Source organism: Haliotis rufescens, unplaced genomic scaffold (assembly GCF_023055435.1).
Source record: "Haliotis rufescens isolate VD_foot unplaced genomic scaffold, xgHalRufe1.0.p SCAF_16, whole genome shotgun sequence".
Lineage (NCBI taxonomy): Eukaryota > Metazoa > Mollusca > Gastropoda > Lepetellida > Haliotidae > Haliotis > Haliotis rufescens.
Genome location: NW_025963846.1, coordinates 13661849 through 13802272, shown reverse-complemented (window position 1 = coordinate 13802272; position 140424 = coordinate 13661849). Strand labels below are relative to the sequence as shown.

The following is a 140424-nucleotide window of genomic DNA, read 5'->3' as shown; positions in this document are numbered from 1 at the left end:
TATCTGACAAAGAAATATATTGAAACGTGGAGAGTTTTTTTTACAAGGAAGTGACAGTGTTATTACTTACAGTGTTATAATTCTATTTCATATAACACTTCGGACACAATTAACTATTATTTATCCTATCTTAATACACCTGGTTAATTTACAATGGAAATGTTTATAACAGCTTATATACAAATTCTTAATTCAAAAAGGCGGCCGAGTGCCCAACATTTACTTGCGAGACTAGTAAAGAGTTAATTGTCGGCTTAAATGATGGTGCCAAACCCCTCCCTCAAGATGCATCCGGCTTACCACTTGGCTTGGCGTCCAATTTAAGAACTCTTGAGTAATTTCAGTGTATACAACTGGGACAGTATTACACTGGGATTTTCACATGTAGTGTGCATGGCCATGCGTGCTCATAAGCTTAAAATAGGACTAGCTATTTTATTGGTTTGAAACTCTGTGCAAGATAAAAGACAAAAAATATATTTAGACATTGAAATATTGGATCAGATAAACATTTCATGGCATCCAGCGAACTGCACTTTCCGGAATGCCATTTCACAGGGCTCGACATCCGCCGGGCCAAAACGGGGTGTGACACGTACCCTCTAAAATATATATTAACCCGTATGGGTCTCGAAGGCAACCCGTCTCTATGCACCATGAATGTGACTCGAACAACGCGACTGTGCTTGTCGTAAGGGGTGACTATGCATGTCGCAAGAGGCGACTAACGGGATCGGGTGGTCAGGCTCGCTGACTTGGTTCATGCATATCACCTTATCCCAATTGCGTGGATCGATGCTCATGGTGTCAATCACTGGATTGTCTGGTCCAGACTCGATTATTTACAGACCGCCGCCATATAGCTGGAATATTGCTGAGTGCGGCGTTATATATATAACGCCGCACTCAGCAACATTCCAGCTATATATAACGCCGCACTCAGCAATATTCCAGCTATATGGCGGCGGTCTGTAAATAATCGAACAACAAACAAACAAACATGACCCGAGCAAGGTCGCACTGGCTTTAAAAAAACAACCGAATTTTTATCTCCCTTAAAAGAACTTAAAATCTTATTTTGATTCAGCAACCACAACTGTGCTGTACAATATAACTAGATGATATATAACTGCGCACGAAGATATATATATCAAAATATATCCTGTAATTCGATCGATAATTAATACTGAAACGCTGGTGTGTTTAAAAGCAGGCCCGGGGCTTACTTTAATCCTTAAAAAATACACCATAACCTTGAAAAGTGTGATCATAACCTTGAAAAGTATTATCATTGACTTTAAAAGGCTTTAAATTATGAATATGGTGGCAAAAAGGAGTTTTTTATGATCCATTAAGACAAAGTAAAAACATTTATAGTCGAATTAATTACACATCACTTGTTTATTGTTTAATGCAATACTTAGCAATATTCCCGCTAGGCTGTAGGACGACGGCTGTACATAGTCGAGCCTGGACCAGACAAACCATCCAATGAAAGCTGTATATTACCTGCATGGGCGACGTCCCACGCCGTCCGGGTACGCGATGACATGCGATGAACCAAGTCACCGAGCCTGACCACCCGGTCCATTTCGTCCCCTCTTACGACTACCATAAGTAGCTGGGGACGTATAGTCCATGAATAACTTAACCATTAAACTAGTGCAACTTTATAAGGCCTAGGGACATATTCTGACCCGGAATCCCTACAGGTGACACATTCGTAATACAATTTGTTCGAAACAATGCGGAAGTCGGTGATAGCGCAAAACTCCATGCATGTGATGCAACCTTATGGGACGATTGCAAGAATGGGGATAAAGTGCATTTGCGTAAACTTTTTCCGTAGTTTGAAAGTAATAAAAATACGGCATATTTAACGAATGTTTCACTGTCAGAAAATGCGAAATATGTAGGCCAATGGAAAAAATAGCCTTGTCGCTTTAAGTCTAGTCGATAGCCGACTTGAGGTTGATGTTGAATTCGTAAAAGGACAAGGACGATTTTGTTAATTGATATCGATCATCGCCATTAAAAGCTGACAAGGCTCCGCCAATTGGCAGCTCAAGTTTGGTTCAAGTCACTTCACTCATTCACTTTGTCCGTTAATGATGGACCTTCACAAAATAACACAGAAACAATCAGTTTCACACATCCCACAAATAATCTTTAAAAACTGATCTATATCAAGAACACGTGCGAGTTATATGTTACCAATATACTGTGCAGAGTGGTGCCCCTTCACTGTGCCAGGAATCGCTATGTGTATTCCAGATTTGCCCCGATTATAATCCTTCATATATAATCGTCTTTCTTTTCTATAGCTCCGACGTTGAGTTGACACACCGTGACAAGACTTAAAATATTGTTACAATCAGCACTAGAACTCATATTTGATGCTCTGCAGATTATCATTCATTAGGCTGATTTTCTAAACGTTCACATTATATTGTGAATATTTGGACGATGATAATGTGTGAATGTTAAGAATGCACGTGTATACATTTTAGCATTTAAAATCCAGCTGTCCCTCAAATACTTACCTTTAAGTTTGATGAGCGTTATGTGCTTATGGTGTGATATTCTATTCTCAGTGGAGTTTAACACTGCATAGTCTGGTCTAACTAGTGTGTTCTCACGTAGAGGTGTTGCTCCACGCTGTGGGATGCCACGACCTCACATTCACATTAATCGTGTAGGAAGTGTTCAGAGTAGGGAAAATAACTTTTTTTGCCCGCCACTATACTAATTATTGCTGCACGTCTGTCTCTACAACATGCGCAGCCTTATAACACGGCACTAACAACGATGAGGGTTTGGTTGTTGTTTTACGCCGCACTCAGCAATATTCCAGCTATATGACGGCGGTCTGTAAATAATCGAGTCTGGACTAGACAATCCAGTGATCGACATCATGAGCATCGATCCGCGCAATGGGGAAACGATGACATGCATCAACCAATCACCGAGCCTGACCACCCGATCGCGTTGGTCGCCTTTAACGACAAGCATTGTCGCCTTTTACGACAAGCATGGGTTGCTGAAGATCTATTCTACCCCGGATCTTCACGGGTTCAATGATAAAGGTATTCGTGTAGGTCCATAGCAACATATGCCGTTCGTGTGAGTCAGTTAACTGGATCGGGTGGTCAGACTCGATGATTTGGATGATTGCTGTCATCTCACCTTGATGAGACGCTGCTCATGATATCAATCACCGGATGGTCTGGCCCAATTACAGGCCACCGTCACGTAGCTGGAATATTGTGGATTGTGGCGTTAAATAGCAAATAATAAAATATAATATATAGTTCCGGAGACGCATGGTCTATTGTGAGGGTGAGGTGAAAATAGGTTTAACGTCGCGTTCAAGTTTATTTTACTCATATAGCGACGGGCATGCACGTTTGTGCGTGTGGCTGCTTGTACTTGTCCGGACGTTGGCCGGTTCTATAGTGCCATACATATAGTCCCCAACACACACACTCCCACACATACAGAGGCATTATGCTCGGAGCCAGATGTTTCATCCCCATAATGTCGAGCGCCAGTCAGGGCAACAAGTACATTTTTATAAATAACTTCTTTTAGTTTAACATGACCAGGCGATCGAACCACCGATCTTCCGCTCTCCAGGTAGAGGCTCTATCCACAACGTACACCATCGAGGCGATACGTTTATCGTGTGAAGCAACGTAAAATCATTGCATCTTTTCAAATGATAATTCACAATAATAATTCAGGAAGGGTAATAGAGTATTATCAGTTTTAAATGAATCACCTAGTCAACCCTTTCGAAACGAAATCTCGTTTGTCACACAAACGTCGAGGAAATCACACAAGCAATCGGCCTCGTGTATGCAAATATGTGTACACTGTTCGACGCCGTCATATAGCTGGAATAGTGCTGAATGATGCGTTAAACAACAAACAAACAAACAAACAAAAACACTTCGATAAACCAATTTACCATACCTCCATGTCAGAATGATGAGATCTGATTGGTCAACGTGATCTTATAAAATAATGTGTTGATATATATCATCAGGTGAAAACTATATGTTACAAAAAAACTTTCAAATCTGACCCAATTACACTGGACCATATCGCCCCGACCCCAAAACCGATCACAGAGACATACTTGACATGTAGTGCAGATAACACCACAAATCGTCCACACTCTATGTATTGCCTTATCAGGATAACAAGCTAACGCTGTCTTCTTACTTCACTAGCCAAGAGTAACCTATTTCAAAGTTCAACATTTTTTGGGGTCATGTTTTGATAGATGGTTATATCAAAATACCAGTATTTAATATACCCTTGAAGATCCGGGTTAGAATAGGTCTTCAGCAACCCATACTTGCCATAAAAGGCGACAATGCTTGTCGTCAGAAGCTACTAACGGGATCGGGTGGTCAGGCTCGCTGACATGGTTGATGCATGTCATTGTATCCCAATTGCGAGGATCGATGATCATGATACTAATAACTGGATTGTCTGGCCCAGACTCGATTATTTACAGACCCTGAGACCGCCGTTATATAGGTGGAATATTGCTGAGTGCGGCGTTAAACAACAAACAAACAAACTTCAATACCTCACGCTCGAGATGACAAGAATGGTGTCTCATAAAGTTGACTAGGATTGGCGCTCATGAGACGTAGGAGTTGGATGTTACACCCTTGTGAGAGTTTGTCCAGTATTTTCAACATATCTGGGTCTGTCAGCTAAGCAGGGGATGAGGTGAAATGGGGTTTCCCGTTCTTGTTCAGGATTACTGCACTTACACTGAACAAAAAGGTTAGGGGTCATGAATAATTGGTGGGGGGATTTACCAGTTGACTAGAACTGATTGTGGCTGACTAGAACTGATGGTTGTTGACTAGGACTGTTAGTTGTTGACAAGAATTGATGGTTGTCGACTTGAACTGATGGTTGACTAGAACTGGTTTGTTGACTAAAACTGTTGGTTGTTGACTAGAACTGATGGTTGTTGACTAGAACTGATGGTTGTGGACTAGAACTGATAATGGTTGACTAGAACTGATGGTTGTTGACTAGAACTGATGGTTGTTGACTAGAACTGATGGTTGTGGACTAGAACTGATAATGGTTGACTAGAACTGATGGTTGTTGACTAGAACTGATGGTTGTTGACTAGAACTGATGGTTGTTGACTAGAACTGATGGTTGTGGACTAGAACTGATAATGGTTGACTAGAACTGGTTTGTTGACTAGAACTGTTGGTTGTCGACTAGAACTGATGGTTGTCAACTAGAACTGTTGGTTGTTGACTAGAACTGTTGGTTGTTGACTAGAACTGATGGTTGTTGACTAGAACTGGTTTGTTGACTAAAACTGATGGTTGTCGACTAGAACTGATGGCTGCTGAAAAGAACCGCCGGTGGCTGACTGGAATGGATGATTGTTACTGAGAATAACCTCACAAAATGGCTGCCCTCAGCTCACAGTCCAGATCTCCATTCAGTAGACTATACCAACATTCATATTGGGACCGTCCATGTTTCTGTAAACAATCCCACTACACATGCACTTCTAAACTGGCTTCAAAAAATCTTCAAACAGTATCTGTCAGTAGTTTTAAACTGAAATCAAGATATAGACACATACCGAAATATAAAAAAAAAAACATATCCAAATTGTCACATTTGGCCTTTTTGTCACTTGAATCATAAAATGGGCTTGAAGTTGTTGGTCCAGCTATTCTCACATACACTGAAAACTCAATTTTCTACTTTCTCACCTCCCATCAATTTTCTAAGACACCTGCGTCAGCCCTCCAAATGAGGTGAGTTGAAATGGGGTTTATTATCGCTTCAAGATTATTGCACTTACACATTTGTTTACACATGTGTGTGACTGCTTGTACTAGTCCAAACTTAGGCCGGTTGTATAGTGCTAGTTCACAAAGGCACATAATGCTCCGAGCCACAACAAGCATCACCTTTTAAAGGGGATTGAACCCCGATCTTCAGCCTTCTGGGCAGATGCTCTATCCACTGGACCACGAGGGCTCTCAGTCCCTCGAAGTGTTTTGGATAATTTCATGACTTGGGTGTCAACCAATCTCATTTTTCACTTTTCTGATAAAAAAGACAATGTAACATGGAATGAGAATTCATCATTTGTCATTTATTTTCTTTTTCTTTTTTAATGGTCTCCTGTGTTTCCTCCTGTTCATGAGATCCTTCTCCCACGCCTGTCTGCTGAGCGTGTACAGCCTCATGGTGGCCTGGGCGTCCGTCACCTGCACAGACGGGAGAAAGTGTGTCACGTGTTGAATGTACAATGAGTGAGTAGTGATTGAACAGTATTAAGTTAAATCACAACAAAAAGACTGATAAGAACCTTTCACAGAGAAGGGCAGCATCCTGGATGAATTGGTAACCCACAGCATTTGTTTTAGCAAAAGAGTGAGAGAGTTGGGTTTAATGCTGCTCTAAACTGTATTTCAGTCACAACAGGGTGTAAGCTTGATGTGAGAGGTTTACCACTTTGGTGAAACCTACAAGCATGGGTATGGTGCTGACAAACCTAGAAACAACATCGGGGAGGACCGGGATTCAAACCCATGATCATAGTTTCTGGCATGCCTAAGGGACACGCCTCTGGAGAGAAAATGGCGCCGATTTGGATGAGTGTCATGCCCCTAGGTGAATGTGTAAGTGAGTTGATGTTGTATAACGCTGATGGCAGCAATATTCAGGTTATATCACCATCAACCTGTAAATATTCCAATCTGGACCAAGCAAACCAATGGCTGAAAGCATGAGCAACAATACATGCCCTCAGGGCACAAGAAGAAGAAGTAGGTATGGGTATTTGAGGTTTAAAGTGTATCACACTATTTTGCAATGCACAAGGCCGTATTGCGATACGTATCACGATATATTGTATAATTCTAAATTTTTAATTCAGAAGCATTCTCATACATTAAGGTATGAATTGAAGTTCATAAATGGAAGAAAACAAGATTCTGGTACAACATTAAAAGAAATGCAGTCATTTTGGTGCCCCAGATGCTCGTTCTTGGGCAGCGAAGGCATGTGGCAAGTATATAACATGAAACACATGATAAAAATCCCAATTTGAAATCACCTGACATATCGAACATGAAAAAATGATATTGTGATACGTATTGTGGAAAGAATGAACCTCAATTTGCTGATATACCGGTTATACCTCACACCCTTAACAAGCAGTCATCTGAGTCATCACAGTGGATTACCTGATCCATAGCAGATCCTCTAATGACAAGCATAGGTTACAGGGGGCCAACTGTTAGTCAGAGTTAGGAAATGGAAATACCGTATTTGACGTAATAAGCGCCCAGGGCGCTCTCAAAATTAGTTGAGTTGAAAGATAAATTTTGTGGTTTATGCTGACAGCCTGAAATGTTTATATACGACATATATATATTTCCAGAATTTAAATGCCCATAATTAAGGGTGCATATAACACATGAGTGCGTATTATCCACGAATAAATAAGTCTTTTGTACATTGACCAGTCGGAAGGGGTGCTTATTGGGATTGTTCACTAGCCAATATATTAGCAAATATCGCCTTGGGCGCTTATTACGTCGAATACGGTAGTCAAACATTGTTGTGACGAAGTTTAAGGGATCTACGTAAATACTTCCAAGTTACCTGACATTCGACACAAACGAAAATGATGAACAAAGAAGGAATACGCAGGATTTTATACTGTGAGACAACCGTACGCTGGACACATTAAACTTTGACACAACAGTGTAGTTAATGAATTTAGTAGAATTTGTGATCATCTACGACGTAACTCTTTTTCTGTGAAGCTAGAAACTGGTGGGTTTAAAATGCTGGGTTTCCCCTTGGATTAGTTTGGATTAATTAATTAACAGAGGTGTAATAACTAACAATAACGATTGCGAAGGAGGAGGGATTTATCTGAGTGAGTTGGATTAAACACCGCTTTGAACAGTATTTTCAGTTATATCACAGCGTGTTAGCTTGATGCGTAAGGAAAGCCTGAAGTGATGCAAGTCTTAAACGTTTACCACTTTGACGAAACCCACAAGCACGGGTATGGTGCCTATAAACACAATCAGGGCAAATCAGGTTTGAACCCATGATCAAATGTTTTATGCATGACTAAGAGAGACAACTCTGCAAATTGTAGCATCTCTGATGACTGGCACCCTTGCATCCTGGATTGGAGAAGAAGTTAATTGGACATACAGATAATGGACAATCATACAAAACCATGCATATATGTGACATACAGAGTTATGTTCCCCTGTTTGGATCTTCACACTCAGGAGTCTGGAGGTAAGGTTTTTCAGCGATGGGGTCCTGCCCCTGAACAGTTGGCGGTACGGCTTGTAACGGGACGTGTCGCGGATGTCCTTGGCGGGGTGATCCAAAAACAGCACCTGGACACACGCACACAGAATGAGCGGCACAATCACACAGGTTGAGTGGAACTTACGAAATAAGTGAGCAAGTGAATGGTCCAACACAGTCCTGCACTCAAGGGGCACATCAATGTAGCCATTTTACCACCTACACATCAAAGAATTTGTCATATCAAACTCTGTCTACAAAACTTCGCTATGTATTTCTCATTTCTCAATGAATCCTCTGTTGAACACAAACTAGTCTGTGTCTTATTTCATGTTAACTTATTTGTTTATTTCTATATTTATACCATTAGAGTCGGCAGTAATAAAAATATATCAGAAAAGTCACTTTCATTTTATTTTCATTTTGTAATTGTTCATGTAGGTGGACCTGTGAACCCCCCCAAAATTACATGTAATCACCTTATAGTGAGTGAGTGAGTATGGTTTTCAGCGTTAGAAATTGGCACTAGTCCTATAGTCCTTGCCAAACTGCCCAATAGTTAAGGTATCATAAGGACTAGTAGAAATTGGCCCTTTCAAGGGTTTTGCTATATGTTATCATTATAAGGACTAGTGAACAAAAACTGTTGGTTTTTACCGCTGGTTTTATGCTGCTTTTAGCAATATTCCAGCAACATCTCGGCGGGGGACACCAGAAATGGGCTTCACACATTGTAATCACCTTATTACATAGATTAGTGATCCATGGCACATGATCAAGAGAAGTTCTGTATTGAGGGAATATTGTAACAGTAATATTAGCAATACAAGACATTACAGACAGAGTAAGAGTGAAATAATAGTTTCGTATTTCGTATAACACGAATATAAATTTAAGGTTTCGTATAATAACTACAGATGGTGATGTCACTTCCCTTATGGTAGGGAAAGGGGTCCTGGGTATATTCCCTAATAGAATGGAGATACGATGCCCTGCATAATTAAGGATAACATTCTCCAGAAAATTATGCCGAACACTGAATTTCATAGGATAATCATTTAACATACCTTCAGAGAATGTTTAATGCTGAGTTTAATATGATAATCAGTGAATACAGATTTTTCTGAAAATAATGTTTAACACTGAGAAACCTACCTTAAGATCATTCTGAATGGCATGACCTACAAGAATACGTCCACTGATGAGGTCACTCACTTTCTTCTGAACATCCATGAAGTCAGCCGCTACAACAAACAAACTAGAATGTGATTTTTTTCATGAAACCAGTTGTCTCCAGGTGTAAAACAATACAGCATGGTCACGACACAATACATATCACGATACAATACGTATCACGATACAATACGTATCACAATACACTGGTCACAATACAATACGTATCACAATACAATACGTATCACAATACACAGGTCACAATACAATACGTATCACGATACAAGACGTATCACAATACACAGGTCACAACACAATACGTATCACGATACAATGCGTATCACAATACAATAAATATCGCAATGTGCATATTTACATCAAATTGCATGGAAACTTCTTGACTTTTAATATGTTAGAGCAGGTTAAAAAAGAAAAGCTAGCTGTAGACACATGTTTGTAGCGGCTATTATAGTGGTGAACTTGAAATGCTAATTACCATGGTTACAACACATTTTGTGATAATTGACTAACAAAAACGCAGGAGAGTCATTAAACAAGTAGTATGTAATGTATTTTAGCAAGTGAAAAAACGTAAAAAAAACAACGTATCGGTATCCTATCATCACATCAAAACTCATGATGCACCGTTGTATCGTTTCACCCCTAGTTGTCTCCCCGTCCTTTTGTTTGATACATTAGTAAGTGAGTGAGTGAGTGAGTTTGGTTTTACGCCGCTTTTTAGCAATATTCCAGCAATATCACGGCGGGGGACACCAGAAATGGGCTTCACACATTGTACCCATGTCGGGAATCGAACCCGGGTCTTCGACGTGACGAGCGAACGCTTTAACCACTAGGCTACCCAACCGCCCCTACATTAGTAAGTTACTTCTATGGAAACGTAACAAAATATAATTGAGAAGGCATGTTTCATTCAATTCCTAATTTTCCACCTCTTTAATTCATCACATTGTGATTATATCTATCATTTGTCAGTGCAATTCAATGGACAGATATTTTGACAATAGATAACTAATCTTCATACTTATAAACTAGTTTTCACAATCTATATGTTTCAAATTTAGAAAAAGGTAAGATTTGGTCACACCACACCTGACTGTCAATTGCCATGCACCTCCCCTTATACATATAATAAAAAGATTTAACACTGTCAACATCTTGATTCACCCACACATATCCAACACAATATCTTAAGAATAGAGTTTTTACTTGCGATGCCCAGCATCAACGTCCACAATCAGCTAAATCACATTCATAATGATAGACCTTTTTGAGAAAAATATTATCTTCATGATATCCTCAACCAATATTTATTAATTCTGATATACTGATTAACTTGCAATGAACAAAGACCTAATTCACCTCTTGCTACTATGCAAGGAGTGCTTCTCCCAAGATGAAGAGTTTTATTACAGGAACTATCATAGACCTGTGCCACAAGCACATTTCTTTCTTTAGGCAAAAAATAATAATAGTCTTGGTTCTCAGGCACCGCCCGCATCATCGTAAAGTCTCCTGCACGTTTCGTTTTTATTTCCATTTTCAAAAAGAAAATCTAAAAATCCTAATAAAACAATGTGGTCCAATACAGCACACAGTTACTTCCCTTTACATGGTCACTGCTTTATTGTGCATCTTATGTTATGGTCATGGCGGCAATAGCAGTGTTCGAAATACCTGCCTGCCCGACCGTCCGAGATGGGTTGATTTCAACTCGGGCTGCCAGATTTTCAAATCCCCCTGCCCGACGGTCGGGTTATATTTCATATGTGACAATATTCTAAATATTTCCCGATGATAATCATTAATTCACATGTAAAGATGAATGGTATGAAACCAAAAAGAAATCCTGTTAGCTTATCCTGAGAAACATATGATTATAGTGGGCAGGCAGGTTTTGGTCAGGGCTGGCAAGTATTTCAGCTAGCCAGTCCTGTGGTCTGGCTGAAATTTTTGGGAGTTTCATACCCTGGCAATAGGAGTTTGAATGCTTGTTTATGTTGGGAGGCCCTTTTGCAGGTTGATGGTATGCAACTGTTTATTTAGTTACATAAGCAAAGCAACAACAAGCCAAAAAAAACCACTGCCCACCTGCACTATATTTTCATTGCCTGAGAACCAATTCTTATATATTTTTAAGCCTTATGTTTCAATTCGTCAAACTCAAATGAACATAAAACATTTATCAACAACACAATACTTCGTTGGGTGGCGTCTACCACAACCTCAAGTATAGAAAAGTATCTACTTTTCCTCCGTCAAATTCTCCTTTTCATCTTTCTCAGTAGCTTTAACCTGTCATCTTCCCAAGACAAGGGAGTTAACTGACTATAAAAGACCAGTTTCCACCTTTGCTGAATTTGGCTGGTCCTATGAAGTTATACTTTGGCTGGACTTACGAGTCTATGCATAGTCCAATCAAAATTGCGTAACGAAATCGACATCAGGTTTGCAAAATGTGTACTCAACTGATATTTTCCAAATTTTGTCAAGTTTATAATTAAGGTGCTCACGTGATGTGATGTACTTCACGAAGTTAGACCAGTTTTTTCACAATATAGATTTTGATTATCCATCAGATTGTCTTGACTGGGAGCCGCCATTTTGTTTGAAGCAAATGCAAGTGATATGAATCTGATTGGTCCATAGGAGGGACATAGAAGGGACATAACTTGTAATAGCCACTGGTGGCGCTACTTTGAGCCCAGAATTTCCAGCATTGTTCGGCAAGAGTGGAAAGTGGACGTTTACAGAGTCCCTTGCCTCGGGAAGATGTCACCAGTGCAACTGATTCCTTATTCTTTCTCTACACTCTTTTAAGTTTTTGTATTACATTTATACCTGAATGGTAATATATAAGGGCCCCCTCAGGCCACATTGGTCCCTCCTATTTTGTATCTCCTCGCGTACTGTGTTTTCGAGCCCCTAAGAAGTATTTCTCATTACATTTCTCAATAACAAGGGCAATTCACTAAAATTATGTCTTACCTTTGAGAACATTTATTTCTGTTTACAATTGGATATTCAAATGACCACATCTTATCAATTTATTTGTGATAATGCCTGGCCAAGAAAGACAAGTCAATCAGGAGCCATCTTGTTAGAGTCGCCTTATTTTGAGCCCCTCCCTGACAGTCAAGTTTAAAATGGTGCACACAATGATCAGTCGCATTGACATTACAAACAGGAAGTTTATGATTGTTCAAAATTATCATCAGATCAAGTTTGATTAATATTTGCAATAGTGAAAAAGTAAGTTTTGAAATATGTTTTCATTACTTATTGAATATCTTACCTTGTGTAGCTTATTTTGTAACATAACTTCAGCAACAAGTGGCAAAATCTCTGATATCTTCTGTGGATTTTGAAGCATCTACCTTGATTACATCATCATGCGCATGGTTACATATTGTTTAGGGGCTCGAAAACAGGTGAGGCTCGAAAACGTGACATGGGGATATATTAACTGCACTATACTTTAACTACTCAAGGTTTTAAAGTTTGGCTCCACGCTGTGTGCATGTGTGTCCAACTGACCATGTACAAGCTTGTCGGGGGTCACTCCACTCCACTGTGTGCGGTAGTCCACCACCTCCTCTCGACTGCGGACAAAAGTGTCATACAGGCACTCCCCGAACTGGTTGACAACAGACACTCTGGCCAAGACACTCTCCTTGCCACTGTCACCCACTCCCACCATCTCACAATCTAAGGCTACAGCCTTTGTCACTCTGAAAAATACATTACAATGCATGAATATTTAACTCCACTTTGAGGTTAGGCATAATTATGCCCTACTACAGATTTACTTAATTTCTGCAGATGTTCTTCTCTCCAGATCACAGTATAGACGGAGTATATATTTTCGCACTGATTTTGAAGATTTCTACTGGGTCGCCTTATAGGCAGGGTTATATCATAGATGGTAATATACGATATTTCTTTTAAATGGCTCAAAAGTGGCAGACATATCTGTAAGACAAGTAGTATAATGATTGAGTTTATGTACTACTCAACAATTGCTAAGGACCACAGCTTTGACTAAAGACGACTTTCAGACAGTAGTGTGTCAAACAAAAACAAAGATGCTAGTAATGACATCAATCATTTAATATAATTTCATGGGTAAACCGTAGACGAGGGCATAAACTGCTCATCAACTTCCAACTGCATCTTGGCCACCCAAAGTTTTTATCCTTAACAAATTGTGAGTGGCATATATAGAAGTTAAGCGGTCACTTTGTGCAACCTGGTAGTACAGTATATATAATACAAACACAACGACCATGTCTCGAACTGTATCTAAAAACTAGCACAAGATTAGAAACAATTTGCCTGCCAAAAGTCTGTGTAGCTTCACAAGTAAATGCCCTACCAGTTCTGACGTCACTTACAGGCCATGATGTTACTTCTGATTCTAACATCTGGTCTGACTCTACGTCATTTCTGGTCTTAATCTTCTGTGACATGATTTCCGGTTTATCTGCTTCTACGTAGCCTGTACTGAGTTGTTAGGAAGATTAAAAGGGGCACTTCCTTTTGAGATGGCTGATTCCGTACCTCGACCGTCCCCCAACCTCCCTGTATCAGGTATTGTTGATTTGGAGACCGAGCTACTGTAGCTTTCAGGTAAAACTTTAAGGCTTGGACTGGACACATCTGAGTAGTCCACTGATGGTGCTAATTCAGGAATTGTATAATGTCTATGACCAAGTGGTCTAAGATATGTGGATTGATTCTTGGCGACAAAGTCCGGTAGCGATCTGACTGTAGTCGTGCTTCAGTCTTCGGTGTGCCTCGGAGTTGAAAGATCTAGAATGTGGATCAGGGCCATTGCAAGTAAAAAGGCTGTTTTCCTTGATATCTGTAAGAAGGGGGCTTTGGCTTGGGGTTCAAATGGATCTGTTAACCGAGCTGAAAGAACCACTGAAAAGATTCCATTTCTGGGAGAGTCTTGCATAACAAAACACCTCAATAATCTATAATAGTGGGATGACCACTTATAGACAACCCATGAAGATGTAGTACCGAAGGAAAGGCTGATCTATATCATACCATGTTGGAGTTCAAACGTCTGCTACAATGGGGATAGTCAAACAAACGAGACAACTGTTCTATCTGATCCGGGGTAGGAAAAAGACAGTCAAATCTCGTAAAGGAGAGTAGCCAGATTCATCAAAAGTTTGTCCAACCCTTTCTGCTTCTGTGTCCGTTGGGTCAAGTGACCCTTGGGTGTGACAAAGCCTGGCACGTGGTAGTATCAATCATAGGGTCCATGTTATCATCACAACAGAGCCTGACCTAGACTCATGAATGATTAAGGTCCATGGAGTATGAGACTGGTGACGGTGGCTTCTCTAGCAAGCTTTTGAGACACTAATGGATCCGTGGTTCAGTCACCATGGTGATCTGGTAAGAGATGGTGGCTCGGCTCTTGCCAGGTCCGTGCCGGCGGTGACCATGAAGCTGTGATTAGATGACTTGGTGCTCGTCTAATCCGTGCGTGCTTGATCAGATGGCTGGTCCTGGCTACTGTTCGGTGTCCGTGATGGCCTGCTAGTGGACTGGCTCCTGCTGGGTCCGTGCAGGTACAGTATGGTGACCATGAAGCTGTGATTAGATGGCTTGGTGCTCGTCTGATCGGTGCGTGGTTGATCGGATCGCTGGTCCTGGCTACTGTGCAGTGTCCGTGATGGCCTGCTAGCGGACTGGCTCCTGCTGGGTCTGTGCAGGTACAGTATGGTGACCATGAAGACCATCTGTGTGCCTAGACAGCTCGGTATCTATTCCATGTTTGAAGTGGAGGGTTGGCTGGATGGTTAACTTCCCCTGTGACGGCCCTGGCTATCGTGCAGACTGTGCCAGCTGTGGTTCTTGGGAAGGTAAAGCTGACTTGCTTCTACCTCAAAGGTCAGTATGGGACAAGCTAGGAGTTCTTTCGGACAGACGCACGGGTAGACGGTTTGTCTAGCGGCTGTCACCCGTGTGGCCTCTTAGCGGGGAACTTGTTTCCAGTTGGTGTTGTTTCAACCATTCCACCTTGATGGATAAGGCCACCAGGAGAGAATCAAACACTGATTCCATCGCCGTCTTCTGTGTTAAAAACCTCTGCTCTTGAAGATCTGTTCTTAGGTGTTCCCGATCCGGTTAATGTAAAAGCTTAGCAGTAGTGGGTGAAGAATAACGTCTGCCATCTTCTTGGCTGCCTACTGACTCCTTGCCTTCTTGAAGGATTCAAATAGCTTGTTGAGGGCTGTCTTAGGTAGATGAGCATGACCCACAGCGAGTCTCTTCTGTGCATGTGGTGTCTCTGCATTCCCAGCAGCCGGATGGGATCCCGTCATCATGAACTTCCCACGTGATTAACAAGCTGGAATTATGTTTTCAAAAGTCATTGCCTGAGAAACCAAATCTTATATTTTTTTAAGCCTAATATGTTTACTTGTGTAGTCTGACAGTCTAGGATGGCACAGGATTACAAAAATGTTTTGTGAAATAATTTAGTTAGGAATGTTTAAAAAAGATATCTTCATAATTTTTAAAGTATTTTGTATGCATGCATATCATTATAGCTATGTGAGACAAAGATAAAGGTTATTTTAAAGTTTTGTTTATATCTTTCCAACTATTAGTCATTCCATGTAGCTTTTTCAAACCAAAAACAACTAAAGCACGGCAAATGATCACTACTGATCTGTCACGTGATCGATCTTGACTTCGTCAGCTAGAAAACAACATGGCTTCTGCATTGGCAATCCTTAACTTCTTTCTGAAGAAGATCTCATTCAAATGCTAGTTAACAGAGACTGAAATTAAGCACTCACCCCAGGAAGCCTTCTGGGAACCTTTCATGGATTATATATTACAGCAAGGTTACTCCACACATGATTAGCAGTATAGAAATTTGTTACTCATGACAATATCAAGAGGACAGGTACTCTCTGGATTAACAGGTTTCAGTGCATTGGGGAATATCGTACCAGAGCCTTATCTCTGTTGGGTTTCATGTTGAGGTTAGTGACTGACGGCTCTCCTACCCTTTGAATGAGTTTTCCTTCACCAGGCCCCCTGCTGACTGGGATGGTCGTGATAGTCTCGAAGCCGTCTTGACATTATTCTTCGGCTTTTCTTCTGTCGGATGAATCAGCTCCTCATCCACATCGTCAAACCAGATGTCGGGTTTCTCGCTGAAATATCAGCTGGCATTTTAAAAATGCTGCACTGAGCTATTATTTTACACTGTAGTCGGGAATATCTGGATTCTACAAGATGATGAAGAACATATAGTCAGGTCCTGTATACTTTGTACACTGACCAAGTGCTTGTCTTCAATGTCTTGCAAACATTTCTGACAAGGACATATGTGTACTGACTGATTCATGATGCAACTGAAGTTTATCCAAATGGCAGGTGTGAAGCCCATTCCTGGTGTCCCCCGCCGTGATATTGCTGGAATATTGCTAAAAGCGGCGTAAAACCATACTCACTCACTCACTCACTCACTCCAAATGGCAGAGTAATTAATGACAAGTTTTGAAACTAAAGTGTACTAAGATAGAAAAAATGGTAAAAAATACTTGGAAATATCATCTCGAACATTATATCCTGTAGGTAGACTCTAAAAAACGTTCCTTTCAAAGGTGATGTCTCAAATGTTTTTCATCATCGTTTTACCGTATTTGACGTAATAATCGCCCAGGGAGCTCTCAAAATTAGAAAAAGGGGGCTCTTATTAGAATATTATTTTGGATAAAAAAAACTGAGTTGAAAGATAAATTTCATGGTTTATGCTGACAGCTGACAGCCTGAAATATATGACAGATATATTTTTCCAGGATTTAATTTCCCATAATTAAGGGTGCATATTACACATGAGTGCGTATTATACTCAAATAAATAGGTCTTGTGTGCATTGATCAATCGGAAGGGGTGCTAATTGGGATTGTTCACTAGCCAATATATTAGCAAATATCCCTGTGGGCGCTTATTAGAGCGGGGCGCTTATTACGTCGAATACAGTATTTACAATATGTAATAAATATAAAGAACAAAAAAGGTAAGGGTCAGGAATATTTTGGGGATCTTCTTTGTAGTGAAAACTGAGCACACACAAAAAATAACCCTGGAAATATTCATTATTCCTAAGATTTTGTTCAGTATAGGACAATTTACACGTATCTCGTAGTAAACAATGACCTATCCTTCATGGATGAAGGCTCAGGGCTTACATGATACATTCACAAGGGACAGGTCATTTGTAAATCCTCGATGGTTATTCTCTCAATATGTCTACATCATGGGAAATGTCAATAACAACCAACCTTTCCTCCTGTGGTGCAGGTTCAGTACTCTTCCGTTTTTTCAGGTGTTTCTTAGGATTTGTTTTCTTTGGTGCTGTCTTCTGAATGTCCTTAAACAAATATAATAGTTGGTATAATTACTGGGGGATCCTAATTGATTACCTATTGGCTACTCTGCCCTGGTGCAGTGATTGCTTGTGTGTCCATAATGTATTGTGGAGAAATATGTTATTGATAATAATATCAAATATTTATTCAAACTATTCAACCATTCCTTCAGTCTGTAAATAAAAGCAAATAAACACATTTATCATCCCAATGCAGCCTAGCAAGGCTCTTATATTCTAGGGGGTAGACCTCTTAGTCCAGCAAAAACATACCTCAGAAATTCCAGTTCAGCAAGGGTGGAAACTGGACTTCATAGTCAGTTAACTCCCTTGCCTTGGGGAGATGGACAGTTACTAAGTGTGAAACAATACACTGGTGCACCGTAGCATTGTGAGTTTACATGCAATGATACGATACATGATATGGTTTTTTTCTGTATCGATACAAGCTATATACTTGCTAAAATAAATTACTCACTACTCTTTTAATGACATCTGCATTTTGATTGGCCAAATATCACAGATGTGTTGTAATTAGTGTTTCAAGGTTACAACTTAAAACAGCTACTACGAAACATGGGTCTACAGCTAGCTTTTTTCCTTTTGAACCTGCTCTGAAATATTTATAGCATGAAGTTTTCTCGAGATTTGACGTAAATATGCATATCGCGATATGTATCGTATTGCAATATGTATCGTATCGCAACCAATGCATCATGATACAAATCGTAGCATGACCTTGCTGTATCGTTTCACCCATAACAGTTACTGGTTGTGAGTATGTACACAAATACATGCTCTTGTTGTCTACATTATAATCTAACATCAGTAAAGGGTGAACTTAATGAAAGATAACATTATTACCACTTGGAGCTTCTTCCAGTTGCTTGACGGGATCTTAGCTGGAATTGGGAAATGGGGCTTCCCAGTAACAATGGCAACACCAGACGTTCTTGGAGTGGTATTAGTTGATATAGCATCTTTCTTTCCTGTTTCTCCTCTGGAAGCCGGTTTAGGAACTTTTTTAGGAACCTGTTTAGGAGTTCCAGACTGGGGTTTCTGTTTTTTCTTATATCGCTGCCACTTGTTCAAATGTTTCGATGTTTTTTTCCCATTCTGTTGTGACTCAGTTTCCTTGTTCCCATCTGCACTGTCCTTGACCTTGGGAAGTGAGTCTTTGGGGATTTTCTCTTTCTTTTTCTCTTTCTTTTTCTGCTTGTTTGTTTTTCTGTCACTAACACTTGTTTCTTTTGGTTCTGAGGTTGTATTTGCAAATTGTTGTTTCCCGGGAGATGCTTTTCCCAGCTTTATTTTTTTGGCCTTGTCGTGTCCCGACAAATGACCATCTTCAGCATGTTTCCGCTTACCTGATGCCATGCTGTAAAAACATAGAGAAACAAAACCATTAGAAATTGTCTTCAAACAACATGATGATGTCATTCTTATTGCTGATATATATATTTGTCTTGTTTATTCTGAAACATAGTTTAGAGTGAGTGAGTGAGTGAGTTTGGTTTTACGCCGCTTTTAGCAATATTCCAGCAATATCACGGCGGGGGACACCAGAAATGGGCTTCACACATTGTACCCATGTCGGGAATCGAACCCGGGTCTTCGGCGTGACGAGCGAACGCTTTAACCACTAGGTTACCCGACCGCCCCGAAACATAGTTTAGAAATACTGCCAGTACACATAGTACACAGAATATGAATAATACTATAGGGTTACAACAACTTCACATGACCAATAGCATATATATATACTTCTGTTTTATGGCCTGAAATCAATCAAAACATTATGATACCTGCCAGTGGAAATCATAAATTAAAATTCTTTACAATGAGCATATGTTCACAGTGTACATGTCAAAGTATGTCCTGGTATTGACAACTGTTTATCTCTATCAATTGTAACGCCATGCACTTATATAACCAAGAGCATGCATGTATGTGTGCATGGTGTGGTGTGCCGTGACGCGGCGTGGTGTTACAGTATACTGACTCTGAGTCTATGTATGTTGTTTTCACATCAGCAATTCACGCCCAGGTATGATGTATTCCATCTGTTTTAGTAAACCTACATTTATAACTTACTTTTGACAAATCTACTGTGCATGATAACAGTGATTAATCAAGCAACATATTGTCGGTTAATCCTTTGATTAATGTTTCTTATAACTAAACTGACCATTCCTCTCTTGTGGCACTGCCACGTGCATATTACATAATATGTAACACATTCACCACATCACACTTGGATTCATAACCCAGTTTCAGATTGAATAATTACCCCAGACACGAGAAATGCCAAATGCAAACCACTGATCGCTGTTTATCCTTAACACCCTCAGAGGCATGGGTGAACGTTATAGAATTACTTTGCATAGTCCTTGTAAGGTAATCTGAGTGGCTCTACCACTACTTATACCAGTCATGATGACACAGGTATAGGGTTATACCGTGAAACATGGATGACAAGAAGAGAGTAGTAATTGTAGTATTACATGCAATTTGCCCGAAAAATATGGGTAGTTGCTGTTTTGAGTATATGAACTGAACTTCATTGTTGCCAAAATAATACATACACATTTGCTATCTACTAATTACTTTTACATACACATTCACACACACACAAACATTTGAAAGGTGAAAGGTAGTAGTAATTCAAGGGATAATTCAAGGGGGGATTCCCCCGAGCTGTCAATGAGGTCCTCTAATTGCTCATGGGTCACTGACGCTATTTGGCATCTTGTGATTATGCAGGCTAGTTAAAACGGCACCAACTAGACGACTGAGGGTTGGAGTGTTGTTAACTTTAATTATTGGAAAGGAGTGTTTGATCAGAAGAGGGATCAAGGAGAGATATTGGGGTAACCTTCCCAATAGGGCTGGGACGAGTAAAAAATTTACCACCCGGGTATATCCCCCTATTATCATGATTATCCAACACGACCCTGGTATCCGAAGTTCGTCTCAAGAGTTGGGTATGTAATGTCCCATTGTGAATAATTTTACAGGAGCACTGGCAAATGCTAATTAGATACACGTATAATTATTAGATCATGCATACACCGAAGTCAACTGAAGTTTTATCTTCACTCAAAGAAAATATGAACATGATGAAAGTCAGAAACAATGCATGCATAGTCAGAAAGAAATGTAAACATAAGCGACTCTTATTGTTATTGTATTTAAACAATATATCATGTAACTAACCACTGGCACGGGTCCAGATAGTTCTGTGGGTACCCGGGGCCTACTCAGGACCAATCCGACCCAAGTCACCCGTCCTAACCCTTACATTACAAAGGGTTAAGACTTCCGCCTGTATCCCCCTTTAAAATATATGTGATTAAAAGGATTGAGTGGCATTGCATACTTATACAACTGTTGGAGGGGAGATACGGGCGGAAGTTTTTCAATTTTCTACACTTACATGTACTTTTGTTTCATTTCCAGTGGCACTGGCAGTACAGAACTAAATACCTTGACCATTGCTTACCACCAGTCTTTTTGGATTGAAATATAAGTATAAGAAACTCTCTCATAATATGTTGACTGTATAAAACTACAGGTACCTTGTGGAAACACAAATCAACTACAGGCGCAAACTACTCTACAGTTGTCAAGAGTCACACTGTTAGCATGCCGAAGTGTGATCAGGTGAACGAAAACTAAAGCCATGGACTACCACCAACGGCCACGTGAGTCCTTTTCGATTTTCGTGCTTAAATATCAATATTGTTATGTCTCTATGTGCGTGTACATATCTTCTGTGCACAACCAATATACCAAACGTTATCATTGATCATAGCATACCTTACAAATTGCTTTTTAATGTTACAGTAACATCCACTGATTACTCGAGCATGTTTTCATATGGACGCGGCCATCTTGAAAGGGGCATAACTCTTGGTTTTACATGTAAACAGACCTGCATAAAATTATATACGGCGGTCTGTAAATAATCCAGTCTGGACCAGACAATCCAGTGATTGATCTCATGAGCATCGATCCACGCGTCGATACGATAACATGCATCACAAAGTAGACACAATTTATGGGTACCAACTTCTTATTTACTGTAATGGTCCTAATGATCTATAAGAAGTTGTTATCCATAAATTGTCTCCACGTAACTTGTCAGCCGTCAACATCTAAGTAACGCCTATCAAATTACGAAATGAATAACGCAGTTTGTAAAACACATGGTCCTTGAGGCATAAATTGTTATTGTTCCATCTTCCCGAGGCATGGAGTTAACTGACTGTAAAAGTACAGTTTCAACCTGGACGTTTACAGTCAGTTAACTCCCCTGCATCGGGAAAACGCCATTGTCCTAGATCTGTTTGTTAAAAAGTTGTTGGTACTTCCGATTTGGATGTGTATCTTCCGGTCTCAGAAGACACAGACTTTCTGCATTTAAACCTTAAAGTTGGTTGAGAGTGAGTACTCCTGGTTCGGATTATGTCGATCACTTCCTTTTTAAGAAAACATGCTGACTACATTGGAACTTTAAAACAGAATTCTTTGGTGTATGGAGGTCGGTTTGCACAAAGTTATTAGTTCTTTGAGTTTCAATAATGTCACTTCCGGTTTTGAAAAAAAGTCTTGATGCATTTAAAACTTTTAAGCTGATCTCTGTAGCTAATTGTAGTCTTTTTAGACTCTTTGCTACGGCCAGGGGAATTTGACGCACACGAAGCTTCTGTTTATAGCCATTCAACCGGTCTGGGCAGCTAGAACTGGTCATTTTCTCCTAAACCGTTTGATGTACAATGCTAAAACGTTGCATCTCATCGATAGCATCTGTCCATGTTGTTAAAACCAACTCCAAAGTCAAGTTAGGTTTCCATGGCAACCTAACGAAAGAACTCTTCAACAGAACAACCTTCGACATTTATGGGCATCTTATTCCGGTGTCACATATGCCAAATTTTGAAGCTATTGGGCCAACAACTTCTGAGATATGTTGTTTTATGGTCTTTGGATGCAATGCACTCAGATAGTATAATCCAATATGGTCGCCTAAGCGACGTGACTTTTGACATGCAACTAATGACACGAGATGTTATAGTCTGATGTTGATGCATCATGCCAGCTCTTGGCGTTTTCTGTGCAGAATCTGTAAAGGCGCGATGTTTGAAAGGAAAAATGTGAAGAAAAAAATGGAACAGGTCTTTTGATTTGTTCCTTTAAAACTTGTGGCCTCCGAGAGGAGACATTTCCTAAAAGACCTACAGACCTGATGCGGGAGGCTAGAAGGTATCATAAACTCACTGATGCTTGTATGCAATTGCGTCTCTGAAAACAATAAACAGTCGCTTGGCTCACATAAAGACTCATATATATATGACTCTTGGATCTTATTCAAGGAATTACGGTAGATGAACTTGTGAACACTGTGAACAATCGATGGCAATCAGTGAACACTATGGAACCTTCCATGACAATTAGTAAACACTATGGACCATTCCATTATAATTAAGAGAACACTATGAAACAGTCCATGCTAATTAGAAAACACTATGAACAGTCCATGACAATTAGATAACAATATGTAACAGTCCACGCCAATTAGAGAACACAATGACACAGTCCATGACAACTGGCAAGCACGAGTACCTTAAATCCTTGAAAAGGTGCTTGCTTGGAATAACATCCTTGGAATATTACTAAAAGCGGCGTAAAACGTCACTCACTCGCAGAATGATTCCTGGCCGACGTTAAAACCAATCCCCCGAAGTCACGCGGTTGTGACGTACACCCCGTTGAGTCACTCACTCTGAGATCAGTTATTTACTGCAGGGTGTTTTCAATTGATAGTTACCCGTGTTGTAATCTTTGTTTGACAGGAAGATTTATAATATCCGGAATTCATGGCGAAAAAGTCACGCGACATGTTTCAGGTCTTGTTTTATTTAATGGCGTCATGCTGTTGCCGCTGCTGTACATAGGTGTGCCTATCTTCTTACAAGGACAACACTAACACTATTTCTGAGTATCTACATCCTCTCCACACACGCCAGCTGAAAGTCGTGAAGGTAAAACTAATTGACTATTCTCTTTTTCATTGTTTCTGACGGTTTCTCATGTGACAGGCAGTTCAGCACCCTGTCAGCTGTCACTTAGCTAAATCTATAGTGGCTGATCTGGGGTGAGTGAGTGAGTGAGTGAGTTGGGCTTAACGCCGCTTTTAACACTATTCCAGTTATATCGAGGCGTGTCAGCTGAATGTGGGAGGAAAGCCCGAAGTGATGCAGGTCTCAGACGTTTACCACTTCGGTGAAACCCACGAGCACGGGTATGGTGCTGACAAACCTAGAAACATAATCGGGGCGAACCGGGATTCGAACCCACAATCATAGGTTTCTGGCGTGCCCAAGGGACGCAACTCTGCACAGCGAATCGCGGCGCCTTAGACGACTGGGCCACCCGTGCACCCAGGCTGATCTGGGGGGATTCCAGGTAAGGTATTGGCTCCCCGGTACCAATGCTGATCGTAAGACGGCTCAGTGACATGGTTGATAGCGTGTCATCGTACCCCGACGGCGTGGATTGTTGCTGTCATCACTGGATTGTCTGGTCCAGACTCGATTATTTATGTCTTTGTCACACAGCTAGAATACTGTTAGGCGTAAAACAATAAACACACATACTGATTTGCGCTTCTTCGTATCATTGTAATATCCATTAATAAGAGTGAGTGTGAGAGTTACGTCCATTGTTTTGCTAGAAAACCATGATCGTGGGTTCGAATTCCACCGTTTATATTTGTCAACACCATACCCGTGCTCGTGGGTCTTCGAAGACGTGCGTCACCTTGGGCATTTCGTCCCACATCAAGGTGATTCGTTTGTTTGTTTAAGGCCGCACTCAGCAATATCCCAGCTATATGACAGCGGTCATGAATAATACGAATCTGGACCAGACTATCCAGTGATTGACATCTTGAGAATCGATCCACGCAAATGGGATACGATGACATGCATCAACCAAGTCAGCGAGCCTGACCACCTGATCCCGTTAGTCACTCCTTACGACATGCATAGTCGCCTTTAGCATGGGTTGCTGAAGACCTATTCTATCCTGGGTCTTTACGGGTCCAAGATCACCTAATTGGGGACATACGGCATCTATAAAACATGCAAATGCGTGCTATACTTTACAAAAGCAGTTGATGCACATTTACGAAGGTAACATCAACATTCAAAGGATTTCAAATCGAGTGGGCTTCTTAACACCAATCATATGACAATGTAACTTGCGTAAAACTTCACCTGTTCCGCTACTACGTTATGGAACATGAACAGCGTATATCATAGTATGTTCAGATAGCCGCCTTTTAGCCGTTGCCATACAAAGAATAAATGTATACACAAAGTAAAAAGTTAAGCACACCCCAATATACTAGTATTTCAATACTGTTTGGTCCCAATATTTGTAACAGTCATGAAAGATATAATTACGGGAAGAATTATGTTTTCTCGAGATGATGTAATCTGCCATGCGTGACGAAAGCTCACGTGCCATGCATGGTATGCCCGTGCAGCATGCTACCCTCGAGTCTGTATAAAAGCAGTATATCCAAACGTTAAAATTGCTTTCTTAAGCTCGGTTTTAAACAGGTATTCCGTGACATTGTGTGACCATGGCACGAAGGCGATTATCAAACGCCTCAAGATGGCCAATAATCGGCATGCACAACACAGAAATGTCTTGTAATGTCATTGGTCGGAATTTGGGGTATCATCACACTATCGTAAGCCGTTTAGTCGAGAAACATGCTCAGACCGGTGGTGTACAGGACCGTCCCATATCCGGAAGACCTCCTGTGACGACACATCGCGAAGACAGGGACCTTCTTCGTCTCATACACCGAGAACCCTTTTTAACAAGTACTCGTCTGAAACAGCTGTGGTTGCCCGATCGTCGTTTCAGCACCAGACCCGTCAGGAACCTGCTGAAAGCAGCAGGACCGAGGGCTAGACTAGTCATAAAACGTCCCTTGTTGAGAGATCACCACAAAGCTGCTCGTTTAGCATGGTGTATTGCGCGACAGAGCTGGAATCTGAGAACTTGGAGACGGATCCATTGGTCAGACGAAAGTCCACGTCACTGATGGAAGAACTAGAGTTTGGAGGCACCGGAACACGGCCTACCACCCCAGGAACATTAAACCGACTGTTGCATACGGCGGGGGCTCGGTAATGGTTTGGTGGTGTATCTCTCACGATTGCAGGTTGGATTTGGTCACCATAAGGGGCAACTTAACAGGGGCTAAGTACATCCGGGAGGTTTTGAGGCCAGTCGTCGTTCAAATCAAATGTTTGTTCTATTCGATGACATTGGTATCGCCCAGCTCCTGTGGTCAGTCATCCCATGCCATGATTTTTGCCATTTGTCATGGTTCAGAAATAGGGGTGTGCTTAACTTTTTTCTTTGTGTATAAATTGATGTGGATAAGTGCCTTATATTTCTGCAAACAGCCAATTTCATTAAAATCATATCTTGGTACCAGTGTTTCAATTTTTTTTTTTAAATGTCAGGCTGCCATCAGGACAACCACACTTTAAGACCTGCATGTCCTGATTAAGTTATTCACGCCCTCGATGAAAAAAAGCTTATTGTAACAAATAAATTGACACGTAAATATAAAAATAATTTCCATTTGTCTTTTATAGAAACTTTTCTTAGTCTATATCAGTCAGACTCACACCTAGTGTTTGCAGTGTATCAAGAAACTGTAAACGTAACTTGTGGAATAAACTGTTTCAAAGAATACAAAACAGAAAAAGATTCAACGAATTGTAAACAACACGTAAGTCCATGTAGCTGCCATAGCTGGACGTACGAGGCTAAGTGTCACAAAAGATTCGGAAAACGTAAATAATAAGGTCATGTGCATGCGTTTGTCTTTAAACTCACACTTATGATTTTTTGCATTTCAAGGATTACGCTCACATAATATTCCTTCTGCTAACATATTTAACAACGATCTAGAGTATATTGAAAACCCTCATCCACGAAGGAGCGAGTGACTGTTCTTTTATGCTGCAATCAGCAATGTCACAGCAACATCACGATGTCTACATGTAAATATTCAGATCTGGGACAGGCACAATATAGTGGCTGACATGGACACAATATCTGTATGTAATGGAACTTTACTTAGTTAATATTAAATCCAAACAAGATGAAAGTAGAATTACTTTGCTTGAAATTGCTGTATTGCTTAAGACCTATTCAACCCCGGGTCTTCAAGGGTCCCGTCCACAAAGACTATGTAACATCTGTAACCACAATGCTGTTGAAGTTAATAATATTTTTTTGATGTTTTTCCTGCGTATGCAGATTTAAGTGATACGTATATAAAGTGTATACCCCTCCACGTTAACGGGAACGATTTCATACATATTTTGAAAGCTGGTGATTCAAGTATTCTTGCTAATTACATCAACTTTATCAAGGGTGTTTGTTTTTGTGTGTCTTGTTTAACGCCGAACTCGGCAATATTCCAGCTATGTGACGGCGGTCTGTAAATAATACGAATCTGGACCAGAAAATCCAGTGATTGACATCATGAGCAGCGATCCACACAATTGGGATACGTTGACATGTATAAACCAAGTCACCGAGCCTGACCACCCGATCCCGTTAGTCGCCTCTTACGACAAGCATGGGTTGCTGATGACCTATTCTAACCCGGATCACAACACTTTTGTACATGGGCCCAATTAAGACCTAATAATGAATAGTCGACTGATTGATTGAATGTATGAGCAACCATCAGGGTGCGATGACACACAGTCAGCCAGGTCATACATTGTAAACAGATTGGTCATCAAGGAAAAAAACAAAGAAAAAACAATGTTTTTGTAGTGTACATGGGAAAGGAATAACTTGACAGAAATCGCAAATAAATACCGAAAAAATAAACAAAAAATAACTCAAAACAGAAAAATAGACAACTCCCCAAAACAGAAAAATCAAGCAAGAAATCAACAATGGACCCCAAACAATTTAAACAGCACGAAAAAATACATTTCCAATTACAATTTCTAAGCTGCAATTTCAAGAAAGTTAAATTTAAGCGTTTAAAAATCCTCTGTAGAAACCAGAAATGCCCTTCGTTTCGCTGTACGTGGTATGCACATTCTTGTTTATATGTTTGTATCTTTAATGTGCGTCTTTTCTTCCGCTTTGGTATCACCGAAAGTGCTCATCGAAGCATGTCCTGTTCCCACGACCGCATAGGAGTGGAATGGGGACTCCCCTGAAAGGTGAAACTTCAACAATGCGCGCAGCAATTATCTCCCTTCCACCGAATCGTTCAAAGTTTGTGACAATGTGTCACAATGACTAATTCCACACGTACATTATTCACGTCCAGGTGTGCAAGGCTGTACCAATGCAACATAACGGTTATTTATTTATTTTTAGTAAAAAATATAGAACGTATTGAATATTAAGAAAGGAAATAGCACAATGCATCTAAGCTATGAAAAGGGCTGAAAGAAAATTCGACTGATCTATGTTACTTTAATGTTTTCAGACCAATTTTGGGTACACCTGTATTTGTCAGTTAGTATTACCTATACAGGTAGACAGATATCGCACAACAAAATGGCGTCCTTATGGAAATAGGCCACTACAATGGACGCGACTTAATGCAAGGTGAGTTTTTCGTAGATAGGTTGTTGGGTGGGGCAGTCGCGCCATGGGTTGGGGACAGACTCTATCAGCACTTTATTGTCGACACACCTGTTCAGGGCGTGGCCTTATTTACCTGGACAAAAATAAATAAGCGAGTTATGTCGTAACTCTTCATAACATAACAGTGACACCACTTCCTCAAACATATGAATGTTAGTTATTAAAATGTTAGATAATTACAACTACAGATATCAAGCGCCTGTGTCAGTTTTTCTTATCAATACATTCATTAATGCATTGTTTGGTCGTGTACACGTGAAAGTTGGTTTGCGTGGCTGTGCAAGGAATGAGTAATCGCCACACATGTTTGGAATGTGAAGAGCCATGTCCCAGCTCCCGGAGGAGAAGTTAATGGTAATGGAAAACAAGGACGGTTCCTTTGGGCTTCGAGCTGCGTTCAAGTTGTTTTTGTTCAAGACAATAGCAGTGAGCTATTAATAGGCTCTCTTGTGGAAGTGTTATTTGCATTTAAGCTATAAATAGAGTGATTTTATAAGCTCTTTAAATAACATCCTAATTAAATATCTTAATATTTTTGTTTCAGGCGTTGTCTTGGTTATGCCATTGTCTAGATTAATATTTTAATGATGAGATGTAACACGCTACACTGACATAGGAATATTTTCCTCAGAATAAGAATTGAATTCTGCTTGTGATAAAATCAAAACCTTTTTATCATGTTTATGGATCATTGTGGATGGATTTTTTTAAAAACATTGATTACAATGTGATTATATTTTCTCCCAAAAGACCATTTTAGAGCAATTCCTCTAAATACTGGATGGATATCACCCAGACAGTTAGTGCATACTTCATTGTACTAGTACTTCCCTGACAAATGGTGGTGCTACACAGACAAATGATGGATACCACCCAGACAAACATTTCATACTTCCCAGACAAACATTGGATACCACCCATACAAATGATGGATACCAACCAGACAAATGATGGATACCACCCAGACAAACAGTTGATAGTATCCAGACAAACATTTCATACTTCCCAGACAAACATTGGATACCACCCATACAAATGATGGATACCAACCAGACAAATGATGGATACCACCCAGACAAATGATGGATACCACCCATACAAATGATGGATACCAACCAGACAAATGATGGATACCACCCAGACAAATGATGGATACCACCCATACAAATGATGGATACCACCCAGACAAATGATGGATACCACCCAGACAAATGATGGATACCACCCATACAAATGATGGATACCAACCAGACAAACAGTGGATAGTACCCAGACAAACATTTCATACTTCCCAGACAAACATTGGATACCACCCATACAAATGATGGATACCAACCAGACAAATGATGGATACCACCCAGACAAATGATGGATACCACCCAGATGAACTTTGGATACTACCCAGACAAATGATGGATACCACCCAGACAAATGATGGATACCACCCACACAAATGATGGATACCACCCATACAAATGATGGATACCAACCAGACAAATGATGGATACCACCCAGACAAACAGTGGATACCACCGATACAAACATTGGATACCACCCATACAAATGATGGATACCAACCAGACAAATGATGGATACTACCCAGATAAAATATGGATACCAACCAGACAAACATTGGATACTACCCAGACAAATAATGGATACCACTCATACAAATTAAGGATATTACCCAGATAAATTGAGAATCTCACCTGAGTGTCTTTTGTCTATCATCCAACATCATTCTTCCAATTTTTTGAGTTTGTAGACAGTAATAAGCAGTGTCTGAAGTGTAAAAGGTACTGGTAACAGCTCCTGTAGCAGAGCCATTAGTGTTGTCATTTAATTGTGATGTCATGGTAACCAATGACATCACTATGGTCTGCAAAGCATTGTGATCTCACCCAAGCCATATCTCCTGTGGGAGCCAGTTTTGGATGATAAATCATTGATACTACCCAGACAAATAATGGACACCACCAGATACATACTACTCATAAGAAGTTAAGGACCACTAATTCTTTCATATTGCTATTATCTGGCAAGGCATGACAGATTAACTATAATGATATGAAAGAATCGGGTGGTTCTTAACTTCTTATGAGTAGTATATGATGTGAACTGTCTAAGAATTATTTCATACTATCCAGACAAATGATGTGTACTACAAATGACATGTTCATAAAAAAATCCTTTTGAATTTCAGGCGCCAAATACTTGAGATAATCAGGAAACTAGCATGCCATTGAGTGGTAGTATTTGTCCCTGATGAACGTAGATGAGTCTAGATACAAAATGACTGCAACACTGTTACTGCTGCTGATGTTTCTGGAGGCTGCCCAGGCCAGTTCAGCAAGGAGTTCATGTGAGTACAGATCCATGAAGATCCGGATTAGAATAGGTCTTCAGCAACCCATGGTTGCTGTAAAAAGCGACTACGCTTGTCGTAAGAGGCGACTAAAAGGATCGGGTGGTCAGGCTCCCTGACTTGGTTTGATGCGTATCATTGTATCCAAACAATCTCATTAAAATAGATCTTCCTTCTCGCTACCGCTAAACAAAGATCTGAGGATATCCCATTACAGGTAACATCAGAACGACCTTACATCCGACCAATCATAGCATCGCTTACCAGATCACGAAAGTGACAGTCGGTATGTGTTTTCTAATCATGCAACCTCGAAAATATTAACATGGGGTTTTACGACTGATGCAGTCAAAATTACCACCCGTCTCTTGCTTCTATAGGATATACATTTGAACGGAGGAGGCATTGCACAGTACGTGGGAAACAGTGCCATACAATCTCAACCATATATTAGACATTCTGGAATGTTCGTTTGTTCAGTTTTCAAAATTGTAATCGAGAACTGTGTTAACATATTTTTCAAGCATAGTCTGAAATGTTAGTCGCCAGGTTGAAACGCGTGCCGTCAGGCTCAAGAAAGCTGCTTTCTAATTGGCTGATGTCAACTTCTTGTGAGTGATTTCAATGGTCAGTCAAAGTTCGCGAAAGGTCATTTTGACGTGACCCTTAATGGGATGTCCTCAGATCTTTGTTTAGGGGCAGCGAAGAATTTGGATCTGATTTTAATGAGATTGTCTATCCCAATTGTGTGGATCAATGCTCATGATGTCAATCAACGGATTGTCTGGTACAGACTCGATTATTTACATACTGACATCATATAGCTAGAATATTGCTGAGGACGGCGTTAAACAATAAACAAAACCAAAACCAAAAATATCAGATTACACTTGGTGTCATGGCATCATTACCAATTCAATGAACATTCAATAAACACTCCCAGAAGATTTGTACGGCATGCAGTACAATTTTTGACTACACGTCAATCTTCAATTTTACCTAATAAGACGGTGTACCTTACTAAGTGTAATGGACGGTGTGCCATGAGCATCCCTGACTGGTTATTGTACTGTATTCCAATTTGTAGAAGCCATAAACTGTTCCTTTTGGTTTAACTTTGACATGTTTATATTCATTTACCTTTGTTACCATGTCTGTTTGTCGTATTGCAGACACCATGGACCAGTCTGGCGACTGTAACTTTGCTGGCTTTCTGGATGTAGCAACTGACACAACTGTGCAGATTATTGGCCGAACTAATGGCATATCATCATCCGTTTTGGCGTGCCAGCTACAGTTCCGGGCATCAGATGACCGTGACTACTTTGACCTGAGTATCGGCAACTTCCAGATGGATGACTGCAACGTGGTTCTGTTCGTCAGCTTGGAGGGCACATCAACTGGGGTGAGTCATCTAGCCAGGTAACGGAGGGCAGAAATATGGTCACAAAAGACTACTATGTTGCCACAGTAGGCTGTTATGTTGCCACAATATACTACTCTTGCCACAATATACTGAATCTTTGTTGCCACAATCTACTACTATGTTGCCACAATAAATTACATATATATTGCCACAGTAGACTACAATGGTGCCACATATACTGCAACTCTGTTGACACAATGTACTGCAACTATGTTGACACAATGTACTGCAACTATGTTGACACAATGTACCTTTCAATATGCTATAATTGCCACAATATACTTCATATATGTTACCACAATATACTGCCTGTATATTGCCACAATATGTTACTATGTCGCCCCAATATACTGCAACTTTGTTGCAGCAATAGTTTGCTGTTATTACTGTTATTGTGGCCAAAAATGGTGGACAGTGTGTGGCCATAATAATTGTTACATGGCTAATATGACAGTATGGTTTTCAGAGTAAGATCATGAAAATCATTCAGAATGTTGAGAGATTACATAAAAGGAAAAGAATATTTATCTTTGTCTGACCATGCTGACAAATTTGTTTCCTTCGTGAACAGAGCTCAAGTTACACTTGTGGGACAGCACGGCCAGGTTCGATGATCTCCTCAAAAGGAAGAGCAACAATACGTCTTGAACGTAAAAACATCAACAGCAACAACTATGGCTTCACACTGAACCTACGAGCTTATAAACGTAAGTGATTGAACTCGTCTCAGCATAATGATGATGATATTTTTAAGTTAATCTTGTTACAGATGTCACACAGATATGTTAATGATTCTGTTTTGATTCATAGACCTATTGGATAGACCAAGAGGTCACCTGCTTATTTCCAAATAAATGATGTTCGTGCTCAAAATTAGATTTTTTAAAATATGTAAAAAGTATTGGAATTTGTACTTTACCTAGAAAGTGTTATCCCAAATATAACATTTGTTATAATTCAGTGTTCTTAGTTTTGTAAATTCGGACATGTCTGATTAAATTCAAATTGGGATTTTTACTGTCATTTGCTGCAGACTTGGGGCCGAATATCGGCCTGAGCAGGTCTAGATAAATCTGTGGCAGTGGCGTTTAATGTTTTTGTGAGAGTCCCAGTGTTTTCTTGTTGATAAAACTCAATGCTTAATGTAGGTCACTGAACTGGAAGTGTTCTTATCACAGCACAAGTCTGCCTAATGCTATGTTGTATTTGTAGGATCCATGAACTCAAACAAGTCAAAGTCAGTGATGTCATAGTGTTTCCAAAAACATTCTCATAAGTATTCATTTGTTTGTAAAAGTCAGCGATGACATTCATTTGTTTGTAAAACTCAGGGTATTGCTAGCAAGCAAGACTTCTTCGATTAGCTGACATTAGCATATTATATCTAGCATATTGACTACACATATGGATTTCTTCAAAACCGAATTAGTTGTTATTTGAGGATTGAAAACTGAAACATGCTACAAATGATGTTTATAAATGATAATATCCTAATAACTATATGAATATTTCATGATATATTTGTTTAGTTTCAGGTCTGCATACTGGTAACATTACAGTACATCCCTGTTTTGTAGGAATTACTTGCAACATTAAAATATATCAATATTATTTTATGTTTTGTGACATTGAAGGGTTGTCTAGCTGTCTAGCTACATCTTCGTGCTTTGAATATTTTTTTTAACGCTTTTCTGGCTATGTTTTGCAGGGACAAAACTCTCCTTTATTCATTGATTTGGACTATTTTCCCCCCAGTTGATTTCCTTCCATCCTTTATCTTCTCCACCACGTAAATCCGTGTTTTTGGAGTGTTGGGTAGTCTGGTGGTATATCTCGTAATAGCATTGTCTTAGAGTAAATATATGTTTTGTTTGATAGGCATTACTTAGAAGTTGATGGATGACAAGGTAGACACAATTTTATGGATAACAACTTCGTTAATACTGTAAAAAGTGACGTTTCGGTGTAGATCCTTATAGATCCTTATACCTTTGTCAAGCAAGACTGCTTGCTTGACAACGGTATAAGGATCTACATGGAAACTTCGCTTTTTACAGTATTAAAGAAGTGGTTATCCATAAACTTGTGTCTACCTTAACTTTATGTTCACTGATCTTTGACTATGGGTATTGATAAGGAAGACTTTTGTTTTGAACTTGGTTTACAGATATTACTTTCCACCCAAAAAAGATGAGTGCAAAGAAGATAAAATATATAAAGCACCACCTTTTATATTCTGTTGATTTCAAGGTTGTGTATTCATTACAAAAGAATTGTAGGTGCAATAGGTTTAACTTCAAGATAATAAATTACTAGAGATTAATCCAAAATATCTCTTTTTTCATCCTAAGTTCTGTAAACCAAGACAAAATAGAGTCTAGCCTGATCATGTTAACCCATTTGATGTAAGGGGTGGTTGGGTAGCCTAGTGGTTAAAGCGTTCGTTCATCACACCGATATTGCTGGAATATTGCTAAAAGCGGCATAAAACCAATCTCACTCACTCACCCATTTGATGTAATGATTCCAAATATTGAAAAACAAGAATGGAATTAATGGAAACAAATCTGTCAACTTTCAAAATCCACATCTTCATCATGATGCGAGTTATAACTGTAATGAACATTTATTTTCTGAAGCTAATTTAGTAGGATGTGCATACTTTCTCACTTTCATCATGTTCAGGAAGGCGGCATCTACACTAGATAAGTTTTAGCATTATGGTATATGTTTCTCAAGTTTTTGTGTAAGTCTTATGTTTACATGACGCTTTGTTTTATGGATAACAAGTTCTTTGTTATTTGTAACAATGTTTCAGGGCTACCGGTACTTCTTGACCCTTCATGAGATGATTGACAGGTCAGCAAGTAGCCCTGAAACAAAGAATACAGAAGTTGTTATCTTCAAAATAGTGTCATGTATTCATGTTCTAAATATCTATCGGGGCGATGGGGTAGCTTAGTGGTTAAAGCGTTCGCTCATCATGCCGAAGACCCGGGTTCAATTCCCAACATGGGTACTATTTGTGAAGCCCATTTCTCGTGTGCCCTGCCAATGGTATTGCTGAAATATTGCTAAAAGCGGCATAAAATTAAACTCACTCACACTCTAAGTGCCTATCAAAGACTTAAATCATGTTATTAAGATCAAAAGAATAGTTGAACATTGTTCATTCATCTTTCTAAGGCAGTATTTTGATGTTCTGATGTCTCTTCCAGCTGAACAAGGCTACACCAACAATGATTCCAGTCCAATGGCAGTGGGCATGGTCGTTGGAATAGTTGGTGGAATCGTTGCTTTCTTAGTCTTCCTGTCCATCCTCGGCGTGTGCTGTTACCGCCACAAGCGTAAAATCGAAAGAGAACAAGAGTACAAGCAGAATCTGGATGAGCATTCCAACACAACATACGGCTATGACAATGACGCCCGTAATGGTGGACCCACATATAATGATACACCAGGCTCCAATAAGAAGCTCTTGCTCAGTGAAAATGATGAATATGTCAATAAGCGTGGTTATAAAGACAACTATAAAGTTGACAATGAAGTTGACAGTACTAATAGCTCTGGAGAACGAAAAGCTCCCCTCATTGAAAGCTATGCAATGAGTCCTAAGAAATCCATGTCATTTGATTATGAGGATGTGCCCAAAAGGAACAAGCCTAAGGAGCACGAGGTTGATTCTGATGGACCCAAATCTCCTATTCTCAGTGCACTACACAGTAATGCAAAATTCAGGGCCACCTTTGCTGCAACTGAAGCAGAGGCTGATGAGAGAGCAAAGAGGATCTCCTCCTACAGTTCTGGGCAAGACTCTGTAAATGAAACATCCTCTGTTGATGAACCTGTTGTCAAGAACACCAGAACCAAAAACAATAAAAACAACACCCAGAAGAAGGGTATCCCACCTCCACCTCCTCTTCCCGTTGTGCCAAAGTCACCAGAACCGAAGCGTTCAGAATTTGCCAGCATCCGACGAGCTCCAAGGCCATCATCTTCTTCGGAGGAGATCCAGCAGATCGAACGTGGTGATCATGATGACCGTGGTATCAGGGTTGTCAGAAATCAAGAACAACCTCCCTCTCCCAGTGAGGTCGTTGCTATCAAGGTGTCTGACCCACATCAGACAAAACCTAAGCATGACACTCAGCATACGTTACGGCCCAACAGGGGCAAGAGTCCGAAAGAGAAGAGGAAACAGTCTGAAACTGGGGGAAGACATCCAAAACATGATACTTATGATCAGGAGAGCCTGGCTCCGGAGTCAGAGAGAGGGAGAAGACCTGCAGGAGGTTTTCAGAAAAATACTGGCCTTAGAAAATCCTCTAGAAAATCTCCCAGGATAGGACGAGCATCAAGACCTTCAACGGGGTCTATCCTCGATGACAATGAATCAATTGGGCGTCCAGAAACGCCGACCAGTCAGATCTCTCGCTTCAGGGATGATGACCTTGATTCCAACTATCATCGTGAGTGATTTAATTAAGTATCTGACATTGTTTATTTTGCATGAGAAGGAAACTGAAATATTTTAGAACATATTTGAAACAGGTAGAGCATTTTTTTGTTTGTTTCATGGATTAACCAACCTTTGTTGGTATTGTTGAAAGACTATGTTTCAAGGATTTTGTTCACAAATTTACCTTTAATAAACTTTGAAAACAGTTTTGGTATATTTTACTTCCTGCTTCTCGTTGTGACCAAGAAAGTGAAAAGAGAAATTGACATGGCATCGTCTCATTACAATAGGGCCTATAGGTAGTGAGATATTTTATCTGGTGCTGGTGGGTTTTACCAAAGCGGTAAATGTCCAAGTGGCTTAGTGGTTAGAGGACTCACTCGTCACGCCAAAGGACTTGGCTAAATTCCTCACATGGGTACACTATGTGATGTCCATTTCTGGTGTTCACTGCTGTGATATTGTTGGAATATTTCTAAAAGCGGCATAAAATCATATTCACTCTTCCACTCTAAAGACTTTCCTGGCACATCCAGCGGACATGTCACCTTGAGATTGTAATGCTGTTCAAGCATTAAACCCAATACACTCATTTTCCTTGTCACATTACAATTTAAGTAGCACGGCGTTTCCTCTTTTCCTCCCTCCTTCTTTCATCATGATTGTTGTCTTTTTGTTTCAGCACTGAAGCGATCAGGTTCTCGACAGTCACTGTACGCCTCGAGGTCATCGCTGTATGGTCGGCGTGGGCGACGAGAGAGGAGTAGTTCCATCGGCGAGTCTGTCATGTCATACACTCGGGATGACATAGATGCCTACTCAGATGATGACTTTGATAACCGTCGAGTGTCAAGAAGGGAGTCCATGAGAAAGGGCTTCAGGTCCCTTGGGGACCTTGAATATGAATCCCGTGAGATTTCTACACAGACATTACGTGAGACAGGTTCTCAGACAGGGAAGGGAAAGCTTGTTGCTCCTAAGAAAGGTACTGCAAGGAAGGCTGCGGCCAGGAAACAAAGTACATCCTCTACAGCCTCCAAGAAACCCAGAGCTAAGAAGTCTGTTTCAAAGGATGAAGAAGAGAAAGATGAGCAATCTGAACCTACCACTCCTAAAACAAGAACGAAATCATCAGCTGATAAACCTAAACCTCAGCCTAAGCCTAAACCTGCTCCAAGGAAAGCTGCTAGTGCTAAACCTCAACCTGACCTTGAAGCTGCCACTCAACCTGCATCTCACCATCCCGAGACCCCAGCATTTACAGCAGCAAGTGGCATGCCTTACCCTGGCCACATGGTTCCCGGGGGTCCAATGCCTTACCCAGGGCAGCCTCATTATATCCCACCAGGAGGGATGCCCATGATGCAGCCCTACCCCGGGGCCATGATGCCTGGGGGTCAGCCAGTCCCACCAGTGATGTATGCACCAGTTCCTAGGATGCCCACAGCAGCTCCTCCTCAACAACCTCCACAAGCTCCGCCCGGTCAACCGGGGAAGTCCAGCAAGTCGAGCTGGGACATTTTGTGTGCTATAACTGACCATGAGAAGAATTCCGACAACACAGAGACAGGGTCAGTCACAGGCTCTGTGTTCAGCCAGCAGCAGCCACAACAACCAAATCCATATTCCGGAGTTCAGTACCCACCAGGAGTAGTTCCGTATGTCCAGCAAGGCTATGCCCCTCCTGGGAACATTGCCTATATGCCCCAATCTTACATGCAGCCTCCAGGGGCAGTGTCTGACTATGGCAGTGTGGTTGGGAGTGGCCAGTACCCCCACTCTGCAGGCTCCTCCCTCCACAGCTCCGACTCTGGGGGGCAGATCACCTTCGTCCCACCTCCAGACAAATCCTTACCCAGGCAGGCATCATGGGAGGTGCTTAACGACATAGCAAAATCGGAAACAAGTGCACCCAAGTCCAGTAAGACTGAGAGTATAGTGTGATCAGGGATAATGATTTTGGGTCACTTGCTGGTTGATACGGCCATCATTACATCCATCTTTAGATTCCTTGGCTGATAATTCCCTTGGGACATGAGGACACCACATCATCACTTGAGTCAAATTTGATTAAATGTAAACAAATTACTCAGCCAAACTTTACCAGGTCCCACTAATATATTTGTATAGGTGGTTTGGTTCCCTATGGCACAACAATTTGCAAATTGCATCCTTGAGTGTGCCAGAATCAAATGATATTTGGGATCCATGGTGTGTCAGCACCATACAAGAAATTTCGGGTTTCTCTTAACTTTTACTAACTTTCACTAAAACATCTAAATCTGTATCATATGGGCTTTCTCCATGCCGACATACTGAAAATACAACTGAAACACTGTTCAAAGCAGTGTTAAATCAAACACACTCAATTTTGTATTACATACCTTGACCCAGTGAGTAACCATGGCAACCTTAACATTTCATACAGAAAGACACATGGTTGAATGGACTGAGAGTAGGTTGGATAAGCTGTGGTATCTGAGGCTGTGCACCATGTGCCAGGCATTATCCGTGTTGTACTACATAGGCATGTAGGGGATATCACTTTTCTAAGGTTACATTATTCAACTTTATAATAAGTGTATATTTTAAAGTATATTTCATCAGTAGATAACCTTTTACCACAGGATAATACAGAGCTCCAGATAAGCTTTTGGTGTTGTGGGTATTTAACCCATGCATTTTGAAATCATTGGGTATCAGTAATTCTATCTGGGTATTCAAATTTCTGTTACCCACTAGTTTTTACACATGTGGGTATCTAAGTTAAATATTTAAAAACACTATTCATCTAGTCCCTGCAAACTGGTGTCGTGTGGGTTCGAGAGCTTTATAGGACTCAAAAATACCACGATACTTCCCCAAGAAAGTGTGATGGCAAATGATCATGATGTAACTGTCATCATGGAGTTTGGCAAGGTTGACGGAATGTCCGTTTATAATTTCAAAATAAGTTGCTGATTTGCTTATCGAATACGCAGGGTTACTTCACAATATTTTGATGATACGCACAAGTTTTATTTTTGTAGCGAATCTGTAATGTTCATTGCGTATTTGATACGCTTGGATTTTATTTTACTGCATATTTCTGCATTTTTGATGCGTATTTTACGCAGATACGCAGCTTATCTGGAGCTCTGATAATATCACTATATCCTCATTTGCATGTCATTATCGTCATTAAGACATACATGATTTGCTGTATAGCACCCTGCTATAAGAAGCACTGCCTGACCAGCCTGCATCTAGACCTGTCTGTAAAAGAAATCTTTATAACATATGTATAAGCACTGCTGCTTGGGTCCAAACTTTATATGACAGTCCATATTTTCTTGTGTGTGTATTACAGATTGTGTACAACAAACTGCAGTGTAGTTGGGTTTATAATTACCAAGTATCAATCACTGGATTGTCTGGTGCAGATTTGATGATTTAGAGATGGAAATTTTGTGGAAATTTCCCTTGATGTGGCTATGACCAGTATATAATGTTATTTTGTATTTTTTTAGTTTTCCATGTGGTTTAGTGTTGACTTTCTAGGTTGTTGATATGTTAAATTCATGTACGTACGAACTAGATATGACACCATTGCTGTAAATTGAACATTATTACAAATTGTAGGATCAGTTGTAGGTACTTTCATGGAAGGAAGTATTTGTTACTGTATTCGACATAATAAGCGTGCAGGGTGCTCACAAAATTAGAAATAGGGGGCTCTTATTAGAATATTTTTTTGGTGAAAAAAATTGAAAAAGTTGAAAGATCGTAAATTTCGTGGTTTATGCTGACAGCCTAAAATGTTTATATACGACAGATATATTTTTTCAGAATTTAATTGCCCATAGTTAAGGGTGCATATAACACACGAGTGCGTATTATACACAAATAAATAAGTCTTGTGTACATTGATCAATCGGAAGGGGTGCTAACTGGGATTGTTCACTAGCCAATATACGAGAAATGTTGCCATGGGCACTTATTACGTCGAATAGGTATCTTAATTGTTTTCACAATTATCAGAGAGGATGTCATTTGCTTTTCTATGAAAGCTTTGTGCAAGTGCGTTCAAGACTGTATATAGTGTCATTTACAATAAATGGTTAATTTATAAAGTGTAAATATTTAATTAGTGTTCCTCAAAATGATCAAGTAAACTAAGGCCAGTCTCCAGTCTTCATGATTAATAAAATGGCCGTTTGCGATGATATCAATGCATTCTCTTGACGAGTTGACTTTCAGTCATTTCAAGATGTATGTATTTTTATGTTAGATCTGTAAAATTGCTTATGTCATATATACTGAACTGATGTTGTTAATTAAGTATTAGTACATCATTGCACTGTACATTGAAATAACAAAGATAATGTTTTTGACGTCACATGCTATGACTCAGTTTCAGTGCTTTGTATTCTGGGTTATAATAATTTTGACATTTTCACCATTCATGATCATGCCCGTCAGTCCATTGTAAAGTTGATCTTCCAATTTATCAGGGCTTAATCTTCCACTTCATCAGTCACACATTATTTCAGATGTAAAACAATTACGGGTTAAGAAATTGAAATTGAAAAACTGCCACATGTCATGCTTAAAAAATTCAAACATCCATGCTTATCAGCTATATCTGCCAATGCGATGCTTTTTAACCCATTTCCTAAATCATATACTGAACAAAGTAAGTTAGGGATCTTTTTGGTGATATTTTTTTGGGTAGTGTTCAAGTGAGTTAGTTGGGTTTAACGCCGCTTTTAACCATGTTAACAGTATTCCAGTTATATCACAGCATGTCAGCTTGATGTGGGAGGAAAATGGAATGCACGTCTTCGATGGTTACCACTTCGCTGTAACCCATGTGCACGGGTTTGGTGCTGACAAACCTAGAAATGTAATCAGGACGAACCGGGATTTGAACCCACAATCATAGGTTTCTGGCATGTCCAAAGGTGTAGTGTTCAAGACTGAGCACACTTAGAAATATTCAGCAATCCTATTTTTGTAGTTCAGTATATATAGCAGACAAGAAGATCTAACTGAAGTTGTAACATAATTTACATATTTTAAGAGAAATTCCACATAATATCATGTCGGATTCAATATAATAACAGTCAGTATGAAGCTTCTCTTTTCTAGTTTTAACATGTAAACTTGTACAGTGGATGTAGATGTATGGTCAAATGTTTTTTGCTGAAAAGCAATATAATTTATTGATGTACTTAATTTACCCCTTGGTTTTTTATGTGAAACTGAGGGAGAATACTGTAAAAACATTGACATGATCTTTTCATGAAACCAAAATTCAGATCTTAACATGAGCAATATATGCTTTTCCCATGAAGTATCGTAAACCCCTGTACCGTTTTACCTTGCTCTCCTGCATGTAATATTGTGATATGTGAGATTCACGCCAGTGCAATTGTTTAAGTTTTGTCTTCTATATTACAATCTCACCCCAAATAGACTTTTCATTTTTTATTAAGTTTTGTCTTCTATATTTCAATCTCACCCCAAATAGACTTTTCATTTTTGTTTAAGTTTTGTCTTCTATATTACAATCTCACCCCAAATAGACTTTTCATGAAATTATTTAAAATTTAAGTTTGTAATTAAGTAAATTGTTCTGACAATAGGAAACTTTAACTGCCTTTACAAGTTATGTATCAGAACATGTATGTATCTGTACTATCACCTTTATTTTATTTGATCACATTGCTGCCTTTGATATAACCAAAGTTGACTGCTGTTTGAAGATATATACACAGCTGAAATTGATGTGCTTGCTGCAGCCATCTTTATTAGATTCATGTTATTGTTTAGATTTTTAGACCTCAAATATGTACATTTTCTTAAGTGGAAAAATCATTGCTTGCTTTCCAAAATTCAGTTTGAGCATTTGCACTTTTTACTCTTTCATGATTACTGTTTTTTAATTTTTCACACTTGAATATTAATCTTATTTTTTTATACTTACAGGTTTTATTTTTTTGCATGCTTACTGTTTATCATATTTTCTACGACCCTCCCCTTGATGAGGGATCTGTGAAACATCCATCTCAGCTTGGTCAGAAGGAGGGACGTCTTTGCTGATACATGTATCTAGAGATGTTTTACTTCTTTCACCCTTGTATTGCTATAACAAGTGCTATATTTGTATTTTTGTGTTTCTAACAATTTCTTTGAATCAACATTTGAACAAGCTTAAATTGCTGTAGATGTGCATGTACATACGATAGTTTTGACTGTCGTCGGTAGGCCTACTTGTTCCTCTCACGATGAAGTTCGACAGGGCCTTGTCCACAAGAGGATCCTAGCACTATGACTGATAGCTCTAAAGCATTGACTTACAATAGTCATAGCACTAAGATCCTTATGTGGATCGCTTTGTGGACAATGAAATCATAAAACCTCCTTTGGCAAACATGTAAATGATGTCATAAAGCACGTAATGGTTTTGGCGCACAGTTGAAAATGTTCCACAAATTTGGTGCTAATCTTCAATTTTATCAATGGCTATTTGACGGTACATTAAAGCTTTAGAAAAAGATTGTCCATTGCCACTTCCATTAGCTTCATCACTTGAAACACATTGTAAATAGATCATTAGATGCATTTTATATTGAAATGCGACAACACTAACTTTTACTATTTTTGTGAATACTATTCAATCACTATGAGAAGTTTTTACAAAGTCTTGTTATATCTTAGTAAGTTCACTGTGGTGTCAAGTTATGTGGACCAGCATCTTTCTGTGCCAAATCTGGATATATGCAGGTTGTATTGGATCTCAAGTTACATTGTCACAGTCACCTTCTGGACGAGTTGTTCCATAGTGAATACGCAATGAGTTACCAGGAAATAGGGATTTTAGTTCTGAGTGATTGAATGGTAGAAATGTAAACGTCAACGCCAATGCCAACGCAAATGCCAGAGAATAATCACTCTCATGATCTAACAGATTCAATTGGCTTAAAAGCCAAAATTGTGGTGAATATTTTAGGAATGGCACTGACCAATCAGAGGAATAGCTGTAAGGCTAAACAAAATAATAGTCTTGTTCTCAGGCATCACCCACATCATCATAAAGTTCACTGCTCATTTCGTTTTTATTTCAATTTTAAAAAATCCCCACAAAAATATCCTTAAATATTCCAAAGCCAATGGTAGTCCAATACTGTATTCCAGTATTTTACTCTTCAAGGAATACATTAATGTAGGGAGGCCGTTTCCCGGGATGATTGTACACAACTGTATATTTTGTTACATGCTGCTTTGAACACAAAAGACACTACCCACCTGCAATATATTTTCAAAAACCAATGCCTGAGAACCAATTCTTTTATTTTTTTAAGCCTTATGTGCACAAGTACAAATATTTGAAAGTTATAACAATCATTCTAGCCTTGTGGCAAATACTTAATGTTATCACCAGCTATGATTGACACCATTACAAAGTATTTAACGTCACAATTAAACTATGTCCTAATTCATGGCACTGTACAGGGTGTATGTTCGACAAGGGGTTTATCACGTCCTTCTCCCCTGGAAGTCAAGTGAACTGATCTGTATCTTTTATTGTGGTGCCCATATTTCACTCAAGGTGTTGGTGAACCTTCTAAAATCCGTGTTGCATAGTTTGCCATCACAATTTAACAAATGGATGAACAATTCAACATGTCATCTGTACAAGTTGTTAATTTTTAATAATTGGTTGAAAAGCTTATTTGATTAGGTCTTTTAATATACCAGCTTGTTCTACATGCAAGGACGTGGTCACAGATGATGGAGGCTTTTAGGTAATAATGTACAGTATTTCCCTGTTGCATACCAAGGGTGTAAATTTGTTTTAGGGAAATAGTATGTCATACCAGTAGTATATTATGTTTTGTTCCATCAGAAATATATGCTTTTTTTTCACTATTGCCATAGTATCTGTAGTTAGTTTATGTACTTCAGATAATATAACTGTTAAAAAAGATTTTATTTTTACAAAAATCTTGCTATTTTCTCATTTGTTGATTTTTGTGTGATAATAGATAACAATAAGATCTTTAATTGAAACTCCACCTCAGTAAAATTATTATTTTTATCGATCTGTGTTAATTTAATTTTGAATCAAAATGTACGATGTATACCTGATATATGTTTTGTTGTTACATGTATATATATGCATGACCATCACTGTAATTACCATTGTCATCAGTTGTACATCATCAGCCCCTGTTTTGTACATGACTCCCTGCTACTGATCTGTGTTATGTAGGTGACACTGATGTCTCAGTATGTATATAGTAGTCAGCAATGGTTATACACTTCTAGTTTACCTGGCCAATAAAGGGAATAAAACATTGCAGTGTCTGCTTTATAGCTAGGTGACAGCGTTTCCACGCGGATACCATACATGAGAACTGTGAGAAACGAAGAGAGTGATACACCACTATGAAGAGTATCCAGTTATATATCAGGCTATCAGCTTGATTTGGGAGGAAAGCCCGAAGTGATGCAGGTCTTAGACATTTACCACTTTCGTGAAACCTGAGGAGCACGGGTATGGTGCTGACAGTGAACCGGGATTCGAATCCACAGTACCAGGTGTGCAAGGGACGCAACTCTGCACAGCTAATTGCGGTGCCTTAGATGACGGGGCCACCTGTGTCCCCTTAAATGACCATGTTTGATTCTCCACATTGGTACAATGTGTAAATCACATTGCTGGAGTCCCCTGCCGTGATAGATCATGATATTGCTGGAATATTGCTAAATGTGGTGTATAACCATATCATTCCTTTGAAGGGAAACCAGGCTCGGATCACTTGGCAGTTCTAGCCTGGTAGCTTAAAGTCCTTTGTCATGCTCAAACATCTCTGTCTTACCCTGTGGTTTGACCCATGAAGATGTTAGATGTTAGAATGGGTCTTCAGCAACCCATGCATGTCATGAGTTGCAACTCATAATGCTCACTAACGGGATCGGGAGGTCAGGCATGCTGACTGGTTGATACATGTCATTGTATCCCAATTGCATTGCTTGATGCTCATCATATCTATCACTGGATTGTATGGTCCAGACTCGATTATTTACAGACCGCTGTCATATAGCTGGAATATTGCTGAGTGCGGCGTTAAACAGCAAACAAACAAAACCGTGTGGTGATCCTTTGTCAGAATGGGTCCTCAGAACCTGATGCTTGTAAGAGCCAACTTAATTGGGGATCACATGGTGAGGCTCCGTGACTTGGCTGCTGATGTGAAATCATACTCTGATGGCATCGAGTGTGTTCATGCTATTGATCACTGGTTTGTACAGACAGGATTTAATCACCATGATACAGCTAGAGTGTTGCTGACTGTGGCGTGAAGCAGACACAAGTTTGTATTCAAAGTCATGTTCAACCAGTTACACATGTTATGTTTGGGATATTTTCTTAGTAAAGCACAAATTCAAATACTTTTTGGGGTTGATCGAACCCACATTTTCAGAGTGAGGCACCTAATCGCCAGCACACAAAGTCAGTGATGTAACCTCACCTTCCGTCTTTTAAACAATTACTCATCACCATGGCCCCAGGTAATTTTCTCAAACCCATTACAAATAGGGCATGGCCAGGAGGTGGAACATAGAAGGGACTTAACTCAAAACTGGTGGCACTATGATAGAGACACAGAATTCCAGCCGAGTTGGTAAGGGTGGAAACTGGACATTTAGAGTCAGTAAACTCCCTTGCCTCGGGAAGATGGAATATAGAAAGGGTTTTGTCGCTTTTATGTGCAAATCCTGCAATCAAATATGCATGCTAGTTACCATGTAGTTTACGAAAAGGATGTCGATTTCGTAAGGCGATTTTGATTTGACTATGCATAGAAATTCCAGCTTAGTTAAGACAAAGGTGGAAACTGGGCTTTTATGTCGGACCTCGTGGTGGGGTAGCCTAGAGCTTAATAAAGCATCCTCTAATCATAAAGGCCCAACTTGGGTATAATGAAGCCCATTTCTGGTATTCCCGTCTGTGATCTTGCCAGAATACTTTTGAAAGTAGCATAAAACCCAACCAAAAAACAAAGAACAAAAGGCAATATTAACTGGTATTTAGACATTTAATAACAGAACCATATATACATATAAAAGTCTTGTAAGAAAATGACATACAACGACAAGACCACCTTTATGGCAAATATAATATAGCAAGCAGCACGTGGTTGACAAGCTGAAGAACAAAAAGATAACAATATCACCATGCGATGCAAGCACTAAAACATGTCAACATCTCTCTCCAACAGGTACTGACAGGAGACAACTCCAGAAACATCACCATACTACTACCCAGACAACTTTGAAATTCTGTAAACAAGGGCTTGAAAACAGCAACCAACATTCCGTACTTAGGCTTAAAACGTGGAACATTTTCAAACATGAATAAAATGTGATGTATTTGTGAAGGCTTCTGGACATGAACCTTGGGATAACAGTTATTGCTGCTTTATGTTATGTTACCATAGTAAACAGTTGAATTGTTTGATAGGCATTACTTAGAAGTTGATGGATGACAAGGTAGATACGATATATGGATGACAACTTCTTTAATACTGTAAAGGCGACTTTTCGGTATGGATCCTTATACTGTTGTCACAGCTACTTTGTCATAGGAATCAGGTATATGATAGAAATTGTTTGTTTTTGATAGATGTAAAGTTGACTTGATATAAAGTCGAAAATCGAGGGACTGAGCTTAAAGTATTGACTTATCCTGTTTGCCACTTATCCAACAAAGTTGTCTCTATCTTTCACACATTCATCGGTAACTATGAACTTACATCTACCAACGGAGTGTTTGCATAAAAACTTCCTTCTCAATACGGGGCGGTCGGGTAGCCTAGTGGTTAAAGCATTCGCTCGTCACGCCGAAGACCCGGGTTCGATTCCCGAAATGGGTACAATGTGTGAAGCCCATTTCTGGTGTCCCCCGCCGTGATATTGCTTGAATATTGCTAAAAGCGGCGTAAAACCATACTCAAGCACTCACTCATTCCTTCTCAATACTAAGTGACGTTGGGGACCAGGGTAATATGTGTTCTAGTTCCAAATTATGGTGAAAAAAGGATGCAGTCAGGACCCAACTAAAAGCATCTAGTTATATTTTTGATTTATCTATTTACTCCCAAACAAGATTTGGCTGTATACCAAATCAGAGTAATGTGAGCTGACTCATTTGATCACCTTTCGGTTTCCGTGTGTATAGTTATACCCCATGTTTCTTATACTACTAAAATAAAGTTAAGGATCACGTGATTATTTCACATTACTATAGTTAATCTGGCATGGCAAGGCAGAATAACTACACTAATGTGAAAGAAATGGGTGATGCTTAACATTTTTGAGTAGTATACAATGACAGATGACATTTTGTGGTTTGATGCTGGAATATGGTCATTTGTCATCATGAGGACCACAAAGGGTAAGTTCATGAGACATCACAGAATACATACGTTTAACATTAATTTAAAAATTAGTGTGTAAAGAGCAATAAGGTTCCTCATTCTGGGGACCATTTCCTGCTGAGGTTGAAAGACATTTTCTCAATGAATCTGAGAGATTATTTGTAACCATCCATACTAGAATGAATTAGATCATCCAACTGCAATTAGCTGACTCCATTGATGCTAGTTAGAGTAGATCATGCAACCAGAATTAGCTGGCTTGGTTTTGATTGTCTTTTTAAAACTTAGGCCTTCAAATGGGCCTGATCCAAGTCACTCTTTAAGCAATTAGACTTCAAGTACTATAACTAAGCAAATATTCATACTGTTATTCAAATAAGACTTTAATTATACATTGGTTTATAAATATAATTATTAAAAATCTTGCTGATTATTGAAAAAAGAGAAATAAAAAATAAAAAAAAAATAAAAAAATTCTGATTTTTTGTTCTCTAAAAGGTTATCAGACGATATGTTGCATATTGTTAATCTTGTATCATTGATATCAGTGTTACTTCTTTATATATACCAAAATGTCGGTAGGAAATGTTGAGTAGTATGTGAGATGCACAATTGTGATTAACACACAAATCTGCATCCAGTGAGATAAAAACAGAAACATTATTTTTTTTTACTTTTCTTTTTTTAAGGGTTGGCGGAATCACCAGTGAAAAAGGGCTTAGTTGTACACAACTTCCCTTGTAGAGCTGGGACTAGTCTTGGGGATATCTGCTGGTATGACTTATGATCACTGCACAAACAGAACAGACCTGCCTGAGTGTTTCAACAACATAACGCAGTCCAATCTATTGCCAATATGAACCAGAGACCCAGGGAATAATAGACAATAAATCAAATTGCCAAAGATACAGCATTATATTTCAAACAAAAAGGGAATAAATTCACCACAGCAAAGCTGAAATTGGAGTCCTGGTAATCTGTGACATCATTGCATTGTAATCTTGTGAGATGTCATAACAGAATATCCCTGCATGTTAGATAGTGACGAAAATATGTTTTTGTTGTTGTTAAATGCTGCACTCAGCAATATTGCAGCTATATGACAGTGGTCTGTAAATAATCGAATCTGGACCAGACAATCCAATGATTGACATCACGAGCATCGATCTACGCAATTGGGATACAATGACATGCATCAACCAAGTCGGCGAACCTGACCACCCGATCCCGTAGGTCGCCTCTTATTTGATTTATGATTTATTGTTCTAAATTTTTAATACTGGTCTGGTTCCAAAAATAATTTGTTGCAGAAAATACTGGAAAGACAACTTTACTCGATGTCCTTAAAAATGTGTTTTGCCCCCTCAAAATTTTAAAAATATTTGTTTGGTTCATACTTCCAGAGAATAAAGTAGTGATCTAAAAATAGCCTTTCTTCAACATAAATTCCCAGGCCCCAAAGAATATTAAATGATGGGTCCCTGGCTACTCGCAGACTAAGGAACCATGATATCGACTGACTAAAACTCAACACAGGAACCACATGATCAGCCCCGAAACACTGCTTCAGGGGAGGTGATCATCATGATAATGCCTTCAAATGCATCACATTATGATAATACAGCATCACCTATGCTTGTGCATAGTATTGCTTCAAACAAGATCCAGACAAGGTTATTAATTCTGCATGATGATATCAAGGTCAAACTGTCTGACAAGGACATTTCCAAACACTGCGCTTGACGAACGGTGCAACATGTACAATTTGTTTATATTCAGGTATAAAATAACATGTTTCAAAACGGTTATAAATAATTCTTGTATAACAAGGTTTAGTTCCCACTATAAAACACCATCAGTAAAAAAACAAACATATATCATGATTATCATGATATACCAATGAGGAACTACGTTGTGTACACCAACTCACCCATACTTGAGCACTATGTACATGTTCAGTTTAAAAAACAAACCCATTTCATCCTGTGGTCTTTATACAACAAAAACCCTGTTTACCAGATAAAGCTATTCCCAGGGAAATCCTCTTGCTATGGCAGCAGGGGTGGATCCAGGAGTGTGAAGAAAATGGATGGTGCACACTACCAAGTCATAGAGTGCACCAACACATATGGGACTGACACATCAGCTGTATGAATAGGGTGACAGGTGCCCCCTTCCCTACTCTGGACCCACCAGCATGCAGTCAGGTGCCTTAACTGTAGGGGATGTTCCCAGACAGGCTGTCCAGATTAACAGGGTTTCACTGTATGCAGGGTCTAAATTTCATCATCTATAAATATCTTATTTCTTCTAATGAGCTACACAACCGAATCTGTTACAAAGTAAATGTCAAATATACATTCACTGTACAATGTACCCAGCATGACATCTCTCTCAGTATTGACCGAGACTTGTTCACTAACAGGGAACTCGACCATTCAAAGCCATCTGTATCGTTGCACAAACTTTTCTAATTATATGCACATTAAACACACTACCAACCGGTACTGTTGCAACTTTATCACATCAAGTCCTGTCTGTTCAGGTATTATTTTGTCAACATAACTTGATCACTTGAAATCAAACACGAGTTTGGAAACAAACAAAAGACTTGTGTTCCCCTGTTACATCAACATTAAAATACATGAACATGATGTGACAATGACAAAATACAGTATACCAACATTGTACCAGGCTACGTCATCACAGGATGACTTCAGTGTAACCTTATGTACCATCTACATCATATACTGGACAAAACAAGTCAGGGATCATGAATATTTTGGGAGATCTTTTTTCACAGTGAAGACTGACAACAATTTCATGGAACTTTACTCAATAAACCACTGCTGTGTCCCAGTAGGTGCATCTTCCTGAGGCACGAGAGTTAACTGACTGTAAAAGTCCAGTTTCCACCGTTGCTGAACTAGGCTGGAATTACTGGGCTCGATCATAGCGCCACCAGTGGCTATTACCAGTTATGTCCCTTCTAAGTCTCCTATGGATGCAAGCCCTTGCCAATATCACAACCCTGGTAATACACCTACTGCGTAAACTGTTCATGCTACAACGTGCTATAGACAAAGTCAGCAGGTCCCAAGCATACGCAATAGGGCTGGGACGAGTCGAAATTCACTACCTGGGTACCCGACCCCCAATATCTGACCCGGGTACCTGCTGTACACCGGCCTTCACATTCATCGACTACATTATTTACATTCAGATCATAAATAAATACTGTATTTTTGTGTGTGTATAAAGCACATTTTCCCAAGAAAATACAACTGATGTTTTTTATCGTTACAGCCAATTAGAATACTCGCGTGACTAACAACGTGTCAGGGTAGTCCAGTGGGTACCTGGTCCTACTCAGGATCCTTCCGACCCGGGTACCCGAGCTACCCGTCCCAGTCCTAATACATAAGTTGATACTACACAAACATGCACCTTGGATAATGACATAAATAGAGGATTAAAAGTGCTGGTTGCATATATCTGTCTCCATATAACACTGTATATTCGTCCATCCAACACGGTGCAATGCTAACACTGCCTATCTCACCATCACCGTCACCTAGGCGATGGTGGATGAAATGCTGCCAGTTGATGTGTGGACATTTCTTGTGGACAGTAACAATCATGTGTGTTGTAATCCCGAACCATGCAAACTATGTATTGATTCATTTGTGTATGGGATGTTTGGTGTAATCAGTATTGTGTATTGGATGTGTATATACATGGTGTTTTTGTGCATTGGATGTCTTTATATGTGGTGGTTTTGGGCATGTGTTTCTGCATACATGAATGTCTATAATGATGGGTGCATGTGTGTTTGCATGCGTGTGTGCATGTGTGTTTGCATGCGTGTGTGCATGAGTATCTGCATGTGTGTCTGCATGTATGTCTATAATGATGGGTGCATGTGTGTTTGCATGCGTGTTTAGCCGGTGTAACTACGACATGTCTATCCCTCCAGATACAGCTTCTCCAGTTGTGTGTGTGCATGTGTGTGTGCATGTGTGTGCATGTGTGTTTGCATGTGTGACTAGCCGGTGTAACCACAGCATGTTTATCCCTCTAGATACAGCTCCTCCAGCAGATCGTCAATCAGCTTCAGCCTCTCGTTGGCCTCCTGCATCTCACTGTACGTCTGTATGAAGTTGGTGATGTAGAAGCGCACCTCGTCGATGATGTCGATGGTGTCCGTCTCGTGGCGCTCCTGGAGATTGGCTGCATCCTCCTTCACTAGTTTGATGAAGTCTTCCTGAGCAATCACCTGGGAGAAACAAGGGGAAACAACAATACAAAATCACTAACATCACTCAGCACAATGAAGCAATAAAAGCCTTGCCCATTCAGTGATCAGCCATTCAGGAAACAGTACCGGTAGTCTGTTAGAGGGGATGCCCATTTTGTTTCAGTTGTTCCAGAAATTGTTTGGTTAGACGATCAAATGCTAATTAATCACTTCCAATTTACCATTCAACCGTAACTTTTTATGTAGTTGGGCACCATCACCGAAGAAATGACAGGAAGATTGAAAGCCAAAGACGCCAACGTTTTTAAAAAGTGCTGGAATCCCACATTTCTTGCAACTTACATCCTTGTTCTTGAACAGCCAATGTGGGCAAGGGTTTACATGTCATGTCATTGTGTTACACCCGATTACACAAAAACCAATGACATTTATGTGTTATGAAGACATCATATTGGCCTTATAGATCACATCAAGCTCTGCCCTCTGAAAGTGCAGCCGTTCCCTCCACGGATGCTGCATAAACTTGATTGTATTCACTATAACTTTCCAAAAGTTTCTAAACTTTGCAGAAATTCTGCTTGAGTTCAGATTTGCCTAAGTCAGATACATGCAATTAGCAAGAGTTTGGCCAAATATGAACCTTTTGTAAACACCCATCAGTCACAAGCAGACAGAACTCACCTCTTCTAAATTTTCTGCAATAAACTCTGCACATTCATTTTCTAACTTCCGTAAACTGAAGAGCCTTGAGGTTCTAAGAATGGTGATGATGTTGTTGATGTCGATGTATTCACCCATGCAGTTGGCGCAGAGTCTCTTCAGCCCTGGCAGAATGTATAGGTCAGCTACACACAGAATGTCATACACGTTCTCTGCAGACAGCTGAAACAGGAAGTGGGGCATGTAGAGGTCAGCTGCACACAGAATGTCATACACGTTCTATGCAGACAGCTGAAAAAGGAAGTGGGGCATGTAGAGGTCAGCTACACACAGGATGTCGTACACGTTCTCTGCAGACAGCTGAAAAAGGAAGTGGGGCATGTAGAGGTCAGCTACACACAGAATGTCATACACGTTCTCTGCAGACAGCTGAAACAGGAAGTGGGGCATGTAGAGGTCAGCTGCACACAGAATGTCATACACGTTCTATGCAGACAGCTGAAACAGGAAGTGGGGCATGTAGAGGTCAGCTACACACAGAATGTCATACACGTTCTCTGCAGACAGCTGAAACAGGAAGTGGGGCATGTAGAGGTCAGCTGCACACAGAATGTCATACACAGTCTATGCAGACAGCTGAAACAGGAAGTGGGGCATGTAGAGGCCAGCTGCACACAGGATGTCAGACAACTGGTATGTTAGTGTAACCACTGGTATGTTCATGTGACTACTGGTATGTCAGTGTGGTTACCTCACAGAGGTCCTGGTACACGTACTGCACCACACGGCCGAACACCTGCGGCGTAATGTTGTGCAGTGTCACTACTGGTATGTCAGTGTTTCCATGCAGAGTTGTCTCCCCAAAGTGATCCTCAATGAGGGCCTTGAAGTAGTCGCTGCGTCCACTTAGAAACACCTGCAACATATACATCACATGATAGTCTTGAGACTGTTTGTATCTCCTTTAGATATACATGATACTCTTTGTATCTCCTTATGTTATACATGATACTCTTTGTATCTCCTTATGTTATACATGATACTCTTTGTATCGCCTTATGTTATACATGGTACTCTTTGTATCTCCTTACGTTATACATGATTCTCTTTGTATCTCCTTACGTTATACATGATTCTCTTTGTATCTCCGTACATTATACATGATACTCTTTGTATCTCCTTACGTTATACATCATACTATATGTATCTCCTTACGTTATACATAATACTCTTTGTATCTTCTTATGTTATACATGATTCTCTTTGTATCTCCTTACGTTATACATGATACTCTTTGTATCTCCTTATGTTATACTTGATTCTCTTTGTATCTCCTTACATCATACATGATACTCTTTGTATCTCCTTACATTATACATGATACTCTTTGTATCTCCTTACGTTATACATCATACTATATGTATCTCCTTACGTTATACATAATACTCTTTGTATCTTCTTATGTTATACATGATTCTCTTTGTATCTCCTTACGTTATACATGATACTCTTTGTATCTCCTTACGTTATACATCATACTATATGTATCTCCTTACGTTATACATGATTCTCTTTGTATCTCCGTACATTATACATGATACTCTTTGTATCTCCTTACATTATACATCATACTATATGTATCTCCTTACGTTATACATAATACTCTTTGTATCTTCTTATGTTATACATGATTCTCTTTGTATCTCCTTACGTTATACATGGTACTCTTTGTATCTCCTTATGTTATACTTGATTCTCTTTGTATCTCCTTACATTATACATGATACTCTTTGTATCTCCTTACATTATACATGATACTCTTTGTATCTCCTTACATTATACATGGTACTCTTTGTATCTCCTTACGTGATACATGGTACTCTTTGTATCTTCTTATGTTAAACATGATTCTCTTTGTATCTCCTTACATTATACATGGTACTCTTTGTATCTCCTTATGTTATACTTGATTCTCTTTGTATCTCCTTACGTTATACATGATACTCTTTGTATCTCCTTACATTATACATGATACTCTTTGTATCTCCTCATGTTATACATGATATTCTTTGTATCTCCTTACATTATACATGATACTCTTTGTATCTCCTTACATTATACATGATACTCTTTGTATCTCCTTATGTTATACATGATTCTCTTTGTATCTCCTTACGTTATACATGATACTCTTTGTATCTCCTTACATTATACATGATACTCTTTGTATCTCCTCATGTTATACATGATATTCTTTGTATCTCCTTACATTATACATGATACTCTTTGTATCTCTGTATGTTATACTTGATTCTCTTTGTATCTCCTTATGTTGTACATGATATTCTTTGTATCTCCTTACTTTGTACAGAAGTGTGAGATTGAGAAGGATGTTATGGCTCTGGGACCTATTCTACTCCAGAATACCCCGTGTGAGAAGTGTGAGAATGAGAAGGATGTTGTGTGAATGTGTGAAGTTCCTCCTCCAAGCAGAGGGTGCTGCCCACCTTGTGACACATGAATGACAGACCCTCCACTGAGAAGCAGACGTCAGGGTATATCTGGGACAGGTCAGGGTCGAATGGCAGCTCTCCTACAACCTGTAGGCAAAATGAAACTTTGATGAGTCAGTGAGCGAGTTGGGTTTAATGCGGCTTTAAACATTATTCCAGTTATATCATAGTGTCAGCCTGATGTGGGAGGAAAGCCAGAAGTGATGCAGGTCTTAGATGTTTACCGATTCGGTGAAATGCCTGAGCACTGGGATAGTGCTGACATACTTTGATGAACTTTCAGTAAATATTGTACAAAATGTATAGAATTGTATGATCCATTACAAGGGGTATGGAAATACCATGCCCAAAACACCAGAGCATGTTGACAAGTCCACTGCATACTGGTTTTGAAATTGCTTGTATTAAAAGTTGAAATTATATATGTATGGTTACAATAAATTCCCTATTACTCAAGTGAATTGGGTTTAAAGATGTGGGCGGGGGTTTACATGTCATATCATCTTGATGCGGAAGGACAGCCTCAAGTTCACTAATGCTGGGGACACCCAAGGGACACAACTCTGCACAGCTATTCGCAGTGCCTGAGATGACTGGGTCACTCAGCCTTTGGCGAAAATAGTACATACTAATAATATATTACGTTTATGATATGGAAACACATGAGGGTAGTAATCTTTTCATCACATACTGTTATTCTTTGAATAATTCTTGTTAAAAATTAATTTTCAGTCAATGAAGTAACTTTATTAATGGCATATGAATACAATGTTTGAGTGAACTTAATCATATAATCCAAGTGCATCTGATTTGTAGACAGGTGTATGATTACACTAATCCCGATCCATCAAGTCACCTCTTACGACCAGGGTACAGGTTTACGAAGACAAGATGATATGTACCAGTTTGTTCAGTTCCACCGGTAAAGCTCTGTCTCCCAGAAGACCGAGGTCCATCTGCAGCCCCAGGGAGTCCAGGGGGGGCTCGATCACCACCGACGTCACCTTCAGGCCCGGCTTCATCGACACTACAAGTACAAGCATATGGTCACACAATGGACATACTCGATTATCGGTCCTCTGATGATGTGGTGGTGATGACTGTGACTGTGTGCATGGTGAAGTCAAGGACGATGTTGCTGTTCCAGATGATAACAGTGAGTTAAGATGATGGTGGGGGTAGTGAATTGCGATATGTATCAGGTATAGACATTGCCGAGACAATTAAATCTGGACAGACAAGTTGTTTCATCCAAAATCTATTTATTTTACATTACAGTGAGTGAGTGAGTGAGTGAGTGAGTTAGTGAGTGAGTGAGTGAGTGAGTGAGTGAGTGAGTGAGTGAGTGAGTGAGTGAGTGAGTGAGTGAGTGAGTGAGTGAGTGAGTGAGTATGGTTTTACACCGCTTTTAACAATATTCCAGCAATATCACGGGGGCAGACACCAGAAATGGGTTTCACACATTGTACCCATGTCGGGAATCAAACCCGGGTCTTCGGCGCGAAGAGCAAACGCTTTAACAACTAGGCTACCCGACCGACCCTCAAATAGTATGATGTGTATCAATACGTGAGGTAGGTGTATTGTAACCATGGTAACAGTGTTAATGTTTAACCATACATAATGGAAAGCAGTCAGTATGTGCAGTATTCAGATTTAACAACAAAGAAGATGTGTTGAAGCATACTTACAAAATGATGCATCTTTTTCCATTCTGTCTTCAATCTGGTCAATGAGGCAGTGCATCTGACACTGTTTGGCTATCATCACACAATCATGTATCAGGTCCACATGAACCTGTAGTCGACCTGCAGACACAGCAACATGTAGCATGAACCGTACGAATGGTGGCTGCAAGGTTCTGAACCAAACTATGGAGGATACCTGGAGCACCCTTAAGAGATTGGGGGACTGCTGGGGCTATTTTAACTAGTATGATTAGTGTGACTATTGCAATAGCAGTCCCATATTCCCGGGGCAAGAGAGTTAACTGACTTTAAAAGTCCAGTTTCCACCCTTGCCGAACTAGGCTTGAATTACTGGGCTCGGCCATTGCGCCCCCAGTGGCTATTACCAATTATGTCCTTTCTAAGCCTCTCCTATGGACCAATCAGATTCCACCTCTCGTATCACTTGCATTTGCTTCACACAAAAAGGTGGCGCCCAGTCAGGACGATCGGATCGATAATGAAGATCTATATTGTGATAAAACGGGTCTTACATCGCGAAATGCATCAAATCACGTGAGCACCTTGATTAAAAACATGAAAGGTTTTGGAAAATATCTGCTGACAACGAATTGGCGATGCACATGCTTTGCAAATCCTGCAATCGATCGAAATCTGCACGATAGTTTACGAACCGGATTTTGATTTCGGTGCGCGATTTTGATTGGACTATGCATAGACTCATTAGCCCAGACAAAATGTAACTCCATAATACCAGCCTAGTTCGGCAAGGGTGGAAACTGGACTTTTATAGTCAGTTAACTCACTTGCCTCGGGAAGATGTAGTAGTCCATACTTAATTAAAATCATGAAAAGCTTTGGAAAATATCTGTTGACAATGAGTTGGAGGTGCACATGCTTTGCAAATCCTGCACTCGACTGAAAACAGCACAACAGTTTACAAACCAGATTGCGATTTTGTTGCGCGATTCTGATTGGACTATGCATAGACTTGTTAGCCCAGCCAAAATATGACTCCATAATACCAGCCTAGTTCGGCAAGGGTGGAAACTGGACTTTTATAGTCAGTTAACTCTCTTGCCTCGGGAAGACGTACATGACTTGAAGAAAGAACTGTCTGGCAAGAATTATGCAAATGATGATGACATCATTCCTCCTTGGAGGACTTTTCACACCAGGAGGAAGCCTTCAACACGTTTGATACGTCAATGACATGCATCAACCAAGTCAGCGAGTCTGACCACCCGATCCCGTTAGTCGCCTTTTACGACAAGCATAGTCGCCTAATATGGCAAGCATGGTTTGCTGAAGACCTATTCCACCCTGGATCTTCACAGGTCTGCCAGTCAAGAGGAACCCCAAACGTCCACAGGGAATGACCACCTACAATGCTGCCCATCCTTCTGGGTCTGCAGTGCTTCCTTAACAAGTACTGTCAAACACTGTTGAGTACGGTGTCAAACCTTGATGTGTCGAACTTACAGTTGTCTAGAAGTAAAATTTTGGTCCCTGCATATTCTTTTTTTATTCATCATTTTTCGATTGTGTTGAACAAAATATTTACGTAGGTCCTTTTAACCATGTTAACCTGGACACAATAGTGTTTGACTGTACTTCTGTACAAACAAAAGCATAATCTCACCATAATAGATGTAATCCAGAACAGCTCCAAATGCACAAGGTGAAACCTGCAATAATATAACATTACATAAAGAAACAAGAGTCATCAGAAGATGATAAAATCCCCTAGGCCCCCACAATAGCAAAAGGCACCACTGCAGTCCCTGGTTAATACATATACCAAGTTTGGATGAAAAATAGTTCAAGGTTTTCAAGTTATGCTCCTGAAAAGAAATATGGACGGAAGGACAGACAGACAGACGAGAGGATTACCATATCCCCTGCATAGTATGCCGAGGGGACAAAAATGTTACATAAAAATGCCGGGGTGCTCAGCAAAATATAGTCCTAAGACAAATCCCCCTCCAGTTGTCAAATACAATGTCCATCTCCTGGATTATGATGAAAGGAATGAGGAGCATTTATTTGATCTCCAACGTTCCCCACAGTGAAGAATAGCTATGTGCAGTTGTGTGATCCCTATAATTTCTACACCAGTGAGCTAGCCCTAGAACACATACATTACATTCATTTTCCCTGTGAATCACATGTGCTGACACTTAATGTCCACAGAGGCCTTTTGTTACCAAAAATAAATGTAGGATAAAAACTACTTCCCATCTCACATTTATCAAGTTTAAGATGAATAAAAATCAAGTAATTAATTTATTGATAATTTGACATGTTTAATTAATAATTTCTTGCAGCCAAACAAAGCATGGGCATTTTGATAACTACCTGTTGTAAACATGGTAAAGTAAGACGAGGACTTCCTGTCTCATATCCTGTATGTCTCAGTGTGGATAAAGTTTGGATGAGCTCAAAACCGAGATTTGTTTCGAATACAAACCAGTGCATGTTTTAGCTCCACTTCTTGCCGATCTCGCCATCGAGTTTTAAACAACTCAGCAAAATAGCTGCATCGAACACTGAGTATACATCGATGTACGGGAAACTTCACCCCGTCCACCACAAACACTGCGTCATGGTAGGCAGCCCCCTCTCGAATCCTGCAACAGACAAGCAGTGGTAGACTGCGGGTTGTATTCTAATGACCATGATATTATGATTGCCATTACATCTATTGATTATTGTGTACATATTTTGTAAGTCATCATATGCTGTGTGATATGGACTGACTGCCATAAAAGTTCTGTTCTGGAAGGTGAGACATCTGTATAAAATCAATGAACACCTTACAGAATTGATCACTAGGAGATATTGTACTGGTTTCCTGATAGATACACTTTGTAGTGGAGTTGACAGATATAACATAGAAGTCAAGTTTCCACCCTCGCCGAACTAGGTTGGTATTTTGTGGCTCGATTGTGGAGCCACCAGCGGCTATTATGAGTTTTGTGTGTTCTATGTCCCTTCTACTGACCAATCATTTTCCACCTATCATACCACTTTCATTTGCTTCAAACAAAATTGTGGCGCCCAGTCAAAACTCTCTGATCGATGATCAAGATCTATATCATAATAAAACGGGTCTTACCTTGCGAAGCGCATCAGATCACTTGATTGTACACTGGCTTTGCAATAGACTGAAAATTGCATGGCATTCACCATGTTGTTGACGAACCGTATGTCGATTTCGTTATGTGATTTGATTGGACTATGCATAGACTCGTTAGCCCAGCCAATATATAACTCCATAAGTGCAGCCTAGTTCTTGCAAGGGTTGACACTTGACTTCTGTAGTAGGTTACCACACTTGCCTCGGGAAGATGTCAACAACAACTGATAATGTTTTGGATTGATCCTGAACGACTGTTGAGTTGTATAGTTGGATACTTACTTTCGTAGACATTCCTCGTACATGTCACGCCGTATGGTTCGGGAGGAGATGACTCTGAACTTCTTGAGGATAGTCCGGATCTCATCAGTCAGGGCCCCATAAAGACATCGCTCGCCGTCAAATGTGTTCGCTTCACATTTGGCACCTGAAGACAGAAACAGCATTGTCACAATCTAACAAACGTATAAGTACCGGTAATATGCATGACAGACATTAGCACCGTACACAATATGTGAAGCATGAAAATGATGTCATTCTGTACCAAATTAATAATGTTAATGTCATCAAAACACAGCAACAGACAAATGCATAAACCACACATAACATTACAGAAAAGTAAGACCATAAGACAACACAGGATTGATGCATGTGAATGTTCTGCTCGTGAAACTACAGAAGTGGGGGGGATCTCAGGATTGATTGGTATTCCAGATTATAGAGGTGCAACTTTCTGTCATCTCCTGACCATCACCCTGCAGTCTAGTGATCTGTGGAGGCGTCGACTAAGAGGTTTTGATTCAGTGCCAACGGCAGCAAGAAGACTTCGTCGCAATTATTCATCTCCTGAAGCCAGCACCGAATCTTGTAGCAGCAACAGGAGCCGAATCTTGATCTCGCAATTGGCCTCCTGGAGAAAGGGCTGGAGGAAAGCACTGTATTGTTTGCAGATGTAACTGACAATACCATGTGAAGGCTTGTGACGATGTTTGAATTCCGAGCAGATCTTGCCATTGCCGGAGAAGTAACGGCTGTTTGAGGGCCAACGTTACTTGGCTCTGTATCTTTGACCAACTGTCTGGGGGGGCACGAACATCTTCAACATCTGTGTGTCGAAAAGGGCACCAATAAACTGGAGACTCTGAGGTGGGGCAGTCTCAGATTTGGATGCATTTATGGACCAGCCCCGATGATGTAGCAGCCTCCATGCTGAGTTGGCATGAGACTGGAGACAGTCGTCTATGAAGGCCACAAACAAAATCCCTCGCTGACGCAGAAACTGTGTTACGTGTTTCGTGATATGGGTGAACAAACATGGGGTCGTAGAAATTCCAAATGGGAGGACCATCCACTGATAGTGCATCCTATGGAAGATCAGAGAATCGAAGCCTGGAATGGAAGGGATCAGACCTAAACATTCTACGGCATGTTTCGCTACCAATGTACCTATGACTTCTGTGACAGCCGACATCTGGATGGCATCGTAGTATCTGTGCTGCAAACCGTGACTGGAATTTGAGACACCAACGGGAATCTGTATCTGTCTGTTAAGATCTTTGTCAGGAAGGGGTAGTCAAAGTCCAGTTGGCTGCAAAGTAACAAAGTCGTCCACTTCATGGTTCTTGAATAGCAGCTTTGGGCAGAAATTCACAGTCGTGCTGATCTGATTCAATGTCACTTGGCGGAGGAGTCAACCAGCTTGGTTGACTCACTCGAGGGAAGATCCAGTAGTGAGCGGGACGGTCCTTGAAGTGGAACATTTGGTACCTCTGCCTTTGCCTCGAAAAGATCCACACTTGTGGCTGTAAGTCTGTTGGACGTTTTTTTGGCCTGGGACGTACTGAGACCACCGTCTTTCCTCAGTGCATTGTAGTTATACTAAAAGCCGGATTTAAATACGCTACCATATCCTGGAGACCTTCTTAGGCATAAGGTAAGAGTGTTTGAAGAGGGACTAGAGACCACAAATCCTGAGAGTTGATCATCCTTAGAGGTGCTACATGGTAGGCCCAGTTGATCCACAATCCAGTACAGCATATCCGAAGGGTCAACAACATCGCAACTTCCAGGAGTCGAGACTGGTGACTGTGGATCTGCGGGATCAGTGAGACTTTCCTCCGAAATGGTAACTGGACCGGAAGGAGCCCTCGATGTAGAGGATGTACGCAAAGTAGAAGTCTTGTCTGAAGGGAAGCCACATTGATTCAGTGCCATAGACATCGCATGGACCAGCGGTTTAAAGTCTGAGTTGGGAATGGAAGAAGAGTCAGTGCGATGATCCCACTTTGTAGGTAGAGTAGGGGAGCACTGAAGTTGTCTATGTGTAATAGGCAAATGACAACGGCGATGAACTGGAGAAGAATGATGATCCGAGGAGTCATAACGGCATCCCAATCTATAGTCCTGGTGATTCCAATAAAAGGAATAGAGTGGTTGACCCATAGTGACCCGTCGATCCGATTGACCGTAATGATCTCTGTGAGAAGGGCAACGATACGGTCTTTTGTCCAGCTGATAGCAATCTGTCAAGCCATGAGAACTTTGGAGCTCTCTGGGCGAAGGACGGTCCCTCTGTTTATGGTGACCTGTGTTTCTGTGAGGTACGTTGAGCAATATCTCTGGCGACACCTATTGATCCTAGAAGGCTGCCGATCCAGTGAATGAAGGTGACCATGTGAAAACATGAGATCCCTAGACTTGACTTAGAGAGATGCTGAATCAAAGAAGAATGATGATCCTGTGATGATAGTTGTGCTGAATGTCGATCCCTGGTTGTGTTGAGATGTCTATGCTTTGAGTGTCGCGCTGTCGAGGCTTGACGATCAGGTGATCCCTTGACTTGTTGATCCTTAAGCAAAACCGCGTAATAGTGTTCCTAAAGAATGTGCGATTGTAATGACATAAGTTTTATAAGAAAATTCCACATATGAAGTTTGAAGTTACCAGATGAAATTACCCTACTTTTTATGCATGATTTAAAAAAAAATTCCCCCTAAGTCAAGATTACGGTTAAATATTTTTCAAAAGTACATTTATACAAACATAATGAATGTATGTTATTATTTATGTCTTTCCTCATGTGAGGTAATACTTCTTTGATATCAAAAAGGGATAAAATGTGCAAAAACTGACCAAATTGAATTTCTACACTGAGTTATGGGAATTGTATAGCCACGTAGACAAGAAGTCACCCTGACTGTTAAAGGGATGGCGATGCGATGGAGACGGACAATTCCGAGATTGATGATGATCCATCAATGTGTTGAACTGTCGATCCTTTATTTGTTGATCTGTCGATGACTGACAATGTGTCTACCCATCGACTTGATGATCCCTAGGACGCTGGCCAATTGGATGAAGAATGACGATTACGATTTTTTTGAAGCTGGAACCTTTGTTCTAAGACGTTTCCACACCAGGATCGAAGAATAAGGAGGAATAGTGTGAGATAGGATAACTAAAAAATTCTCATTCAAATGACTGAAGTCAACAGTATCATAGCAAGGTCCTACGGTCTCAACCTATGCAATCATCAGGATTTTTAACATCTGTCAGTTAATTATTCAGACAAACTCCCTATGCACTCATTGTCTCTAATGTGCAGTCAAGAATGACTTCATTCAGAACATGCTGAATGGAGACATGCCTCGATCAATGTGTACAATGTGCCCTTGTTGCTATGGGGAATGCACTGAGGCATGGAATGAATCAAGCTGTGTCATGGTTGAGTCAGTGTCAAATACATGTAATCAAAAATAAAGATTATTAATATTACATGACAAAACGAAAACATCCTTGGTCCTCGGGCCTGCAAAAGCAAACCATCCCATTTTGAAATAATCATATTCCTTTCTAAAAGCAAAGGTTTGAAACACAAGGCTCTGCAGTTCAACTTCATCGTTCGAGCTGATACACAGATAAATGTCACAACCATAATATTTGTTTGTTGTTTAACGCCACAATAAGCAATACTCCAGACATATGACGGTGGTCTGTAAATAATCAAGTCTGCACCAGACAATCAAAAGAAATCATGGGCATCGATCCACGCAATTGGGACACAATGACGATAAAACAGGTTGCTGGGGTCACAAATTAGAACTCTGTTTATTGAAGACACAGTCTCATTAAAATCAGATCTTAGTTCTCACTACCGCTATACAATTATGGGTCACATCAGAATGATCTTTCATCCGACCAATCAGAGCGTCGTTTACCAGATCATGAAAATGACAGTCGGAATGTGTTTTCTAATCCAAACGACAGTTACACACTTTATAACTGAATCCATATACACTCTAGGACATCTATTAGCCATTCCAGAATCGAGAATTTGTCAAAATATGTTTTGAAGCGTAGTCGCCAGTTTGAAACTAGTGCTAAAAAGCACAAGAAAGCTGCCTTCTGATTGGCTAATGTCAACTTCTTGTCAGTCATTCCATTGGTGGGTCAAAGTTAACGAAAGGTAGGTCTGACGTGACTTGTAATGGGTGTCCTCAGATCTCTGTTTAGTGGTAGTGAGAACTAAAATCTGATTTTAATGAGCTTGATTGAAGACATTAACTTACCATGCTCCAGTAAATACTGGACTACATCTTTGTGGCCACATAAACATGCATAATACCTGCAAGAGAAAATATATATTATTCAGAAAGTAACCAATGACCTATACAAGTATGATAAGATATGGACCAGGAGTACCTCATGATAAACATGCTTATGCACCGTTCAAATTTCACGAACAACAACAACAACAACAACAACAACAACAACAACAACAACAACAACAACAACCACCTTTATTTTGACTCTCATGTTAAATATATGTCAACTTCAGTGGATCCTTGTTTGAAAGATACGTTTTTGGGTGCAATATGCTATCAGCTTATTGGTGGGATAAAAAAAAGAGAGAGAGAGCAAATTTTCATTTCTTTTTTCCATTTCAATAAAGTTTACAGTTGGTGGATCCGTAAAGCAAGTAAACAAAGAACGTGTGGCCTTAGGATGAACAGTAGCACAATCTATCACAGAAATAGAAGAGTGTAACAGAACGGCTGCAGTGATTCATCTAAGTACATTGCACTGTATCCCTTTGTGTCAAGATAACATTATACCATGTATATAAACACAAATTATATGGTTGAATATACATAGCACAAGCTTCTGTTGTACATGTTGCAAGTAATTGGAGGATAAGGTAGGATAAGGACACCCTTTGGACAATGAGAAGGGCATAATTTGAGAAATTACTAAAAATTGTTACGAAATGTATCAGATGTGTTTATATGAATTAGAAATAGACTTTGTTCATGTCAGCACTTGCATGTTTTGGACACTAAATATATATTGATAAGGCTAAAATATGTTGAAAGGTCTGATTTTCAGGCTTTCAGGAGGATGCACTTTAAAAATATTTTTACATAAGCAAGTGTTTAACTGAAGGTAATTGTCTTCATCCTCTTGGCAGTTTTAGGAGATAGAGATAACAACAGTACAAATTTACGGTAACAAATCACCTTGGGTCACAGATTTGCTCACATAGTAAACTACGGTTATAACGAACTCAAATGGACCACTAATCTTATTTTGTTATATCCGGAGTGCATTATAAGCATTTATACAGAAACTATACAGCAAATGACTGGGACCCAAAATAAGTTTGTTACATTCCTCAGTTCGTTATAAGCGTGTTCGTTATAAACATATTTTACTGTAGTTAGATTTTCTCTATAAGTTGAAAAATCAGCCTTTTTCACATTCAATAAAGTCAAACGTGTATTCGGTCCTGACAGAAGTGAAAATATTGCAAGAAACAGGGAATAGTTTTCAACCATTTGAATATGTCTGATAATTGTCATTCAAATATTTCAGTTTACCATTGTTTACTGTGACTTTTACAAAAATTAAAGGTGAAAATTCCAGTCGGCCAAAAGGGCCTTTATCCAACTGTCCCCTTCCTTCAAGTGTTCACAACATGACCACCATCTATAGAAATGTAAGGTGATCAATTACAGTAGGGACTCCCAGCATTTACATTGATATTGGAATACAGCTCAATGACATTAGAAAGTGCATCATTACTATGATTGCTGCTATCAACATGATCAATAATGTAAATATACTACTCAAAGAAGTTAAGGACCATCTGATTCCTTCATATGCATATATATTCATAGTAATATGGAAAAATTGGGCAGGAAAATCATGGCATGACAGATTAACTTCCTGGAATAGTAATAAGGAAGCATTGCTACCATGATAACATGTTGATTTGTTGGATAAAGAAAAATTGAAAAGGTATACATAAAGTGTTTGTGATTTTTGAGGTACGCTGGACTCCTCCCCCCTCCCCCCTCCCCCCCAAAAGTGAAATGGCCATTTTCATTTAAAGTACTTAGGTTAATTTCTATTTCATTTCTTTACAAAACTGAACTGAGAAATGAAGACTTCCTGTTGTAAATCCAATAGGCAATATTTAGTGATTGCTGTTGACTGTATTTTACTGACATTTGACCAGATGTCCAAGAATGCACAAAATACATTTGAATGATTGGAATTGAATGGACACGGTTCTTTCTCTATTTTGACAGAACGTTGTGAGGTCGTGCTTTTCAAATGGAAGTGGTTATACACATTGTTTGTTGTAAAAAACCTAGCAGATGGTCGCTGTTTGTCAAACAGGAAGTTTAAAAAGAAAAACTCAACTATTTATTTCTTCAAGCCTGCTGCTGTAACTTCTACATGTTCTAATAAAGTTACTGCAGACAACCAACGAGGAAAACAGCTCTATTGCCGAGTGCTAGTGCTAACACTGAAATTGAAAAAAATCTCTCAGAATTTAAACAAATAATAGACATGACTGACACGTGATGTTCAGATGTACCAAAGCCCAAATTATCTGAATTAAACATAAATCACCACGAGGCATTCCCAGAAACTGGAATCTTTCAAAGTACAAATCCTGTTATGTGACAGGGATAAAAATTTAATATTTTGCAAAATTCGGAAAGAGTATGGTCAACCAATTGGAAAAGATGGAAAACTAAAAAAAGGTCTTCAACATTTTCAAAGGTTCATGGGGTTCAGAACCAGCAAAAGTGAAAAGATTGGTCATTTAAAATTTTGATCTAATGCTGTCTTTTGTTATAATTACTGGGCAATATAGACAAGGCACACTTAAATTAAAAACGGCACACCTGAAAAACAGGTCCAGATCCAAACTGGTTGTTTTCTAATTTTGAGGCCTGCAGTTCTAAAACTGCTATACATTTTAGTGTGACAAATTCCCATGGTTACAGTGAGCTATACCTGTCAGTGTAACATGTTACCATGGTAACAGGGCTATATGTTTTAATGTGACATATTTCAGTGTGATAATTTCAAGCCCAAGCTACACATACAGTGGAGTGCTGTCCCATTTGTCTCGGGTGTTCAGTTCAACCTCTCGTTCCTCCACCAGGAATCTGAAATATAATGAGGAAAAGAATCACACCATATTCCACAAAAACCATGACCCAAATGATATGATTATCACTGTCAGTGTACCAGCTGTGCTAGGCTGAGTGAATATGGTAAATGGTAGTGAATGTGGTTTTAACTGCTGGAGGCTATTAAGAAGCTCATTACAAAGCGACATCATTCTCGATTATCCAGGGTATATTATCTCCATTCTATTGGGATAAATACCCTGGACTCATCTTTGTTTTGTGTTTGGTTCAAAGACATGATGCTAAATATAGACATGCAATTAAACTACCGGAATACTGTTCTTTCATAATTGAAACAAACGTTGACTCAGCAATATTGCAGCTATATGATGGCGGCCTGTATATAATCGAGTCTGGACCAGACAATCTAGTGATTGACATCATGAACATCGATCCACGCAATTGGGATCAATGACATGCATCAACCAAGTCAGCGAGTCTGACCACACGATCCCGTCTCCTCTTACGACAAGCATAGTCAGTTTTTACAGCAAGCAGGGGTTGCTGAAGACCTATTCTACCCCGCATCTTTATGGGTCTGTTGTAACATGAAATCATGCTTCGGGAAGCACATGCATTGAAAAAATGTACTGGAACGGGACACTTCATTCGAGACAAATGTATCATACTGATTTAATGACACGTGGTGCTGCTTGCAGCATAGTACAGTTCTTGATACTCAAGGTTTAGCTGCACACACAAAATGTCAATTCAAAAATACCCAAATGATCAAATTAATTGGCGAGCAAAAAGTGGGTTACTCAATAGAAATGCAAATACTTAATTACATCGAACACAAAGGAGTAACAAACCAATGAGTAAATATGATAATACAATGGATATAGGATAATACAATATATATATATGATAATAGAATGGATATTTAGGAACATAAAATGGATATATGATAATACAATGGATGTAGGATAATACAATGGATATCATGGACATATGATAATATAATGGATATAAGACAGCGTTAGAAATTGGCACTAGTCCTGTAGTCCTTACCAAACTGCCCAATAGTAAACATAGAAATAGAAAAGACACGTCGGTGGTGTCACGTGACGAATTCACGCAAAAGTATCTGATTCCCTTTATAGTTTCAGTTCTGTTATTGCTTCCTATCTTCCTCAAAATAAAATTCTGAAACCTATTTGAGCTATATATAGGGAAAAGCAAGATCGAATTTGGGGAATATTGGTTTATGTCAGTTTGCAGAGAACAAATTGATAATAGCATTTCTTATTAATTTTGGTGAATTAAGAAAAATATTGAGCGCGATAACTGAAATACCCCCAAAAAATAATTTGTAAACTGGAACGGTGGGCGTGATCACGTGCTGTAAGGCGATGGCGAGAACTTGTACAATAAGTCAACGGAAAAGTTTCCACTGTTCCCTATCGTAGCACAGACAGACATCGTAATGGTATAACCGAAATCAACTGAATCTTATTCAACTAAGCGCATATGCTCATAGTTTCACAAAAATTAAAGTTATTGGTACATTCAACTTTGTAGCCTGCAGCTCTGGTTTCGCGGTACTTGTCATATACACTAAACGGAACAAAATGCACTCACTAACATTTATGATTATTCGTGTTCTAAGTATGGTGATGTCAGAGATGTCCAAAGACAACACATGTAAAATTCTGAATATGTTATCATCAATAGGTATTCAAAGCATATTTACTGAAAAGTAAGAACAAAATATTTAAAAACAACAAAATATCAGAAATGATATTTTAAGATTTTTGTTGGATAAAAAATTGGATGAAAATAAATTGTAAAAAAATGGAAACATGTTAAAAATATATATAAAGCACTCCTGTTACGCTAAAAGTATGTATTTATGATTTGGCTACTGGTGAGGAATGTATTGCTAAGTATGACATTTTGACCCAAATTATCTCCTAATAGATCCTGGCCACAGAGCGGGGAAATGTCGGGCTACGTAACATCCGTTACCTTATTAGTCGCCATGAATATGTAGATGATCTAGTTCAGGTCGAGAGAGAAAGTTTATTTGGGAAACTGCCGGTCATATCGTTGTCCACTGACAGATGGGGGCAAGGCAATAATAAAAAGATGCCAGAAGTAAGTATCAATGTGTTAATGACCCCTAACTTGCAGCAGACGGAACATTCCGAGGAAATTGAAATTGTTTACGGAGCGAGCACTTCCTGGTTACTGATTTTCATTAACAGACAGCCGCTAAAAGGTGTGTCCCGCGTGAGCGACCGGAAATCACAAATGCCTCAATACGATGAATGCGGCTGTACAACGAGGTCCGAGTATACACGTCAGAAATATCATGAAAAAAATGGCGATAACTGGTCGCTAGCTTCGTGTATCCAGTCCAGAATGACATGTTGACATGTCTTAACTGTTCGAAAATAGGGTATGTGAAAATAGGAAGGTGGATGCCTCGATGCACACGCGACTCGCCAGTCACGACCTTCGGTGGATTGTGGTCCCTCTTGGCAGTGGATGATTTCACATAGCGCTTTAATTACTTTCGCGGAGGTCGCGGGTGACGACACAGCCACGGTGATTGAATTAATTAGTATCAGGCGCTTCACTGAGTACTGCGGACCGCACCCGTCTCGCGTACAAGAGACGTATCTCGCACACACGTTACGTCTGCGACTGGTAAAGGTATCCTAAGGACTAGTAGAAATTGGCCCATTTTAAGGGTTTTGCTACATGTTATCATTATAAGGACTAGTGGACAAAAACTGTTAGTTTCTAACCGTAATACAATGGATAGATGATCATGATGATAATACAATGGATAGATGAAAATACAATGGATATCATGGATATGGGAGACACTGAATAATGGAGGATGGAATCCACATTGAGATAGACCTATTACAGAATGAACATTTGATCATGATGATAAGTCTTTACACAATCTATATGGTATTTAATGCCACAGATTTGACCTTTATCATTGCAAAGAACACTTTGTAATTGTGTACCGGGTAAATGTCGTAATGAGCCATTGGAACTTAGAAAGTTGACAAGGAGGGGATGGACATCTTCCCGAGGCAAGAGAGTTAACTGACTTTAAAAGTCCAGTTTCCACCCTTGCCGAACTAGGCTGTAATTACGGGGCTCGATCGTAGCGCCACCAGTGGCTATTGCGAGTTATGTCCTTTCTATGCCTCTCCTACTGACCAATCAGATTCAACCTCTCGTATCACTTGCATTTGCTTCAAACAAAACGGTGGCGCCCAGTCAAGACGATCTGATCGATAATCAAGACCTAAATTGTGATAAGACGAGTCTTACATCGCGAAGTGCATCAAATCACGTGAGCACCTTGATTAAAAACATGAATAGATTTAGAAAATATCTGTTGACAACGAGTTAGCGGTGCACATGTTTTGCAAATGCTGCAGTCGACCGAAATCTGCATGACACTTTACGAACCGGATTTCGATTTCGGTGCGCGATTTTGATTGGACTATGCATAGACTCGTTAGTCCAGCCAAAATGTAACTCCATAATACCAGCCTAGTTCGGCAAGGGTGGAAACTGGACTTTTATAGTCAGTTAACTCACTTGCCTTGGGAAGATGGGGATGGAAGGCCCATGATGACTACAGTTACTTAATAGTATCTGGCTACAGACATCAGTGAAACGAAACGTGTTTGAAATAAGGACTGCGCTGTTAATTTTCAGACTTTGTTCAGTGCACTTATAAACAACTCATTAAATGGTCAGGGGACGCTTACTGGAATTGGACACTTAATTTTTTGAAGTGTAAAATCTAGACATGAAATATTCTACAAATCTACTTGAATTTGAAGCTTTGCTTGAGCAGCCTCAACTAATTCATCCTAAAATGCTCAATACTCTCATGGGCTGCTATATTACAATGGATAAACTGCACTGTGCTTCACCTCTCTTGGGCTAGATCATATATGCTGTAAATTTTGGAATTATCTATGAATCCTGTTTTCAGTTGAGACAAATGTAAACCAGTAAAGGCTTCACATATTATTGAGATGTTGTCATATGATAATTTTTTAGATACATAATCTGGTAAGCACCAAGTTAAAACTGGCAAATGTAGTTTTAATCCACTACATACATACTTGGTACATGACTTATTATGCTTATGACTAAAGATATGGGCCCTGTTCCTCAAAGCTAAGACAATCGCATCTCCCACACATTAACATAGACTTAGGACAATCGTAGCACTAATTGTGCTTTGTGGAACAGGACTATTTGGTCTTTGTTTCCAATATGATATTTCACTTGCTAATACTGACTAACTGTGGTCCATTTTCACAAGCCAAAGGTGATGTACCGTTTTAACAGGCTCCCATTACTGGAAACTAGAAGGTCAGGTGAAACTGGGTTTACATCATGTTCAAGATTATTGCACTTATATAGCGACGTCATGCACATGTGTATGTGTGTGGCTGCTTGTACTAGTCTGGACTTATGCAGAGCTTATAGTGCTAACGATACCATGCCACAGTTTAACATGAATACCCCACTCAGACACAGTAAACTGACTCCAAACCAACCAGTCCCTGCTTTAGTCCCTTACTAACGAGCGCCAGGCAGGGTAACAACAAGTATAATATTTTGACATCGCGGCCTGGGATTGAACCACTGACCTTCGCTCTCCAGGCATATGCTCTACCACTAGACCATGTCGGCGGTCTGGAAGCTTGGAGGTAAATGTTTATATTTGTGTTTCAGTTCTAGGTAAATGTCTATATTTGTGTTTCAGTTCTAACAGACACCATATAATAGAGGGACGGCCCTCTAGCCTATGCGCGAAACCATCAGTGCTACGGCTTGTACTGCGCAGCCTGTCCAGAAGCGAGCAGAAGACTCATCGTTGTTGCCTTTTTTTCCCATGCATAAGATATATTTCACAATACATAATTACACTCATGTATTTCTTAACATTGTTAACATTACAACTGAGATTTGTTGGTGCCCTAAAGCATGTCGTTGTCACTGTATTTGATGACTGTGATCATGCTTTGTCTTTGTCCGAGAGGACAAAAGGGCTCGCATGTAAAATCGGCAAAAGTGCAGATTTTGATTTTCAATAGCGGCCTCTAATTCGCAATGAAAGTCCTTGGTTACCTAGGTGTATAAAAAGGAGATATGTTAAAAATTGGCTTAGTGCCATTAACAAATTTAGGGCGGATCCGAAATTTCAGATTTTGACTCCAGAAATGGGACTAAATCTGAATTTTCCCGAAATAATTACACCACAACTCTTAATTTTCGCATGCTTTCAGAAGAATGTGTTCCTATTATCGGTCCTGAATTTAATAGTTTTACATTCATCACGATTTCCCCTTTGGCTTGGTACCAACGTTATTTAGGTATGATCGGTAGTTTTTTTGGTATGATTTTTGGCGCAAGGCCATATTTCACGTCACATTTTTTAAGTTAAATTACCATATAGCAGACGACATAACATGCATTTTGTCTGTGATTATCATCCGCATATATCCTTTGAAACATTCTACAAAGTGACTTAGATTGTATGATATTAGAATTGTTTTTGTAAAACGCGTATTTTTTTTACCATTGCTTTCGCCATTTCTTCGTAAGTTTAACTTTGTTTCAGTTAGGCCTTATCACATATCGCGCATATACTACATACTACAATACTACATATTTGTTATCTTCTGTAGATTTTGTCTGAATAAATCATGACTACATTTAATCAATTATCTATTTTTTGCCGTGTAAATATTGATTATGAGCAAAATGATATTGGCCTAAACCCAATCATAATAATGTAAATATGATGAAGGTACTACTTACTTTGTGTATTTACACAACAATGAAAACATCATACAAAAATAAAAATCTGTTACATGAAATATTTGTATAATAAAATAATCATTTGCTTTTTAAATGCCAAGAAAGAAGAAGGATTATATTGGCAGTTGTCGGGAGAGAAGTTCCACACAACAAGGTCGAAGGTGTCATTCAGTAAAATATATTGATGGTCTATTGTCCTTTTCTGTGAAAAATACATTTACATATGTCAGAGTTTGTGATGTTTTGTTTTGTTTTAATAGTAATACATGTGTAGTTGCATGCTTTGTTCCAGGTTAGAGTTTAAAGTTTGTTTTTCATTGATCAGATATAGAAAACTATGATGAAAGAATTTTGAAAACAACAAACGTTACTACAGTTTACGATATACTTGTACATATCTGGTACCATGCTTGTTGAAGCTATATTGTTATACCCAAATACATAATTATTGTATGCTGAAATATCAATCTAATCGGGTAATATCAAATAACGATTGTAAAATTACAATCGTCCTCTTTGCTTTGGAATTAAACAGTAGCCTCCCTTTAAAAAAAACTTACCTCACTCCGGCAAACCCCATTATCACTGCTAGCCCCAAACTGGCATTAACCAATAACTTTTGATTCTTTCGAAGCGCATTGTTGGACACATCGAAAATTCATTTAACAACGCTCGTAGTTTAATGTGTATTTCTAATTCATTGGAACTATTAGCATTATAAAATAGTAGCGAATTTACATGAAATAAAAACATTAATATGGCGTCCTTTTTTTCTGGCTAATAGTAAAGCATTTACACCAGTCGGTGATCATGCATTTTTGCAAGTAAATCTAGTCTGGACTTATTATGAGATATGAAGTTAATATGGAGATATATTTTGTGAACATCGGGAATATGGTGATATGTTACAAGTGTCTTCCCTGCTTCTGGATGAGTTTTATTTACACTTCCTGAGTTCCTGTGCAATTTACCGGAGTTTTCTGTGGCGTTCGTAGAAGATTTGGTATATTTGTTTGTTTATAATAGTTAACAATTGCAGCATAAAATGAGATATATTAACTAATTTTTAAAACAAATAGAATACGTTATAAAATACTTTTAATATCGGAACGGCTTTTTCTTCACACGCCCTCGAAAACTTACGCTTGTGGACAGACGTCATATTTTCATTTCCTATCGTTTTCTTTGAGTGAAACTTTTTGGGAGGTATTTACCAACAGCTTGGTAGCGGAAACATCACTGTCGTTCTATTTAGACCAAGAGTCATCCGAAACCCACCCCTGGTCGAAGAGAGGTATTTCTTCAAGTGGCATATCTAGGTCCAAGACGAAATCGTCCGAGTGAATGAAGTCGTCCATGGCTGTGGCGGATGTAAATTGAATTAAATGTCCCGGAAGACATACATGTTCAGCAAATGATTTGCAGCCAACTGACATGTGCTTATGAGAGATATCATAAAAAAATCTTTGTAATCCGCTAAGAGACGTCCTTTTATTGGATTGTCGCTGGTCGTAGTCGGAGAAATCTCGGCTAAGGGAATTAACTCTTACCCCGGATATTATATAATATTGTTTACTAGTTACCAGAATGGTCAGTCGTGAATGTCTGCGCATCTATTGCGCATCTGCAGCGGTACAGGGAGGTTAACAGCAGGGTGTCGGGGTGTATCAGTTACATGCCAGACCGTAGCGCTGATGGTTTATGATAAACTGTTGGGGAGGGCCGTCCCTCTATTATATGGTCTCTGGTTCTAAACACAAAAATTAACTCAGAAACTCAAACTTAGTTTTCCACGTCAGTACTGTCAGTTGTTCTTTACTAACTGAGCTTCAGAACCCTGATATACACACGCATGTTGAAAGGCATTGACTGTAATTATACAAATTTTAACAGTGCATTCGAAAGCCAAATTTCACAAGTGTTCATTGAATACAGCACATGTTTAAGATTAAAAGCTGATGGATTGGTGGTGTAAAGATAGACGTTATCACGAGGAAGTCACTTGTGCACAATAAGTGAGCTGACTGTGCAGTCCTATTATGCGCATTGACTGTTGTTCAAATGAACGAGACCAAGAGCAGTGCATGCACGGCTGAACATCACGGACTAAAATGAAATGTCAACATACTTCACTTTTTGCAAATCTCCAACTCGACAGCTGTCGTAAAGTGCTACGACGTCCATCCTTCAGGTGTAAGCAGCAACAGGGACTGTCTCAAACGCTCGAAATCGTTATTTCTGAAACAAAACAGGTCCCAAATTCCGAGCGTATGCGTTGACCTCTGACCAATGTTGTCAAACAGTCGCCACTGACACAGACAAATATATGTGTTTGTTTTGTAACACCCTGAAGGTTAGACTAGGTATTTTATCTTGCTTTACTATTTACTGAGACAAATACGACTACCTTGGTTCTTGTTCGATCCTAATTTCATTGAAATTAGTGTGTCGCTTATATCAACGAGTTCTAAAAATAGAATATCACGTGTGATATGTTTTCATGCGATTTGTACAAGCTCCGCACAGTGCATGTTGTGCTTTAAGTTTTGTACGGATGAATATCAGACAACGTAGTTTAGAGTTTTCGCGTACCTGTTGATCGAAGTTCACCGATACCAAGGTATATACTCACCTGTCCCTCTACATAGATGAAGGAGAATGTGTCAACTATATACAAACCAATCTGTATACTAATCACACTTTCTAATGTCAGGTACCAATATATGCGACTGATTATTGTCACTCTAAGTGTTTTTTGGACTTTGATCTTTAGACATACTTTGAGAGACAACTTTTCAAGAGAAAACAACCTAGATCTGTATTTGTTGTATTGTTGTACACAGACATCTGTTGTAAATATTTGTAGCTATGTACACTTTTTCTATTTGACAGCCTGAGGTCAATCACTATTATAAAAATGGAGAAAAGTTGCAAAAGCTAGAGAACATATCTATGACATTGGTGTGATTTCACTCCTAAGTAATTATATGCAAGTATCAATTAAATGGTCACAGACAGAAGTGATGTGGATCATGTCTTGATAGTCAGCTCATTGCAACCTGGCAGGTTCCGTACCTTTTACACTGTAATGCTGTAAGATATATGTCTGAAAGTAGCATTTAAGGGTCCATAATCTGAGTATATTATAACAAGTATTTTTTCTCATTGAAAAACAAATGTCAATCTGAAATCTGTTGACTGTTGGCTTTAAATTTGAGTTATTACCTTAATTAATTGGTCAATTGTTGCCGTTTAAGAGAAACTTCTCTTTAAAGCTACTCACTCATTCTTTTTTTCTCCAGACAGTGAGAACATTGTTAACATGCCTGAGGCACTGCCTCGGTGGGCCAGGACAAGCCTGGGAGCAGGGGCTGGCTGTGCGCTGCTGATGTCCATGTACCTCATGTTCAGCACGCGCAAGAAGAAGTCCAGGACTAATATAGTTGTCTTCAGTCGTTATCCAACACCTGGTGCCACCAAGACAAGACTGGTGTCGGAACTGGGGCCAGGTGGGGCAGCGAGAGCTCAGCGATATATGGTAAGTCATTCTATCAAGTATAAAGTGAATTATCGTATTCGACGTAATAAGCGCCCCGCTCTAATAAGCGCCCACGGCGATATTTGCTAATATAATGGCTAATGAACAATCCCAATTAGCACCCTTTCGGATTGATCAATGTACACAAGACTTATTTATTCGCGTATAATACACACTCGTGTGTCATATGCACCCTTACTTATAGGCAATTAAATTCTGGAAAAATATATATGTCCTATATAAACATTTCAGGCGGTCAGCATAAACCACGAAATTTATGTTTTTTCTACCGAAATAATATTCTAATAGGAGCCTCATGTTTCTAATTTTGAGAGCGCCCTGTGCGCTTATTACGTCGAATACGGTATTTAGAGATTCTACCATGACAAAACTTTTTTGGGTTAGTGAAGATATTAAGTGAAACGTCATGGGTTTAGTCCATTGTTTTGAATGTTCATTTCAATTCAGGAAATACAGATAATAGTATTAAAACAAATAATGGCACTTTTTGTGCTTGTACATTATTAGTTTTTACATCAATATACAGTCAAGTCCCGTTAATCCGACATCGATGGTTGCATATGATTGTGTCGGATTAACGAGTATGTCGGATAAACGAAATTTAGTCATAGTTCGCAAAAGGTTGTTCTGACGTGACTTGTAATGGGATGGCCTCGTCGATAGCGAGAACTTGTATCTGATTTTAATAAGATTGAGGTAATCTAAGCATGGGAATTATCCTGTTTTCTTTATTTAAAGCTTTAATTGTTTATTGTTAAGCAAGTTTATCTCTGCAGCTTTGTAATATGCAGCTACCAGCCGACTCGCCTCGCATCAAAACACTGGCTGTTTACTCGCGGGCAGATGACCACGGAGTACGCTGATCACTGTGTTGGATTAACGAGACTGATTAATGAGTGATTTCAGCAATTCGTTGCCAATTAGGTGTGTCGGAGTCGGAGTGCGAGACTGTCGGATTAACGGGTCTAAATAGCACTGATTTAATTGGTTCCCATCATTAGTGTCGGATAAAGCCGATTGTCGGATTAACGAGTGTCGGATTAACAAGACTGGACTGTATGCTTTACTTGCATATGTGGCTGGCATAGATGTGGGAAGCAGTAAGGCCTTTATGTTTTTGGTTAACGAGAATGACCGCCAGAAAATCCAACTGAAATTAGAAAAAAATAAAATGAACTGTGACAAAAACAACCGAGCTGGTTCTGTCTTATAATTGGGTGAAATGCCTTGAGAAATGCTGATTAACGCATAAAAATCTTTGTAACAAAAAGCCCAATATATTATCTTTTGGAATTGTTTCATAAATCATACTTCTATGATGGTGTCACCTATGAAATTGTTTTTCATTCATTAGTAGTATTAGTAGCAGTACAAACCTGGAAATTAGAATTTAGAAACAATAATTTCTGACCACCTACATTGAATATTAGGCCAAACCATTTTTAAACCAATTAATGAATAATGGAAGCCTGAAAGAAAAGTGCACAAGAATTCCAAGGTTTAGTTCTACTCTGCACGATAATACATTTCTATTATGATGCCACACCGCTCGTTGTGAGCAGAAAATTTGATGTGAGAGTTGACTGTAGAAAAGTGCCAAATTTTAAGCTCTCTTCTGATGTCTTCCAAACTTGTAATATCCTCTTTCAGTTGACTTTTATCAATTTTTCTGCACAAAATGTGTTGCCACACTCCTTTTGAATATTGTTGCAATCTCATTAAAATCAGATCTTAGTTCTCGCTGCCCCTAAACAAAGATCTAAGGACATCCCATTACAGGTCACGTCAGACCGACCTTTTGCGAACTCTGACCGACCAATGGAATTACTGAATTACTGGAATTACTCAGAAGGCAGCTTTCTCGTGCTTTACAGCACTAATTTCAAATCGGCGACTATGCTTCGAAACATATTTTGACAAATTCTCGCTTAAAAATTTGAAACCTGAACAAAAGAACATTCTCGAATGGCTAATATATGGTCGAGATTGTATAGATTCAGTCGTTAAGCCTGTAGCTATCACTCGGAATACCCCATTTTAAAGTTTTCGAGGCTGCATGATGAGAAATCAAATTCCGCCTGTCACTTTCATGTTCTGGTAAGCGACGCTCTGATTGGTCGGATGAAAGGTCCTTCTGACGTGACCCCTAATGGGATGTCCTCAGATCTTTGTTTAGCGGTAGCGAGAACTAAGATCAGATTTTAATGAGATTGAATATTGTTGTTACCACAAGTCTGCAGTTCATGACCTGTAATTGTACATATAAATATTTAGAAATGCTTATCGACAATGACTGAGAAAAAAGAACTTTTCTATTGATATTATATTCCATGGTGATGCAGTCATTAAATCAGCTGTTTTAAACGGAGGTGGTTATTGTGATTTGATACCTCTGAATGACCAATCCAGGTTGAGTACGTTCCCAATGCATGTTAGAATGTTGATTTGATCATGATAATTATGATGAAGATTTGCTAAATGTCCTTGAAGTTTACTGTTTAACTTTTATGAAAGAATGCGAAGTTACTAGGGCTGGGACGGGTAACTCGGGTACCCGGTTTGGGTGGGTACTGAGTAGGACCCGGGTACCCACAGGACTACTCGGATCTGTGGTTAGTCATCATGGTCATGTGAGATATTGTTTAATGACAAAAAGTATCTAGAACTCTATGGTTACACTACAAGTCACTCATGTTCGCGTTTCTTTCTGACTATACACCCATTCCTTCTGATTTTTGATTTGGTTGAATAAAGATATAACTTAATTCAACTTCAGTGTATGAATGACCAGATTGTTTAATACGTGTACATAAATACATTTTGCTAGGGCTATGCTATGTCATTAGTCTGTAAACGGGGCTTTGCTGAAAATGAGTCCAAAGGTTTAATGCCATGTCTCTCTGTAATATATTTGAATTGAAGCATATCAAAATTTTAGTTTCAAAATATAATAAGAAGTCAAAATGGGATTTTTCACTCAAAAGGTCCCTCGTCTCATGGTTGTCACAAATACTGTATTCATCATATTGAGAGCACTTACCAACTTCTAGCGCCTCTGGCCTAGACTGAACCATTTACATGACAGTACATATTTTGTTGTGTATGTAACAGATTTTTACCGAAAACCACAACACAGAAGGTGTATATTATTGCCAAGTAGTTTCAATCTCATTAAAATCAGATCGTAGTTCTCGCTACTGCTGAACAAAGATCTGAGGACATCCCATCATGCCCATTACGGGTCACGTCAGAACGACCTTTCGCAAATTTTGACCGACCAATGAAATGACTGACAAGAAATCGACATTAGCAACATTTTGACATATTCTCGATTAAAAAAATTAAAACTGACAGGAAGAACATTCTGGAATGGCTTATAGATGGCCTAGATTGTATGGATATAATCATAAAACCCATAACTGTTGTTCGGAATACCCCGTGTTAACGTTTTTGTGGTTGCATGATTAGAAAACACATTCCGACTGTCACTTTCATGATCTGGTAAGCGACGCTCTGATTGGTCGGATGAAAGGTCGTTCTGACGTGACCCTTAATGGGATGTCCTCAGATCTTTGTTTAGCGATAGGGAGAACTAAGATCTGATTTTAATGAGATTGCAAGTAGTTTTAGTTTCAATGACATTGAAACACTACTGCTCAATTTCTGAATAAAAAGCTATCTTGTTGTGAATGGATTAAATAAAATGCTCTCCCCCTTTTAAAATTTCCTAAGCACCTGGGTCTCATTACCAGTGATTACAGCGAATATGGTATCCTTTGGCGATAATGAGAATGAGTTTCTCCTGAACAGCCACTTCTGGTGTTGTTGTATGGCCTAGTATTTATTCAAGTGTTCAGCAATCAGATCTGATGTCCTCTTTTCATAATGACGGTAGTAATTAATGGACTTCCATGAAACAATTGTCAAACCATTCTCTTTCAGAGCGAGCACCTCTTTAGTGAACTGACAAAGTTCCAATCAAATGGTGACTCCCCAGCGCCCCATGTGACGGTCTCTTACAGCGGAGCCACGGAGCCTCAGATGGACCGATGGCTGCAGCGGAGATTTGCCAAGATGGATGTCTCATGGTCTCCCCAAATGCCGGGTCTGTGTCTTGGCGAGAAGCTGGCATACGCTTTCCGTGAGAGCTTCTCACAGAACCACACTTACACCATTGTTATTGGTAGGTTACTTGAGAATATTTGGGCAGAGTTAGTTAGAGAGTCTAAGTCTGTTGTCCAGGCAACAACAGGTATAGGCATGAAATGTTCTGTTGTCCTGGCAACAAGAGATATAGGCATGAAATGTTCTGTTGTCCAGGCAACAAGAGGTATAGACATGAAATGTTCTGTTGTCCAGGCAACAAGAGGTATAGACATGAAATGTCCTGTTGTCCAGACAACAAGAGGTATAGACATGAAATGTTCTGTTGTCCAGGCAACAAGAGGTATAGACATGAAATGTTCTGTTGTCCAGGCAACAACAGATATAGACATGAAATGTTCTGTTGTCCATTCAACAACAGGTATAGGCATGAAATGTTCTGTTGCCCAGACAACAACAGGTATGGACATGAAATGTTCTGTTGTCCATGCAACAACAGGTATGGACATGAAATGTTCTGTTGTCCAGTGTTTCATTTAGGGCTGGGATGGGTAATGTGGGTGCTCGGGTCAGATGGGTCCTGAGTAGGACCCGGGTACCCAAAGGATTACCCGGACCTGTGGTTGGTCATATGATATTGTTTAATGAGAAAAAAATTACTAAAATTCCACGGTTACACTACCCGTCACTAATGTTTGTATTTCTTTCTGCCTATGCACGCATTCCTTCTGACTTTTTTATGTTTAAACATAGAGAGAGCTTCAGTGTATGCATTAGTCCTGCACCATGACCGTGGAATATATTTATTTTATGAAAAACTAATAATCTAGAAATGCATACAAAAGCAAGTCTAGCCAGCTCAAGCTAGCTCTATTCCACACCATGACCGTGGAATATATTTATTTTATGAAAAAATAATAATCTAGAAATGCATACAAAAGCAAGTCTAGCCAGCTCAAGCTAGCTCTATCAGCATAGGGAATTTTTATTATTTTTAGAGTCAAGAAGGATATTGTGTAATATAAGATTTCAGAGACTAAATGTTAGTCTATGTATGCATGACCAGATCGTTTTATATGTCTATCTGAATACTTTTTGTCTGGATCCGGAAAAACAATTACCATTCGGACCTTTTATACCCAACTCTTGAGACCTACTGCGGGTATCCGGGTAGGGTCGGGTTAATAGAGGGTTGGGTACCTGGGTAGTAAATTTGGACTCGTTTCAGCCCTATAGTTTCATTGTCCAGGCAACAACAGGTACATAGACATGAAATGTTCTGTTGTCCAGGCAACAACTGCAGCAGTTAAGATATAACACCCTCTAATCTTCCAACGACCCGACACAGTGATTGCATAAAACACGTGTTTATTTCAGAAGGAGGCAACAGGAAGAAGAAAGGAAACGCACCTCAACACAATAAGAGTTATGCAAGGGAGAGAACTCTCACTCCCATCTAACCCATGCATACCTGTAATGGCGCTGGTGTACAATTAAGTGTTCTGTTTTATTCAGGGAGTGACATCCCAGGAATCACCACCGACATCCTGAAAGAAGCCATGACACTACTGCATTCTCCCAGCACAGACGTCGTTCTGGGCAAGGCAGAAGATGGGGGATACTATCTCATAGGAATGCAAGACAGCTGCAAGGGACTTGTTGGTAGGTACATTATCAGATGCGCAAGGCTGAAGATGGGATTATCCTTAACAGAAAAAGAGACACTGTGCCTTGTCCATGTTGTCTGCGGGTCTGTTCAATAAGCATCTATATTTGTAATTGGGAAAGATGAAAATGGGTATTATTGAGGCATGAGAGAGAATGTTAACTGTTATATTCATCACTTATGAGTGATTGGGAACTGAAATAAAAAGCACTCTCTCTTTGACATGTGAAACATTCACTCGGCTGCAAACTTCAAGAGTTCACTGGCATGTAACAAGTTTGTTTGTTTGTTTGTTTGTTGTTTAACGCTGCACTCAGCAATATTCCAGCTATATGATGGCGGTCTGTAAGTTATTGAGTCTGGACCAGACAATCCATTGATTGACATCATGAGCATCGATCCACGCAATTGGGATACAGTGACATGCATCAGTCAAATGAGCAAGCCTGACACCCGATCCTGTTAGTTGCCTCTTACGACAAGCATAGTCGCCTTTGACAACAAGAATGGGTTGCTGAAGACCTGTAACAAGTAAGCTATTATGTAGCATTCATTTATCTGCCTCCATTTATTCCATAATAATGTATGCTCCCTAGAGCGGATGACAATAATCGTTCCCGAGCGCTATGCATCTTGGGAATGTAATATGGTGATTGACCATGCATGTCTAATACATTAAACATTATCTGGACCATCCCAAGTCTGTTTGTCATTATTAAGAAGCAAAGACTACATATTAAATGTCCATTGGCCTGTTGCCATGGTGTTCTTTGTTTAAATCGTAAGTGTATCGACTGCTACACCTCACATGTTCAGTAGGGCTGACAACAACACTTTTATGACTTTTATTTATGTCAAGCAACAGCCCAGGCTATAATTAGTCTCCAGCACTCTATAGCTTGTCTTAGGTGGCAACTCAGTTAGTGTGGGTGGTCAGACGAGGTTCACTATACTCTGATGGTGTGGAGTGTTACTTGTAATATCAATCACTAGTTTATGTTGTCCATTCTTACAGGCCTCTCTGATATAGCTGGATTATTGCTGAGTGAGGGTTAAAGGCAAAAATCAAAAATTAATTAAATGTTAAAGCTTTAAACTGTTCCAGGTGTGAATTAAAATTTAAAAAAAATATTAAATTAAAATAGAAGTCCAGAAATAATGTAGACTTTTGTCTCTTAGATACAAACTCTACCTCAAGCCTCTAATTTTGCTGCTTTGTCACTAGGGCTGTATGGACGAAGAAGCACTAAGAAATAAGTCATCTTCAAATGAAAGTGTTTGAGTGTGTCTATTTTTTTAATTCGAGTCTCGGTCAGACAACCAGTGATTCATGAATATGTTTTTGTGAATGTTTACTTTTGTCACTTTTTAAAGTTTTGATACATAAACATAACAGTAAAAGAAAATATGTAAAAGTTTACATGCTTAGAGTGTTTTTTTTCCATAGATTCCTATCAGACAACACACCATTTGTGAAATCTTCTAGGAAAACGTGGGGTTCCCCTGATGAAACTAGGGTTGTATTTGCTGATGTACCTAGACAGGAAATGTATGACTATTATATGTTTCCATAGATGAATTGTTCAAGGGAATCAAATGGGGCAGTGAGGAAGTGTTTCAGCAGCAGGCGGTAGCATGCCGTCGTCTCAACCTGAAGGTACACCTGCTCCCAACAGTCCTCAATGATGTGGTGAGTTGTTGTCTTAAACTATGGAGTAACCGGTGAAATCATCAGTACATGAAACCACTCATTTCCATCCTGCCCTGTTCATAGGGCACTGCAATTCTCAGTGCGGAGTTGCATCCCTTAGGCGAGGCAGAAACCTATGGTCTAATTCTAGTTCTCCCCAATTTTGTTTCTGGGTTTGTCAGCACCATACCCATGCTCGTGGGTTTAACCAAAGTGGTAAATGTCTCAAGACATGCGTCACTTTGGAATTCCCTCCCACAGCAAGCTGACACGCCATTATATCACTGGAATACTGTTTAACGCGGCATTAATCTCAACTCTATCACTGTAGCAAGTGTTGATTGACTGTAAAGTTGCACCAATATTTTGTTTCAGTGAAAATATTTGCATATGTTATGTAAATAAAATCCCATTCTCTAGACCACTGGGGATTCGAGTCAATACTATGGATCCCAGCAACCTGGTATGTACCGGTATAATTCTCTAGACCACTGGGGATTCGAGTCAATACTATGGATCCCAGCAACCTGGTATGTACCCGTATAATTCTCTAGACCACTGGGGATTCGAGTCAATACTATGGATCCCAGCAACCTGGTATGTACCGGTATAATTCTCTAGACCACTGGGGATTCGAGTCAATACTATGGATCCCAGCAACCTGGTATGTATCCGTATAATTCTCTAGACCACTGGGGATTCGAGTCAATACTTTGGATCCCAGCAACCTGGTATGTACCGGTATAATTCTCTAGACCACTGGGGATTCGAGTCAATACTATGGATCCCAGCAACCTGGTATGTACCCGTATAATTCTCTAGACCACTGGGGATTCGAGTCAATACTATGGATCCCAGCAACCTGGTATGTACCCGTATAATTCTCTAGACCACTGGGGATTCGAGTCAATACTATGGATCCCAGCAACCTGGTATGTACCCGTATAATTCTCTAGACCACTGGGGATTCGAGTCAATACTATGGATCCCAGCAACCTGGTATGTACCGGTATAATTCTCTAGACCACTGGGGATTCGAGTCAATACTATGGATCCCAGCAACCTGGTATGTACCGGTATAATTCTCTAGACCACTGGGGATTCGAGTCAATACTATGGATCCCAGCAACCTGGTATGTACCGGTATAATTCTCTAGACCACTGGGGATTCGAGTCAATACTATGGATCCCAGCAACCTGGTATGTACCCGTATAATTCTCTAGACCACTGGGGATTCGAGTCAATACTTTGGATCCCAGCAACCTGGTATGTACCGGTATAATTCTCTAGACCACTGGGGATTCGAGTCAATACTTTGGATCCCAGCAACCTGGTATGTACCGGTATAATTCTCTAGACCACTGGGGATTCGAGTCAATACTATGGATCCCAGCAACCTGGTATGTACCTGTATATATGTTGTTTGTGGTAGGAGGCGACTGAATGGATCAGCTGGTCAGACACGGTAACTTGGTTGATGTCATGTTATTTAATCCAAATTGCATGAATCCATGCTCATGATGTCAGTCACTGGATTGTCTGATCCAGTCTCCATTATTTATGTATTGACGTCATATAGCTGGAATAAAGCGGTGTTAAGCACCAAATTTACAAACATTTTAGCTTCATATTTAATATTCCTTGAGGTCTTATCCAACTGGGGGGTCAAGGGTTGCCCGACTGTCTCATGCACTCACCTTGCTGAGCCATGGTGCTTCATACAGATGTTACAGACACCCTTGATTGGGGTTGAATCTCAGAATAACACTTGGTTTGAAATTTTTAGTGAAAAATATATGTTGGCACATGGGGGATAACAAAGACATTTGAAATTATTTTTTGTTCTTCATAAAGAATATCTGAGTATAATACCATGTGCACCATTATGACTACTCCATAGCATGCTTTTGTTGCCTCAGTCTGTCTGTGATTAATGTTGATAACTGACACCTCAGCAGTTCTGGCGTAGAGAACGGCTGAGTGGTCAAAGTGTTCACTCACATCGCATTGGTGATCAACGTTCAGCCCCCACATGAACCAACAGGAGGTTTTTTGAGTGATTTAACTGTGGATATTTTCAGGATTATCCTGAAGATTTACCAGTTCTGGAGGCCAAAGTTGGAGTGCCACGCTCGGAGCTGAAACATCCACACTGGAGCGTCATCATCCCAACATATAACGAGGCTGATAACATTGCTCGCACTCTCCGGGATTTGCTGAGGGTAATGTTCTCAACTGTTTGACTGTTAGTAGTGTTATGACCATTCAAGCATTTCTATAGACCTGCTCAGGGGCTGATATTTGCTCCTAAGTCTGAAGAAAATTACCAGATTTGAATAAACAATCCTGCAGTTCATGTCAGTTTTATTGTGATGGATTTGAAGAGGCAGTTTCACATCTTCCCGAGGCAAGAGAGTTAACTGACTATAAAAGTCCAGTTTCCACCCTTGCCAACTAGGCTGGTATTATGGAGTTACATTTTGGCTGTACTAACTAGTCAATGCATAGTCCAATTAAAATCGCGCACCGAAATCAAAATCCGGGTCGTAAACTGTCGGGCCGATTTCGATCGATTGCAGGATTTGCAAAGCATGTGCACCGCCAACTCGTTGTCAGCAGATATTTTCCAAATCTTTTCATGTTTTTAATCAAGGTGCTCACGTGATTTGATGCATTTCGCGATGTAAGACCCGTTTCATCACAAAATAGATCTTGATTATCGATCAGATCGTCCTGACTGGGCGCCACCATTTTGTGTGAAGCAAACGCAAGTGATACGAGAGGTGGAATCTGATTGGTCCATAGGAGAGGCTTAGAAGGGACATAACTGGTAATAGCCACTGATGGCACTACGATCAAGCCCAATAATTCCAGCCTAGTTCGGCAAGGGTGGAAACTGGACTTTTAAAGCCAGTTAACTCTCTTGCCTCGGGAAGATGCAATTTCATGGTGAAGAAATATGACAAAGACGTCAAGGTTTTGATGCTTGGATTTATGTTATTGAATGCAATGTTAATGTACTTCTCGATTTAAAAAAATAGAAAATTCAAACAATTCCCAGTTTTGAACAAAATAACGATTGTTTCCAGATTTGCCTGCATAGGGCTTTTAGTTTGGAATCCTAGATAAATGCCTGCCATTTAATCCGAAGTGATGACATGACACTATGTTATGGATTTACGCTTACAATCATAGTCTAATAGTAGCACCAGCTTTCTGGAATATAATGAGACTAGAGAGACACATAGTTATATCCAGAGTGACTGTGTTATAGAAGATAAGAAGCACATTGTTATAACCAGTGACACATTGTTATGACAAAAAGGAGCACATTGTTATGACCAGAAAGCGACATATTGTTATAACCAGAGTGACACATTGATATAACCAGAATGACATTGTTATAACAAGATAAAGAACACATTGTTAAAACCAGAATGACACCTTATATCACCTTATGTGAATGTTTCTAATTTTACCTTATCCTGACTCGTAATATTTACTTATCTCTCTCTTTTCTGAAAGGGAGTGGAAACTTCCTGAAATGTTTTCCCAGAAAATAACAGCTCATCCGAACGCACCCTTTGAACCACTCATACGCACCAGAACCAAATGACAAAGCTGGTGACTTGTCACACTCTCATTATCGTGCCAACTGAGTCTGTCGTCGGTCATCCGAACCATCCAATGAAAATAAACTTCTTTTTGCAATTGTTTTTGCTCAGATTACATTATTCTGACCTTTATTCATCATATGTAATAATTTGTTCACATCACTGCTTCGATGTATCTGTACCAAACAATTGGTCAAGAGTTTTGGCCAGTTTGCGAGATCCAAGGGGTTCACAGCAGTTAAAGCCACTACTTAATCACCTATCTATCAGCTATCAGCTCTGTTTTAACCCTGGGTTTTGGAATCAAACTCACCAATGAATGTTTCAAAATTGATAGCCTTTCTGAGATCATACAGGCTTGAAGATAAACAAATGAAATTCAGAGCCTTGATCAGCCTGGCATTTGAATGTGGTGCTTAAATATCTCACCTGTAATGCTTATGAACTTCTACGACAAGCTCACTTTGAACATCTGACCCAGAAGACATTATTTCTACTGGCCCTAGCCACGGCAGCCAGGATGTCAGAAATAGAAGCGATTGATTTCTCCCGTTCAAGATTCGACAGTGGCGAACATGCATGGCGCATCTCAGACTTAGATGGGATTTCATCACTAAACATCAGTTTCACGTTCCTCCACTCTCATCCATCTTGGGATCAGAGGACGCTGAAGATTTGTCGTTATGCCCAGTTCGTGTATTACGTATGTACCACCAGACAACAAGTTCCAGAAGATAGGGACTAAGAAGACTTCCATTCTGCAATCTCATTAAAATCAGACCTCAGTTCTCGCTACTGCTAAACAAAGATCTGAAGACATCCCATTAGGGGTCACGTCAGAACGACCTTTCATCCGACCAATCAGAGCATCGCTTATCAGATTATGAAAGTGACAGTCGGAATGTGATTTCTAATCATGCAACCTTGAAAACTTTAGCTCCGAGCGAAAGTAACGGGGTTAACGACTGAATCCATACAATCTAGACCATCTGTTAGCCATTCCAGAATGTTCTTTTGTTCAGGTTTCAAATGTGTAATCAAGAATTTGTCAAAATATGTTTCGAAGCATAGTTGCCAATTTGAAATAAGTGCCGTTAAGCACGAGAAAGCTGCCTTCTGATTGGTCATTGCATTGGTTGGTCAAAGTTCGCGCAAGGTCGGTCTGACGTGACCCGTAATAGGATGTCCTCAGTTCTGTAGCGAGAACTAAGATCTGATTTTAATGAGATTGTCCATTCTGTTAACCAGGAATAGTTCAGCAGAAGTCTCCAGAACAACCATTTCCTGCTGGATGAGAGATGTAATGTTCAGAGCCTACAAGGCAGCCGGACTGGATTCACCATCAGCATTCAACCCGCGTGAAGTGAGAGCCATAGTGTCTATCCTAGCTCTTCATGGCAACTGCTCCATCCAAACGATTATGGAAGGTTGTTTTTGGAGATCAGACACTGTCTTTGCTGATCATTATATCAGAGATTTCTCCACACAAAATGTTGCTGGAAGTGATCAGTTTGGACCATTAGTAGTTGCACAACAACTGACAGTGCCCACTGGAAGACAGACCTTCCTACAAGTATTCACCCACTATCACACAGACTTGCTAACTTCAGGTTACTGTCCCGTAACCACTGACCAAGAGTCCATGTCCCTGTTTTACTGCGTGCTTCAGAGCATGAGTGAAAACTATTATGTTGAATTTATGACCTTCTCTTAACACTATAATTGTTTAAAGTAAGCGGGAAAAATTATTTTCCTTAGCAAACTTTACTAAATCCACAAAATCTATAAGATTTTCTCCTCTCTTTCACAAGAAGGAGGTGGTAGCCCGTATGGATATAATGAAGAATTAAGATTAGCATGTTCTCAAGGGGTTGTTGGAACAGATCTTGATCTGAATCACACACACACAGGTGGAACCCGCCACCTACCGTGGGATTCAAGCAGTTAGTATGTTTCAGGGTAAGGTAAAAATATCATTTCTACTTGGGGGCACGGGGGGCCCAGTCATCTAAGGCGCCGCGATTCGCTGTGCAGAGTTGCGTCCCTTGGGCACGCCAGAAACCTATGATTGTGGGTTCGAATCCCGGTTCGCCCCAATTATGTTTCTAGGTTTGTCAGGACCATACCCGTGCTCGTGGGTTTCACCGAAGTGGTAAACGTCTAAGACCTGCATCACTTCGGGCTTTCCTCCCACATTAAGCTGACACGCCGCAATATAACTGGAATACTGTTAAAAGCGGCGTAAAAACCCAACTTACTCACTCACTCATTTCTACTTATCCTGACTCATACGTTACAGTGTTCACCCACTCATTCCTTCTTCCCCTGTGTTTCGGACGGAAGGTAAGAGAATGGGAGAGTTAACGACTTGGTCAAATGGTTCCAGTGAGCATGTGTGGCTCAAGGGGTGTGTTCGGGTGAGCTGTTTTTTTCTGTTTTTCTGGGAACACAGTTCAGGAATTTTCCACACCTTTCGGATAAGAGAGAGATAAGCAATTAGCATGAGTCAGCAAAGTATAAATGATATTTTTGTTCATACATTTCCATAAGGCATAAACACTATTAAAATGGCTTGAAACTTTTCATATTTGAAAATAAATATCTCATTTCAATCAATACTATATGTCAGATAAAACTTGAGTGTCAACACCTGTTGGGTTAGTAAAGGACTAGAACAGAATTTAAATCCTAAAACTATGAACATTTTGTACAATGTAGATATAGCATAAATTAATAAATATAAAATTTATGAATATTAGTCATTCCATTGCTGTTCTGAATGTTCCATGTGTGAAAGGATACCAGATTAAGTATGAATCGACACAGGTATATGTGTATCACATATCATATCGTCTGAGAATATTTTTTTGCTGCATCGATATTTGGTGAATCGTTGCATCCCTAAAGCACAGTATTCAAAAAGAAAGAAAATAGAAAAATGTTGGTCTTTTCAATATTAGAAATATGTATTTTTCTGATAGTCTTAATTTGACAATACAAGCTCATGTTGCATGAAAAATTGGTATCTCATTTCTTACCCTAATCCTGGACTGTTTTCTTTAGCAATCTACAGTTTTGTTAATAAAAAAGAAAATTCCATACAATGTTTATATGTGAGAAAAACACAAACAAATTAAACCTCCAATATATGTGATAATTAAGTCATATGTTTAGGTAATTGCTTGATAATGGTAACTGCATATATATAGGTGCTTGTGTTTGTGACAGTTATTATCTTGTTTATGCTTTCAATACATAAATCATAGAGTTTCTCTGCTGAACATGGAACAACTGTGCCATCTTCATCAAATTACTGTTCCTGAATATGGACGTATGGTAGAAGTGAATCAGCAATTTCAAGCTGTTGGCTGATACAGTTGTTGTCTTTCCACAACACATTGTTTCTACAAAATTTGAGTCACACATTTAAGGACAAAATTTAAAGACTGCCTCCATGGTCTAGTGGATACAGCATCTGCCGTGAGAGGTGAAGGTTGGGGGTGCGATCCCCAGCCACATCATACCAAGTGATTTTAAAAGAGTACTTCTTGTTAACCTGCCTGGCACATGGCATTAAGGGGATAAGGGTCGGCTTGGAGTCCGTATACAGTGTTGAAGTGGGGTATTCTTATTAAGCTACAATATGGTATCCCAATTGGATAGCACTATAATACTGGTAGCCACAAGCAGCACCCCTCCCCACACACACTTGTGCATGCATGTTGCTATATAAGTGGCGTGTTATTAAACCCCACTTCACCTCACCTCAACAAAATTTTAAAGGCCTTTTCAAGTTAATGAGAACACTTTTTAAGGCTGGAAGTAAGGCCCCACTGTGATCCCTAACAAATTTATGAAGGCATCTTTACTTTATTTCTTGCCCCCATTTGTACATGTGACCACACTATTAAAGTGCTCAGGTACTCAACAGTTTTAGTGATATTTATCGATCAGATTTTGGACATCTTTTGCTATTTGATGTTAAATATATTACAGAGGTATGTCTAATATATTTTGTAAACAGCAGAACAAGTTAACCATGGTTGAGAAATTCAAGGCTTTTACAAGGCTTTTTAATGAAGTTTAGGGCCTTTTGAAGGCAGATTCAAAATTAGTGCTTTTTCAAGCCTGTGAGAAGTTTTCTATAGTAGAATTTAGAAAGAAAGCAGCATATTTGATGAAAGGAGATAATGTATTCAGAACAATAGGTATGTTTGACTTTGTTGAGAAATAAAAAAACAACAACTAAAGAAATGATAAGGACTGCAGCAAGACTATTTTAAATATGTTTCTTATGTAAGTATAATATGTAAAATGAAACACTTGGCAATTATTTTAACATTGTTAATTTACCTGCATTTTCTGATACATTCTGCATGTTCTAAATTCTAAAAAATAAAAACGTCATGGAGTAGTTTTCTAATGAAATAAGTCTCGGAAATTAGACATCATATGTACAGGCTAATTTTTACATTCAAAATATGGCAATGATTGTGAACAAAAAGATGATATTTATGGATGTCAACTTCTTTATTATAAGGAACTACACCGAAACGTCGCACTAATTGTAATAAAGAAGTTGTTCATCCACAGAACTTGTCTTTCTTCATCACACCAACTTTTAAATGCCACTAAAAGAAGTTGACCAATGAATCTTTTTATGTGATAATGATCCTGATAGGAGTCTAATAGAATCCCAATAAGATTCAATAGAATCAATTCATTTTCAATTCCATTGTTCCCTTGTACGCTGTGAATCAAAGACTGAAGTAATGGGAGACCTGCCATGCAGAGTTGTCTCCCTTAGGCATGCCAGACACCTATTATCATGAATTCGAATCCCGGTTTGCCCAGATTATATCTAGGTTTGTCAGCAACCTGATCTTGGATTTCACCAAAGTGGTAAATTTCTAAGACCTGTATACCTGTGATATATCTGAAATACTGTTCAAAGAAGGTCAAGCCAAACACACTCACTCACTCGACACTATGAATGTATTTATTTCAGAGGGTAAGCTCTACGGACAATATCGCGGAAATTGTTGTGTCAGATGGAGGAAGTTCAGATGACACAGTTCAGATCTGTCAGGAGTTTGCAAGGTCATCCCCTGTAAAGGTCAAGGTTGTTTCAAGTAAACCTGGTGAGTATTTGTTTTCATATTTACAGCTACTGTGATAATCATTAGTGAGTGAATGAGTATGGTTTTACTCCGCTTTTAGCAATATTCCAGCAATATCACGGCGGGGGACACCAGAAATGGGCTTCACACATTGTACCCATGTCGGGAATCGAACCCAGATCTTCCGCGTGACGAGCTAACGCTTGAACCACTAGGCTACCCGACCACCCCTTAAGGAAGTGCAAAGAAACGTAGTGAACTTTGAATACACATGACTAACTCCAGAACACGGCCACCATACTTGTCATGGAGATGAGAAATGTCAGCATGTAGTTCTGGTTTTCTAGAACTTCACTGGTTAAAAGGCGCTGCAATAATGAAATACAAGATCCTTATACTGGTTTTCAATGCCTGACAAGTCCTAGATCTGGAATGTCTTCAGGGACTGCATCATGAACTCATGGTTGGTGATCTCAACTTTACAACAGCATCGCCTTGCGCTGGAAGACTACCAAACAACAACAGAAGCACTCAGAAACTGATCCTGATGTTGATAGTGGTAATGATCACTTGATCATGGTATTGATCTTGCAAGCTGTTGATCACTTAATCTTGTTATTGGTCTTGGTATTGATCACTTAATCTTGTTATTGTTCTTGGTATTGATCATTTGATCCTGGTATTGATCTTGCATGCTGTTGATCCTAGTGATCAAATTTACAATAAAATAATTTTCCCATAATCTGTAATCAACATATGGGTACACATGCATTATACCGGACACCAATCCGCCATGTTTGTTTGATGCTACTAATAATGTAGTTTGTATCTACTATGGTAATTCAAGATTTCACAAAATCATTTAATTCAAACTGTTGAGTGGGGGTCAAGCCCCCCAAACCCCTGATGTCTTTGCAAGGCGACAAAAATGGCGCCTGAAAAACATAGAAACAGTTACTAAGGAATGACCTCGTGCACATCCTTACCAAAATGGCGGAAGGTGCATTTTTGTCCAACATATGCATGTTCAAAACAATAAGAACAATATTGGTTACAATTGATTCCCTGTTTTACATCTCACACCATGATTTTCACAACTTTGCGATTACCTACCTTATGCATATGAATTTGATAAACAGAGTCTATCCACTGTAAATGGGCACAGTACCATATTCAGGCTGGAACTAGGTCAAACTGTGTTCTGCTTATAATGAACTGGCACATGGACTCTGTCTTCATCTCATTGTTGCAGCAAACTTTCTAACAAATGTCATTTCAGGGACTAAATAAAACTTAAACTAACCAACTAACAACATATCAGTTGACAAAATATCCCATTTTATAAACAATTGTTTCAAAAAATAGAAATGCATGAAAAATAGAAATGCATGTTTTCTATTCATTTATTCATAAGTCCCATAGAGTTTCCATAATTAACCCTAACCAACTAACAACATATCAGTTGACAAAATATCACATTTTATAAACAATTGTTTAAAAAAATAGAAATGCATGAAAAATAGAAATGCATGTTTTCTATTCATTTACTCATAAGTCCCATAGAGTTTCCATAATTACCCCTAACCAACTAACAACATATCAGTTGACAAAATATCACATTTTATAAACAATTGTTTAAAAAAATAGAAATGCATGAAAAATAGAAATGCATGTTTTCTATTCATTTACTCATAAGTCCCATAGAGTTTCCATAATTACCCTTAAGTCCCATAGAGATTCCAGAATTACCCTTAAGTCCCATAGAGTTTTCAGAATTACCCTTAAGTCCCATAGAGTTTCCAGAATTACCCTTAAGTCCCATAGAGTTTCCAGAATTACCCTTAAGTCCCATAGAGTTTTCAGAAAACTTTTACAAATAGACCACAGCGATATGGCTGGCTTGGAATAAAAGGCTTATACAATATTCCAGGTTCGCTGGCACCCCTGTGTCACAGTAAGAGGTTTGTTTTTTCTGAATTAAGACAAAAAAAAAATGTTCTGACATCCAGGTAAAACTTTAACTGAAATCAACAAAACAGAGACCCACCTGCCTGAACCGATTTTCAAAAGTCATATCCTGAGAATATGTATTTTGTGTATTTATTATTGGTGTACAGAGTCAATGTGGTAAAATTAAAAATTATATGAAAGGAAAACAGTGTTAGAGTTGACTTGGGGAGAATTAAAATGTTCAAACAAAAGTAAAAAGAGCAAAGATGTTAAAGAATGATATTTTTAATTAGATATGCATATTGTATGCTTTTGTTGTGCTTCTGCAAAATTTGTGGGTTTGTTCGTAAAGCAAGAAAATAGATTGTGGTATCCTAATGTACATCTGTGAATGTTCCAGGACGGGGGATACAGCAGCAAACCGGGGTAATGGCATCGACCGGCTCCCTGCTCCTGTTCCTGCATGCCGACACCCTGCTGCCCCAGGACTTTGATGTCCTCAGCTGTGAGGCCCTGGCCACACCAGGGAATGTGGCCTCTGCATTCAACCTAGACTTTGATGGTTTACACCCTGAATACAGGTAAGAGGGGCACCTTGCTGTCATTGTTTGATGGTTTACACCTGGAATACAGGTAGGAGGGGCACCTTGCTGTCATTGTTTGATGGTTTACACCTGGAATACAGGTAAGAGGGGCACCTTGCTGTCATTGTTTGATGGTTTACACCCGGAATACAGGTAAGAGGGGCACCTTGCTGTCATTCTTTGATGGTTTACATCCGGAATACAGGTAAGAGGGGCACCTTGCTGTCATTCTTTGATGGTTTACATCTGGAATACAGGTAGGAGGGGCACCTTGCTGTCATTGTTTGATGGTTTACACCTGGAATACAGGTAGGAGGGAACCTTGCTGTCATTGTTTGATGGTTTACACCTGGAATACAGGTAGGAGGGAATCTTGCTGTCATTGTTTGATGGTTTACAGCTGGACTACAGGCAGGAGGGTACCTTGCTGTCATTGTTTGATGGTTTACACCTGGAATACAGGTAGGAGTGGTACCTTACTGTCATTGTTTGATGGTTTACACCTGGAATACAGGTAGGAGGGAACCTTGCTGTCATTGTTTGATGGTTTACACCTGGACTACAGGTAGGAGGGTACCTTGCTGTCATTGTTTGATGGTTTACACCTGGAATACAGGTAGGAGGGAGCCTTGCTGTCATTTTTTGATGGTTTACACCTGGACTACAGGCAGGAGGGTACCTTGCTGTCATTGTTTGATGGTTTACACCTGGAATACAGGTAAGAGGGGCACCTTGCTGTCATTGTTCGATGGTTTACACCTGGAATACAGGTAGGAGGGGCACCTTGCTGTCATTGTTTGATGGTTTACACCTGGAATACAGGTAGGAGGGGCACCTTGCTGTCATTGGTTGGTGGTTTACACCTGGAATACAGGTAGGAGTGGCACCTTGCTGGTTTATATGTGTAACAGATGTTATTTGTGGCGTTAGACTTTGTCTTAGTAGACTACAAGTTCTACCACATTTCCAGGTGAAGTCCCATCCAGGATTTGAACCCACTCTTTCAAAGTAAGGCACCTAATTGCCAGCACACAATGTCAGCGACCTAACCCACTTAGTCACCTAAGCTTCCTCAAAAATGGAAGTCTGACAACTAACTGGTAGTCGAGATCACGTACTTTGTGTACCCCTCTGTTAAGAGTATAAGTTAGAAGACTGTTATGAGTGAAATGTTAACTGTAGTAGATGTTTCTAGTGTAGTAAGGGAGTTCATCAGATGTAAGACATGTCAGTTGTATTTGAGGTGGTATTTAACATTCAAACCAAGTATTGGTAAGATCACTGCCTGTTTTAATCATGAAAAATAACTGCAATTTGATTGGGCATCTATTTTTAGTGTCGTGCCATTTGACCTGTATTGGAAACAAAGCTATGGTGGTGAAGCAGAGTGATGATTTAATACATGGATAATTGTCCTGTGAAGATTCTGGGTGTTCAGCCACCCATGCTTGTCGCAAGAGGCGATTAACGGGTTCAGGTGGTCAGGCTAGGTGACTTGGTTGATTCATGTCACTGCATCTAAATTACGTAGATCGATGCTCATGATGTCAATCACTGGTCCAGACTCAGTTATTTACAGACTGCCGTCATATAGCTGGAATATTGCTGAGTGCAGCGTTAAACAACAAAAAACAAACACAAACATAGAGGGCAAGGGGAACGTAGAGATTTTATGACTGATTCACTTTTGCAAAATGGTCAGCTGTGAGATCATGCTTGAATTTAAATCCATGATGAAAGGTTTATCCCGTGTTTTTCTCTCTTGCATTTTCTTCATATTTTGCACAATTTTAGGGAAAGTAAAGTTTGAAAAAATACTGTAATATCTATGATATTTATCTGCATTGACATAGGCACATGCTGAAATCAGGGGAGATAACTCTTTGCAGCTTAAAGTATTAACATTCAAACTTGGGTGGAGCAGTTCAAAATTTTTTCGTCTCAAAAGCTCCAAAATACTCCATATCTCCTCAAAACTTCGATTGACATGCATGGAAGGTTTTTAACTGTTGTTAGTTGTATTTTACCAATAATATTGAAGCTGTTCAGTTTCAGAGTAAATGGGTCATTATCAAAATTTGTACCCCTTTTGGTCCGATTGAATAAACAAAAATAAATACTTGAAAATTCCAACTTATAGTGATTTAACAAGAAACATCTAAACTTAACAGATAGTTGGGTAAATTATGCCAACTCAAGGAAACATTATTTTGAAATATTTCAAGTATACTGAAGAATCAGTGGAAATCTATTGTCCTTGGTGTAACTATTAGAGTGACCGATCTTTTGCAGAAATAAAAAATAAATACAATATTTCGATGAGTGTATTATTGTAAAACTAATATTTTACCTCTGCTTAGAAAAGAAAAAAGTATCTCACTTTTATCTCACGGATAATCACTCCTAAAAATAAAAATTGATAATTTACTCTTCTCTGTGTCCGTCACATTACCAACATGATTGATATATTTTCAATATTCTGTTTTTATTGAACATGTTCTTTGTACATGTTGAAAATCATGCTACGCAATGTGTGTTTACCTGAATCATTTTCAGAATTTCCTCTGGTAACACCAAAGACAAGGCGGTAGCACCAAAGACATTACCATTACTCATGATGATTTTTCTTTCACATCACAATAATCTATCAGTAGGAAATGATGCATATTTGCAATGGTGTCAGTCATTTTTGTTTCACAACGTTTTCTTTGAAGTTAATACTGCTAACTGCTGGTAACACCAAAGACATTTAGTGATTTAAAGGGACCTAAGTTTGGGTGTTTTCATAAATTAAAGTGTTTATGTGAGTTAGAGTTGTAATTACAATGGCACAAGAAATGTTTAACCCATTAACCCTATCTTTACAGTTATTACTTGCTGACTTGTAGTTACACCAAAACATTAATCTTCATCTCACCCTAAGTTAGAATGTTTTATAACAATACAAATTTAAGTGTTCATATGATCAAAGAGTTGTAATTTCAATGTCACAAGACATGTTTAGCCATTGCCCATTCTAAGTTGATAATTGCTGACTTGTGGTAACACCAAGGACATATTAAGTTACACAAGGACATATTAAGTTACACCAAGGACATATTAAGTTACACCAAGGACACATTAAGTTACACCAAGGTAGGGCTGGGACGGGTAACTCGGGTACTCGGGTCGGGGGGTCCTGAGTAGGACCCGGGTACCCACAGGACTACCCGGACCCGTGGTTAGCCACGTGATACATGTATATTGTTTAATAACAAAAACTCTCTACAGCGCAGTGGTTACACTACAAGTCGCTAATGTTCACATTTCTTTCTGACCATGCACACATACCTTTTGACTTGTATATGTTTGAGTAAATATAAAGCTTCAGTCAACTTCAGTGAACGCATGATCTGATTGTTTGATACATGTATCTAAATAGTTTTAGCCAGGGCTGCAGTAAAACAATTACCAATCAGACATTTTGCCTGGCTCTTGAAACTTGCAGTGGGTATCCTGGTAGGGTCGGGTAATAGGGGGTGGGGTCCCCGGGTAGTAAATTTGGACTCGTCCCAGCCCTACACCAAGGACATATTAAGTTACACCAAGGACAAATTAAGTTACACCAATGACATATTAAGTTACACCAAGGACATATTAAGTTACACCAAGGACACATTAAGTTACACCAAGGACACATAAAGTTACACAAAGGACACATTAAGTTACACCAAGGACACATTAAGTTACACCAAGGACATATTAAGTTACACCAAGGACACATTAAGTTACACCAAGGACATATTAAGTTACACCAAGGACACATTAAGTTACACCAAGGACATATTAAGTTACACCAAGGACACATTAAGTTACACCAAAGACACATTAAGTTACACCAAGGACACATTAAATTACACCAAGGACACATTAAGTTACACCAAAGACACATTAAGTTACACCAAGGACACATTAAGTTACACCAAAGACACATTAAGTTACACCAAGGACACATTAAGTTACACCAAAGACACATTAAGTTACACCAAGGACACATTAAGTTACACCAAGGACACATTAAGTTACACCAAAGACACATTAAGTTACACCAAAGACACATTAAGTTACACCAAGGACACATTAAGTTACACCAAAGACACATTAAGTTACACCAAGGACACATTAAGTTACACCAAAGACACATTAAGTTACACCAAGGACACATTAAGTTACACCAAGGACGCATTAAGTTACACCAAAGACATTTTGTCATGATTCAGGTAACACCAAGGACAGTTACATCAAAGACATATTTTCATTCAACATGAAATAAAACTACAACTGACTGCTCCCTGTACAGTAGCTGACAACATTCATTATCAGTGCATTTAACTCTTCTGTTATGCATGTAAGGAAACTGATGTTTCTTTTAAAAATTCTAATACCATTAGTAAAATAACAACATAAAAACTAATGTATATGACATAAAATCTGAAATATGTTCGCTGAAAAGTGCATTCGGTGTCTACTGACAGTGATATTTCAACAATTTCATACTTTTAACCACTTCACCACAAGAAAATAAAGCACTGGCAAGGCAAAGGTTTGATGATATATGTAAACTTGGTTCCCCACTGAAATATTAAGGATGAAAGTTCAGGGCTATCTCAAACTTTATGAAAGATAGAGATTACTGACATAAAAACGGTACCTATTTTGCTAATGACACAATATATATAATGTAAAATGAGGTAGAACCATTAGAAGTGTCATTATTTTACAGGGGTTGTGAAACTCGTGAAAAGTTGATTTTATGGGGTGAATACTTGCAGAGCGGATACCTGCATACTTAATTCCTTTTCAAGACTGACATCTTTCCAAGGCAAGAGAAATAACTTACTATACTTTTGAAACTGGATTTTTATAGTCACTTAACTCCCTTTCTTTGGGAGGGTATATAAAAATCTAGACATTCTGTGATTTTATAAGAATATGCATCAAATGATTTGTCTAATAATCATGATAATCAGATTGCAGAAATTTATATTTGAGGCTGTATTATGTTTCAGAAAATCCCTTGGCTTGCCTGTGCCTGGCTGGCTGACATGTTGCGGGCTCAAGATTGTACGGCCATTTGCAAACACTTTCTGCAACATGACTGGTAAGTGGCAGTAACTCTCATCAAGCATTTGGAAGGTTTAAGAAAATTCTTAAATTCTTGAGTCAGAAAAAGTCCTTTTGAGTACTCTGAACTTTAGTGCTGAAAGTCTTTGTGAATATGACTTAAGAAAATTCTTAGATTTGAGACTAACTTTTGATATTTCTTAGAATTTTCTCAGAAATAGGACTTCTTTAGCGCTTAAGAATTTTTATGTATACGGCCCCTGCTGATGCTGATTTGAACGTGACAATGTCGATTTATGTGTAAGGACTGGGTCAAAGAAATACAGACATGACGTACCCAGGGTGGGCAAACCAGGAAAAACATTATTTTGTCAAAGCATTTAACTTTGTGTAGCTACCATAAAATTTTCGAGTTCCATGATGGGATTCAAGCCACGAACCTTCTGATCTGAGGATGGACGCCTTTTATCCGTGACCAAAGAGGTTAAGCTAATCCGCAATCTGACATGATAAGGATGTCAATAGTGGGATGACATCATGTCATCTGCATATTATCCTTTCAACCGAAGGCATGTCCCGGGCTACATAGTAGAATATGAGCCAAATTTTGCTCAAATTTAATGCAAATGTGCTCAGACCCATTTTGGGGGCAAATGTAGCCGCCATAAAATTTTCGAGGCCTGTGATGTGATTCAAACCACTGACCTTCTGATCCAAGGTCGGACGCCTTGTCCACAAGAACAAAGAGGTTAACCCTGTCAGCAAGCTGACAAGGTAAGGATGTCATCTGTGGGATGATTCCATGCCTTGCTACAAATGCAATGCAAATAATGATAAGTATTAAGGCCTTATTATTTTGAATTTGTTGTAAGTGAATGGAAGACAGTTTTGCAAAGCTTTAACAATGGTATTGGTCAGCAGTATCAGTACCAGTGCCAAAGGCAAAGAACACGAAGTCATTTAAGAAGTTTTGTTTTGGTTTCAGGCAACCATTCTAAACTAAGGTTAAACAATTGCTGTGGTATTTTAATTCACTTCTACAAAACTTTGTGACTCCTAACTTTCTTTTAACAATCACTACTGTGACAAGTAGTCTCACTACTAGCAGCATTTGTGTATGACGTCATTTGTATAACGTCATGTGTATGACGTCACAACTTTCGGGTGTTCCGCCATCTTGCCTAGTAAGTAAAGTGTGTCCACCAAACACTCACTGTTTGTGGTATCTTGATAGAACCCCAAGATTCATGTCTTTGTCTCAGACAGACATGAAGACCTAAACAACTATTAAAAAATCTTAAGCCTAACTGAAAATAATACAACCCAGTTCTGTCAACATATGGCGCATGCACATGCTTTTTTGCATGCTTTTTATCTGTTTACGCGAAGTAATGTTTTCACACAGAAATGAAACAGAACGACCTGTTTGGAAACATAGCATACACTTGACACAAGAGAAACATACATGCAACCTGGGATGACAGTCCTTTTGTCCAGGTATAATTATCATAACCTGAAAAGGGAAATTATGAACGTAACATTCTTTCTGACGATTTGGGGTCTAATATTGGTCTCTTATTAGAGCAGGGTGCTTATTACGTCAAATACGGTATATTGAAACACACATGATTAGATTAAGAGTATCAAGGCAATACAACAGGTCAAATATATGGCAGCAGCAAGAGGCCCTGTAATTAAAGTAAGTTCACTTACGAATGTTCAGAAGTTTGATACTGTCAAATGTTTGTTTGTTGTTTAACACCGCACTCAGCAATATTCCAGCTTTATGATGGCGGTCTGTAACTAATCGACTCTGGACCAGACAATCCAGTGATTGACATCATGAGCATCGATATATGCAATGGGGATACAATGACATGGATCAACCACGTCAGAGAGTCTGGCTATCCGATCCTGTTAGTCGCCTCTTATGACAAGCATTTACTGTGGCTGCCTTTGAAGGCAAGCATGGGTTGTGAAGACCTATTCTACCCCGGATCTTCACAGGTCCTGTCGCAGGCTTGTGTCCATTCTTGAATCGGGAATAGAGTCGGAAGCTGGCAGAAATTCACTGTTTGAGATGCCTATGGAATGTTGCTGATAACATTTGTATTTTTCAATGTTGATGATCTGTGTTTTCAGATTTTTTAAGTGTTTTTAAGTTTTCAATGATGCTTGGAAATAAAAACATTTGAAACCTCCTCCAAATTAAAATGTCTGACAAATTAAAACACATAATGTTAACCCTAAAGGGCATGATGTTGTACTAAAGTACTCATGGAAATGAAAAAAACCTGTTTTTTCGACCTCAGATCTTAAATTATTGCAGTTAATATACAAAATATGTAAATATTCAAACAACTAAATTAGTACTAATTGGGCCGTGGCACAAATACAGCGTATCAAATGTTTTTATGCCTTTTTACACGTAAAAGTGTGTAAAAATGTGAATAAAACAGACTATTGTGAAACAGGGCATAACCAGGTGTAAGTAGATCAAGGTGACCTATGACACCTTGACGACAGGTGAGAACAGGTTCATAATGCCTATAGTCTGTTTCTGCTATGTCAATTTGGACTTACCGTATTCGACGTAATAAGCGCCCCGCTCTTATAAGCGCCCATGGCGATATTTGCTAATATATTGGCAAGTGAACAATAATATTCTAATAAGAGCCCCCTATTTCTAATTTTGAGAGCGCCCTGGGCGCTTATTACGTCGAATACGGTAGTTTTATTTTTGAATGTTGAAAGTGCCGACAAATTACCTCCTGTAAAGTACATTTTGTATTGTTCACTGAGATCAAACTAGCAAATCCAGACTAATACTTTTCGAGTTGTTTTGTTATTTCGTATTTACAGCTACGTAACACTTTGTGTCGATTTTTAAATTGAGAAAAACAGTTTTTTTTCATTTCCGTGAGTACTTTAATCCAGTTTTGATAGGGATGTTGTAATCTTTCCTTGATACGCTCAGATTATTCTCAAAATAATAATGTCAACTGTATATATATATAAATATATCTAACATGACTAATATCCCTATAAAAAAATTTGAGTATTATATATGTATGGAAAAGAAAATGATGGAAACAAGAGTTATTACTTGGAGGACTTTAGAAAAGAGTTTCTGAATTTGACAGAACATATTTATATTATTTCTATAAGAAACAGGAAATGGAGTAGAGAATATGGAATATTCCCCAACCAAATATTAATCAGTCTTAGTTTTCATACCATGAATAGAATTCATCACAAGTATTTTTAACATAAACTTTACCAACATTTTGCTGTGTGGGCGTCTTGACAAAGGCCAGACTTATTTGGAATACAATATTGAACTCAGGCCAGACTGATTTTAAAATCTGCCGGCTCCAAAATATTAATTGAAAAGGAAAAGTATTCTGTCAACCAGAAATAGGTTAAGCGTTAAAAAAACAAACTCATTTACTGTCAATAATAATAATAATAATAATAATAATAATAATAATAATAACAAATCACTAATCATTATTCTATTGGTGTGGGTCCAGTTTGAATCAATTATTACATGTTTTCTAGGAAGATGCACTATGCAATTCGCTCTGTAGAGTTGTGCCCCTTGGGCATGCCAGGAACCTTAGATTGTAAGTTCGAGTTCCGGTTCATCCTGATTACTTTTCTAGGTTTGTCAGCACCATATCCCTGCTCGTGGGTTTCACAAAAGTGGTAAACGTCTGAGAACTGCCTCACATTGGGCTTTCCTCCCACATCAAGCTGACACGCTGTGATATAACTGGAATACTGTTCAAAGTGGCATTAAATCTCACTCACTCACTCACTCACTCACAAGAAAGAAGATGATGATGGAATTGGTCATGTATTATTACTGAAGCTGACAATGAGATCAGTGGGAAGTAAGAATAATAAGGTTGGAAAATATATAGCTTGGAGAAGGCTCCTCTCTATAATGTTTTTCTGTTATTTTATTGTTAAATTTTTGTATTTGTGTCACTTTATTTCCCTCATCCATCAAAGATAGAGCATTTGTACAAATAAGAAAATATTTTAACTATTATTTCTTTTGCTCCTATTGAAAGAGGGTGCCAACCGTTTTTGGTACGCAGGATGCCAAGCTTTGTTTTCTGGATGCCGCAGTGCAGTACGCAAAACATTTATCTGGTACCTGGATGCCAATATTTCAGTGTTAAGATTGATCCCTTTTTCTTGCAAAGACTGACAGATCAATAAAATATTTAGAGCTTAGGAGGATGCATGGTGATGACTTCTATGTGAAAATGCCAGGCTTATTTACTTTAACCAGCTGTGTATGCTGATATGGTTCAAGAGTTTATAAATTGGATGTCAAGACAAAGTTTTCTCCCACTGAAGTTGACACTCAGTGATGTAACTAAATACTGTTCAAAACAGTGTTCAACCAAACTCACTCACTTTGTTACTTAAGCACTGACTTAGGATAAACAGCTCCATAGCATAAAGAGCTCCATAGCATAAACATAGTACCATGTTATTGACACTATAAACAAACAAACAAACAAGCATAGTTGCCTCTAACAGCAAGCATGGATTGCTGAAGACTTATTCTCAACCTGGATCTTCATGGGTCAATATATAGTTAATCAACAGATGAAGACAGATACTGAATCAAAAGATGATGATACTGAATCAATAGACGATGACACTGAATCATTAGACGATGATACTGACTCAATAGATGATTACACTGAATCAATAGACGATGATACTGACTCAATAGATGATGACACTGAATCAATAGATGATGATACTGAATCAATAGATGATGATACTGACTCAATAGATGATGACACTGAATCAATAGATGATGATACTGACTCAATAGATGATGACACTGAATCAATAACTGATGATACTGAATCAATAGATGATGACACTGAATCAATAGACCGAGACATTGAAGCAATAGACGATGATACTGAATCAATAGACGATGAATCTATAGACGATGACACTGAATCAATAGACGATGAATCAATAGCTGATGACACTGAATCAGTAGACGATGAATCAATAGACAGTGATACTGAATCAATAGAAGATGAATCAATAGTTGATGATACTGAATCAATAGCTGATGATACTGAATCAAGAAAATCCTAATGTTTCACAGGGCAATCTTAGTGCTACAACTGCCATGCGTTAAACTATGGGAGTTACAACAATTGTTACTAATTGTTACCTGGTCATGTCTACTTGCATGATGCTCGAGAACATACTCATCTTGGATCAGTGTCCTCAGTGTTTCGACAGAGACGAGTCTGATGTGTTATTAAGACAGGATTAAGGAGAACTAATTAGGTCTATATATGGAAAACTAATGAGTTTTGGGGTAATTTCCTCTGCATAATCTTCGGCCATATCATTTTCACGACACTCGTAATCTGATATTTCTTAGATCCTGAAGGTTGGTCAACTGGTAGGAAGACTCTAAAAGTTCCTTTTGGGTTTATCATGGCTGTGATTTTGTAAGTTAATCTGTTTGTAGCTCCATTGATCTAGAGGGGCTCGAGGTATGTAATTATTAAGGATATAATACAATCTATTTTGAAAAAGACGCTGTTAATTATGTTCGTGTGAAACAGAGTGGGGTTGTGTAGTACGTAACCTAATGGTACTTATTCTGAAATATCCTCCTGTAGTCTATGTATATTAGGGGGCTCGGGTGGCCCAGTCGTCTAAAACGCCGCGATTCTCTGTGCAGAGTTGCGTCCCTTGGGCATGCCAGAAACCTATGATTGTGGGTTCGAATCCCGGTTCACCCCAATTATGTTTCTAGGTTTGTCAGCACCATACCCGTGCTCGTGGGTTTCATCGAAGTGGTAAATGTCTGGGACCTGCATCACTTCGGGCTTTCCTCCCACATTAAGCTGACATGCCGCGATATAACTGGAATACTGTTAAAAGCGGCATTAAACCGAACTCACTCACTCACTCCCTCACTATGTATATTATGATATAAGTATATTAATAGACTTTAAATATGTTAAATGGTCATGGATGAACTGAATTGAGTTGATTTGAAATCTCTGTTACAAGTTCAGCGTCTTATGAAGACCTGGGCCCACTTGCACAGAGCGATCTTAGCGCTTTAACTATTGTAAGCCTATGTTAAAGTATGGGAGTTACGATCATCTTAGCGCTAAGATCACTTTGTGCAAGTGGGCCCTGGTTTAGAATTGGTCTTTAGCAACCCATAAAAGGTGACTATACTTGTCGTAAGAGGCGACTCACGGTTGTCTGTATGTCATTGTATTCAAACTGGATTGATGCTTGTGATGTTAATCACTGGATTGTCTGGTACACAATCGATTCTTTACAGACCGCCTTCTTACAGCTGGAATACTGCTGAGTGCGACAATAAACAAACAAACAAATACATTTACTGCATGCTTGTTGCAAAATGTATCAGGAAATGGATAAGGGCTGTATATGTTGTGTTCTTGGAAGGGACAATCACCAATTTGCAATCCCCAAATGGAACCAGCCTCCCATGATTCCAGTAAGTGCCAACTAAAGTCAGGACCTGTGAAGATCCGGGGTAGAATAGGTCTTCAGCAACCCATGCTTGCTGTAAAAGGCGACTATGCTTGTCGTAAGTGGTGACTAACAGGATTGGGTGGTCAGACTTGTTGACTTGGTTGATGCATGTCATCGTATAGCACTTGCGTGGATCGATGCTCTGGATGTCCATCCCTGGATTGTCTGGTTAAGACTTGATTATTTACAGACTGTCGTCGTATAGCTGGAATATTGCTGAGTGCGGCGTAAAGCAACAAACAAACAAACAAAACCAAAATGAGGATCAATTCATCTCAGGGAACAACATTAATAGTTCATCATTCTTGTAACCACTGATATGCCTGACTCAGTTATTTGACCCGTGAAGATCCGGGGTAGAATAGGTCTTCAGCAACCCATGCTTGCCGTAAAATGCGACTATGCTTGTCGTAAAAGGCGACTAACAGGATCGGGTGGTGAGCCTCGCTGACGTGGTTGATGCATGTCATCGATCCCAATTGCGTGGATCAATGCTCATGATATTAATCACTGGATTGTCTGGTCCAGACTCGATTATTTACAGACCGCAGTCATATAGCTGGAATATTGCTGAGTGCGGCGTAAAACAACCAACCAACCAACGTTATTTATAGGTGACAGTGATACATTCACTCACTCACTCGATTTGAATGGTTTAGACCTGAAAGGGATATAAGTCACTTTTCACTACAGTTGAGTAAAACCCCCAAAACTATATTTTAATAAATTCTCATCATTTGATTGATTGTATTTGATGGGACTGTTATTGTATGTTCAGTTCACTATTATGAATACCGTTTTCATTTGGAAAGAGTTTTTTTAAGATAAATGTTTCCTAAGCCTGAAAGGTTTCCAAGTTGACAGATTATCAAAATGCCAACACTACAAGAAAACACATAACAAATGTTACTAATAATACATAATATTAATAATAGTTGTAAAATGCAGTTTGTACAAAGTTACAAGGCAAGGTATGTTTAACAGCTGTGTAGCCTTTTGGTTGTATAAGCTGGTTTACAAGTGTGTACAAACATTGAATGTAGTGTTCGGAAAGAGAAATAGAAAAGAACTTCAACTTCCAAATTAACTTACTGTTAGTAAAAAAACAAACATGTTTTCACTTTATAGGAAATTGTATTTAGCAATGTTTCGTGTAGATTATGTTATCTTTGTACAGAGCTCCAGATAAGCTTTTGGTGTTGTGGGTATTTTACCCATGCATTTTAAAATCATTGGGTATCAGGAATTCTATCTGGGTATTCAAATTTCTGTTACCAACTTGTTTTTACACATGTGGGTATTTAAGTTAAATATTTAAAAACACTATTCATCTAGTCCCTGCAAACTGGTGTCGTGTGGGTTCGAGAGCTTTATAGGACTCAAAAATACCACGATACTTCCACAAGAAAGTGTGATTGCAAATGATCATGATGTAACTGTCATCGTGGAGTTTGGCAAGGTTGACGGAATGCCCGTTTATAATTTCAAAATAAGTTGCTGATTTGCTAATCGAATACGCAGGGTAACTTAACACTATTTTGATGATACGCACAAGTTTTATTTTTGTAGCGTATCTGTAATATTCGTTGCGTATTTGATACGCTTGGATTTTATTTTACTGCGTATTTCTGCAGTTTTTATGCGTATTTCACGCAGATACGCAGCTTATCTGGAGCTCTGTTTGTATACACCCAAGGAGAATATAACAAAGTGTCCTACTACCATGAATTTGTCTTACTGACATGTTTTGATATGACATTGTAAAAGAATTCAACCAAATTCAAAATTCATAGAAAACAGCTGTTTGATTGAGCTGAGGTCAGCTTGTGCTATGTCACATGACTTTCATTGACTTGGAAAAAGCGCTTTTTCATTGAAGCGCGGTATAAGGGATTTATTCTGCCTCTCAGAAATTCACGTGCAGCCTGACTTGCTAGTGGCGGGGTATAAGGGATTTATTGGCGGGGTATAAGGGATTTATTCACCTGCTGAGAAATTTATTTCCCTCCAAGGCGGGATACACAGTATTTTATCAAGATCACGTGGACCAATCAGGTCTCATCATTCTGACATGGAGGTATGATAAACCTGTTTTTGAGCTATAATGTGTGGACATGTCTTTAAGGGACACTGATCTAAATCAATTCCCCGGGACTGATTGTTGCCTTTGTTATTGTTTTTTCCCCTTGAGTACCCGTATGATATAACAGAAATCTAGACTAGTTCGCGACCTGTGCTGTGCCATTCGTAAGTGCATTTGTCACTTTTATTGATAGTATAAGGGCGTATGGTCACATTGATCAACAAAATGAAATACAGTTTTGGAAATAATAAGGAAATGTAGGTATCCCTGTGGGTAGCATCGGTAATGGTGACAAGGTTTTGATAAGTCACTTGCTTGGTAATTGTTCGATTTTTGTTTACACTATTTTTACTTGCAACACAAAGTAAATATTTCACCTGAGCATTGCTTATTTTATCGTGTTTATATTTTTAGAGTCAAAATGTGCAAAATTTTCACTTAGGAAATTTATTAAATGCCTAAATATTCAGTTATTTTACAAACTGACTGAAAAATATGTGCATCTGTATTATTATGATAACGAATTCCAAACATTTTTATGTTTAATATCATCACCAAGAGTTTGAAAATGTTAGGATTAAAAGTACATTTCTATATTGTTTGGCTTCTAATCCTATCATAATTAATCTATTGTGATGTTTTTTAGCCCTCTTGACTGTTTAAATGATTTTTAGTCAATCTGTTAAATATATGGACAGATAATTTGCCTGAGAGAATCACATTTTACAAATTGACTGTAATATATACACGCTTACAAATGAAAAGACTTGTGAAAACAACGTCTATCGCGCATCGAAGAACTTCCCAAGCAAGACGTAGAGGAACAAGAATAAATCTGTTCAATGCTGCAGCAAATGAAAGAAGACAAAATGAAAATATAATCACAACCTACCAAATTTATATGTATAACTTTAGGCAGCTACCTTGTTCGAGGAATGTATCCGTGAATATCCACATAAAGGATCAATACACCACATGTCTAGAGCTGTACAAAGAAACTTATTCCCTGTAACAATCAAATGTTTTATAATATATAAACTGTAAACAGCTTTATTTCTGCGCTGTCAAAATATTGCGAATACCACACCAAATACAATACTGCGACGAGATATTTTTGCGAGTTGCCGTGTTGAGATGACCCCTTGATTACCAAACAATAGACAGCTTCTCTCCGAAGCTAGTTAATCTGAGTTGGCCGGAAAGTTGACCGGTAGGGATTGCGACCAATTATCAAATACGATAATTGACTCAACTCAGTGTCATGACTGTGAGTTTGAATGCAAACTATATAAGAAGACACTAATTGGTCTGTTTACACTTTCATTTGTGATGTATTGTGTGACCATTCTGCATTCATTTGTGTTTTTAACTTATTGAGTAACTTGTGGTTCTGGTTGATGATTTCAACATTTGATGATGTGTTGCAATGAATAAAGTATGTATGTATTATTTATACTTATTTTTGCGTTTTTAATTTTTGCGATTGAGCCTCGTTCGCAAAACTCACAATAATAAAACGGTCGAAAAAAATTCCCTGTTTACATTATATCATTTCGGGATATTATAGCCCGTGTTCGTTTCTCAACTGATCACTTAGTTTGTTTCAGGTGTTTCTTATAGGTGTCAGAGGTCAGCTGAGAAAGCCTATGTGACAACTATTTTCATAATGTCCACGGTTCTTAAAAATGATCCATTGAGTTAGATAACAATGAGCAATCAATTAACATATTATCGGTTAACCCTTTGAACAAAGTATGTTGTTTTTATATCGGCACTTCACGCCATAATGTGAGTGTATTCCCTTTGCTTCAGTAAACCTAGACATGTGAACACTTACTTTTGACATATCCTCTGTGCAAGATAACAGTGATTAATCAGTCAGAGTATTTTCTGTTAATCCTTTGATGGCTAGGAATGATTCATTGATTTACAAAAAAAGTAAATCCACTGATCATTCATCTCTTGCTGAGCTGCCACATGGATATAATATAACACACATTTCACCTCACTTCAAACCTGGATTTTGATTGAATAATTACCCCAGACACATGAAATGCCAAATGGGAACCTTCATCAGGTAATCTGAGTGGTGCCACCACTAATTATACCAGTAAGAAGTTCATTAACTGAGCATCAAGTGAATGACGACAAATACACAAATGTAGGGTTATACCAGAAAACGAGGATGACAACAAGGGAGTACTAGTCGTATTATCCACGCAAACCGAAATCCGAAAATACTCTCACTGCAGGGACACTTTTTTTTATTATTAAACAATAACAATTAGGGGTAATTCCAAATGACGACATCCCATGAGTTTCCGCCGTTCTGTTTGTCTGTTTGTTAAGGCTGAAGAAATTAATTAACATGTGCCTATTGCCTCCAAGTTTATTTACGCTGTCTTTAAAGGCGGTAGCCCAGTCTCTTGTCATGCTCAGTTGCGTAAGCAAGCAAATCGACACACGGCAGCTAGTGAGCCCCAGCGGACAGTGTCAGACAGCCAAGAATCCAGAGATTAGTGCCCCTTTAACCTAGGCATGATGTCTGTTGATCAATCCTGTTTTCGTTTTTGAAAATAAATACCGTTTAGACTATTTCTGTAAGAGCCTCATATAATATGAGGTGCCTCGGCAATGGTCTGTAATTGATACCAGAGAAATCTATGGCCAATTCTCTACCTGTGAGTTTAGTGCTTGTAGCAATATTCCAGACCTACAAGTCAGATAACAGGCTTAGGAGTGTCAATAGCATGGCTAAAATAGAAGCATCTTCTGACGATTTGTGAAATGTAAAGACAGTGAGACATGTACTTTACACAAGTATACTGGACAGACAAGGGAAAGGATGGATATAGGAGCATGCTCAATAAACCAACTGTGAATGTTTCTTTTTGCTTTGAGACATTCTTCTCATTGGCACACTTAAAGGGCAAGTAAACTGAACATAGCAACTTTGCAGATTTTATACCCTAGGGCATGCCTAATCACAGTCCTAGACCCAAATCAAATTTGAAAATCGGAAAAGCATAAAGCAGACACAAGGCTAAATTGTCACCATCAAAAAACATCCGCCACTGGGGTTAAAACTGGTTTCCCCTTGTTTGTTGTGCTGCCTAATTTCAACGATCGAGCAGGCTCCCAGACTGTCTGCTTCTGCCTCGGGTTTTTTAATCACATTACCAGGGTTTTTCTGTCTGTCCATATGTTTGATGACAGTGTTCACAACGTATGCCAAGATTTAGTAACAACATAGAAGAGACCTTCAGTTATCTACTCAGGGGATTAATCTCTGACTGTAGGGCTGGGACGGGTAACTCGGCTACCAGGGTCGGGTGGGTACTGAGTAGGACACGGGTACCCACACGACTAACTGGAACCGTGGTTAGTCACGTGATATATTGTTTAATGACAAAAAGTATCTAGAACTCTATGGTTACACTACAAGTCACTAATGTTTGCATTTCTTTCTGAGACCCCTTCCTTCTGATTTTTCATATGGTTGAACTTAATTCAACTTCAGTGTATGAATGACCAGATTGTTTAATACATGTATCTAAATATGTTTTGCCAGGGCTATGATAAAAATGTTCCCAATCAGACATTTTGAGACATCTCCTGAGACCTACAGTGGGTACCCGGGTAGGGTCGGGTAATAGGGGGTTGGGCACCCGGGTAGTATATTTGGATGCATGTCATCGATCCCAATGATGTGGGTCGATGCTCATGATATCAATCACTGGATTGTCTTGTCCATACTCGATTATTTACAGACCGCTGTCATATAGCTGGAATATTGCTGAGTGTGGCATTAAACAACAAGCACACACACACACATGTTGAAAACATGGAAAAGTTTCTTTATTTTGAGGAACACAACATTTCAGAGTATACACTTACTCCTTCATTAGGGAACATATATATGTACCTGTAAGAATAGTAATAGTAATAAGATGGCAAAGCTGGCTTCCATTCATCTGTTGCCATTTGTATTGCTATTTATACCTATCAGTGCTAATTACCCCCTGGCTCCCCTTTACCCATTGCCTATTACCAATAAGTGATACCGTATTCGACGTAATAAGCGCCCAGGGCGCTCTCAAAATTAGAAATAGGGGGATCTTATTAGAATATTATTTTGAGTTGAAAGATCGTAAATTTCATGGTTTATGCTGACAGCCTGAAATGTTTATATACGACAGATATATTTTTCCAGGATTTAATTGCCCATAATGAGGGGTGAATAAAACATACGAGTGGGTATTATACACAAATGAATAAGTCTTGTGTACATTAATCAATTGGAAGGGATGCTAATTGAGATTGTTCACTAGCCAATATATTAGCAAATATCGCCATGGGCGCTTATTAGAGCAGGGCGCTTATTACGTCGAATACGGTAAGTCCTGGCTTCCATTTGTCCATAGCTATCACCTATCAGCGCCAATCAACTGTGGGCGCTTATTAGAGCAGGGCGCTTATTACGTCGAATACGGTAAGTCCTGGCTTCCATTTGTCCATAGCTATCACCTATCAGCGCCAATCAACTGTGGGCACTTATTAGAGCAGGGCGCTTATTACGTCGAATACGGTAAGTCCTGGCTTCCATTTGTCCATAGCTATCACCTATCAGCGCCAATCAACTGTTGGCTTCCCTTGTTATTTCCACCGTTGTTATGTTATTACTTTAGATGTGCTTACATGTATATGACTTATATATGTTAAGCATTAATTCGCCTGATGAAGGAGTAAGTATATACTCTGAAACAGTGTGTTCCTCATAATAAAGAAGTTGACATCCATAAATTCTCTTTCTTATGTGTATCACTTTTGAGTTATCACCCTTACTCTAACTGCATTGGATGTAACCTCAACATATATTTTGCTTCAAGGCCATAACAGTGACGTATGAACCTCCAGTGATGTCGCCCTACTGTTCCCCATTTGGGGTAAATGTTGATCTTACAATGTTCCAGGGGCGGTCGGGTAGCCTAGTGGTTAAAGCTTTCGCTTGGGATCGATTCCCGTGTGAAGCCCATTTCTGGTGTCCGTCACCATGATATTACTGGAATATTGCTAAAAGCGGTGTAAAACCAAACTCACTCATGCACTACAATATTCCAGTTTTTGTATTTATAAGTTCTAGTGATATTGTAATGTGTGAATGACCCTCGCTAGGGATTTTGGGGCGGTCGGGTAGCCTTATGGTTAAAGCGTTCGCTCGTCATGCCGAAGACCCAGATTTGATTCCCGACATGGGTACAATGTGTGAAGCCCATTTCTGGTGTCCCCTGCCGTGATATTGCTGGAATATTGCTAAAAGCAGTGTAAAACCATACTCACTCAGTCGCTAGGGATTTGTTGTGGATTTGAACACATTCTGAAATGAATGAAATAATATGAAAGGACAAATGTTTTCTTTACACTTCAGTGGATCCAATCTTCAACCTCCGTATCTGTTGTGTAGTGAGTGAACAGCCATGCTACAGAGCCACTGATGAAGCACAGTGCCTTTAAGAATATCTTCTTCAAGTACACGTACACAAGCAAGAGATATTTTACACCTGTGTCATAGTACTGGGACAAAACACCGATGCATTGGTGGATCGTGATTTTTTACTTCTCGATACAAGTATCGATCACAGTCACACACGAAGTTAAAAATATATCAATTCTTACCTCAAAGGTTTGGTTTTATAACTGTTACACCAAACACTGAAGTACTGAAGCTTGAGGTGAAAACGTAAATATTTTCATCCATTGTGCCATACTTGACACTGCCAACTGTAAATTGTCAGTGTGACAAGGCATTTGGCCATCCTGTCTATGAAAAAGATTGCTTACACACCACAGATAACAGCACATGCAAGTATCGTGATTCGTATCGAATCATGAACATGATATCATGATACGTATCGGATTGTACAGTTGGTGTATCGTCCAAGCCTGAATGTTTCCTAAGGTTCACAGAAAGTATGTTTAAAACATATATATTTCAATTTTTCATTTGTTTGTAAATATGATAAAACACTTCCCCTCAGATTCTTTTTAGTTTAAAACCTTCTGATGAGGGTTTTAAATGTCATTAAATCCCTTGGACATGTCTTATGACACACATTAACGAAGGAAGACATGTACTAACTTACAGTGTCAGAGGCTTCAGAATTGGTCCCTTTAGTCTCATAAGAGCCGACTAAACATAAAGATTGGGAACCTGTTAACACAGCTTGCTACAAACTGGCTGTCAGCAGGGCATTGTATAAGGGCCAGGCAATTCATATTTCTTGGTTTTGTAAAAAAATCATCGGCTGCAAAATAAATAAATATGAAAATAAAATAGATAAAAAATACAGATTTAGATGCTTTTTCTTCTTCAGAAAGTTATGTGAATATGTTGCCATGTGGACAGTATTAGTTACGCTTGTCTCATAGTTCATCTATTGTCAAGCAGTTTAACTTAGTCTATGCATTTTATTCTGTTGAATATAATAATTTGCCTTTGCAGAATAAATATAAAAGAGCATACCGGTACACATTTCTGTTTTTTTCTCAATATTTATGTCTCTTTGCCATGTTAGAGTCTGCAGAATCCTTAACCAAAATATGCTTGTACAGTGTTGGTTGTTGTTAATGCCATTATTCACTCTTAACTCATCCAGACACAATTACTTGCCATGTATTATCAATAACTGCAAATAAAACATCAATCGCTCTCCTACTCCAAACCACCAGTAATCCATACAAATTTACCCATTTAACAACTTTGTTCTCACATCAAATCTAATGAAAGTTGGATCCCTTGACACAGACACATCAGTTCAGGAACCTAAAACCTCATAATTTCCTGACCAAATCAAAAACCTTTCAATTTTTTTTCCTGAATCTCCTATCTAGCCTGGTAGTGCCAGTCAGATTCCTTGCGGAACAGTCTGGAAGCCGACGCTTGTATGTTTTTCAAAGGAGATATGAGAGATATATGGATCAAAGAGGTAACACAGAAGAAAGTGTGATCCTCGTCTAGACAGCTGGACAGAATAATGTAATGTTTTATAGCCAGGAATTAATTAGTCCTCCTAGGTTGGCTATAATTTCTGTTCTTGTGTTTTCCATGGCTATAGAGGATCCGCATGGCGACCAGGCCTTGATGATGACAAGGAAAATGTATGATCGTGTCGGAGGATTTGACCCTGTTCTGTTAATGGAGGACTACATGCTTGTGAGTTGTGGGAATGGTGGGAGTAGTTTATTGGAAGCTTTTTTTAATATGACAAAGTATGTTTTGTTTTCATTGGCAGATGCATCTCCCCTAACTTTTTTTAGGTTAAAGAAATACTGAAAGAAAGGTTACAAATTTACTCAAAATCTTTTTCCCCCCATACATATAAGTCCTGTGGGAACCAGGCATACAGCAGCTATCTCCACTCTGTGGCTGGTTGTCAGCCTAGGAGGCTTCAGGACGGGGGCGAGTGGTCAGGCTTGGTGCCTTGGTGTACTGCATGTCATCGTTCCCCAACTACATGAGACATGGCTCATCCACCACTAGTTTGTCTGGCCAGACTTGATCATGAACAGGGGACTGTGATATAGCTGGACTATTGCTGACTTAACATTTAACAAACAGTTAACGAATAACTAACACACAACATACTGTCTGTTCATGAATATATCCTCTGTTGTTGTGTTACTGTGATCTTGTGTTGTTTTGTTGTGTTACTGTGATGGCTTGTTGTGTTACTGTGATGGCTTGTTGTGTTACTATGATGGCTTGTTGTGTTATGATGGCTTGTTGTGTTACTGTGATGGCTTGTTGTGTTACTATGATGGCTTGTTGTGTTACTGTGATGGCTTGTGTTACTGTGATGGCTTGTTGTGTTACTGTGATGGCTTGTTGTGTTACTATGATGGCTTGTTGTGTGACTATGATGGCTTGTTGTGTTACTGTGATGGCTTGTTGTGTTACTGTGATGGCTTGTTGTGTTACTATGATGGCTTGTTGTGTTACTATGATGGCTTGTTATGTTACTATGATGGCTTGTTGTGTTACTGTGATGGCTTGTTGTGTTACTGTGATGGCTTGTTGTGTTACTATGATGGCTTGTTGTGTTACTATGATGGCTTGTTATGTTACTATGATGGCTTGTTGTGTTACTATGATGGCTTGTTATGTTACTATGATGGCTTGTTGTGTTACTATGATGGCTTGTTATGTTACTATGATGGTTTGTTGTTTGTTTGTGCAGGTAAGGAAGCTACACAAGATGGGTCATGTTGTAACGTTGCCACAGTCCGTCATCACATCATCACGCAGATTTGAAACCAAGGGTGTCTTTAAGGTGAGAAAGGTTTTTAAAAATGACCAAAGAATCAATATATTTGATAGTTGTTAACTTGCAATGTGAACATATGGGAGATGAAGCTCTATTTCTGTCTTCAATCTTTTTCAGACTACGTTTATAAACAGATCAGTGATCATGCTGTACAACCTGGGTGTGGACCCAGACACTCTGGCACAGCTATATTATGGGAAGAAGTTGAAGAAGGAGTGATGGAAACTGCCAGTACTAGTCATTTGTTATAGGAGTAGGTGGGTTGGATGGAGTCGAGGGAAGATGGGTGGGTTGGAGAGAGTGAAGGTGGTATGGGTGGGTCGGAGAGAGTGAAGGTAGTCTTGGGTGGGGCAGAGAGAGTTGAGTGAAGATGGGTGGGCCGGAGAGAGTCGATGGTGGATGGGTGGGTCGGGGCGAGTTGAGGTAGGATGGGTGGGTCAGAGAGAGTTGACAGAAGATTGGTGGCCTAGAGAGAGTTTAGGGAGGATGAGTCGGTCAGAGAGAGTCAATGGAGGATGGATGGGTCGGAGAGAGTTTAGGTAGAATGGGTGGGTTGGAGGGAGTTGAGGTAGGATGGATGGCATGGAGAGAGTCAGGGGAGAATGGGTGGGTCGGAGAGAGTCGAGGGTGGATGGATGGGTCAGAGAGAGTCGAGGGTGGATTGATGGGCCAGAATGAATTGAGGGAGGGTTGGTGTGTTTGGAGAGAGTCAATGGAAGATAGATTGGTATAAAAAAGTCCAGAGAGGATGGGTGGGTCATGAATGTTGCACAATTGTGTGATGGGTCTTGAAAAAGAGATTCACTTTGTAATTTGTATGAAAATATACCTATTCTGAAATTCATGAGGGTCATGAAAAAACTGAAAAGAAATCTGGATGGAGGCTTAGAGGATGGCAGAAAAAACTGAGAAGTGTCATATTTTTGATACACTCTTTGAAAAAACCCCATCTGCACCCAATATTCTCACTCCCTTTACACTGTCCCACCCAGTTACTGTGTATATAGTTCTCACAGGCAGTGGAGTGTATCAGGAACACATAGCAAATTTGGTGTTGTAAATATCATGCATTACTTCCAAATATGATCTCTTTCAGGGACATGTGTTGGACTCAGAACTACAGCCATTCTTTGAGGCAGGTTGTCTAGTCTTTGTCATTCACACTGTGATGTCATAGCTGAAATGATGTCATTTGCACTGAGATGTCATTACTGAGATGATGTCAATTGCACTGTGATGTCATAGCTGAGATTATGTCATTTGCATTGTGATGTCATTACTGAGATGATGTTATTTGCACTGTGATGTCATTACTGAGATGATGTTATTTTCACTGTGATGTCATTACTGAGATGATGTCATTTGCACTGTGATGTCATCAGATAAATGCCATGTTTTCTGCTTTAAATTGTGTCACCCTTAGTCATTCTTTGACTCAGTGTTATGCACTTAAGGTAAGGGGTTGGGATATTTGAGCTAACACTTCAATTTTAGGGTTAGGATAGTGATATGTATGCAAACACTTTTGTTGTAAGCTTAGGGATGGAATATTGTTATTTCAAGGTTAGGGGTGGGATATTAATGCAAACACTTTTATTGTAAAACAAAGGTCGGGGATATTTTCCTTATTCGCCTTATGAAGCACTCCAATTTCTAGACCATTCTGTAAGAAATCTTTATAAGCACCCAGTACTGAGCCGAAAGTGTATGTGACCATCAGTATTTTCCTGTATATATTTTAGATTTATTTCAGAAAACACAGCAGTGTAGAAGGGATATATATTTACCCAGGAACTATTATCAGAAAAGTTTTAATTTTGATCTAAGTTTATTCGCTACTTGTTGATATCTGAAAACAAATTTAACTCTTTGTGTTTGGTTTTAATGAGCATCACACTTTGTTGATTTGTAAGTTCCTGGGGTGCTTATTACAGCAAATACGGTATGGGAAATCTAAGTTCTTCAATGATCATCAAGTTTGTGGTCATTTCGAGATGTTTCAGCAAATGCACCTACAAACAAAAATATTCTCTTCCAAGGCAAGTAAACATTTATTTACTTTTTCTTTAGAAGGAATGTAATGTGATGTGATGTTATGCTATCACATCTGATGAAGGTAACAGAAACAGACATAAAATATTCAGAAAAGCATTCCTTAATTATTACCTGAATAGCTTCTTCCCATATGACAGTGTGGTAATGTCAGTGGCTTGACATTTAGAAGGTTCACAATTTGTATCCCAAACAGAAAACTGTCACTTTCACCAGGGTGTATCACTTGACTTCGATTTCAGTTCATATGCAGTTGTGTATAATCATTTATTAGAATGACAAGATGAGAATGTGTAGGTGTAAACCCTGCTGTTGTTAGTGAAAGTGTAGAGGTCGATACACCTTCAGTTATAAGTGAAAGTTTAGAGGTCAATACACCTATAGTTATGAGTGAAAGTGTAGAGGTCAATACACATACAGTTGATAGTGAAAGTGTAAAGGTCAATACATCTACAGTTGATAGTGAAAGTGTAGAGGTCAATACACCTACAGTTGATAGTGAAAGTGTAGAGGTCAATACACATACAGTTGATTGTGAAAGTGTAAAGGCCAATACATCTACAGTTGATAGTGAAAGTATAGAGGTCAATACACCTACAGTTGATAGTGAAAGTGTAAAGGTCAATACATCTACAGTTGATAGTGAAAGTGTAAAGGTCAATACACATACAGTTGACAGTGAAAGTATAGTTATGAGTGAAAGTGTTGAGGTCAATACACCTACAGTTGATAGTGAAAGTGTAAAGGTCAATACACATACAGTTGATAGTGAAAGTGTAGAGGTCAATACACCTACAGTTGATAGTGAAAGTGTAAAGGTCAATACACATACAGTTGATAGTGAAAGTGTAGAGGTCAATACACCTACAGTTGATAGTGAAAGTGTAGAGGTCAATACACATACAGTTGACAGTGAAAGTGTAGAGGTCAATACATCTACAGTTGATAGGGAAAGTATAGAGGTCAATACACCTACAGTTGATAGTGAAAGTGTAGAGGTCAATACACCTACAGTTGATAGTGAAAGTGTAGAGGTCAATACACCTACAGTTGACAGTGAAAGTATAGAGGTCAATACACCTACAGTTGACAGTGAAAGTATAGAGGTCAATACTGTGACCTACAGTTGACAGTGAAAGTATAAAGGTCAATACACCTACAGTTGACAGTGAAACTATAGAGGTCAATACACCTACAGTTGACAGGGAAAGTATAGAGGTCAATACACCTACAATGTGTACAAAGTGTTCAATGCACCTACAGTTAAGACTTAAGAAAGCAGGTCAAGACTGGAAGTGGTTTATTAAGCTACGGATCTGAGAATCTGCTGTTGGAGTCAAATATGTTTTGTAGGTTGATTCATGGACACTAAATACAATATATTTAGGGTCCATGGTTGAATGTTTGAATTCAGGGATTAATTATTATTGGTCTCAATCTGTGGAGTTATGTTTCTTTCCAAAAACTCAAAAGTACCATAATTTTCACCAGGATATTTAAATGTCTTCAATAATAGACAAGTTCATCTAGTCAGTAGTAGTCAGTATTATTCAAGTATTATACAACGGGTGCTCCTTAGAGTAAATAAAGTAGCCCAGATCACGTTTGTTGTACACAGACCTGTCAATATATCAAACAGAAAGTCCAATCATTGTTTACATAGGTCACATGCAGGATGTCAGTGTGAAATATGTGTAAATTGCAGCCATTGTGATAAAGAAGTTATACTGTATTCAACGTAATAATCGCCCAGGGCCCTCTCAAAATTAGAAATAGGGGGCTCTTATTGGAATATAATTTTGGTGAACGAGTTGAAATATCGTAAATTTTGTGGTTTATGCTGACAGCCTGAAATGATACAAAAGAAAAGTTGTAATATACATGACAGATATATTTTTCCAGAATTTAATTGCCTGTAATTAAGGGTGCATATAACACACAAGTGCGTATTATACAGGAATAGATTTGTGTACATTGATCAATCGGAAGGGTGCTAATTGGGATTGTTCACTAGCCAATATAGTAGCAAATATTGCCATGGGCGCTTATAAGAGAGGGGTGCTTATTACGTCAAATACGGTAATTGCAATTCTGTGATTAGTTCTCATTGAGAATGATAGTTTGTAAAGAAGTAGATATGATATGATGTATGTATAATATATTAAGGCCAGTGATGTGGAATTGGTCAGATGTTAGGTGTTAGGAGACAGGGCCTTAAGTTTTTTTAGTTGGTTTAAAAATAAATACAATCACTTTGGACCTTCCATTTTCTGTGGCCAACTGTTTTACAATTAGATGAAAGGAAAAGCACGCAATATTTCACCATGCTGTTCGCCGAAATGGTGAATAATATTTATCGAAATCTTTATTAAAAACAACTGATTACCTTGCGGTATCTTGCCATGTTAAGACTGAAGTCATTAGAGCTGAACTAAATTTAATATGGATGTTGCATTTTTCAAAAAGTTGACCACTTACATTGTACAATCTACAATTTTGGGCCAAATGTTTGTGAAACATCTAAAAAAAATAAAAGGCCAAAGGTCTTCCCCTTTCTCCTTCAATATAGGAGTAGACAGAACATAAGGTTTGATATTTGAACCATAATATGTCGGTACAAGTTATTCAATCACTGTAGAAATATTATTGAACATCAGATGTAAGGCCTTCCTTATTTAAAGATATTGGATCAAAAAGCTGTTTGTGGAAAAAAATCGAAAAAAAATCCCAATAAAAGTGCCATATTTAGAAAGAAAGCAGTGCTTTCCCAGTATTGCTTCAAAGTTATCACAGAGATCTTATCTGCTTTTATTGATGTCCGTGATCAGGTTCTAAAATAGCTGGCATGGCACTGACGTCCAAACACCACCACAAGGATTTAGAATGACATAGGTCTCAATTCCCACAACATGGAACCAGGATGTGTCACAAACTGGTTTTTATTATCAAAGGCGGAAATGTAATTTAATTTTCACATCCACCTGATTTATACGCAAAAAGGTTGAAAAAACCCCAATGTAATATGAGGTCACCTTATTGACATCTGTTTTGAGTGGACCTGATGAGGCTGGTCATATGATTTAAAAAAGAAGAGAATAAAATGTTTGTATGATCTTAATATAGTTTTTTGTTGTTGTCTCTTTCTGCATAAATATTCTATTATCACTTGCAATTTCGCAATGAGGATTGTCACAGAATTTTGCATTTTTGACACAATTTCTTTGACAGAAAATAATTGGCAAAGTCTCCTGACATTGATGCATAACAGTGTGTTAAAAATGCTCTTATGATGCATTATTCTGCCATTTTACGACACTAACAGTCTGTGATTTGGTGTGTAATGTAATTATGATGTGTTTCACTGTGGGGCTTGAAGCTTTATTTTAAATCATTGAAACTTGATGAACTCATATTCCATATTTCAAATACTTAAACCCCATGCATTACACGGCCTGATGTCGTTCAATTTTCTTTTTGATTTGTTTGCTATTAAATCAAAATTGTATAGTTTACCAAGTGTGACCTGCAATACTAAGGGGCAATTTAGGGGGAAAATTCATCTGCATATAGGAATTGAAAAAAAACCCCAGGTAAACTTGATATACTTGATGCATCAGTAAAACAGCATTAAAGGATGCATCAGTGAAACACCAGTTGAGTATCCATCAGTGAAACACACATGAAGTATGCATCACTAAAACACCTGGGAAGTTTGCATCACTAAAACACCTGGGAAGTATGCATCAGTGAAACACCTGTAAAGTATGGATCAGTGAAACACATGTGAAATATACATCGGTGAAACACACTGAAGTTTGCATCCCTAAACCACCAGTGAAGTATGCATCGTTTAAACACACATGAAGTATGCATCACTAAAACACCTGGGAAGTATGCATCCCTAAAACACCTGGGAAGTATTCATCAGTGAAACACCTGTAAAGTATGCATCAGTGAAACACATGTGAAATATACATCGGTGAAACACACATGAAGTATGCATCACTAAAACACCAGTGAAGTATGCATCAGTGAAACACCTGTAAAGTATGCAACAGTACAACACCTGTGAAGTATGCATCAGTACAACACCTGTGATGTATGCATCAGTGAAACACCTGTAAAGTATGCATCAGTGAAACACCTGTAAAGTATGCATCAGTGATGCACATGTGAAATATTCATCGGTGAAACACACATGAAGTATGCATCAGTGAAACACCTGTAAAGTATGCATCAGTGAAACACATGTGAAATATACATCGGTGAAACACACATGAAGTATGCATCACTAAAACACCTGGGAAGTATGCATCACTAAAACACCTGGGAAGTATGCATCACTAAAACACCTAGGAAGTATGCATCACTAAAACACCTGGGAAGTATGCATCACTAAAACACCTGGGAAGTATGCATCAGTGAAACACCTGTAAAGTATGCATCAGTGAAACACCTGTAAAGTATGCATCAGTGATACACATGTGAAATATACATCGGTGAAACACACGTGAAGTTTGCATCCCTAAACCACCAGTGAAGTATGCATCGTTTAAACACACATGAAGTATGCATCCCTAAAACACCTGGGAAGTATGCATCAGTGAAACACCTGTAAAGTATGCATCAGTGAAACACCTGTAAAGTATGCATCAGTGATACACATGTGAAATATACATCGGTGAAACACACGTGAAGTTTGCATCCCTAAACCACCAGTGAAGTATGCATCGTTTAAACACACATGAAGTATGCATCCCTAAAACACCTGGGAAGTATGCATCAGTGAAACACCTGGGAAGTATGCATCAGTGAAACACCTGTAAAGTATGCATCAGTGAAACACATGTGAAATATACATCGGTGAAACACACATGAAGTATGCATCACTAAAACACCTGGGAGGTATGCATCACTAAAACACCTGGGAAGTATGCATCAGTGAAACACCTGTAAAGTATGCATCAGTGAAACACCTGTAAAGTATGCATCAGTGAAACACATGTGAAATATCCATCAGTGAAACACACATGAAGTTTGCATCCCTTAACCACCAGTGAAGTATGCATCATTTAAACACACATGAAGTATGGATCACTCAAACACCAGTGAAGTATGCATTAGTACATCTGTTAAGTATGCATCAGTACAACGCCTGTAATGTATGCAATCGGTACAACACCTGTAATGTATGCAATCGGTACAACACCTGCAATGTATGCAATCGGTACAACACCTGTAAAGTATGCATCAGTACAACACCTGTAATGTATGCATCAGTACAACACCTGTAATGTATGCAATCGGTACAACACCTGTAATGTATGCAATCGGTACAACACCTGTAAAGTATGCATCAGTACAACACCTGTAATGTATGCATCAGTACAACACCTGTAATGTATGCAATCGGTACAACACCTGTAATGTATGCAATCGGTACAACACCTGTGATGTATGTACCAGTACAACACCTGTAATGTATGCATCAGTACAATACCCATGAAGTATGCATCATTGAAACACACATGAAGTATGGATCACTCAAACACCAGTGAAGTATGCATTAGTACATCTGTTAAGTATGCATCAGTACAACACCTGTAATGTATGCAATCGGTACAACACCTGTAAAGTATGCATCAGTACAACACCTGTAATGTATGCATCAGTACAACACCTGTGAAGTATGCAACAGTACAACACCTGTAAAGTATGCATCAGTACAACACCTGTAAAGTATGCATCAGTACAACACCTGTGATGTATGCACCAGTACAACACATGTGATGTATGCATCAGTACAACACCTGTAAAGTATGCATCAGTACAACACCTGTGATGTATGCATTAGTACAACACCTGTGAAGTATGCATCAGTACAACACCTGTAAAGTATGCATCAGTACAACACCTGTGAAGTATGCATCAGTACAACACCTGTGAAGTATGCATCAGTACAACACCTGTAATGTATGCATCAGTACAACACATGTGATGTATGCATCAGGACAACACCTGTAATGTATGCATCAGTACAATACCCGTGAAGTATGCAACAGTACAACACCTGTGAAGTATGCATCAGTACAACACCTGTGATGTATGCATCAGTACAACACCTGTGATGTATGCATCAGTACAACAGCTGTGAAGTATGCATCAGTACAACACCTGTGATGTATGCATCAGTACAACACCTGTAAAGTATGCATCAGTACAACACCTGTAAAGTATGCATCAGTACAACACCTGTGATGTATGCACCAGTACAACACATGTGATGTATGCATCAGTACAATACCTGTAAAGTATGCATCAGTACAACACCTGTGATGTATGCATTAGTACAACACCTGTGATGTATGCATCAGTACAACACCTATTAAGTATGCATCAGTACAACACCTGTGATGTATGCATCAGTACAACACCTGTGAAGTATGCATCAGTACAACACCTGTAAAGTATGCATCAGTACAACACCTGTTAAGTATGCATCAGTACAACACCTGTGATGTATGCATCAGTACAACACATATGTGAAGTATGCATCAGTACAGCACCTGTGAAGTATGCATCAGTACAACATCTGTGAAGTATGCATCAGTACAACACCTGTAATGTATACATCAGTGAAACATATCTGTGAAGTATGCATCAGTACAACACCCGTGAAGTATGCATCAGTACAACACATATTTGAAGTATACATCCGTTTCTTTGCAATATTCCAGGTATATGATGGCGGTTTATATATAATCGAGTCTGGACCAGACAATCCAGTGATTGACATCATGAGCATCGATCCACGCAATTGGGATACGCTGACATGCATCAACCAAGTCAGCGAGCCTGACCACCCGAATAATACACCAGTGAAGTATGCATCAGTACAACACCAGTGAAGTATGCATCAGTGAAACACTTTGAAGTGTGTATCAGTACAACACCTGTAAAGTATGCATATGTAAAACACGTAGTCCAGCCAGAGCAGAAAGATGGCCTGTCACAATAGTTCAACCAATGTAGCAAGATGATCTGTGGCCATGGTTCAACCAATTTAGCAAGTTGTTCTGTGGCCATAGTCCAGCAAGAGCAGAAAGATGGCCTGTCACAATAGTTCAACCAATGTAGCAAGATGATCTGTGGCCATGGATCAACCAATTCAGCAAGTTGTTCTGTGGCCATAGTCCAGCCAGAGCAGAAAGCTGGCCTGTCACAATAGTTCAACAAATGTAGCAAGATGATCTGTGGCCATGGTTCAACCAATGCAGCAAGATGGTCTGTGGCCATGGTTCAACCAATGTTGCAAGATTATCTGTGACCATGGTTCAACCAATGCAGCAAGATGGTCTGTGACCTTGGTTCAACCAATGCAGCAAGATGGTCTGTGACCTTGATTCAACCAATGCAGCAAGATGGTCTGTGGCCATGGTTCAACCAATGCAGCAAGATTATCTGTGACCATGGTTCAACCAATGCAGCAAGATGGTCTGTGACCTTGGTTCAACCAATGCAGCAAGATGGTCTGTGACCTTGATTCAACCAATGCAGCAAGATGGTCTGTGGCCATGGTTCAACCAATGCAGCAAGATGATCTGTGACCATGGTTCAGCCAATGTAGCAAGATGTTCTGTGACCTTGGTTCAGCCAATGTAGCAAGATGACCTATGGCCATGGTTCAACCAATGCAGCAAGATGCCCTATTTCTATGGTTTTGTCAATGCAGCAAGATGACATGTGGTCATCGTTATTTCCGATACAGCGATAAGTCGCAACCTCACTCACTCATTTGTTTCAGCCCACACAGCAAGATCGTCACTGGTCACGGCGCATGTTATACAGCACAATCCCTGTGTACTGTAATGGTTGCTGATAAATTGACCGACTGCTTTGATAACCCAAACTCAGCGACGGCACTGATGTGATAGCAGCTTCCAGACACCAATTAGTTGGCTGCTTCAAAATGGCAAATGTGCACATTAATCCTATATTAAATACTCTGAGACAATCAACCCGACCACCTGAAAAATGCTGCCTTACCTCCTGCTTTCCCTATTGTCGGCCTTTATATTGTTTTCATAAACTGATGCAAGCGAATGAAATTTCAATCATTTACAGTTGTAAGAATACTGCCTATATATTGTTTTCATATGCTGGTGAGAGCGAATGAAGGTTCAGACATTTACAGTTGTAAGCAGACTATCTATTTATTGTTGTCATATACAGTTGCAAGCACACTTTCCGTATAGTGTAGCCATAAGCTGGTGAAGTTTCATCCAGGTACTGTTGTGAGTGTGTTTCAGTTATACGAGTTGCAACGGAATCGAGTTTCAGACACATGCTGTTGCAAGTGAATCTAATACATGCGGCAATAGTTAGTAATGTCAGTCATCGATTGCCCAACGTGAAGAATAGACCCTTTTTGTCAAAGGGCGAACTGGAAATGAAACTGTAAAGTGAAAGGTTTGTCCCTGCTTAAGAACTCAGTTTTCATATATTCGTGTATATACAGTAAACCTCGGTTATAACAAAATCAAAGGGACTACTAATTTTAGTTCGTTATAACCCTTATTCGTTATAAGCATATATACAGCACAACTACAGCATACAATCGGGACTACAAAGTTAGTTCGTTATATCCGTTAGTTCGTTATAAGCGTATTCGTTATAATCGTAGTTTACTGTATTCGTCTCACTTCACACCAAAATCCAAAAAATATATGAATCTAAACCTTAGATTTATATAAATATAAAACGTCAACGCCAGAGAACAATCAGTCTCGACTACCTTCCGAAACAGATTCTATTGGGCGTCAAAGTTAAATTAGTGTTAAAAATTGACAACACCAGGTATACATGGAACAAATGTATAGAAGTAAATTCAGTCGAACTATTTTGACACCTGATTACCATACCACGTTGGAAGAGTGACCCTTTGGTCTTCAACGTTTTTGCTGAGTAATTTGTTGTTTAGTGATCTGCTCTCTTGTCCAACCTTGTCTAGATCTACATTCAGTTTGGGTTATTTCTAGTTGGATCAGATATACATAACTTTCATAGAAGAATATCACTAAGAATATGTTGGTTTTGACAGACGTAGCCTTTGTTGTCTGGGATGTAAATGTGACATTTCCCCATCCTACGGGTCCAACATATACACAACTGCCAGGCAGCAAATGTCACCTCTTTGATATACCTAATTCCCATGTCTGATTCTCTGTAGTACTTGTCTCACACTACTTATTTTGCAAACGTCATCGTCTTCATCAGTTATATTAGTGTCTTCCAATGAATGGTCCTTTTATTCTTAATTCTGTTTATGATCTTTCGGGCATTTGCAATGTTACTTTGATGTAACCGTGACTGATTACCTTTGATTCAAACTGACATATATGGTTTGTGTATATCCTTTGATTAATTCGCAGAAATTATAGAATGTTTCATTTTGTTGGATACACCATCAGTCACTCTACTGTGTCATTTCATACGTCAAACTTTGAGTTTGTAATGACTGACGCAAGCCTTATGTTTTTAATGTTTAAGGATGTTCTAGAATATTTTTAAAACCTAAAATTTGACGTTTACACGATATGCGGCTTTTCCATTGGACGACGGGTCGGTCACATGACGGTGAAATTGACGTTCATTTATAATTAAATTCGTCAACGTAAAACATGTTTTATCTACAATAGTTTAACCAAAAACAGTTGTATATATCAAAATGGACCAAAATGACGAGATTGATAAACATTCCAGGTGTAGGAATACATACAGTGGCGTGACATGAATCAGGTAATCGTTAAATTTATGCACATAACTTGAGTCGCCTATACAGTCAGTAGCCAATCAACGGAGAGTAGGATCAGAACAATGTTCATTGGACCTGTCAATTGAGGCAAGAGGCGAAAAGAACTGCAACAGTCAGACTGTAACGAACCGGAAGAAATTTGTCCGGAGAAGGTGGCTGTTTCAAATAACAGGGTCAGTTACCGCGAGATTCAAACATTACTTCCCTGATTACGGTAAAAGACAATTGGAAAAATGTTAGTTAGAAATAAAACCCGAAGACATATAAAGGTTGAACACAGGCGAACGGGAAAAAACAGCGAGCGAGCCTGCGCGTTTGCTGTTTCATTCATTCTCGGCCTTCGGTTTCAAAGGGTAGTTTGGACAATGAATATGCATGAAAGTCGCTAAGTGTCCTGTGCATGACGATACACGTGAGCAGAAAGGGAATTACCTCGACTGTGATATTTGGGATTCCCCGACATTCCGCAGTATTAAAAGTAATGCGCCTCGGTGGGCGTGGCTTAATTTTTTACATTCATTGGGACATGAATGCAATAACACGTGACCAATTCAGCTAATCAGAATGCAGGAATTTCAATGAACACAACGAAAATTTAATTATAAGTGTATAAACGATACAATTTGACGTTCATCCGTTTTTCACGAGACGTGTTCTTGAAATGACGTAAACACTGACGGACTACATCCACATTCCTGGGAAAACCCCTGAGACTTCCCGAGCACGAATACACACAGAAGCGTTCTTTCTGATCATTTAGACACTTTAATCTTAATCTCAGCGTTTCAGTATACATTGAGCAACGTCAGAGAGTTTGACTGCATGATCGTTTATGAATATCCTCGCTAACCGAACCTTAGTGGACAAAACGAAGAAATGCACATCTACTATCGAAGTATCGACTCGATCCGAGCCTCTGCTGACAATGACAATCTACAGCAATCGATGAATTTACCTTAGTGTCCTATGTGCTACATATTGATAGTGGTAGGCGTGTCTGTCGGGTGCATGTTCGTTACTACAGTAAGATTGGCACAGCAGGATTAGTTCACGGTCCAGAAACAGGAGGTGATGCCCGCATAACGTCGCTCAGACGTGGGATAAACGCTACATGTTCACATATCGCATATCGACCTGAAGCTGAGTTTGCGAGTTACCCGGAAGTATTATCAGAATTGACCTGGGTGATACAGGGACGACGTCGTGACGCATCAAAGTCGTCTCTGACCAACATCACGGAAGGGGTTAACGATTCATATCGCTCACGCTTTTTCGTACATCAGCGACAGAGCAACGTGGTTGTTATTGGCGGAGGGTTTGGTGTCTCAGTTTTCTTGCTATGTATGACATTTCGTATAACCGTATCGGAATCCGTCTGTAGGAAGTCCGAAGCGTCTGGCGGACACGGATGGAGCTTCCCACTATGCGCACTGCCTTCCTTTTTCGACATCTTTCTACCCCGTGGGGATCTAGGCTCATATACTGCCAAGTTCTTTGAAAAAACTGTACATGCTCTCAAGTACGTAAACAAGTGAGAAATGTAGACGCAATAAGATCCAGATCCAAAAAGGACACTGACTATGGTTAACTTTCTCAGTTGTTTTCTTGATGTCTGACCCTGGTGAATAGGTGAGACGAACATAGTCATTTGTCTTGGCATTGTTGAAAGAAATGATGTCCACTCTATATCTAAACCTGATGCTGACCCTTTTGACAACGTGTTCGTCCTTTATCTGATTGAGCTGAAGTACTGAAACAAAGGCTTATACATGAGTGAGTGTGTGAGTTTGGTTTTACGCCGCTTTTAGCAATATTCCAGCAATATCACGGCGGGGGACACTAGAAATGGGCTTCACACATTGTACCCATGTCGGGATTCGAACCCGGGTCTTCGGCGTGACGAGCGAACACTTTAACCACTGGGCTACCCGACCGCCCCGGCTTATACATGGATCGGGTGGTCAGGCTCGGCGATATCTTACCCCGATGGTGTGGGATGTTGCTCATTATATCAATCACTGATTTGTTTGGCCCAGACTCGATTACATTCAGGCTGCCGTCATATTGATTGAATAGAGCTGTGTCTATCACCAATCAAAGTTAGAAATTCGGCAATATCTCAGGACAAATAGCGGCTAAATGTAGTAAGTAACTGTGTCGTATCATGTCCTATGTTAAAAGTATTGTTTCATTATAAACCATGATATTACTATTTGAATGACATATGATGCATCTCATAAATGACCTTTGTTTCGTTAATGTCAAAACAGAAGAAGTAATATATTGACGTACGCTGTATTATTGATGTTTCGCTATGATCTGTTGAAGCGCTGATTAATATCTGTGTTGTAATTTAGTTATTTACACGAAACATCAAAGAGATTAAAGAATATATATTAGACTTATTGTTTGTTGTAGACAGAACCGAAAACTATGTGGTTGACATTAAAGAATAGATTGTAGCCAGAGCAATATTTCTAAATAAGTGGCTTATCTCACTATGTCTGACTGAAGTAATGAGTCTTTATGACTAATATAAGACATTGTCTATTGTATGTAAGTTGATTTATGCTGATTATTGACTCCCCCCCCTCTCTCTCTCTCTCTTTCTCTCTCTTTCTCTCCCTCTCTCTCTCTCTCTCTCTCTCCCTCTCTCTCTCTCTCTCTCTCTCTTTCTCTCTCTCTCTTTGGGTACGTGTAACACAACCATATTCTTCATTTATTTTAAAAAAAGATTTGAACTGTGTTCTCTTTGAGGAGAAAGGTCAGACTTCATTGGACGGTTTCATAAATAATCCAAGCACTATTCAAAGTTCTACTTCATTCGGTACAAACGAACAGTGCTAACACACCAAAAAACATAATTCGGGCGAACCAGAATTCGAACCCGCGATCATTGCTTTCTGGCCTGACCAAGGTACTTAACTCAGCACAGCAAATTTGCGGCGCCTGACTCCCCAAGGTCAGTTGTGTTTGCATTATTGACCTACACACTTGCCATCTCCACGCCGTGCGATCAGTACTTAAACGTTCCTTGCATTCTGCCTGGGTTACACAAAAGATAAACAACCTGGAACTTTAAATGTCACTAGGTGAGGGCTAGTTTATATAATGAGGTTATTATGGCTTGACGGCGGTTCAGGAACCATGTAGAAAGGGAAATCGTCGGACACGTGACAATTCTTTTACGATTAATCACAAAATAAATTCTACAGATAGGCGCAAAAATTAGCACGCACCGACAAGATTTGTTATTGACGACGAAATGCATTAGCAAATTGGCAGCACTTGCCACACATCGTGGTTTCAGTTTGAACCTGATAGCCTGCCTGATAGCATAATGTCGACAGCATCTGTTAGCTGGATGTAAAGTTCATGTTTCAATATATCAGCACGTATGTCACAATAAGCAAGTACCGCAACGTTTTTTATGAAGTGAGTGAGTTTGGTTTAACGGCACTTTGAAGAGTATTTTACGAATTTCATCTTCGGCTTTCACGTGAGATATATCCTACGATGCGAACAAACTTCGGCACGCTCGGCTCGAAAGGCAAAGAAGAAATGTTATGTGTACAGGTACGAATTCTTGTGATTCGTCGTAGAAATCCTGCGGCCGCCAATTCCATCATAGAAATACCAAAGAAATATATTGTACCATTGATGATGGTCAAATAAATTTAAATGATTTAGCCCTCTGTAATCTGGATGTTTGCGAGGGTCAGCGATACGTGATGGTTTCGACCAGGGGTCAGTGGGTTTACTAAAGTATTATACAATGCTACAAACAGTTTGAAATATTTTCAGGATACTTATATTCCTGGTATGTAAATGATCACAGAAGCTTATGGTCCCTTACAATACTCTGAGGCATCAGTACGTGTTTCTCGCACGGTCATGACGCATGATTTCCATACCTCGTAAGAGTGAGTGAGTATGGTTTTACGCCGCTTTTAGCAATATTCCAGCAATATCACGGCGGGGGACACCAGAAATGGGCTTCACACATTGTGCCCATGTTGGGATTCGAACCCGGGTCTTCGGCGTGACGAGCGAACGCTTTAACCACTAGGCTACCCGACCGCCCCATACCTCGTAAGAAGAAAGTCTCGAACATATATAAATATAAAACGTCAACGCCAGAGAACAATCAGTCTCGACTACCTTCCGAAACAGATTCTATTGGGCGTCAAAGTTAAATTAGTGCTAAAAATTGGCAACACCAGGTATTCATGGAACAAATGTATAGAAGTAAATTCAGTCGAACTATATTACCATACCTCGTTGGAAGAGAGACCCTTTGGTCTTCAACTTTTTTGCTAAGTAAGTTGTTGTTCAGTGATCTGCTTTCATGTCCAGTCTTGTCAACACTGTTTGGCTTCTACCCAGCTGGATCAGATATATGTAACAGGCATGTGTTACTTAGAATATGTTGGTTTGGACAGACTTAGTCTTTGTTGTCTGGGATGAAAATGTGACATTTCCCCACCCTACGGGTCCATCATATACACAACTGCCAGGGAGGGGATGTCAGCAAATGTCATCTCTTTGATATACCTAATTCAGTTGTCTTCACAGAAATTACACAATGTTTCATTATGTTAGGGTACGTCAGTAGACATTATAATTTGTCATTTCCTACGTCAATAGGCGCAAAAGGCAAAATAGGGGTGAAAATGATATGAATGGATCACTGAAAACCACGCTTCTTAATCTTACACGTAAGGTCATTTATCAACACATATTAGTGTCACTAAGTACTTGAACAATAAGAGTGGACGTTTTTCAGCACGTCAGTTATATTCTAGCTATGCCACTGTGGCCCGTTAGTTTGGGATAAGAAAACTAGCTGCGGAAAGTCATCGACCAAGTCACCGATGCTTACCACCTGATCGCCTTGAGTCGGCTATTGCGAAAAGGCTTACATAGGACCCATGTGCTACATATTGATAGTGGTAGGCGTGGCTATATTATTATAGTAGTATTGGCACAGCCGGATTAGTTCACGGGCCAGATACAGGAGGTGCTGCCTGCAAAACGTCGCTCCGACTTGGGATAAGCGCTGCATGTGCACATTGACACACATCGCAAATTGACGTGAAGCCGAGGCTGTGAATTATCCAGGGTTATTATCATAATTGACCTGGGTGATACAGCGACGACACCGTGACACATCAAAGTCGTCTCTGATCAACATCACGGAGGGTGTTCACACTTCACATGGCTCTCGTTTTTCGGAAAGTGACGACAGGGCAACGTGGTTGTCTCCGCTTTCTTGTCAAATGTGACATGTGTCGTTATGAGTGAGTGAGTGAGTTGGGTTTTACGGCGCTTTTAACAGTATTCCAGTTATATCACGGCGTGTCAGCTTAATGTGGGAGGAAAGCCCGAAGTGATGCAGGTCTCAGACGTTTACCACTTCGGTGAAACCAACGAGCACGGGTATGGTGCTGACAAACCTAGAAACATAATCGGGGCGAACCGGGATTCGAACCACAATCATAGGTTTCTGGCGTGCCCAAGGGACGCAACTCTGCACAGCGAATCGCGGCGCCTTAGACGACTGGGCCACCCGTGCCCCCTGTGTCGTTATGTATTCGGACCCCACGAGTCGTCCGTAGGAAGCGTGTGGCGGACACGACCGGAGCACGGATTTCATAACAAACAAGGTTTATGAACAGTATGTGACAGTATGATTAGTACATATACCTTCCCACAATCCACACTGTCTTTCTTTTTTTCAACGTCCTTATGAGTGTCAAGGGCGTCCAAGGGTGTCAAGAGCGTCCAAGGGTCTGTCGGGTAGCCTAGTGGTTAAAGCGTTCGCTCGTCACGCAGAAGACCCGGGTTCGATTCCCGACATGGGTACAATGTGTGAAGCCCATTTCTGGTGTCCCCAGCTGCATTATTATGTGCCAATTGCTCCTCCCATGTATAGCCAAATCCAAAAGAGACGAGAATATCTTTTACTTTTGAACCCCAATTAATTCTAACATCATATGGTAGCACTTTTTGACATATCTACTTTCAGGCATTCGTAAGTTACTGCACCGATACTTCAAAACACGTATGTATTTATATACATAAAAGTGGGTGACACAAACACACTTAAAAATACCATACATTTCTTTATTGTCTTGAAGTGAAACATTTGCAATATGATTCGACCATGTCAATGTCTTCGAGAAGATAACTCCAAGATATTTTTAGTATGAAACATTATCAATTTTTGAACCTCTGTAAACACTTTTCGTGTTAAAATAAAATACCCGAATTTTTAAACGTCACAACCTTTTTTTCTCAAGATTTACAATCAAATGATAGTCCGTTCAAAACCGTTCTAGTGCATTAATACGTGTCTGTAAACCATATACAGTGTCGGGGAAACGTATAACGTCGCCGCCAAAGAGTAAGAAAAACACTTGGACTTAGTCAGGATGTAGTTGTATATCATGCGATCATGACGATTCAACAGCATAAGCTAGTTCATTTATAAACAAAGTTGACAAAATTGGGCGCAACGCACAACCTTGTCTAAGACCCTGTGGACATTCGAAAAAATCTGAAACGAGCATTACATGTTATACGTGATTTAACAGAGTTATAAGTAGACTGCAAAGCATTTAACATCTTCGAAGAAACCCCCCCTATTCTTTAGAACTCACTATAATTTGGATTTTTTTTGCCAAATCAACAAAATCCCCTTTTCTTAGACAAGTACCGTTGGATAAGTGCTTGCAAAATATATATATTATCAACGGTGCTATAACATTTGCGAAAACCAGCCTGAGATTCTTCAATTTTATCATATGCATTTGACCAAAACACAAGTCTTTTATTGAGAATGTGTATAATTTACTTAGTACACTTAACAGTGTTATAATTATTTTGATCTTGTCTGGCCCAACACCGATTGTCCATGAGGATGGAAATGATTTTTCTCAAATAAAATATAACAAATAAGTTCAAGATATGGGCCCCGTTCCTCAAAGCGATCTTAGGGCTACGATTATAGTAAGCCTGTGTTAAAGTATGGGACTTACGATCACATAAGCGCTAAGATCGCTTTGAGGAACGGAGCCATGGTATTATTATGTTAGGTGAGAACTTGAAAAAATCAGTAATGACATTATCCAAAGCAGCAAATTTGGAAGATTTCAGCTCGTTTATACTGTACAATATTTCCTCTCTGCTAATAGGTGAGTATTAAATATCTAAAGTGGACCGGTCATAAACATCACCATTATCACGAGGACATTCAATATATGTACAGTGTGCACTGAAAACAGCATTAAAGTGATCATGCCATTTGTTAATAGCGACGGGTGGGGTTACACTGGATAGGAGTGAAAATAGTTTAAGTGGCCATCAAACATCTATTCACCTCAACGAGGAATACTGCATATGAATCTCTCTTTGGCGATTTGAGAGAGTTTGTTCCACTCCTCATGCAGTGCCTGGCCAAGTTTAGACAACGTGGTCTGTGGTCATAGTTAAACCAATGCACCAACATTGTTTATAGCCATGGTCCAACCCCTGCAGCAAGATGATCTGTGGCCATGGTTCAATCAATGCTTCTCAGTTAATGCAGCAAGATGGTCTGTGGCCATGGTTCAATCAATGCTTCTCAGTTAATGCAGCAAGATGGTCTGTGGCCATGGTTCAATCAATGCTTCTCAGTTAATGCAGCAAGATTGTCTGCGGCCATGGTTCAATCAATGCTTCTCAGTTAATGCAGCAAGATGGTCTGTGGCCATGGTTCAATCAATGCTTCTCAGTTAATGCAGCAAGATGGTATGTGATCATGGTTCAACCAATATGCAGCAAGATGGTCTGTAGCCATGGCCTATTCTATGTGCAAGATGGTCTGTAGCCATGGTTCTGTCAATACAGCAAGACAAAACGCCCATATAGTCGCACCATGATATATCTAAAATACCGACTGTGTTCAAAGCGGCGTTAAACAGCCTATACAGAAAGATCGTCACGTGCCATAGCTCATCCCATACAGCACAATCAGCGCACTGTAAACGCACCGAATGCTTTAATAACCCAAACAACATTGACGTGATAGCAGCATCCAGACACCAATTAGATGGATGCTTCAAAACGGCAAAAGTGCACATTAATCCCTCATAAAATTCTCTGAGATAATCAAGCCGGCCAGGTGAGATATGCACTCTTACTTCTTGCTTTCTATATTGTTGTTGCTTTTGATCGCTTCATAGTTTCAGGTGATTAAAATTCTTTAGGAAATCCCCTATACATTGTGCCAGATTTGTTTTTGTCAGAGGGAGCCTTTCAACCAGACACATGAAGACAATGGTCAAAGAAAACCGCTGAAGTGTGATAATGAAATTTATCATGTTTCATGTAATACTTAAATTTGAATCACTTTTTACCCTTATTTTTTTCAAAAAGTGGATAACATCTTGTTTTTCGTCATTTGTTTGTGCTGGTGAATTGAAGTAGCGCGTTAGTCTTGTTCTATGGCAGAGCAATATCCTGACAAATTATTTGCATATAGCTCTGCTGTTATCATTTTGGAGAATATTCGAACTTTCTGTATTTTATGAAGGGAAAAGTTGTACACCAATGTAATCTTGCTTCGATTATTTGACAAAACTACACATTGCGTTCTCTGTGAGGAGGAGGGAGAAAGGTCATCCCTTCATTGGATGACCCAAATTGTTTCAGCTGAATATGAACCAGTTTAACATGTTTAATTTGAATCTAGAATTGATCCAGAAGATAACTTTCCGGTACCTCATGCGAGTTGTAAAAGTCGAATAAAACAGCGATATTAAATAGTGAGACTGGTTGATTGCGTATCATCGTGTCCTGATGTCGTGGGTAGTTGTTCATACTTTCAGTCACCGTTCTGTCGTGACATAGCCGCATAAAACAACATTCAATCCACTCACATAACTTGTTGCTTGTGTTGCCTCGTGTCAGGATTGGCTTCGAATCCCCCACGAAGGGTGCATATTGTGGAGCGCTGATACATCGATAGAAACCTTTCAGATGAAGTGTCACCCAGGCGTTGCTAATCACAGTACGCAATAGGTGACCCGTGTCAGTCTCACATTGTTTCTGTGCAACTGATTTACCTGCCAGGTAGATACCTCACAAAATGGGAAGAACCTAAATCACACTTTCCGGGAAAGCGAAATCGTTAGGTAAGTTCCTCTTTGCATGTAACATGAAGAAAACCCTCAATACAATAACAGTAGGCGTTCTTTTAAGTGAGTGAGTGAGTATGGTTTTACGCCGCTTTTAGCAATATTCCAGCAATATCAATGCGGGGGACACCAGAAATGGGCTTCACACATTGTACCCATGTCGGGAATCGAACCCGGGTCTTCGGCGTGACGAGCGAACGCTTTAACCACTAGGCTACCCGACCGCCCACGTCCTTTTAAGGGTTGCATTAATTGATATTGACATACAAGAATTTCAGTTATATAACGACGAATCAACTAAATGTGGAGGAACACCTAATGACTCAGGTGATAGACGTTTTCTACTTCGGACGAACACGGGTCATGTACTGACAAATGAAGGATCATGACAAGGTGAATATGGGATTCGAACCTACGATCAGAGGATCCTGGTATGGCGAACCGACGCAACTATACACAGCATCTTGATACGTGAGGCACCTGCTTTCTGAATGTCAGTAGAGTTTGTTATACTGACCTGCATCCTTATCATCTTCAAGCTGTGCACTCAGTATTTATTGTAACTCACGTTCCTTGCATTCTGCCTGGGTTACGTGTGGGAAAATCAAAAACAGAAAAGATAAACAACCTGGAACTTTAAATGTCATTAGGTGAGGGCTAGTTTATATAATGAGGTTATTATGTTCTGGCGGTGGTTCAGGAACCACGTAGAAGGGGGAATCGTCGGACACGTGACAATTCTTTTACGATTAATCACAGAATAAATTCTACAGATAGGCGCAAAAATTAGCACGCATCAAGAAGATTTGTTATTGACGACGAAATACATTAGCAAATTGGCAGTACTTGACATTCGGCGTGGTTTTAGTTTGAGTCAACCAAGGTGGCACCTGATAGCCTGATAAAATCATGTTGGCAGCATGTTGACTGGACATAAAGTTGATGATTTGATAGATCAGCATATATGTCACAGTAAGCAAGTACCGCAACACTATTGATGGAGTTAGTGAGTGAGTTTGGTTTTACGGCGCTTTGAAAAGTATTTGACGAATATCACCTTCAACTTTAATGTGAGAAAGGCCGGAATGACGCAGCTATAGTAGG

At 39.3% G+C, this 140424-nt stretch overlaps 4 protein-coding genes across 6 annotated transcripts; 2 read left to right on the top strand and 2 right to left on the bottom strand.

Annotated features, from left to right (window-relative positions):
- Window positions 1-6136: 6136 nt before the first annotated feature.
- On the bottom strand, window positions 6137-21854 carry LOC124136006 (RNA exonuclease 4-like). The gene is made up of 8 exons (XM_046501744.2): window positions 21767-21854; window positions 18812-19325; window positions 17862-17950; window positions 16578-16727; window positions 13078-13271; window positions 9502-9590; window positions 8286-8435; window positions 6137-6272 (listed from the first exon to the last, which is right to left on the bottom strand). Exons 2-8 carry the CDS (start codon window positions 19322-19324, stop codon window positions 6147-6149), a joined length of 1311 nt encoding a protein of 436 aa, XP_046357700.2. The 5' UTR covers window position 19325; window positions 21767-21854; the 3' UTR covers window positions 6137-6146.
- Window positions 21855-28549: 6695 nt separating this feature from the next.
- Window positions 28550-39224, top strand: LOC124135988 (serine/arginine repetitive matrix protein 1-like). Of its 2 annotated transcripts, XM_046501726.2 has the most exons (7): window positions 28550-28624; window positions 30867-31025; window positions 32201-32433; window positions 33026-33161; window positions 33984-33989; window positions 35673-36923; window positions 37596-39224. In XM_046501726.2, the coding sequence occupies exons 2-7, from the start codon at window positions 30929-30931 to the stop codon at window positions 38855-38857; spliced, it is 2985 nt and encodes a 994-aa protein (XP_046357682.2). In that variant the 5' UTR covers window positions 28550-28624; window positions 30867-30928; the 3' UTR covers window positions 38858-39224. The 2 variants fall into 2 exon arrangements, with proteins under 2 accessions (XP_046357682.2, XP_046357690.2); XM_046501734.2 differs by lacking the exon at window positions 33984-33989.
- A 7758-nt stretch (window positions 39225-46982) lies between these two features.
- LOC124135977 (ankyrin repeat and BTB/POZ domain-containing protein 1-like) lies at window positions 46983-76216 on the bottom strand. The gene is made up of 12 exons (XM_046501715.2): window positions 76030-76216; window positions 68001-68063; window positions 65169-65224; window positions 60883-61027; window positions 59932-60091; window positions 59104-59149; window positions 57465-57581; window positions 56676-56800; window positions 55768-55860; window positions 54012-54176; window positions 53282-53482; window positions 46983-52618 (listed from the first exon to the last, which is right to left on the bottom strand). Exons 1-12 carry the CDS (start codon window positions 76083-76085, stop codon window positions 52412-52414), a joined length of 1434 nt encoding a protein of 477 aa, XP_046357671.1. The 5' UTR covers window positions 76086-76216; the 3' UTR covers window positions 46983-52411.
- Window positions 76217-76399: 183 nt separating this feature from the next.
- On the top strand, window positions 76400-120850 carry LOC124136871. Of its 2 annotated transcripts, XM_048396893.1 has the most exons (13): window positions 76503-76614; window positions 77204-77439; window positions 81403-81643; window positions 83080-83226; window positions 84805-84920; window positions 87003-87143; window positions 93544-93676; window positions 96006-96186; window positions 101238-101329; window positions 117067-117164; window positions 118189-118281; window positions 118393-120659; window positions 120732-120850. In XM_048396893.1, the coding sequence occupies exons 1-12, from the start codon at window positions 76608-76610 to the stop codon at window positions 118492-118494; spliced, it is 1587 nt and encodes a 528-aa protein (XP_048252850.1). In that variant the 5' UTR covers window positions 76503-76607; the 3' UTR covers window positions 118495-120659; window positions 120732-120850. The 2 variants fall into 2 exon arrangements, with proteins under 2 accessions (XP_048252851.1, XP_048252850.1); XM_048396894.1 differs by lacking the exon at window positions 120732-120850 and having other exon boundaries at window positions 76400-76521; window positions 118393-120616.
- The last annotated feature ends 19574 nt before the right edge of the window (window positions 120851-140424 follow it).

What these genes read in the sequence shown, in the direction of transcription:
- LOC124136006 (XM_046501744.2), bottom strand. Translation starts at nt 19,324, where the DNA reads ATGGCATCAGGTAAGCGGAAACATGCTGAAGATGGTCATTTGTCGGGA. An exon ending in AAGGAAAACTCATTCAAAGG is followed by an intron (nt 13,272 to 16,577) that starts GTAGGAGAGCCG and finishes TGTATTTTTCAG; the next exon opens with AGTGACAAAGGCTGTAGCCT. An exon ending in CCCCGACAAGCTTGTACATG is followed by an intron (nt 9,591 to 13,077) that starts GTCAGTTGGACA and finishes TGTTTGTTGTAG; the next exon opens with CGGCTGACTTCATGGATGTT.
- LOC124135988 (XM_046501726.2), top strand. Translation starts at nt 30,929, where the DNA reads ATGAACGTAGATGAGTCTAGATACAAAATGACTGCAACACTGTTACTG. An exon ending in TGGAGGGCACATCAACTGGG is followed by an intron (nt 32,434 to 33,025) that starts GTGAGTCATCTA and finishes CTTCGTGAACAG; the next exon opens with AGCTCAAGTTACACTTGTGG. An exon ending in CCTTGATTCCAACTATCATC is followed by an intron (nt 36,924 to 37,595) that starts GTGAGTGATTTA and finishes TTTTTGTTTCAG; the next exon opens with CACTGAAGCGATCAGGTTCT.
- LOC124135977 (XM_046501715.2), bottom strand. Translation starts at nt 76,085, where the DNA reads ATGGACGTCGTAGCACTTTACGACAGCTGTCGAGTTGGAGATTTGCAA. An exon ending in GGAGATTTGCAAAAAGTGAA is followed by an intron (nt 68,064 to 76,029) that starts GTATGTTGACAT and finishes ATTATATTTCAG; the next exon opens with ATTCCTGGTGGAGGAACGAG. An exon ending in TGTCATTCATGTGTCACAAG is followed by an intron (nt 54,177 to 55,767) that starts GTGGGCAGCACC and finishes TATATGTTGCAG; the next exon opens with GTGTTTCTAAGTGGACGCAG.
- LOC124136871 (XM_048396893.1), top strand. An exon ending in CGAGAGCTCAGCGATATATG is followed by an intron (nt 77,440 to 81,402) that starts GTAAGTCATTCT and finishes ATTCTCTTTCAG; the next exon opens with AGCGAGCACCTCTTTAGTGA. An exon ending in AAACCAAGGGTGTCTTTAAG is followed by an intron (nt 118,282 to 118,392) that starts GTGAGAAAGGTT and finishes AATCTTTTTCAG; the next exon opens with ACTACGTTTATAAACAGATC.